The 107,610-nt window shown below is 47.8% G+C and overlaps 6 protein-coding genes across 14 annotated transcripts; 2 read left to right on the forward strand and 4 right to left on the reverse strand.

The window, feature by feature from the left end:
* Positions 1 to 12,180: 12,180 nt before the first annotated feature.
* Spint1 (serine peptidase inhibitor, Kunitz type 1) lies at positions 12,181 to 25,171 on the reverse strand. Of its 2 annotated transcripts, none has more exons than XM_029474722.2 (11): positions 25,065 to 25,171; positions 24,294 to 24,836; positions 16,769 to 16,896; positions 16,403 to 16,541; positions 16,143 to 16,313; positions 15,951 to 15,977; positions 15,548 to 15,673; positions 15,385 to 15,435; positions 13,824 to 13,994; positions 13,602 to 13,649; positions 12,181 to 13,247 (listed from the first exon to the last, which is right to left on the reverse strand). In XM_029474722.2, exons 2-11 carry the CDS (start codon positions 24,748 to 24,750, stop codon positions 13,042 to 13,044), a joined length of 1,524 nt encoding a protein of 507 aa, XP_029330582.1. In that variant the 5' UTR covers positions 24,751 to 24,836; positions 25,065 to 25,171; the 3' UTR covers positions 12,181 to 13,041. The 2 variants fall into 2 exon arrangements, with proteins under 2 accessions (XP_029330582.1, XP_029330583.1); XM_029474723.2 differs by having other exon boundaries at positions 24,991 to 25,109.
* Ppp1r14d (protein phosphatase 1 regulatory inhibitor subunit 14D) lies at positions 24,833 to 47,059 on the forward strand. 6 transcript variants are annotated; one of them, XM_021156815.3, is made up of 7 exons: positions 25,215 to 25,767; positions 26,915 to 27,046; positions 34,283 to 34,582; positions 36,300 to 36,364; positions 46,341 to 46,424; positions 46,530 to 46,562; positions 46,764 to 47,059. In XM_021156815.3, the coding sequence occupies exons 2-7, from the start codon at positions 27,035 to 27,037 to the stop codon at positions 46,849 to 46,851; spliced, it is 582 nt and encodes a 193-aa protein (XP_021012474.2). In that variant the 5' UTR covers positions 25,215 to 25,767; positions 26,915 to 27,034; the 3' UTR covers positions 46,852 to 47,059. The 6 variants fall into 6 exon arrangements, with proteins under 6 accessions (XP_085690688.1, XP_021012474.2, XP_085690686.1 ...); XM_085834560.1 differs by lacking the exon at positions 36,300 to 36,364 and having other exon boundaries at positions 25,215 to 25,509; positions 25,635 to 25,767; XM_085834559.1 differs by lacking the exon at positions 36,300 to 36,364 and having other exon boundaries at positions 25,215 to 25,481; positions 25,635 to 25,767.
* Positions 47,060 to 48,132: 1,073 nt separating this feature from the next.
* On the reverse strand, positions 48,133 to 56,194 carry Zfyve19 (zinc finger FYVE-type containing 19). Of its 3 annotated transcripts, none has more exons than XM_021184888.2 (11): positions 56,014 to 56,194; positions 54,547 to 54,668; positions 54,319 to 54,369; positions 53,849 to 53,967; positions 53,605 to 53,750; positions 53,132 to 53,240; positions 50,162 to 50,368; positions 49,677 to 49,750; positions 48,874 to 48,972; positions 48,640 to 48,749; positions 48,133 to 48,552 (listed from the first exon to the last, which is right to left on the reverse strand). In XM_021184888.2, the coding sequence occupies exons 1-11, from the start codon at positions 56,065 to 56,067 to the stop codon at positions 48,474 to 48,476; spliced, it is 1,170 nt and encodes a 389-aa protein (XP_021040547.1). In that variant the 5' UTR covers positions 56,068 to 56,194; the 3' UTR covers positions 48,133 to 48,473. The 3 variants fall into 3 exon arrangements, with proteins under 3 accessions (XP_021040547.1, XP_021040538.1, XP_021040557.1); XM_021184879.3 differs by having other exon boundaries at positions 50,162 to 50,371; XM_021184898.3 differs by lacking the exon at positions 48,874 to 48,972 and having other exon boundaries at positions 50,162 to 50,371.
* A 185-nt stretch (positions 56,195 to 56,379) lies between these two features.
* On the forward strand, positions 56,380 to 92,414 carry Dnajc17 (DnaJ heat shock protein family (Hsp40) member C17). Its single transcript, XM_021156283.3, has 11 exons — positions 56,380 to 56,509; positions 78,792 to 78,861; positions 79,034 to 79,092; positions 79,319 to 79,406; positions 80,896 to 80,981; positions 81,203 to 81,299; positions 83,767 to 83,810; positions 84,181 to 84,258; positions 84,772 to 84,852; positions 85,276 to 85,386; positions 92,242 to 92,414. Exons 1-11 carry the CDS (start codon positions 56,432 to 56,434, stop codon positions 92,359 to 92,361), a joined length of 912 nt encoding a protein of 303 aa, XP_021011942.1. The 5' UTR covers positions 56,380 to 56,431; the 3' UTR covers positions 92,362 to 92,414.
* On the reverse strand, positions 89,353 to 90,394 carry CUNH15orf62 (chromosome unknown C15orf62 homolog). Its single transcript, XM_021156284.3, has one exon. The coding sequence runs from the start codon at positions 89,965 to 89,967 to the stop codon at positions 89,422 to 89,424; it is 546 nt and encodes a 181-aa protein (XP_021011943.1). The 5' UTR covers positions 89,968 to 90,394; the 3' UTR covers positions 89,353 to 89,421.
* A 121-nt stretch (positions 92,415 to 92,535) lies between the features above and the next one.
* Gchfr (GTP cyclohydrolase I feedback regulator) lies at positions 92,536 to 97,392 on the reverse strand. The gene is made up of 3 exons (XM_021155757.3): positions 97,173 to 97,392; positions 95,324 to 95,418; positions 92,536 to 92,980 (listed from the first exon to the last, which is right to left on the reverse strand). Exons 1-3 carry the CDS (start codon positions 97,206 to 97,208, stop codon positions 92,857 to 92,859), a joined length of 255 nt encoding a protein of 84 aa, XP_021011416.1. The 5' UTR covers positions 97,209 to 97,392; the 3' UTR covers positions 92,536 to 92,856.
* Between the last annotated feature and the right edge of the window lie 10,218 nt (positions 97,393 to 107,610).

A 107,610-nucleotide genomic window follows, 5' to 3' on the forward strand; every position in this document is an offset into this window, starting at 1 on the left:
CACACACACACAGAGAGAGAGAGAGAGAGAGAGAGAGAGAGAGAGAGAAACTCAGCCTCTAGTTCCAGCCTCATCCTGACTTGCTGGGTGACTTTGGGCAAATTACTGCCTTCCCTCTTGTCTGAGTTTCTAGCAGTTATGAAGTGGGGCTAATACTCTGCCCCTCCCTGGCTCCCAGGGGACCAGTAGGGATAAGCAAGATAATAGCCGAGAACTGATTTGGAGGAAGCTATTCAGTGCCAACTAAGAGGCATCAGAGCTGGTCTGTGTTTACATGGGTGTGGAACTGTAGTTCCCAGCCTCCTGGGGCTTGAGACCAGCCCTGACAGCTTCTTGGCTCTTGACTTCTTTGTCCCACTTCCAGGGAGAGGACAGAAACCAGAGTTGAACAGTTGTCTACAGATGAGACTACCACCGCACAGACTTTGGGTCTTTGGAACACTGGTTCCCCATCCTGGCTATAATTCCAGATACTGGCTGTGTGATCCTAGGCCTGTCACTGCCCCTCTCTGGGCTTTAGCTCCTCAACAATGACAGCCTCATAATTCTGGACTGAGAGAGGAGAGGACCCTAAATTAGCCTGTAATTGAATGCTAATGTCACTAAGGTGGGAGAGGAAAATTCCTGCCACCTAACTCTACCTTCTTTATTTCCTGAATTTCTTTCCCTGTTGGGGCCATAGACAAACCACATGATCATCCCAAAACCATAAATTATGTGCAGAGGGGGGCATCTGTAAGGAGGTGTATAGTCAGAGAGAAGTCTCAGAGAAGACTAGCCGAGTGAGGATGAACTAATCATGTAGCCTTCTCTGTCAGTGCTTCTACCCGAGACCTCTCCCTGCACCTCTAACCTCCCACAGCCTGATGCTCTTTCTAACACCCATCCCAGACCTCTCCTCAACCCCCTGCCCTCTGAAAGCAAGGCGAGGCTTCCTCTCACCTTCCTGACACCAAAGAGCCTCCAGTCATGATTCTACACCCCCACCCCACCCCCGCACCTCTCAAGCATCTGTGATGGACAGTGACCTTGTCCCTAGCCTGGAAAGGTCTGAAGTCTGTGACCGACTGATCATTGGCTGTCATTCCTGCCAATCATGCTTTCTGCTGCCCTCTTCCTCCTCCCCACTTCTTTCTCCTCCTCAGTCACTGCCCTTCCTCTTTGGTTCTCTTCTCACACATCTACCCATCTATCTGATTTTTCTCATAATCATCTCTCTTACTCATGGGTTGCACCCTTACCACTCCCTAAACTCAAGGCCTCTGTTGCCAGGCACAGACCCCTCACCTCAAGAGGGGTCTCTCTCTCTCTCTCTCCTTCTTTCTTTCTCTTTCTTCCTCTCTTCCTTTCTTTCTTTCTTTCTTTCTTCCTTTCTTTCTTTCTTCCTTTCTTCCTTTCTTCCTTTCTTCCTTTCTTCCTTTCTTCCTTTCTTCCTTTCTTCCTTTCTTCCTTTCTTCTTTTCTTCCTTTCTTCCTTTCTTCCTTTCTTCCTTTCTTCCTTTCTTCCTTTCTTTCTTTCTTTCTTTCTTTCTTTCTTTCTTTCTTTCTTTCTTTCTTTCTTTTTTTGACAGGGTATCTCTGTGTAGCCCTGGCTGTCCTGGAACTCACTCTGTAGACCAGGCTGGCCTTGAACTCAGAAATCCACCTGCCTCTGCCTCCCAAGTGCTGGGATTAAAGGCGTGCGCCACCACTGCCTGTCGAGGAGGGGTTTCAATGGTACCACAGCAGAGCTACACAGAGCTTCTCATGTGGCCTCATTCCTGACCTCTGTTTTTCTGTCCTTGGTTCGCTCTTGTTTTGTTGTTTTTGTTTCTACTCCCTACCATGCTGCTTCATAATTTACAGATCCTGTTAAGCATCCTTGAATCATTGCCCTGCAAGGCCAGGCAGAAGTAAATAAACGACTGATCCTAAGACCAAAGAAACGAAACACATCTCTGGGTTGGAGACTGACTGCTCTTCCAGAGGTCCTGAGTTCAATTCCCAGCAATCACATGGTGGCTCACAACCATCTGTAATGGGATCTGATGCCCTCTTCTGCTGTGCCTGAAGATAGCGGTAGTGTACTCATATACATAAAATAAATATGTAATTCTTTAGAAGAAGGAGAAGGAGAAGGAGAAAGACATGCACCTCCATCTGCTGACTGTGGCCTGTGCTTTCTGTCTGGTTCTCCTGAGATGGCACACCCCTCCCCTACCATCCATTTCTGTTGGCGTCACTGCCACACCACTAGGCTCCCAGCACTGGAGATCTCAAGGCTCTTAGGACTTATGCTGTCCCTCTGCTCAGCCCAGAGTCAATTCTTGGAGTGTCCCCTTTCCCGGGCCTCGAGCAGTACAGCTCAGCCTTCCCTTCTGTAGCTCAGGCTGGCCTATAATTTGCTATTCTACTGCCTCAGCCTCCTAAGTAACTGGAATTACAGGCTTATGTCATTAGACCCAACTCTCGGTTCTTTCCCATCCCCACTTTCTTTACCCCAAAGGAGAGGTCATTGTTTAATGATCTGTTTCTTATCTACCTGAATAATAATAATTTGCTTATTTCAAAAGTAATAGATTTTAGTCAGGTGTAGTGGTGTATGTCTATAATCCAAATGCTTGGAAGACAGAGGCAGGAGAGTCAGCTTTCCAGGCCAGACTCAGCTACATAGTAAGATTTACGCTAGCCTGAGCTACGTGAGACCCTATCTCACTCCTCCCATCCCACAAAAGTAATAGCTATGTATTGTAGACAGTTTTGAAAATGCCTGCTGAGTCCAGGTCCATTGATGTGCACTGATATTATAGTACCAGTTACTCAGGAGGCTGAGGTGGGGAAGCCTGCTGGAGTACAGGGATTCAAGGCCGGGGGACTCTACTTTTAATAAAAAAAAAATCACAACTGGATGTGGTACTGCATGCCTTAAATTCTAGCTCTCACACAAGTCAGAGGCAGGCAGATGTCTCTGAGTTCCAGGACAGCCTGCTCTATAGAGCTAGTTCCAGGCCAACCCAGGCTATATAGTAAGGCCCTGGCTTAGACAACAACAGGAACTGGAGAGATAGACTAGTGGTTAAAAACCCAGAGGACCTGGGTTCCATTCCCAGAACCCATCTGTCTTAGTCAGGGTTTCTATTCCTGAACAAAACATCATGACCAAGAAGCAAGTTGGGGAGGAAAGAGTTTATTCAGCTTACACTTCCATACTGCTGTTCTTCACCAAGGAAGTCAGGACTGGAACTCAAGCAGGTCAGAAAGCAGGAGATGATGCAGAGGCCATGGAGGAATGTTTCTTACTGGCTTGCTTCCCCTGGCTTACTCAGCTTTCTTTCTTTCTTTCTTTCTTTCTTTCTTTCTTTCTTTCTTTCTTTCTTTCTTTCTTTCTTTCTTTCTTTCTTCCTTTCTTCTTTCTTTCTTTCTTTCTTTCTTTCTTTCTTTCTTTCTTTCTTTCTTTCTTTTTCTTCCTTCCTTCCTTTCTTTCATTCTTTTTAAGGGGCGTGGTTTCGAGACAGGGTTTCTCTGTATAGCCCTGGCTGTTCTGGAACTCACTCTGTAGACCAGGCTGGCCTCAAACTCAGAAATCCACTTGCCTCTGCCTCCTGAGTGCTGGGATTAAAGGCATGTGCCGCCATGCCTGGCTCAACTTGCTTTCTTATAGAACCCAAGACTGCCAGCCCAGAGATGGTACCACCTACAAGGGGCCTTACCCCCTTGATCACTAATTGTGAAAATGCCCCACAGCTGGATCTCATGGAGGCATTTCCTCAAGGGAGGCTCCTTTCTCTGTGATAACTCCAGCTTGTGTCAGGTTGATACAAAACCAGTCAGTACACCATTGTAACTCACAACTGTCTGTAACTCCAGTTCCAGAGGATCTAATGCACTCTTCTGGCCTCAGAGATCTCACCAGGCATGTAAGTGGTACACAGATATATGTGCAGGCACAACACACATATACATAAAAGAAAAAGAAAAAGAAAAAAGCTTGTGTGTGTGTGAGCGTGCGTGCACTTGAATGACTTTAATCCCAGCACTCAGGAGGCAGAAGTAGGCAGAATTCTAAGTTTGAGGCCAGCCTGGTGGACAACCAAAGTTACACAGAGAAACTCTGTCTTGAAAAACCAAAAGAACAAACCAAGAAGAAGACGAAAAAGGAGGAGGAGAAGGAGGAGGCAGGGGAGGGAGGGGAGAGGGAAAGGGAGAGGTAGGGGGAGGAGGAGGAGAAAGTAAAGAAAATACAAAATGCAGACTGATGAGAAAGCAGACAGAGCAAACACCATCTATCATTTTGTTGGTGAGAGGTAATTTGTGGACATTTGAGTAAATAGTTTTTCAGGTTTTCTGTTTGCTTTTTTAAAACTCTGCGACAATGGGCCACTTTCTTTCCTGGTCCTTCTTTGGTTTTTCTGGTTTTGGGCTCCACCGATACAACCTCTCCCCCAGCCCCCAGGGCTTCAGCATGTGGGGAAGGTGACAGTTCTCAAAGCCTGTGGTCAGAGTGGATTACTCACCTCCCTGGGTGAGACGCGGGGCTCCTGGGTTCAAGATTTCCAGGTGTGGCTCTTGACAATCATTCCCTGGGGAAGTTACCTGCTTGGGCTCCAGTCTTGGTTCCTGGGTGAGGAATGATCATGGTCAGCAAGGTAAAACCAGTCCTTGTTCAGGGCTGCTCAGATAGTAAGGCTGATTTGGGGAGAAATAACAAGGTTTTCCATTTTAATGGTTTTATTTATTTAGTTTTTTTCAGACGGGGTCTCACGTAGCCTGGGTTGACCTCAAACCAGGCTAACCTTGAACTTGTGTTCCTTCTGCTTATGCCTCCAGATGCTGAGGTCATCATGTCACACTGCCACACCAGACAACAACACAGTTTTGTCATTATTTGTTTGCACTTCTAAGAGCAATAACTTCTGGAGATGACTCTCCGGTACAGGGGAGGCAGAAGATGGCTCCAACATTGAATGCTTAAGCTCTGGATTGATAGGGCCACCAGGAAGTGAGGCATGTGTATATGCATTTAATGAAATGTCCTGAGTCTATAACACTGGCAGCTATTTAAAGAATTTAACTGTTTGGAGACAGTATGATTGCAGGCTGCCAGTGGGCAACCTTCGGCTGGCCCTCATACCATAGCTTCTGTGCCCTTTGCACAGATTACCTTGACCAACTGACTCAGTTTCACCTCTTCCCTCTGACTCTCTCCTTGTGGCATGGCCTCCTATAATATAGCCTCTATTCAAATGTACCTCCTTACCTTTCCAGTTTTTTGTTTGTTTGTTTGTTTTAGAAGATTTAAGGGCTGGTAAGATGGCTCAGTGGGTAGGAGCACTGACTGCTCTTCTGAGTCCTGAGTTCAGGTCCCAGCAACCACATGGTGGCTCACAACCATCTGTACAGCTACAGTGTACTCACATACATAAAGTAAATAAATAAATCTTAAAAAAAGAAAAGAAGAAGAAGATTTAAAAGCACAGTATTTTTGTCCATCTCCCTCCCCAACAATGCCCTTCATACTGTAGTCACACCGGATACAATTGCAGTACATGGAATTATTAATTATCTCTGCAAATCATTGTAACAACACCAGGCACCAACAGCTAAGTCATTTAAAATAAAACAACAACAAAACCGGTAGTGCTGGGGGCTGGAGAGATGGCTCAGCGGTTAAGGGCACTGACTGCACTTCCAAAGGTCCTGAGTTCAAATCCCAGCAACCACATGGTGGTTCACAACCATCTGTAATGAGATCTGACGCCCTCTTCTGGAGTGTCTAAAGACAGCTACAGTGTACTAACATATAATAATAAATAAATCTTTGGGCCAGAGTGAGTGGAGTTGGAGCAAGCAGGGTCAAAAAAAGTAGAAGTCCTGAATTCAATTCCCAGCAACCACATGGTGGCTCACAACCATCTGTAATGGGATCTGATGCCCTCTTCTGATGTGTCTGAAGACAGTTATAGTGTACTCATATAAGTAAAATAAATAAATCTGAAAAAAAAAACTATACAGCTGAGTAAAACTATTGAAAAAGAAGTATGTGACGTTGGAAGCTACTTGATCACAAAGCATGAATGAATGGTCTGCTATTTCCTTCTTATCTATCATCAAACTCCACATACATCTTTGAAGATGACACACTTAAGGACAAATTCCTTTAGGTTAAGTCCAGGAACACTTCCCAATCATTTCTATACAAAGTTTCACATCCATGCTGAGTTACTTATCATCACGCAGTGATAATCTGCTGTGGGCCAGAGTTTCGTTTGCAGGCTATTCAGAGAGGACCTGTGTAGCATGATCCTGAAGTCCACGGGGGAAGCATAAACATAAGGAGTGCAGCCTCAGTCTGCACTCGGTGGGTGCTGAAGGGAAGGCTGGAGAATCAGAAGAATGAGTCGAGGAGGGAACATCTTTCTTCGAAGAAATACTGAGGCACAAGATGCCGTTGTTTATAGTACTTACATACATGAAATCCTTTCTCCTGTATGTGCATCATATGTAAATGCAGAGTTTGTATGATGCTATTTGTCTCTGATGTCCAATAAGTGTGACTCTGGACTCCCCTAATGTCATCGATGCTCATTCTTGAAATCAGATCAAAAGTTGTAAAACCCGCTGCTAGGAAGTTACTCTCGCATTGATTGGTCTTTATAGAATCCAGTCAGTCACCCACTGTGATAAACAATGGATGTTCAGGAATATCACCAGGGGATTCTGCGCTCACAGGCTTGTCAGCACTCCTGGGAAACCAGCTCTCTCCCGACAGTATTTGGGTGTGGATTGCTGTGGCACAGGATCAGCTCCTGGCACAGATGGACACCAGAAGCTCTAATTGTTTTTATTGTGGTAAAATTCAAAGGACATAAAACTTTGTTTTTCGAGAGAGGGTCTTTATGTGTAGCCCAGGCTGCTCTCAGTTTCACAATCTTAATGCCTTTATCTCCTGAGTGCTGGGACTTAGGCGCACACCTCTGTGCCTGGCTTTAATTTTCCTTATGGGACTAGTTTGGGGCACAAAGTGCAATCATACCGTTATGCAATCACCACTATTCATTCCTAGAATTCTTTTCACCTCACAAAGCTGAAATATCATACCCATTAAATCTCTCCCTACCTTCCCTAAAAGCACAACAGTACTCTATGATTTTGAATACTTATACAATTGGAGTCATACAATATGCCTTTAAAAACCCTAGCTTTTTTCACTTATCCTAATCTCAAATTTCATCTATGTTGTAGCATATCACAGTCACCATTTGTCCCAGTTTGCTGTTACTGTGATCTGGCGCCATGATCAAAAACAACCTAAGACATCTCAGTCACAGTCCAGGCATGAACCCAGGAAGGGTCAGAGATAGGAGGTAGCTGCTTACTGACTCGCTCAGCTACTGTTCTATAAGCCCCAGGCACCTGCCCAGGGATGGCAGAGCCCAGAGTGGGCTGAGCCCTCCCCCACCAATCACTAATCAAGAAAATGCCCCCACAGACACGCCTAGGGTCCATGCTGACAGAAACAGTCTCTCAGCTGAGGTTCCCTTTTCTGAGTGACTCTGGTTTATATCAAGTCCTTAAAAACAAACCAGCATATCATGTATCATCGATTGATTGATTGATTCATTCATTCATTGCGGAGCTGGAGACTGAGTCTTGAACGTGCTAGACAAATGCTTCCCACGGGGCTACATCTAGTTTCTGTCCCTTGCTTACCTTTTATTTTGAAGTAGGGTCGCATTTAGTTATCAGGCTGGGTTTGAACTCCCTCTGTAGCCCGGAGTGTCCTTCCTTCCTTCCTTCCTTCCTTCCTTCCTTCCTTCCTTCCTTCCTTCCTTCCTTCCTTCCTTCCTTCCTTCCCTCCTTTCTAAAGACAGGCTCTCTCACTCTTAAAAGTTGTGATAGGAATTCTGAAGTGTAGCTCTCTACAGTTAATGGCTTCCGGCAGGGGTGCAGGTAGGGAGGACTCAGTTTCCTTTAAGGGGCTGGCACTGGAAATTTGACCATGCTCCCGTGAGTAGGATATAGGCAACACAAATAGAATTTTTTCTTCTTCATTTTTTTGTGGGGGTGGGGTCACGAGGGTTGGGGAGCAGACCTGTGAGAACTGAGAAGAGATGATATTGAAATTCCCAAATAATCTATAAAAATATGTTGGGGGGGGAAAAAAAGGACTTTTCTGTTATGTAGCTCTGGCTGTCCTGGAACTCACTATTGTAAAACAGGCTTGTCTCAAACTCACAGAAACCCACCTGTCTCTGATTCCCTAGGACTGGGATTAAAGGATGGGTCACCACATCCTGCCCCAGGCCCATGTTTCAGAATGAGAGCCTGCCTTAGGAAAACCAAAGCAAGGCTGGAGAAACAGCTCGGTTCAAGGAATAGAACCTAATCCCCAGAACCTATGTGAACAGGCTCGGGATGGTGGTGCTTGCCTGAATTCTTAGCAGGGGAGACAGAGGCAGGTAGAATCCTAGGGACCACTGGCCTGACAACCAGCCGAATTGGTGAGCTCTAGGCCAGGGAAGGAGCTGATCTCAAATGAAAAAATAGATGGCACCTGAAGAAGGGAACCCAAGACTGTTCTCTGGCTTCCAAAACCACACACATGTGCACCTGCACACTTGCATAAAGAACTAAACCCTAACGAACTTAAACCCAAGCATCTCTTTAAAACCTTCACTCTTCTACTTAATACCTAGTATGTGAAGCCCTTCCTTCCTTCCTTCCTTCCTTCCTTCCTTCCTTCCTTCCTTCCTTCCTCTCTCTCTCTCTCTCTTTTTCCTTCCTTCCTTCCTTCCTTCCTTCCTTCCTTCCTTCCTTCCTTCCTTTCTTTTTTAAAAGATTTATTTTATGTATGTGAGCACACTGTAGCTGTCTTCAGGCACACCAGAAAAGGGCATCAGATTCCATTACAGATGGTTGTGAGCCACCAAGTGTTTACTGGGAATTGAACTCAGGACTTCTGGAAGAGCAGTCAGGGCTCCTAACTACTGAGCCATCTCTCCAGCCTATGAAGCCATTTCTTGCTTAGTTTTTCTTTTAGGAGACAAGAGTCTTTCTATTTTTTCCAGGTTAATCTTTATTTATTTTTGAGGCATGGTTTCTGTGTGTAGCCCTGGCTATCCTGGAATCATTCTGTAGAGTAGGCTTGCCTTGAACTTAGACATCTGTGTGCTTCTGCCTCCTGAGTGCTGGAATTAAAGGTGTGTTGTAGCACCACTGCCCAGCCTCCAGGCTATTCTTTAAAAACAAACAAACAAACAAACAAACAAACTACAGTGTGTGTGTGTGTGTGTGTGTCCTGGGCATTGAGCTCAGGCAGGTGCTTTTACCCAGAGACATACTGAAATTTCTCTCTACCCCCTTTTTTTTTAGTTTTAAAATTTGAGACAATGGGGGAGCGTTGGAGAGATGGCTCAGCGGGTAAAAGCACCTACTGCTCTTCCAAAGGTCCTGAGTTCAAATCCCAGCAACCACATGGTGGCTCACAACCATCTGTAATGAGATCTGACGCCCTCTTCTGGAGTGTCTGAAGACAGCTACAATGGACTTACATATAATAATAAATAAATCCTTTTTTTAAAAAAATTGAGACAAAGTCTCACTGGTTGGCCTGAAACTTCTTTTTTTAAAGATTTGCTTATTTATTTTATGTAACACTGTAGCTGTACAGATGGTTGTGAGCCTTCATGTGGTTGTTGGGAATTGAATTTTAGGACCTCTGCTTGCTTGGTCCCTGCTCTCTCCTGCCCAAAGATTTATTTATTATTATAAATAAGTACACTATAGCTATCTTCAGAAACACCAGAAGAGGGCATCAGATCTCATTACAGATGGTTGTGAGCCACCATGTGGTTGCTGGGATTTGAACTCAGGACCTTCAGAAGAGCAGTCAGTGCTCTTATGCATTGAGCCATCTCGCCAGCCCAGGCCTTGAACTTACCATGTGGACCAGGCTGGCCTCAAACTCAGAGATCTGCCTGACTCTGATTCCTAAGTGCTGGGATTAAACACACATCCAACCATATCTATAACCCCTTTTTAAAAAATGGGGTTGGACAGTTGGCTGTGTGGCTGGACAGTTGGCTGCGCGGCTAGTGTACTTGCTGCTCTTCCAGAGGACCCAAGTTTAACTCCTAGCACGTCAGGCAGCTCATAACAGCCTGGAGTTCCAGCATACAGGATTTCTGATGCCTCCCGCCTTCACACATACCCATGCACAGATATAGACACCTACACATAAAGAAAGATAAATCATAGCACTGTCTTACTATTGTGTGTGTGATATAAACACACCAACCACAGAGTTCAGGAAGACAAGGACTACTTGCGGATGGTTCTCTCTTCCACTTTTTATTTATTTAATTCTTTGAGTCAGGGTCTCACTGTGTAGCCCAACTTGCCGCAGAACTCGAGATGTAGATCAGACAACTGTCTGATTCACAAGTGCTGGGGGTAAAAGTGTGCCACCATGCCTGGCTCTTCTACTTTGCAGTGAGGTCCCAGGATCAAACGTTATTGGTCCCAGGTCATCAGACTTGTGGAACTATCACTTTTACCTGCTGACCAAACTCACTGACCTACTTTCTCTTTTTCTTCCCCAGTGTTGGGAACCAAATCCAGAGCTATGCATGCTGGCCAAGCACTCCACACCCGAGCTGTCTCCAGCTTCTCACTTCGCACAGCTCTAGCAGCCTCTTTACAGCTGCTGTTTGCTGAGTACTTCATATACACAACTGGGGTAAGTACCAGGCCCTGCTCTAAGGATCGCCAAACAATCCAGGGCAGACACGGGGCAAGGTTCACCGAGAGCTACAGTGAGCTTAAGCTTAAGGCTTAACAAACTTGTTAAGTTTTTTGAGACAAGTGCTGCATGGGGCAAAGGTGCTTTTCTTGAGGCGAAACAACACCTGAGGCATCGGCAATTGCTGGTGCCAAGCAGGGAATCAGGAAGGCATGACAAAGCATTATTCAGGTGGCATGAAACCGAGAACAGAGATCCAGAGATAAGGAGCAGGTTTGAGGAGCAAATGTTAAGTGCGACCCCTGGTGGCTGCTGCGAGATTCCTCCTCCTCTAGCCAGTCAGCAGGTGGGCTGATTAATACAGGCGGTTTGCCTGCTAGGCACATACATCTACCACTCCCAGACAGGCTGCTCGTTTCAAACGAACACTTGCTAGGCACCTGCTGTGTTGACCACCCCTCCTAGAAATTGGATAGTCTTTGAATCATTAATTACACCAACCTGTACTTTACAAAGAATCAAGATGATGTCTTTTTCGAGCCTCAGTGTGGGTAAATGGCTGTCAGAATAGAGGGTTAAGTGAGAAAAATCCCATGGCCCCTGAAATGAGACAAAAGGAACAAACTCCACCCCCGTGTGTACTCAGCCCTCGATGGGTAACTGCCATTAACCAAGGTAGTTGAGGGAACATGGCATGCTAGAGACGGAAATGACTCGATGCCACCTGTGACTCCAGGAGCTCACAACCTAGCAGGGAGACGGACACACAAACAAAAGAAAGGATGCTATGTGCTCAGGGTCCTGTTGGCAAACCCAGGGTGTGGAGCAGGGTGTGCCAGCCACCTGGGCCAGCTAAGGTTCAGAGCTTAGCTGAGTGATAAGAAAAAATGTGGTCCAACACAGCAGGTACAGAAACAGGCACCACAGACAGAGGGCTAGCCTGTTGGGCGGGAAGGTAGAGATGCACAGCTGGCAAGCTTGCTTAACCTTTCCTGGAACATGGGACCTTTGGGCCACCCTACCAGGGTTCAGATCCAGTCCTACCATGAGCCTTAGAACTGGGGAACTCCAGCTTTGCTGTCAACCTCCTGGCCTGTGAATGCTGTTAACAGCACAAGGCAGTGTGTTGGGCAAATGAAGTGTTGTGTAGAGCATTTGAGAAGCATCCCAACAGTATTAAATGTGTACGGACCCGCAGTGTTTGGCACACAGGAGATCTGTGCAATCTCTTCAAGTCTCTCTTGGCACCTCTAAGTGGCTTGAGCCTTGGAGAGGGGTGACTGGAGTGGTATGCCTCAGCTAATGGCCACTAGGAAGGAGCTTGGAAACTCTGCCACAGGCTCTCAGATGGGCAGGGATGGCTTATGCCCAGTGACATGGCAGTGACTGCCAGGGTTCAAGCCCCCAACCACGGCTGAACCTCACACACCCCCGCCCCTCCCCCCACATAGGTGTGGTGTTGGCAACCAGAGAAACCCTGCACAGCGGGGCCAACGTCCCCATGGCTCTCCACTCTGGTGGTCAAAGGTGACACTTTCCTCCACCCTGAGGAGCCAGGGCAGTTTCAGGAGACAGGGAAAACCTGCTGGACAGGGTGGCCAAAGGCTGAGCCGGTTGGACAGGAGTTCAATCTCCCCCAGCAACCCCACAAAACAGGGCTGGAGATAGCTCAGTGGTAGAGCACCTGCTGTGCACACAGCAAGTTTCATGTCAGCACTGGAAACTAAGAGGGTGGGGGTGGGGTGGGAGTAGCTCAACAAAACACAACACTTTATTCTGTAATTTAATGTAGCTTGTGGTTCAGTGTAAAGCGCTCAGGGTGACCACACACACTCTACCACTGAGCTATGACCCTGGGGCCCCCAAAGCAATTATTTACAGCACAAACTACAAAGACACATCCTTCAGTGTGTGCAGAGACACACATCCTTCAGCCTGTTGCAGAGTGGAGGGACAGATGTGGAAGGTAGTGTGTGGCTTCTGGCCTCTGATACCACTCAAGGTCCTAGCGTCATCGGATGGTGATGGGCAGCTTTGAACAAGACACAAAACACCAACTTCCTCTGGCTCTTGGATAAGCAGGTCCTTCTATGTACAGTACTCCTGGCTCAAGGCTGCTCTGCTCCTCCCAGACTCTTGGGCCTTCTCCAGAACTGGCCTGAGTGCAGCTGAGACTCCTGCGAGAGGCTCAGAGATCTGTCTTCTGAGACATAGTAAGTATGCCCAGGAAAGAGGTAGGAAGAGTCTGGTCCCCAGGTTTTTCCAGGTCCTAGCTTCTGTCTTGGCAAGCAGGACCTGGTAAGACGGGCTCGAGTCCCAGGCTCAGAGAGGCTGGGTTGTGTGATTGTAAACCAGGTGCTCTGTGTCCTCTGTGGTGGAAACAGTGGAGCTGGCTGGTGTGGGAGGTGGGTGGTGCAGGGGTCTGTGGAATTCCTTTCTTTGGTTCTTGAAGAAACAGTAGCCCAGGATGGTTAAGACCACTATGATGCAGATGACCAGAAGTACAGCAATAGCTACCTCCGCAGAGCCTGGGGGGAAGGCAGAATGAGGTATTACTAAGGCCTGCCTGGTCTGACACCCACCTCCCTCACTCTGTGGAATGGACAAAGACCGGGATGTCATGTATAGAAGCAGATGAACACTCATCTCAGACCTTCAGAATAGCTGCTTCCAGAAGCCCAGAGGGGCTCTGACACCTGACAATTGGCAAGCAATTCACTGTTCCTCTCCTTTACCCTACGCCAGGCCTCACTACTCAAGTGCACTCTGGGTAATCTCAGGATCCTCTCAGCATGGCTGGGCATTCACAAGCAATCACATGCTGCCAGTTCCTGAATTGACACCTACATATCCACACTGGTGACAGGACAGACTAGGCTTACCTACAGTGGGAATGGAGCCTTCCCTCCGAAGACCAAACACATCCTTCTCTGCAAAGTGACATAGAGAAACCAGTCGGCACTAGGTAAGTCCTTAGACTCACCTGTTCCAGTACCACAGCCCCCTGCCACCCTCTCCATGGCCATCAAGTCACTTATAGAGGAGGGACCAGCCCAGGCCTAGCCAAATCTTCCCCTTCACCCTGCTACTGCCACTCTGCTCACTGGAGATGCCACGGCAGGACTCAAGACACTGCTGTTCCTCCTCAAAGTTGTTCTTGTTCCCATAGCAACCACCATAGGTGAAGCGGGCACAGCGTTCACTGAATGGGTTGTAATACCAGCGTGGGATGTTCTCCTTGCAAAACCCAGTGTCTGGCAGCTCTGCACAGTACCCTGTGGTAAGGGAGCATACGAAGGGGCAAGTGAGCCCAAAGAGCCACCCTGCTGCCACCCGTCAGGCCCCACAGGACGATAGCTAAGCACCCCCTATGCCAGGCTGAGGGCAGATGTGGCTTCACTAAAGGCAAGAAGGGATAGCAATCTTCGGCTCTAAGAGAACTACTACTTAGACTCTATTTTAAAGATATGCCTGGGTACATTATTTGTTTACTTATGTGCACGTGCACAGGGAGGCCGGAGGACAAACTGGAGTCACTTTTCAACAGGATGAATTCTAAGGATCACGCTCAGGGCAACAGGCTTGGTAGCAAGTGCCTAAGTGCCTTTATCCCTGTTAAACCATCTTGTTGGCCTCAAAGTTTCCTTTTTCAATGTAATTTCTCTGTGTCAAGGTCTCTGATTCCTACCACCAAGTAATTTGAACTTTTAACCAAAGGGGTGGGCTTTAGGCAAGAAAGAGTACCCAGCTTAAGCAGAGGGTCTCAACACCTGGGAGTGACCTTTCACCTAAAACCGCTAGGAAACAGATGTTGACATTACCGATTCATTAACAGTAGTAAAATTAGCTATGCAGTAGCAACGGAAATAATTTTATGGTTGGAGGTCCCACAACATGAGGAACTGTATTAAAGAGTTGTAGCAGTATGAAGGTTCAACACACTGAGCTGAAGTGGTTGGGTTTTGGGGGGGTTGGTTTGAGGTAGATTTTCTTTTCTATTAGTTATTTTATTTATTTACATTTCAAATGTTGTCCCCCTTCCCAGTTTTCCCCGAAGTAGACGTTCTTCGTGTAGCCCTAACTTTCCTGGCACTCAGAGATCTATCTGCCTGCATCTGCCTGGGATTAAAGGCACGGACCACCATGCCTAGCCAATTTTTCCTATAATAGAGAAGCTGACTGTGTATCCCAGGCTAACTCTAAACTCTATTTAGCAGAAGCTGACCTTGAACTTCTGATCTTCCTGGCATAAGCCATCATCAGCAGGCTATTATCTTTATTTTTCATACATGTTACGTTTGCATATTGGGTAGTTTTGTTTTGTTTTGTTTTTCCCCTCATCCCCCAGTAGTGGTTGGACATAAGCACAGTTCCCTGCGATGCTAGGTGGGTGGCTTTCAGTGTGTCAAGTCGTGGTGGCTTTCCATGTATAACAGCACTATGAAATTTCCTGAACACATATGATTTAGTGATATGTTTGACGAGCCTGCAGTAATGGAAATAATCAGACGAGTGACTAGTGGTGTCTGGGAGATGAGTTAAGAGGGCCCTGCCTGTGTGTCCACAGCCTGTACACATAGTGAACCCCCTGGACACTGCCGGTTGGGTGGAGTGGGGACAGCAGTGCCAGAACCTGTTGTGACACAGAGGAACAGGGAGACTCACCTCTGTCACTGAGGAAATGGATATTCTGAAGCTCATCAAAGCCGCTGGTGTCTGCAGAGATGAGAGGTCAGAGGCTAGGGCCAACCATGGGGAACCCAGAGGCATACAGGAGAGCTGTTAGGATCACCACCTGCCCCTGCCCCATCTCCTATCCCCAGCTCACATTTTTCACAGGTGGCCTCGTCGGAGCCATCAGGGCAGTCTGGCGTGTCATCACACTCCAGGAAGCCATCGATACAGCAGCCATTGCTACAGCGGAACTGGGTGGCATGGCAGCTGCCGGAGCACACTGGAGGGGGGAGGTGAAGCTTAGGCACCGAGTGCCAAGCGACCAGCATCTGCCTGGGCCTCCCATGAGCCCACTGCTCACCAACCCTAGCTCCTCCCATCTGTAAACCGGGCAGATCCTGACAGGAAGCTGCTGAGTTGGGAGGGTTAGGTGTTTGTATTAACACTGGGGTGGCGGGAGCTGAGCAAAATCAGGGTTGGCAGGGGTATAGTCATCATATGGGCTGAAGACCAAGACAAGGGGGAAGAAAGGAGGAAAGAAAAGAAGTAAAACTCACCTGGATGGTGCCTTTTCGGTGAGATTCCTAGGGGGGAGAACACAGGAATAATAGGGGGTGTGGCCAGACTCTAACAATGCTGAGATGATGGGGTGGGTGGGTGGGGGACCCCTAGTCCACTTTCCAGACCTGAAAAACTACCCACCCTGGGCCAAGTCACCTGGGCTCTAAAGCTGCCTTTCACAGACCCACCTTGTACATCCTTGCAGGCTAGCATGCACTCTTCCTCACGAAGGTAGTTGTTCTTGTTGCCCAGGCAACCTCCAAAAGTGAAACTTTTGCAGATCTGTTCCTTGGGGTCGTAGTACCAGCGTGGGAAGGAGCCCCGGCAGCGGCCCACCTTGTAGGATGCGAGGCAATAATCTAGATAGAGAAGAACTTGTCAATTCGGACTAGAGGGTTATCAGTGGGGGTAGGGGGGCTCCAGGCACCTCATGTCCACCCCCTGTCACCTTCTGTCTGCTTGGCAGTTAGCACAGTGATAGTCAGGTTGGCTGTTTCCTCTGGTTGGTCTGAGTCAGTTCTTGTCAGTTGGAACAGGTAGGTTCCCTCCTTAAGTCCCCACAGCTCCACTTCTTCTGGACGTTTTCTCTATACACGACACTGGTCATGAAGCCTGGCCACTTCCTGATGTTCTCTGACAACCCCGGGTCCTCCCAGCCATGCCCCACTTCCCCCGGGAGAGCACACAGCCTGGATATCAGATGAATCATGCTCTCTTTTCTAACCAACACCAAATGAGCCAGTGGTTGGCCTACAGCCCCTGAAGGAGTCCTAGGAAGCTGTGGGAAGGTCAGGGGTCCAGCCCAGCGTCTCACCTCTACTCTGACATCACTGTCACCTTGCAGTAGGTGCCAGTCTGTGTTATCTGCCTCTTTCAGTACCAGGGGCTTCTGCAGCTGGACCTTCAAGTCTATGCCCATCCAGATTCGAGGGATCCGGGAACCTGAGAGAAATGGAAGTAAAATTAACCGTCAGTGGGTAGACCAAGTTTCTCTTGGTAAACGAGACGGGTGGTAGCCAACCTAGGACTCAGTAGCCTGCACAGGCACAGAGAGGGCTCTCAATAAAGCCACAACCTTGCTCTCTATGCAGTTACATTATGACTAGTAGCAAGCAACTGGATACTATGTGTTAGATTATGTAATCTCATTTAGGAGAAAAATCTGTGTTTGATGTACACTGCGGGGGGTGGGGGGGCGCGAATCTGCTCTTATTTCCTACAATAAGCAGGTACTTCTGCTGACTACTTAAAAAAGTTAAAATAACAATTTCTTTTAAAGCCAATCAAAAAAGCATGTGATAAAAAAAGTCACTTTTCCTCTGGGGCTTCAGGTGTAGCTCTATTGGTGGACTGCTCATTCAGCACTGACATACAGCAGGATAGACTCCCTAGTGCTAAATAAAACAGTGGTGCTATATGCCCATGAGTCTAACATTCAAGAGGTGGAAGCAGGAGGATAAAAAGTCTAAACTCAGGCTAGGATGTGTAAGATTACATTTTGACAAACAAACAAACAAGCAAACAGGTGCTTATGGGTGGAATGGTCCTGAGAGGTGGCTCAGTGGTTAAGAACAATGGCTCAGAACCATCCATAACCCCAGCTGCAGGTTTTCTGATGCCCTCTTCTGGCCTCCATGGGCACCAGGCACATATGTAGTACCAAGTAGTACACTAGACATACAATGGTGAGAGATACACACATACACAACAACAACAACAACAGCAACAGCAAAGGCATCATCACTCCTCACTAGCCTAGACCATGCTGAGAATCTGGACAGAGGCCTTCAGCTGAGTGGCCTTGGTGGCTCCAGGGTGAGGGACCATGGGACAGGGTGCCTCTGCCATCAACAACAGGGAATTTCCAGGAGCCACACCCTTCCTGGTCCTGACAGCTTGAGGCTTCCTTCACCTGAGAGCTAGGGGTCCTGTCAGAGAGATAAGCACAAAGATGGATTCCTGCTAAAGATGGGCTGGACAGCCCCCATCCTTACACCCACAGAACTTCTAGAACCCATGAATACGACTTTATTTGGAAAGAGTCTTTGCATAAATGAAGACATAAAGGACTTCTAGGACATTACCTGGATATCTGACGCTGTAAAAAACGGAAATGTTAAAGTGTTGAGCTATTGACTCACGTGAGCAAGGCCCTCGATCTCGCTCGCCAGGGTTAGGGTTAGGATACAGCAGAGCAGAGTGGAGAGCGTAGAGCGTAGAGCAGAGAGCAGAGCAGAGAGCAGAGCAGAGCGTGGAGCAGAGCAGGGAGAACGCTCTGTATCACTAAAGCATTTCCTTGCAAGCATAAGGACTTGAGTTCAATTCCCAGAAACCATTTCAAAAATCCAGATTAAATGTCATTCACTTACAATCCCAGTGCTGGTTGGGGAGGCAGACACAGGAGAATATCTGGGGCTCACTGGCTGGCTAGCCTAGCCTACTTGCTGAGTTTCAGACCAGTGAGAAATCCATTGTCAGACAAAAACAAAAAGATGATGGCTCCTGAGGAATGATACCTGAGATTGTCCTCTGACCTCTACACACATCCATACACAAATGTGTGCGTCCACACCCACACTTCGTACACAAGTGTCTAAGTCCACACACACACACCAAAAAGCAAGAAACAGAAACCTGGCTCTGGTGGCACACATTTACAATCCTTACACTTGAGAGTCTGGAGAGAGAAGAGGATTGTGAACTAAGACCAGTTTTTCTATACAGAGGTCCATGTCAGCTTTCACTACATAGCAAGATCCTATCTCAAAACCAAAACCAAACCAAACCACCAAAAGGGAAAAACACGGCCTGCCCATGTGCACAAGCCCACATGCATACATACAGACACAATTGCTTTTATCTGAATCAGGGTCTCACTGTGTGTCCGTGGCTGGCCTAGAATCCACTATGGAGGCTGCCCTTGAGTTCACAGAAATAGACTGACTGCTTCTATTTCCCATGTGCCACTATAACTGGCTAAAAAGAATCAAAAAACAGACACTATCATGACGTGACATGAGGCAGAAGGCAGCAGAGTGGGCTATCAGAGGAGAGAGAAGCTTTCAACAGAAGGGAAGACAGATTCGTTTTGGTTTTGACTTGATTATGGGGAACAGGGGGTGTTTGTAAACTGTGCTGGAGAGTTGGCTCAGTTAGTAAGGCGTCTGCCATGGACTCAGAAGGTTCTGAGTTCAAATCCTCAGCATCCATGTGAAAAGAGGCTTGGTGGCTTTTCCACACGTGTAATCCCAGCACTAGAGGCAGAGACAATATAATCTCTGGAGCTCACTGGCCACAGCATTAGTGAGCTGCAGTCTCTCAAAGAGACCCTGCCTCTAAAAATGAGGCGGAACCAGGCGTCTTTAATCCCAGCACTCCAGAGGCAGAGACAGATGGATCTCTGTGGGTCTGAGGCCAGTTTGAGCTACATCATGAGATCCTGTCTCAAAAACCAAACCAAACAACCAAGACTTGTTTTATTTATTAACAAAGGAATAATTAAGGGAAGTACTTGATATCCACCTCTGCCTTTACATGCAGTACACATATGCACACACTAAAGTAAAAAGGAATTAGGAATCTGCAGAGCTGCTTCTGTGACCGTAAGGAGGCCAGGCTGAGACAAACCTCAAAGTTTTCTGAACACTACATCCCAGTGCTTGGATACACCAGGAGCGGCAGTCAAACATTAAACAGTGATACAGGAAGAGACCAGACAGTGGCTGTGAGCAGTGGAGTGGAGTTATTCGAGCCTGGCTACCCTAGTCCTTGACCTCTGTGATGTGCATGAGGTCCAGGAGTCCTGTGGGAGGGACCTTTAGGTACCCTTGCCTTGGGCATCAGCATTTAAACATCTGACTGGAAGAGTTTCTATAAAGTACGAAGGCTGGCAGGTGGACAAGGGCAAGAGGTTCATTCAGGAGGCACGTAACAGGAGAGGTCTGAGTCATAGGCAGCCACCGGAAGTAAGGACAGATTAGAGAAACATCGATGGGCAGACACTTCCAGCTTCTCACGAAAGGTCTGGGAATGGGGAAGGAAGACCCAGGGCTAAGCAGAAGAGAAACCAGACAAAGAAAGAAGCTTTCAGAAAAGCTGAATCTGACCCACATTGTACACACACCCTGGCTCAGAGGGAGATGAGTGTGGGTGTTCCAGAGAGACCAGGGCTATTGACTGATGTGGGGACGTGCGACCTAAAAAAGCTGCTAATCTGGGGGATACAGTGAGCGTGTGCTGGAGATTAGGTAAATGGTGTAGTTCCGTGGCAGAGTGCTCTGGAATGCACACGGCCTAGGCTTGATACCCAGCAGATGGGGGATAGGTGTCTGTAGGTTGTCTACATATAGGTCACCTACGGCTGCTTTTCCATCGCCACATATACTACGTGGTGTATGGCACAGAAAGCCTAAAAAATTTACCACTGAGACCACTTAGCTTCATAACCACCCTGCTACAACTGTCGGGTCACTCTTACTGGATGAGAAAAATCGACACACAAGAGGCATGGCTCAGTTTCTATCCAACATAACTGTGGGGAACTGAGCTCTCGTGCCATGATTCAGTGTTTAAGTGTTAGAAGTGAGATTTGAACCCAGGGCTGTCTATCTCCACTGCTCTCACACTCTATCTATCTAAAATGTGACTTTTGAGTCAGTAAGATGTCTCAGCAGGGGGAAGGTATCTGCCAGCAAGCCTGACCTGAGCTTGATGCCCAGGAAACACACAGTGAAGAGAGAACAGATTCCTCTGATCTTGGTGAGTAGAAAGCACACCTTGACAAAGAACCATACAAATGTAAAACCAAACCAACACACCCAAACCCCCTAGTGTTCCTTAGAGTAAAAGGCACGTTTCACTAGAGTGAGAAAGTGGGTAGAGAGAAGAGAATCTATCAAAAAGACAGTTTGGTTTTTTTCTTTCTCTCTGATTTAGACAGGGTCTCACTATGTAATCTAGCCTGAAACTTACTGTGCGGTCCAGGCTGGCTTTCAGACCCGAGCCTCAGTCTCCCCAGTGCTGAGATTACGGATATGAGCGATCACGTCAGGCCGCGGGAAAGTATTTAAAATCATCTCCTTCCTAAACCTTGCCTTCAGGTTTATTATTATTGCAGTACATCTGTTTGTCTAGTATGTATATGCTGTGTATGTGTTGTGGGCAGGGCATGACAAGGCATGTGTGTGGAGGTCAATGTACAGCAGTCAGTTTCCTCCTCTACCAAGTGGGCTCTGGACATCAAACTCAAATTGCCAGGCTTGGTGCCAAGCACCTTCAGCCACTCGGCCATCTTGCCAGCCCGGTTCCGCCGTTTTTCAAAGAGCATCACAGCATTCAATTAAAAGATGTGCTGACATACACCAAAGCTGTTTCCAATCCTTCATTATTATAAATGATGCTTCTGGCGAGCTATCGTGCAAGTGCATACCTTAAGCCTACGGGTAGAACTGTATCAAGGGTGGCTCCACAGCGGGTTATGTGGAGGGTAAGAGTGCTCAGAGAGCAAAGGAGATAAGAACAGCCATGGGGGCTGAGTCACAGAGATGAGAAGACTTTGTGACAGTGATGGATGGGAGAGACAAGGTTTCACAAGGACTCGGGGAGAAGGCAGGGTTGAATGGGCCTAGTCTCACAGGTCTGTAACTCCAATTACTGGAAAGACAGGGGCAGAAGGATCTAAGTTCAAGTGGGCTACAGAACTAGTTCCATGTCGGCCTAGTGGGACCCCATCTCAAAGGTTTGCAAAAAGGGCCAGGGATGTAGCTTGCTGGTGGGAGCCTTGCTTGACTGGTGAAGTTTGAGGTTAGACTCAGGGTAAAATCAAGAAAGAAAGAAAAGAAGGAGAAAGCAGGGAACCTGAAGGACAAAAAGAGAAGGAAGCAAGAAGTCAAGAGGAACAGACTGTGGTTACCTGGAAACAGGGCTGCCAAGGGCTGGGCTGTATTTACCAGACCCTGAGTGTAAGCCCAGGCTGGGCTGAACCTGTTTTTATTATGCAAAAGCTGCCTGCAATAGGAAGGGGGGAAAGCAGATGGGTGGGCTACATCCACCCACCCCCACTAAGTGAAAGTGGCAAGCAAGCATCAGCCTCTGAATAAGGAGCAGCCCCACCCCCACCCCCATCTGCTCTCACCAAGCCCCAAGACCAAGGGGCAAAAGCCCTACCCTACCTACCACTCCCTTCTTCCTACCCTCAGAGAGCAAAGGGCTGGAATGGCAATAAAACCAGGCCTCAGGACATATCCGAGGAACTGCAGACTCCACCTCCCAAGCCACCAGGCCAGGGTGAGAGGATACAGACACAAGGGAAAGAAGAACAAGTTACTGGGCTGGAGTCTTCTTGTCTGGCCTAGCCACAAGCTGGGAAAAGGGACCCAAGCCACATTCTGGGAAGGATTCGTTTAACCAACACAGGAATCAACCAACAGCTTAGGTTTCTTGACACATCCCCTCTAGGCTACTTGGCTGATGCGGGGGACCACCGACATGAAACTTCTGGACTTCCTACAGTATCCCTGATACAGCCGAGAATGGCCGGGAGTGCACACAACACCTGAGCCCTACCCAGCTCCTCAAATGTTCCAGGAAATCCCCATTCTGGCCTATCTCACGCCAAATGGACCATTTCTGGGAGTTTCCGAAAGAGGAAGGCTGGCCCTAGGACTAAGTGGCCCAGATCCAGAGACTCAGGTTCTGGCCGGGGAAGGGAGTCCTGTGAGGTTTGGTCAAGAGTAGAGAAGGTACCACAGCCAATAGGAGTCATCACCACCTACTCCAAGGCTGCTTCCTTGTGGAACAGGCTCCAACCCTAACCAAGTGAGACACCTACATCACAGCATCCCCCACTTTCCAGAATCCCCACCTGGGCTCTCCCCAGAGGTCAAGGAGAGCTGTTGGAAGGTTAGAGAGAAGAGCAGACCCTTAGTCTACCATAGGTCCTAGTAGGAAGAAGCCTGGAGAGAAAGGGTCTGTTGCACTGGCCCTATCTGGTCCTGCTCCCTGCACTCCACACTCTGGTTCTGTTCACTGCTGGGTTTCCACCCTGTTCTACTAAGGAGGTGGTCCTATGGCAAACAGTAGGACTTCTGGAGTAGGCCCCTAAAGTGAGGCCCCTTTAGGGATGTTGTCCTGGGTAAACAATTTTTTTTCTTTTCTTTATTTCTGCTTGTTTGTTTTTTGAAACAGGGCTTCTCTGTGTAGCCCTGGCTGTCCTGGGACTCACTCTGTAGACCAGGCTGGCCTTGGACTCTGAGATCTGCCTGCCTCTGCCTCTAAAATGCTGGGATGAAAGATGTGCACCACTATACCAGCAAATAATTTAACACAGGAGGCTCAGTTTCCTACTACTCTAGAAAGTTTCCTACTACTCTACAAGTAGCACCGTCTTCCAGAAGAGTGGGGACAGACGGGAACGCACAGTGAGTAAAATGTTAAGAGAGCCAGCATCAGTTATAACTGTGACCCACTCCTGTCCCAAATCCCCACCTGTCAACACCAACAGGCGGAGAGAACGAGACAGTAGGCTGCTGCAGTCCTGCTCACAGGTCACTGCCCAGTCAGGCCAAAGGCTTATTCCCCATTTTGCCTCCATCATCGAGAGTAAACAAGGTAAACAGACAGCCAGGCCTACCATATCCTAAGCAGGTCCAGCCCTGCTTGGCTCACGTGGACAGGCACACACACCTGCTGGGCCAGCTGACAACCCTCACCTACCAGATACACATACCAGCAGGTTGACTCACCCCAGTGGCCCTCCTCACCCCTCGCCAGAGAGTGTCTATGGGACTGGACCCACAGCACAGTCCCTCTCCCTCAGGAAAACCTTTGCCTAAGTTTGTCCTGTATTGTCTGGGGACCTGGTTATATCATTGGTCCCACCTGCAAAAGGCCAATCTATTCCCAGGGCAGAGACACTAACCTATACCTTATGCAGCCACCGGAGAAGACCACGGTCAGGCTCATTTTGTCAAGGCCTCAAACGGCCCAAGACAATGCTTGGTCAGGATGCCTTTCTAGTAGTCACTTGGGCGCATCAATGTTCCCTGACTTTGCCTATCAGAGACAGAGGTAGCGAAACCTAGAAAGTCACTTCACTTCTCTCATAGGCACATCCTGGGCTAGGCCTTCAACCAGTCTATAACCAACTCTGAACATCCTTCAGGAGCCAGAACCTCAGCCCTGAGAAGCCATCCTTCCCCAATCTCCCATCCCCTTTGTTTACAAAATACTGCCTACTTCAAAGGGAGTCCACGGAAGGGCTCTCCTCCCTAATTCCTTTTTGTTGTCTTCGCCAAGCCTCCATAACTTGCCTAGCCCTTCAGGCCTGCAACTTTCCTCACCTCCAAAGCCTCGAGTCCGCAGCTCGCGGTAGGAGCGGTAAAGCTCCTGGGTAAGATAGTTGATGAAGCCCTCCTTCGGAGCGAACTTGCACACGAAGTTCTGCTCGTACAGGCAGTTCATGAGGAAGCAGGCAGAGATGGCGTCCTCGCCGCCGTCTGGCTGCAGCTCCACCAGCGCCAGGTTGCAGTTCTGAGTGGTGCAGCAGGAGCGCACGCAGTCCCAGCCGCGGCGCGCCGTCGGGGAACCCAGGAAGGTGGCCCCGTTGCTGACGGAGGCTTCGGTGTCCAGCACAAAGGACGGCACCCCGCTGGTAAAGCGGCTCAAGCAGGCGGCTCCCCCGGGAAGCTCAGCGGGTGCGGACGGCAGCTCAGTCTCGGTGGCCTGGAGGCCAAGCGCGCAAAGGAGCCATACTCCGACCGCAGAGATGCTGGCCCGCGCCAGGCGGCGGCCCGCCATCGTGCTCCCAGGGGCCGTCGCCCGCCTCCCCGAGGCGGGGGTCACCTTCACAGTGCGAGCCTCCGGGTTCCGAGGGTGCTTGTGACCTGAGATGGGAGGAGACAGAGGAGACACACCTGATCAGCTCGGGTAGGGGCGCGGGGCACTGGGAACGAGGAGGCGCACGCAGGCCGATCCGCCCACGCACACTCGGACCCGACCGCCGACGTCCGGCAGAACACCGCTCAGGAGCTCGCGTACCCCAACACAGAGCGGACGTCCGCCAAACATGCTCGGAGCCCGCTGGGCGTCCGCCTACCGTCCGCCCCAGCTACCTGCGCAGGTGAACGGGGTGGGACCGCCGACGATCCCGCCCGGCTTCCGCCCGGCTCTGGCTGCGCGGAAGATTGGCTGCCTCCTCCCCGCCTTTCTAGTTTCTGGTGAAACTGAGTCAGAGCGCGGGGCGGGGCTGGCATTAACCCCTTCGCCGCCGGCCCCGCCCACGCCGGTTGCACTCCCACCGGTCCTGCCCAGCAGAACTTCCGGCTGGACCCGCCGGGCGGCTCCGCCACCCCAGACCCAGCCGCAGCGCCCGTGGTTTCCGAACGCCCAGCGGCGTGGGTGAGGCCCGCGTGCCCCGGAGGCGGCTCTACCCTGGCTCCACCGAGTCCAGCCACTCGTTGGGTCTCTGAACACCAGAAATGCATCCCTAAGCCCACACTGGGCCGCGACACCCCTGCAAGGTGGCGCAGGTGCGGTTGCCTCCGGCCTTCCTTTCCGGTTAGAGCCGGCATTCCCTACCCTTGGCTGGGGGCGTTTGGGAAAGAGTTGGAGGAGAAATGTCGGGGAAAGCTTATGCAAACGATTTCGCTGTCTGTGACCTGCCCTTGGGTCATCATTTCCAGTTTTCCAGTGAGAAGAGAACCCCAAAGTTGAATAGGCTGCGTTTGTGTAAACCAGATCCTGGGATTCGTGCTTCACTGATGCAGCTCAAGACAGCCCTTCCTTCTGCGGGAGTTGACCAACTGGTGATTCCCGGTATCCTGGCTTCCCTGCTTCACCCACAGGAGTGCATTCCCTTTTGTTTGCGCCTCTCCCTCATTCCTATAAACATTTCCTTTTGAACTCTTCACCTTTTGTTGGTAAATTGTCCCCTTCCCTGAATCTCACTCAGGGTTACTCTCCCATCCCAAGGGGAACTCCCGGTGAGTAGTTGACCATCAATTCCCTGTTTGGACACCTGGAGGCTCCAGCTCTCTGAAGGGTTCAGTTAATCTCTCACACAACAGGGGGCACCTTCATACCAAGCTCATTGCTTTTCCTAAATGAAAAACACGCAGTCCTTTCTTCACATCCCAGATGTCTACAGGACATCTACACTCATTAGTCCTGTTTTCTTTCAAATTAACTTATTTCTGAGACAAGGCCTTGAAAAGCATCTCTGGTTCTGCATCATTCTAGTGTTGCAATTACAGAGATGAATCACTATATCTGGCAGGATTTGTCTTATTTATGCCCCCCCAGCCCCCCAGGAGAGACGGATCAACAGTTCAGAGCAATTGCTACTCTTGTGGAGAACTAGAGTTCAATTCCCAGCATCCACATCTCAGGGCTCACAGCCTCTTGAACTCTAGCTCCAAGAGGTCTGAAACCCTCTTCTGGCCTCCTCAAACACCTGCGCAAATGTGGTGTTTATTCACTCACACACACACACACACATACACACACGTATCATAAATATGTATATCTTTAAGATTATAAAACATTTGGCCTAGTGATGGCACTGCTGCTGGTGCTGGTGTTGCTACAGCACTTGAGGAGGCTGGCAGATCTCCTGAGTTCAAGGCCTGCCTGGACTACAAAGTCCAGTACAGCCAGGGTCACATGGAGAAACCCAGTCTCAAAAAAATCAAAGCAACAACAAAGATTCTAAAGAGTGTTCTGTGTATGAGTGCCTGTATGTTGTATGCATTTTGTGTCTGCCTCGTGCCTGTTAAAACCAGAAGACAAGAGGACACTTGACTCCTTCTAGAACTGAAGTAAGGCAATTGTGAACTTCCACATGGGGCCTGGGAATGGAATCAAGGTTCTTAAAGAAAGCTTCTATGTCTTTTCATACTATTTTACGTCCCCCCACCATGAAAACCATCTCCCCATCACTCACCGACGGTATTCTCATGTGTAGATCTTGGAGCCAAGGATGACCTGCCTTCACTGATTGCAAATCCTCCAGCCACTCACATTCCGGACACTGGGAGCGGAAACTCTCTGGATCTTCTGGGGTTCCACAGCCACTGGCACAGTGATGCCCATCATGGTATGCTGGGGAAGTAACATGACTGTGCATTTCCTGGGAAGAAAGAACTTTGTCACAGTTTGATTTCTGCCTTCCCAAATAGCTTATACCTACGAGAACACTACCACAAGGAGAGTGCCACCTTATCACAATCCCACATGGCCAGAAGTTTATGATTACATTCCTTATGTACATGATATTAAAATTACCTATATTTAAGGCTGGGCGTGGTGATACATGCTTATAATCCAAGCATCTGATAGGAGGAGGCAGGAAGATCAGGAGTTCAAAACCACTCTTGGTTAAAATCAAGGTTGAGTCCAGCTGAGGCTGAAAAGAGACCCTGTTCCAAAGAGAGAGGGGGTGGGAGAGAGAGAGAGAGAGAGAGAGAACTAACCCCTTGTTTTGGGCTGGAGACGGAACTCTCGCTGGTAGAACACTTGCTTTATATGCACAAAAGCTAGAGTTCAGTTCTTCAGCACTGCACAAATAAACACATTTATTTATCAGGCACTGAAAACGTCCGAATCCTGTTCCTAAGCACTTCTCACAAATTACCCAACATAATCCAGCCAAACCAAGGAAGTAAGTTCGGTTTTATTTCCATTGTACTGATGAACAAACAGACAGGTGAACTAACGTGTTGGGTCACCCAGCAGCTAAGTGGCAGAGTGGGGGTTGGCTCCAAGGCAGGCCAGCCTCACTGGTTCAGTACCTAAGCCCTGGGCTTCACGATGTGATTGCCGCTCTGATTTCATCTGGAAGTTCCACTCTTACTTCAGATTCACCTTGCCTGAAATACAAAATCATTTTCTTTTTTTTTTCCTTTTCTTTCTTTCTTTTTTAATGATACTTATTGCTGTAGTTTCAATACGGTTTGGTCCCCTTGGAAGCTCATGTTGAAATTTGCTATTGTGGTGGTGTCCAGAGGTGGGGCCTTTTAGTGGTAATTAGATCATTAACAAGGAACTGGGTTAATCCTTGAAGGACTGGATGGGTTACCATGAGGACAGGTTGTAGAGTGAGGCTGCCCCTTGCCCATTTCCTCTTCAGTGCATACCTGTTCACCTACCTTTCTGCTTCTCATTGTTGTTAGGACCTTGTGTCAGGCTGCTGCTAGATGTGTTAGTCAGATCTTGGACTTTGAGTCTCTGGAAGCTATTATTGAAGTTAATATTGAGTGTCTTCTTCATTTACTTGCTGCCTCATTCCACCCCCCAACCCGTGTGTGTGCAGAGGAAGCGGGGTGCATATGTGCAGGCATTCCTGTGGAGGCTCAAATTTGATGTCAGAAATCATTACTCACGGAGGCAGGATTACTCTCGCTAGTCAGCTTAGTCCGGGGATCCGCTCTGTCTCCTCCCTTGAGTCTGGTCGAGCTACCTGGCTCATCCAGTTACATGGCTTTCTGACGATCCAAACCGTTTCTCACATTTGTATAGGAAATGTTGTAACTGCTGAGCCATCTCTGTCACTTGACCTTGTTTTTGGAGATAGTGTCTCCCTGAACCTGGGGCTCACAGATTTAACTGGCTAGCAAAGCCCCAGGGGTCCTCCTGACTCCGTCTCCCAACTGCTAAGTCTGTGCTACCACTCATAGCTCCTCTTCCTAGCTTTAGAAATAGTTTGCAGCTTCCCTTGAAAGAGCATGGGTAGCCAAAATGAAGACAGGAACCCCGGATGCCATCACTCATTCTTTTTAGCTTCAAGCCACTCCCTCCTTACATCCTCTCTGCATTAGTCTCTTCACAACTGTCTATCTCCCGCTCTCTCTGCACTAAGTCTCTTCACAACTGTCTGTGGCCCTGGTGTCCTTCACCTGCCTGGCTCCGGGGAACATGTATGTATGTTTTGCCTGTATGTATTGACGTTTACCATGTGCATGCAGTGGCTGCGGTGGCCAGCAGAGGGTGTCAGATCCCCCTGGACTGGAGTTATGAAGAGTTATGAGTTATTTGGGTGCTAGCAACTGAAGCCAGATCATCCGCCAAAGCAGCAAGTGCTTTAACCACTGAGCCATCTCTTCATCCCCCATCCAGCTCCCTTTTAAAAGTCTTTTAGAGGTAGAGTCTTGCTTAAAGATTATTTTTTTTCACATCAATAATCCCAGCTCTCTGCTACAGAATGATTTCAAAACCTGTCTTAACTCTTTTTAGGGATCGAACTAAAAGCCTGTTAATTTTCTTGGATAGTGTAGAAACAAGGTATCCGTGTTTTCCTGTGTGTGGATTAGCAAACACACACTCACACGTTTGAAGGCCAGGGACAACCTCAGTAGTTCATCAAACATTGTCCACTTTTTATTTTGGGATATGGCCTCTCACTGGCCTAGAACTCACTAAGTAGTCCCATAGAATCCCAGAAATCCATTTGTCTCCACCCTTGGTTTAGTTTGGTAGTTTTCATGTAGTTCAGAGAAGCCTTAACACTTTGAGCTTGCTAAATAACTAAGAAAGTTTAAGCTTTATTTATTTTATGTATATGAATACCCTGTCGCTGTCTTCAGAAACCAGAAGAGGACATCGGATCCCCATTACAGATGGTTGTGAGCCATCATGTGGTTGCTGGGAATTGAACTCAGGACCTCTGGAAGAGCAGTCACTGCTCTTACCCGCTGAGCCATCTCTCCCGTTGGAAAGACTCTCATTGAACTGCTCATCCTCCTGCCTCCATCTCCTCGATGTTAGAATTATAGGCGTGTACCACCATGTCCAATGAAGGATTTTTGATAATAAATTATGGGGAAATAATGAAATATTTTTCAAGATTAGACCATGTGTTAAGTACTTTTCTTTCACTATGATAAAATACCATAACCAGAAGCAACTTCTAGAAGGAAGAATTATTTGAACGTACAAATTTAGAGGAATAAGAGTCCATCATAGCTTGGGAACAGAGCAACAAGCAACAGACGTGGAGATGGGAATAGGAATCAGATATCTCCAAGCCACCATGTGGGTGCTGGGAATCGAACTTGGTATTCTGCAAGAACAGCCAGTGCTCATACCCTCTGAGCCAGCTCTCTAGATCACCCTGCCTCCAGTTGATTTGTTTGTTTGTTTGTTTGTTTGTTTGTTTTTTGAGACAGGGTTTCTCTGTATATCCCTGGATGTCCTGGAACTTACTTTGTAGACCAGGCTGGCCTTGAACCAGATACATACCTGTCTCTGCCTTCCAAGTGCTGGAATTAAAGATGTGTGCCACCACTGTCCAGCCTGATTTTTGTTTTTATTTTATTTTATTTTATTTTATTTTTGGTTTTTCGAGACAGGGTTTCTCTGTATAGCCCTGGCTGTCCTGGAACTCACTGTAGATCAGGCTGGCCTCGAACTCAGAAATCCACCTGCCTCTGCCTCTGAGTGCTGGGATTAAAGGCGTGTGCCACCAAGCCTGGCTGATTTTTGTTTTTAAAGAGCAGTTTGATTGCAGGGCAAGAGGTCAGAGGGCTGGGCAGTAAGTGGAATATTACTTGCAGCATAGGGAAATGTCTTCTGTTGTCATTTTGAGAAATGGTTTCACTGTATATCCTAGGCTGGTTCTGAACTCACATGGATCTTTCTGCCTCAGCCTTCTGGGTGCTGGAGATTATAGATGTGTGCCACGGTGCCCATGTAATGGTTTGAGTGAGAATGGCCCTTGTAGGCTCATATATTTGTATCCTTGGTTCCCAGTTGGTAGAACTGTTTGGGAAGGATTAGGAAGTATGGTCTTGTAGGGAGGTGTGTCACTGGGGGGGCAGTGCTGAGGTTTCAGGAGACTTGTGCTACCCCCAGTTTGTCTCCCTCTGCCCCCTATGTTCGAATCAGTGTGAGTTCTCAGCCTTTCTGCCTCTCCTGCCCCTAACCAGTTCTTCAATCTCCTCCTCTTCCTCCTCCTCCTTCCTTCTTCCTCTTTCTCCTCTACTTCTTCTTCCTCCTCTTCCTCTTTTCTTCTTCCTTTTCTTTCTTCTCCTCTCTTCCTATTCCTCTTCTTCCTCCTCCTCCTCTTCTTTCTTCTTCCTCCTCCTCCTCTTCTTTCTTCTTCCTCCTCCTCCTCTTCCTCCTTCTGATAGGCTATCATACTTGTAGCCCAGGCTGATCCACAGCTCTCTATGTGCTCAGGCTAGACTTAAGCATGTAGCAATCCTCCTGCCTCACTTTCCTGAGTCCTGGGATTATAGGCGTCAGCCACCATGCTTGGCATGCATTTATTTATTTATTATTTAAGACAATCTTGCTATATAGCACAGGCTGACTTTGAATTCATAGCCTTCTTGCTTCTGCTTCCTGGGTTCTAGGACTACACATGTATGCCACCTTAGCCAGCACTGGCTCTTTGATAAAGCTGTTTCTCAGGAGCCAACACGTACTAGTGGACATCAATACACTGAGCATGGAAACTTCACATCATTAAGGCAACCGTTATAAGACCTAAAAAGAAGTTATAACAAAACTCAGGGACCAGGGATGTAGCTATGTTGGTAGAATGTTTGTCTAATGTGCAAGATGATCCAGACTGCATAAACCACTGTGGGCCTAACCCTGAGACGTGAAGGCAGGATGATTGGAAGTTCAAGGATTGGGACTGGAGAGATGGTTCAGTGGTGAGAACACATTCCATTCTTGCAGAAGGCCAGAGTTCAGTTCCCAGCACCTCTTCCTTTGTTTTTTTTGTTTTGTTTTGTTTTGTTTTGTTTAAGATTTATTTATTTATTATTATATGTAAGTACACTGTAGCTAGACACTCCAGAAAAGGGAGTCAGATCTCGTTACGAATGGTTATGAGCCACCATGTGGTTGCTGGGATTTGAACTCTGGACCTTCGGAAGAGCAGTCGGGTGCTCTTACCCACTGAGCCATCTCTCCAGCCCTAGGTTTTTTTTGTTTGTTTGTTTTTGTTTTTTGTTTGTTTGTTGTTTTTTGTCAACACTGAGGTCATTTGGAAAGCGGTGCCTCAATTAAGAAAATACCTCCATAGGATTGGCTTAGGCAAGCCAATGGGGCTTAGGGCCCAGCTCACTGTGGGTGGTGCCAGGGCTGGGGGTCTTAGATGGGATAAGAAAGCAGGTTAAGCAAGCCATGAGGAGCAAGCCAGCAAGCAGGACTCTTCCAAGGCCCCTGTGTCAGCTCTCGCCTCTGTTTCTAACTTGGCTTCTCTTCACAATGCAGCTGTTGTAGCTGTATGTGAAATAAACCCTTTCCTCCCCAAGTTGCTTTTGGTCCTGGTGTTTATTGCAGCAAAACAAAGTAAATATGGATTTTTTTGTTGTTGTGAGAGAGAGAGAGAAAGAGTGAGAGCAGATTAAGGCTGGTGGCCTGGTCTACAGAGTGAGTTCCAGGACAGCCAAGGCAAGAGAGAGAAACCTTGTCTTGAAACAACAGCAGCAACAAAAACTAACAACAACAAGAAGACAAGCAACTCACAACTGCCTGTGACATCAATCAAAGGGACCTGACCTCTAGTTCAGGAGCATTTTCAGCTATGTAGCAAGTTTAAAGCCAACCTGAATAGGACTGGCAAGATGGCTCAGTGTATAGAAGTTCTTAGCGTACCGTAAGCTTGGTGATCTGAGTGCAATCCTTGGATCCCATGTAAAAGCTGTCCCAGGTGCTACTTAATACATATCTGCAATCCATCACTCTTATCAGTGACTTGAAGACAGAGGCAGGAGAATCACCCAGATCACAGTCCACCTAGCTGGTGCCACAGAAATAGCCTTGAGAGAGAAGCTGTTTCTTTCACACAGAAGGAGAAGAGCGCTGTCCTCTGACCACACATGCACCATGGCATGGGCTCACCTGCATTACACACATAAGAATATATATATTTTTCGAGACAGGGTTTCTCTGTATAACCCTCACTGTCCTGGAACTCACTCTGTAGACCAGGCTGGCCTCGAACTCAGAAATCTACCTGCCTCTGCCTCCCAAGTGCTTGGAATTAAAGGTGTGTGCCACCACTGCCCGGCAATATGTTTTTAAAAAAGATTTACTTATTTATTTTATGTATATGAGTACATTGTACCTGTCTTCAGACACACCAGAAGAGGGCATCAGATCCCGTTACAGATGGTTGTAAGTCACCGTGTGGTTGCTGGGTGGAAATTGAACTCAGGACCTCTGGAAGAATAGTCAGTGTTCTTAACCACTGAGTCATCTCTCCAGCCCATATGTTTTTAATTAACATGTACAAGACCCAAAGTACAATCAGCTATTTATCAGTAGTAGAGCTTCCTCAGCATGTACCGGGACACACACACACCAGATGGTACCACATAAAAGGACAGTCATTATCGTAAGAGAACTAAAGCCAAAAATGGTGGTAGGAGTTGGGGGTTACATCTGGAGAAGGGAGAAAATTTCTTTCTTTCTTTCTTTCTTTCTTTCTTTCTTTCTTTCTTTCTTTCTCTCTTCCATCTGTTTTTCTGAGCTGTTCATTAAAACGAAAAACAAGACAAAATGAACCACAAATACCCAGTCTTCTCAGACATTAAGTTATTTAAATTTTTTCTTATAAAGGACTGAATAATGAAAGTACTTTTAAATGGCAAGCTTGTTTACCAGTCCAGGATTCCTATGTGATACAGGTCTGAAGGTGTCTTTTATCAGGAAGAAGCTGAATCAGGGGAGGGTCACATGATCATAAACTTGGCTTCTAAGAATGACAACAGGTCTCGTAGGCCAGGCTGCATAAATCTGCCTTTAACAATCACAGCAGCAAAGCCAATATCCAGACACACCCAGACACAGGACAGAAGTAGCCATCTGTGAACTCTATCCACTGTCTGAGATTGCCCTCGGTGGCACCTCACTATGAGGAGGAATCCTACCCCTGCCGGGAACCGGAATTATCCGACCACAGCTGCTCAGGCCTGCAATAGACTATTTAGTTCCTAGAAGATAGGATGCTGAGGGACTTCAGGTGATTGAGCCTAGTCACTGTATGTCTAGAGCTATCCATGGAAGACAGGTGGGAGCCCCACACCCTTCAGCACTCAAAGGCTCCTTCTTCCTCTTCTCAAGGCTTGCTAGCCTCTTGACATTTGCTTGTTTGAGGTTTATGTTACTGTGGGCTCCAGCAGCTGCAGAATGGAGGCTCTGAATGCCACTGGCTGGCAGAGAGAGGCTAGGAAGTTCATTCCCAGCACTAACTAGAGACCTATTGATCTTTGACCCCTGCCCCTCCCAAGAGCCTTGGCCCTCTTCCCACCTCCTTTCTTCCTTGTGGGCCTCTCCCTCCATTCTCTGTCCCCTCATTTCCCTCTATTCTCTTGCCTAGACTGGCAGTTTCTCCCAGCTCCTTGCACAGTCCGATCTCTCTATGCTGTCTTCAAGCCCTGCTTCCTGTACATCTCCCAACCCTGGCACAGACAACCCAGACAAGAAGGTCCACTGGGCTTCTGAGAAGAGAAGGAGGGCATCATCCACAGACTCAGAGTCAAAGACTCACTTGGACATTTCTAAGTTGCCCAGGTCCCGGAGACCCAGCCGGCTGACGGTGAAGTATGACCGGGGTCATCTGCAGCGCTGGCTGGAGATGGAGCAATGGGTAGATGCTCAGGTCCAGGAACTCTTCCAGGTGGGTAGCTTGAAGGGGCTGCTGGAGACTGTGGATGGATCTGGGCTTGGGTCCTGAGGTTCTGAGAGCTTCCTTAGAGACTTCCAGGGGGGCTGGAGGGCTGATATGAAATGGAGAATGCTTCTTCAGATGGAAGAGAAGTCTCAACCACCTCAGTAACCCCTTTGTGCTATGGAAAAGGCCTGATTTCATTTCTGGGAATGTCCTAGACTCAGTTTCTGAGCTATATAATGGGGCTGTCCATGCCTGATATATCTCTTTGCTAAGACTTTCTGAGATTTAAATGACAGTTGAAGAGTAAATGCTTGACCAGACTCTGTTGCTTTATGTCTCTTCAATGTACGTCCATGCGTAAAGCCACATTGTCCAATACTGTCCCTATCAGTACAAGTATGGCTTTTAGTTTTAAATGAATTAAGATGAGATGAAATTCAAAATTTAGATCCCAAGTCACATAGAAATGGCTAAAGTGCGGATGGTCTCGTGTGCCCTATTGTCAGCACAGATGTGGACCAGCCCCACTATCTCAGGATGGGCAGTGCAGAGTTAGACGGTGAGAACAGCCAAAGAACACTGACACAGTGACCTCCCCTAGCTTGCACTGTGTGACTCCGGCTGCCTTTCCTCAACCTCAGCCCCGGGAAGGATGGATCTTGCCCCTGGTCACAGGGCAAGTAGTAAATAGTTTCTCACTTAGACTCTGTCAACTCTGACCCCAGACCAGGAACAACTGCTCCATCAGGAATAAGGTTTTGACTTCTTTACAATGTCTTAGCCACGATGCAAACCCTGGACATGCATTATTTGATTTAACCCTCCCCCAAGCTCCAGTGGGTAGCTGTTGTCTTATAGCTGAGAGTTGAGACTCAGGGTTGCAGATACAGCTCAGTGAGTAGAGTGTTTGGATGAAGCCTCAGCTGATACCCAACATTGGCATAGCTTACGTGGTTCATGGCAGCACATTCTTACAGGAGGTAGAAGCTGGGGTGTGTGTGTGTATGTCAGAAATTCACAGTCATCCTCAGCTACTTAGTTTATTCAAGGCTATTGGAATACATAAGTGACTTGTTCAAAGTCATGTAGCTAGGGAACCATGGTCTAGAACTATAGTTTGGCCCCTGGTTAGAAAGTTTGGGTACTTACTTGAACAGCTAGCCAATGGGAATTTAATCTACTACCATGTGGGTATAAGCCCCATAGTTGGTTCCCAGAGACTAATCCACGAGACCAGGAGTTCTCATTGTTCACACAAGTGTTTGTCTTCTTCTACCCTCCTTCCCTTCTTCCTTCCTTCCTTCCTTCCTTCCTTCCTTCCTTCCTTCCTTCCTTCCTTCCTTCCTCCTCCCTCCCCCTTCTTTCCTTCTTTGGGTCCTGTGTTCAGGCCTGTGATTCTTGCAAGTGAGGCCTGTCAGCTGTCCTGCTATGAGAGTAGAAAGGATGACTTATGGGGCCTGCTCAGTGTTGCAGCTCACTATGTCCTGTGCCTGTCTAGCATACATGGCTGGTCAGCTGAAGCATCCTTCGCCTGCTTGTAGAGGGTAGAGAGATGCTTCAGAACTGGGAGCTAGAGAAGTAAGCTTTCTTGGTCCCTGTCTACTCTGGTTTTGCAGGGCACCTCCAGCCACCCCCACTTTACTACTTCCAGCTCCTCCCCACTGGCTAAGTTTCGGTTTCAAAGGGTTTCGTGTGCCCTTGAACAAAACGTCTCATATTTCAGACATCTCAGGGCAAGTCCTGCCAAGCAACTGAGGAAGGCAGCAGCCAAAGAACCCACTTTACAAGGCGAGGATGAGGGAGGGAGCCATATTGTAATGTGCCCATAATACTGGGAAACAGGCATGTGGGAGGACTGCTCCCAGGCAATGACTGGCATAAAACACCTGCCCTGTTGTTTCCATGGCAACTGTTCAAAGGTGCCAGCAGGAAGCGACTAAGTGCCCAGGAAGGTCCAGGTGGCTGGGCATCTAGACAGAGGTACGGCAACTCCGAGTATATCCAGCTTCTCTTCTATCTTCCCAGTGGCCCCTCCATGGCCTCTCCTGACCACCTTTCCTCTGCTGTACCATTGGGGACGGGTACAGGGATGTGCCTCTTGTTTAATGATACTCAACCTTCATTCTTCAGAGGACCAATGTCCCCGTGGGTGTGTAGCCTGGCCTGGAGTCTGTGAGAAACTAAATCTGGGGATACAAACAATCTGCAGCCCCTGGAATTTCTGTTCTCTAGAAGTTACCTAAGGATTTGGCTTAATCAGCTGTACATTTAAGGAGACCTCTTGTTAACAACAGGCTCCATACACTACTTCTACCCCACCCCTCCTTTTTAACCTCTTCATTCACATCAGGTCCCTGAAAGTATTTGTCCATACTCTCTTCTGACTTTTCCCACTCACATACCACTCAGTCCCCTGATATCTACTGAGAACTCTCTGCCTCTGCTTGCTAAGTGTGCATTAAAACTAATGTACAAATCAGCAGGTGACACCGTGGACCAAGAGTGAACTTCCTATAATTCCATGATACTGGATTTTCCTGGTCCTGTTGAGGCAGTGACATTTTAAAGCAATAACTTTTTAAAATATGTGGCTGTCAGACCTGGTGGCACAGGCTTATAAACTCAGCTATTTAGGAGGCTGAGGCAGGAACATTGCAGGTTCAAGACTAGCTTAGGCGATATAGTGAGACTCTATCTTGAAATAAAAATACACCAAAGAATTGGGAATATAGCACAAAATAGGTAAGTAAATTGAAAGTATTGTTGGGACCACCAAGATGACTCAGCAGGTGAAGGTAGTTGGCGGGTGAAGGTAGTTGCCGAACAGCCTGAGAACCTGAGTTTGATCCTTTGCACCCATATAAAGGTGGACAGAGAAAACCAACTACACAACGTCGTCCTCTGACCATGGCACTTCCCCATCACACAATAATAATAATGATACTTTTTTAAAAGTTTCTTTTTGCGGGGGGAGTCATTTCAAGACAGGGTTTCTCTGTATAGCCCTGGCTGTCCTGGAACTCACGTTGCAGACCAGGCAGGCCTCGAACTCAGAAATCCACCTGCTTCTGCCTCCCTAGTGCTGGGATTAAAGGTGTGTGCCACCACTGCCCGCTTTAAAAAGTATTGTTGGGCTGGGTGGTGGTGGCTCACGCCTTTAATCCCAGCACTCGGGAGGCCGAGGCAGATGGATTTCTGAGTTCGAGGCCAGCCTGGTCTGCAACGTGAGTTCCAGGACAGCCAGGGCTACACAGAGAAACCCTGTCTCGAAAAACAAACAAACAAACAAACAAACAAAAAAGTGTTGTGTTGGACATAGTGGGGCATGCCTTTAATCTCAGCAATCAAGAAGCAGACACAGACAGAGAGATTTTTGTGAGTTTGAGATCAGTATTTTCTATATAGTAAGACCCTGTCTCAAACAGCAACAACAACAACACTCCAAGTATTGTCAGTGAAGCACACAGTTAGTGCATCTGGGCTCTTCTCCATTGCTAGTCTCCAGGGTCTAAGGACGGGGTTCAGATCAAGCACTGGCTGGCAAAAAGCTGCTACCTCTAACAGTGTCACAAACCTACCACACTCATTCATCTCAGTGGGGCTGTGTTGTCTTCGATTTCTTTAAAACCTGCTTTTAATAAGGGTTCTTCGATGCTTTAAGCTCTCTTCTGCCCCCCACCCATAAGAGGTAGTGGAAAAGAAGAGTTTTTAGGATATGGGAGAAGTGTTTAGAAATAGCTTTTTGGAGCTAATCCAATCTGTGTTATCAGGATATATACCAGCAGTCCAGTTCAGTACTGTCAGAGTAGCAAACATGAATCAGCAGCGGTTGCATGATCCAGCAGAAATAGCCAGGCCTTAGCCAAATTGGCACAAGTCAGCAGGAGCGACCAGGACCAGTAGGGACGCCAGGAGAAGTTTTCTGCTGTGCTTCTCTCAGTGAAGTGAAGATCAGTGAAGGCATGCGACCAACATTGCAAGGCTAGCTATGCAAGCCCCCATCACTGTTCACTGGGTCCTATTTATGCTCCCTCCAAACATCACATGTCCTCTCATAGGTCTTGCCTCACCATGTGAGTTAGTAAAGATGTTTGAGTTAGCAAAACTCCACGTGAGTCTGCTTCAGTTGACATCACTCTGCCAATCGGCTCAGGTCCGAGGAAGCTGCAAGAACCCGCCAGAACTCATGACATAGGATGACCATTAAGGAATGGCAAGTCGTACCAATACCATCTAGCATCATCTACCGTCTGTTGGGTCCTTCCTAATGTCATGCATCCTTTTACAAGTTTGCTTTAGCAAAACAACCTTTTGCCTGTGTCTGTTTGAGCAAAAGATCCCTTCACGTGCCTGCCTTAGCAAAACATCTCACTTGTGCCTACTTCAGGAAAACACTCTTTGGTGTGTCTGTCCCAGCAAAACACCATTGGACACAACTGACTTTCCAAAGAAACCAGAAGTTTCCATTTCAGGGCTGTTATTTTCTGGGAATTCAAAACGTATGTGAGGGGCTGAGGGAGGAGCTCAGTGACAGAGCATGTGCTTAGCATGTGCAAGACCTTGGCACTAGGGATGAGGGGATTTGAAAGAAAAAATATTTGGACTGTGATACACTCCTCTATTATCAACATTTTACTGTAGCATCAATCATGTTCAACATATATTGAATACATGCATGAGATAGTAATGGTTTCAGGTTCAGGAGTCTTTTATAAAAGAAAACATAAACTTAAAAAAAATTGTGTATGGGGCTGGAGAGATGGCTCAGTGGTTAAGAGCGCCGACCGCTCTTCCGAAGGTCCAGAGTTCAAATCCCAGCAACCACATGGTGGCTCACAACCATCCGTAACGAAATCTGATGCTCTCTTCTGGAGTATCTGAGGACAGCTACAGTGTACTTACATATAATAAATAAATAAATCTTAAAAAAAAAAAAAAGAAAAAAGAAAGTGGATGAGTAAAACCAAATGAATGTGACTTCTTAGGGTGGGCCTGAGGTTAAATACCTTTAAAAAAAATTGTGTATGTGTGTATATACATGATATATATGTGGGAGTTCCTGCCACAGTGTGGAGAGGAGACAGTTTGGTGAGGTTGGCTTTCTCCTTTTATTTTTGTGTAGATCCCAGGGCTCAAACTCAGGTTGTCAAGTTTGTGCAGGGAACACTTCCAGCCACTCAGCTACCTCAGTGGCCCCCAAATCCTAGCCTTTTTAATGATGTATTTAGTTTTGAGACAGGATCTTGCTTTATGGCCTAAAATTGCCTTGAAACCAAGACTTCAGAGTAGTTTGCATTACAGGCAGGTATCACGTGCCCTGGCTCTTCCTCTGCCCTCTGAGATTCTGATCCACGAGTGTTAGATGATGGATGTGGGCAGGCCAAGGATCTGTTCTACCTTCTTCTCCATGGCCACACCCTGGGCTGCTTCTCAAACCATTTTTCTGCAGAATTAAATATGCTGTTAATCCCATCAGGTAAAGCTTTTATTTAAAATAAGATCACTTCTGGGGGCTTTCCATGCCTCTTTTATTTTATTCTTGGTGTTTTGAGAGAGTCTTGCTGTGTAGCCCTGGTTGGCCTAGAATTCACTATGTAATTCAGGTTGGTCTCAAACTTTCAGCAATGTTCTTGCTTCTGCTTCCTGAGTGCTGAGATTATAGGATGTGCCACCACACATTTTATAGGTTTTATTAATTTATTGACATTATTACTATTACTATGAAAGGTACTGAAGATTAAACTCAAGACCTCATGTATAAGAGGCAAGCAAAACAAGACCTTTACCACCAAGTTCCATCCATTTAATCCATCTGTCTGCTTGTCTGTTTATCTGGGCTTTGTTATTGTTTTTTTTTTTTTTTTTTTTGAGATAGGATCTAATGTAGCCAAGACTGGCTTTGAACTCTCTATGGAACTGAGAATGGCCTTGAACTCCTAACCCTTCAAGTGCCATCTCCCAGGTGCTGGGTACAGACCTGTGTCCCCATGCCTGGTTTATGAGGTTGCCTGTGCATGTTAGGCAAGCACTCTCCACCTCAGCTGCATTCCTGGACACCCTTTTGCCAGTCTTTTACTCTTGATTTTGAGATAGGGGATTACTAAATTTTCTAGGTGGGCTTTGAATTCCTGATTCTCCTGCCTCAGCCTTTCTGAGTGTTAAAGTTCCAAGAGTGTACCACATGCCTAGACTTCATTTGGATTTTTTTTTTTAAGATTTATTTATTTATTTATTTATTTATTTATTTATTTATTATATGTAAGTACACTGTAGCTGTCTTCAGACACTCCAGAAGAGGGCGCCAGATCTTGTTACGGATGGTTGTGAGCCACCATGTGGTTGCTGGGATTTGAACTCTGGACCTTCGGAAGAGCAGTCGGGTGCTCTTACCCACTGAGCCATCTCGCCAGCCCTCATTTGGATTTCTTATCTTCTATTTTTCTTGTTTCCCTACCTAGAAACTCCATCATATCTAACATTTCTGAGAATTTTGGTGTGTGTGTTGCGGCGGGGGGGGGGGGGGGGGAGGGGGGAAGAGCGGTATTGGAAGTCAGGCAATCAAGCTCAGGGCTTCTCTCCCATGCTTTTCAAGTTATCCATCACAGAATTATATCCAACATGATTGGGTTCTGGACACTGTGAATTGAATGTTAAGTAGCTGGATATGTTTTCAGATTTATCTTGCCGGATGTGGTGGCGTACACGTTTAATCCCAGCACTTGGGAGGCAGAGACAGGTGGATTTCTGAGTTCGAGGACAGCCTGGTCTACAGAGTGAGTTCCAGGACAGCCAGGGCTATACAGAGAAACCCTGTCTTGAAAAACCAAAAAAAAAAAAAAAAAAAAAAATTTTATCTTTTATTTTTAGTTGTGTCCATGTCTATGTGTGGGTGTGTACATGAGTACTGGGGGCCCTTACAGGCCAGAAGCATCAACTTCCCAGAGCTAGAGTTACAAACAGCTCTGAGCTGCCTAGTGTGGTCTTAATGTCTGAGCCATCATCCCAGCCAAGGTAGCCACAATAAAAAACAAACAAACAAACAAACAAACAAAAAACCCACCCAAATAACAGAAATTAAAAAAAACACCCAACTTTGTTCTAGGGGTTCAAGGGTTCTTGCGGTTTGTGTTTTTGGCGGTGTTACTTGTGGACCTGAGACTTTCCTAAGCTTTGTTGGAGTTAGTCCAAAGTTGCCTTGAATCCAGGGACTCACTAGCGCTCCCAGTACAGGATGACCTTTTTGAGGTCTCTATTGAGTTCCTGCATGCTCAACAATAAGTGTTCAGCTCATTGCTGGGATTTGATTTGTGTCCAGTCCTGGATCAGGTGTGAGAACAGCCCACCTCCGTGCCTTCAGTGCCTCACAGTTGGTCCTGAAGGCCACCTTAGCCCTCAGCCCACACTCAAGAGCATCTCCTCTGACGATTGCCCTAGTTCTCTTTCTGCTTAACTGTCCTTCCCAGAAATCAGCCCAGTGACTTCTAGCTACCTCCATCTTCTCCAGGTCTGATCTCTGTCACATGGCTTCAGTGACATCACTTGGGTCTTCTGGCCTCTGGGGTGGGTCTTCACCTTGCTCCTGGGAAGGAATCTCGTTTCTATTCTTTCTTGGTTCACAGCCCCAAGGTCCTTATTGTCCAATGTCTGGAAATATTATTCACTTCTTTTTTTAAATTATTATTTTATATGTATGAATGTTTCTGTCTGGCACCTGAAGAAGCCAGGCCATGTTGTTGGGTTTCCTGGAATTGGATTCACAAACAGTTGTGAGCGGCCAATGTGGGTGCTGGGAATTGATCCCAGATCCATTGGAAGAACAGTTATTGCTCGAATCCACTGAGCCATCTCTCCAGTACCTGTTTTGTAAATAGAATAAAATATCTCACATTTTATTCTATTATTAATTTATTATTATTGCTGTGTGTATGTGTGCACATGCATGCACGTGTGCACGAGCGCTCATGTGCAGGCTATAGGTCAACTTCAGATGCCACTCCTCAGGAGCTACTCTTTGTTAAATTTTTTTGTGTGACTGGAGAGATGGCCGAATTTGGGCTCACTTCTTGTTATTACAGAGGTCCCAGGTTCAGTTCCCAGCACTTACATGGTTGTTTATAACCATCCATAACTCCAGTTCCAAGGGATGTGACACATCTTCTGACTGCCACAGACACCATGGTACACACACATACATGCAGGCAAAACACTTATACACATAAAAGAAAATGAACACCTCTAAAACATTTGTTCCTATTTTATGTGTAGGATCGTTTTACCGTCACTCATACTTATGTACCTCAGGCATGCAGTGTCCGTGCTGAAAGAGTGACAGATCCTGGAGTTACAGAAGCTTGTGAGCTGCCTGATGTGGGTGCTGCAAGAACAGCAGGTGCCCCTAACCATTGAGACATTTTTCCAGGCCTATCCACACCTTGTATGTTTGAGACCAGGTCTCTCCCTGGGACTGAGGGCTTGTTGGTTTGTAGGCGAGGCTAGCAGACCAGCAAGTCCCAGCGATACTCCGAGCTCTGCCCTGCCTCTGGGACTGCAGGCACTTGACACAGGCCACCTTTTGATGTGGGTGCTGAGGATCAGCCTCAGGCCCTCATGCCTGTGTAGCAAGCACTTCAGATGTTATCTCTCCAGCTTCCCGCCTAGCCACCCAGGCTAGTCTCAAACCTTCTTCGTACGTAGCCTAGGATGACCTTGAATTTCTAATCTTCCTGCCCTGACTCTGTTTGTTTGTTTGTTTGTTTGTTTGTTTTTTCGAGACAGGGTTTCTCAGGGCTCCTCGCTGTCCTGGAACTCACTTCTGTAGACCAGGCTGGCCTCGAACTCAGAAATCTGTCTGCCTCTGCCTCCCAAGTGCTGGGATTAAAGGCATGCACCACCACACCTGCTGTTTTTTGTTTTCCAAAATTTATTATTGTGTGTGTTCATATATATGTGATTCATGTTGGAGTCTGTACACACATGTCTTATCATTCACATGTAGAGATCAAAGGACAACTTTCAGAGAATTCATTTTCTCCTCCCACTGTGGAATCTGGGGATCAACCGGAAGTAATCAGCCTGTGGCAAGTGCCTTTATCTGCTGAGCCCTCCCACCCCACCCCCAAGATATGGTCTCATTGTATAGCATTGGCTAACCTAGATTTCATTATGTAGAGTAGGCTGGACTTGAATACAGAGAGATCAGCCTGGCTCTGCCTTCTGAATGCTGGGGTCAACAGTGTGTGCTGCCAAGACTGACCTTGGCTTGTATGTGTGTGTGTGTGTGTGTGTGTGTGTGTGTGTGTGTGTGTGTGTGTGTGTGTAAATCCCTGGCTGTTCTGTTACTTGCCATGTAGCCCAGGCTAGCTTAAAGCTTTCACTAGTTCTTCTGCCTTACCTTCCTAAGAGCTAAGACCAAGTGTGTCCTCTCACTATGAGAATAATCTAATGCTTATCACTCACTCTTGCCTCTAAGCATCAGGATTTGGTGAAGTTGGTTTGTTTATTTGTTTACTTATTGTAGGCTTATTTTTTTTTCAAAACCTACTTTAATAAGGGTTCTTAAACCCTTCAACCACCCCTATAGCCCACCAACCAAAGCTAGGGGAGAAAGATAGCTAATAGGACAAGCGGGGCATAGACCTGGTTAGAAGTAGTTCTTTGGGGCAATTCCAATCTTTGTTGTCAGCAGTCCAGTCCACTAGCAAAACATCAACAGCAATCAGCAGTAGCAGCTCAATCCAGAAGAAACCTCAAGGCTCCACTGAAGCGACAAGAAGCAGCCAGAACACAACCAGAAGTTCTTTGGTGTGTTTCTCTCTACAGAGGCATGACAAGCAAAGACCAGTGAAGAAAGCAAGGCGAACCAATGCCAGAGCGTCATCCACTGTCTGTTGAGTCATACTTAAACTTTTCCCAAACATCACTCCAGCAAAACACCACATGACCTTTCACCAGACCGCTTCCAGAAAAAACACCAAGTGTCTGTTCTCAGCGAAACATCCTCTTATAAGATAGTTTCCAGAAGCTGGACTGTGGTGGTGCACACCTTTAATCCTAGCACTTAGGAGGAAGAGGCAGATAGATTTCTGAGTTCGAGGCCAACCTGGTCTACAGAGTAAGTTTCAGGACAGCCAGGACTACACAGAAAAACCCTGTCTCAAAAAAATAAAAAAAATTAGGCAGGGTGTCATCTCACGTTTAGTAGCCAAGGGTGATCTTATGTCTCTTTCCCAAGTGCTGGGATTACACGTGTATTCTGGTTTTATGCTGGTCCTGAGGCCTGAATCCAAGGCTTTGTGCATGCTCTGCACTGACAGAACTACCCAGTATCTGGTTACTTCTTATGCTCCAGATTTAGAAATGGTTTCTTCCAGGAATCTTCCAGAGTCCTGGGTTGGTGAGCTTTCCTTTCCATGGATTCCTGTGGTCATGTGTGAGCTTTCCTTCCCATGAACTGTGGTCATGTGTGAGCCTTCCTTCCCATGGGCTCCTGTGTTCTCTTATCAAGGCATCTGTCTGTCACCATCTATTGTAACTGCTCTGTTAGTTATCTGTAGGCTTTTCAAGGGCAGGATCATATTGTCAGTCATATAGCCCTGGCTAGCCTAGTACTTGCTATATAGATTTAGCTGGTCTCAAACTCAAAGAGATCTTCCTACCTCTGCCTTCTGTGTACCGGGATTAAGTCATGTGCCACTGCCACTAGTGTCCAGCTAATTAACACACTTTTTTTTTTTTTTTTTTTTTTTTTTGGTTTTCGAGACAGGGTTTCTCTGTGTAGCCCTGGCTGTCCTGGAACTCACTTTGTAGACCAGGCTGGCCTCGAACTCAGAAATCCGCCTGCCTCTGCCTCCCGAGTGCTGGGATTAAAGGCGTGCGCCACCACGCCCGGCCACACACTTTTTAAAGTGTACAAAGCCATGGTGTTCTGTATCTCATGGGTATAAGCAAAGGTTTCCACAACCTGACTTCAGAATACTTTATTCCCCTGGTCCCAGTGTATTAGTAGTCACCCCACATTCCCTTCCATGAGGTTTCAGCCCTAGGCAAGAATAGATCTACTTCGTCTCTGTGGATCAGCTTATAGTGCGTATTTCATATATACAATGACTCATTGACAAGGCTTTGTTGTTAAAACTGATCTTTCTACACACCAGGCCAGCCAGCCTTGAATTCACAGATGTCCACCTGCCTCTGCTTCCTGAGTGGTGGGATTAGAGTTGTTTATCACCACACTCTGCAAACATCTTATTATTTTGTGTGTATAGGTGTTTCAACTGCATGTATATCTGTTCTCCAAATGTGAGTACTCAAGGAGTCCAGAAAAAAGGAACAGGAAGCACTAGGACTGGAGTTGTCAACAGTTGTGAGCCTCAATGGGGTGCTGGGAATGTAATTCAGGTTCTGTGGGAGAGCAGCAAAGTGCTCTGATCTGCTCATCTGATCAGCCATCTCCTCAAGGCATTCCCCCTCCTTTTCCCACTACGGTGTTTAGGTCGCTTTGAAAGTCATGATCCTCTGTCCTCAGCCTAAACACGGAGAGCACAGGGACACGTGAAGTCCTCATTTGGTACAACTCTTAGCACTTTTGCATGGGATATAGTAGGTCCTTAGTAAACCTTTATCAATAGTGAAATCAATGGTCCTTGTGAGTTAGCTGAGGAGGGGATCAGTATGAAGATCAGCAGATGAAGGAAGAGATGGGTGAGTCCTGTCAGTAACTGCCTTCCTAGCACCAGGTGCTCAGATGTCTGTCACTGTCAACTAGGGTCAAGAAGAATCTTCTGAGCCTGAGATTGATCTGGAAGCTCTCATGGATTTGTCAACAGAAGATCAAAGGACTCAGCTGGAGGTAGGAGGGGAAGCTGGGCTTGGAGCCTAGGGAGGGTTCTTGGGAGACTGGTGGGGGCTTGTGGGGAAGTACATGGCTCAGTTCAACTTGCTCTCTTTTCCTCAGGCCATTCTCCAAGACTGCCCAGGCAACAGAGAGGTAAGGCACTTTCTGCTACTGCCTTAGGAGGAAGACTTAAGGGGAAGGCTATGAGAAATAGAGAGAAGCCTTTGAAAGGAACGCTTGGCCCTTGATCATTCTTTCCATTTCTTGCTCTGGGGACAGTGGGAGGACAGATTAAGGAGGACAGCATTGTGACTGTGATTTCCTGCCTTGATCTCAGTGTTCTCTTTCCCTCAGCCTTTTATCTCTGAGCTACTCAGTCAACTCAAGAGACTTCGGAGACTCAGCAGGCCTTCGAAATAATCCTGGAGGGACCATCTCCTGAGCCTCAGCACTGCCAGGATCCACATTCCTGACCTGGATACTGGCTGAAAAGTCTTGGATATGGACAAGGGCTGCAGAAGACAAAGAGAGACACTTGTATAGCCCACACTTGCATATGCAGCCATAGCTGGCTCTCAGTTGGACTCTCTGGGAGTCAGCTGTAGTTTTGTCTAATGCTTTTCCTTATCAGCCAAGATAAACCTTTAGGAACCCAGAATAAGGGAGTGTGGTGTGTATCTATGCTGAGGATGGGAGACGGGAAGTGATATCTTGGAAAACCAATGTCCTAAGTCGCTTGGCTCTATCCACATCTTGAATCCAAATATCCATCATCCACCCACCATCATCTCCCATCTCCATGCCAATAGGTGTTGGGAATGCAAAGACAGAGAACATAGCTTAGATTTGAAGAGATTGGAATAGTGAGGCCTAGAGGCCATGTTAAGAAAGCACACAGTATCCTGGTGTCACTAACAAGAAGGGCCTAACTGGCAGAGACAAGTTTAGAATTCTGCCAAAGAGGCAACAGGAAACACCTCACTGGGTCTCACAGGAAACATCTCACGGGAGCATCTAGGGAGGCTGATCCCTCCTCCACAGTGTAGCAGGCCTCCTTGGATAGCACTCTCTTCTTGGATTTGCTCCTGTGCAGGGCAGGAAGGAAAGCAGAGGATATGCAGAGAAGTAAAAGGGATTGTGAGAGACTGAGCCAGATGGCTGAAGACAGACATTGTTGGATCTTTGAGGTACACAAGTTGGGATGGGAGCCAGGTCTTCTGTGAGTGGAGGAAGCTGGATATGCATACACTGTTCCTATACTCATTACTAAGTACTAGACAGATAGAAATCCAACACAGAAGGCTCTTCTGGATAAGTTGAGCCTTGCTGAGTACAAGACACGATTCCCTAAGGTGAATATTCATGCTTACTTGGAATGAGGCCACCGGGAGCTGTGACTGTCCTTGCTGGGAGCTTACAGAACAGCTCAAGCTTTTCATGAATTCCACAGGGGTCCGCTCCTAACCTACTGTGTTCTTAGCACCTCTCACATGCCCCAGGCTCAGGGGCCATGAGGTTCTAGATAGAGAAGGTGTTGGGCACCTGCAGGTAGAGGTCTATGGTAGAGCACACACTAAGTATGTATGAGGATGTGATTTCAATCCCAAGTAGCGCCAGTAACAAACACACAATTGAAAGGTTCGGGAATGAGGGATGTAACATCCTTCTGTAGCATGTGAAAGGCCCTGGGTTCAATCCCCAGGACAGAAAAAACATCTGGGGCCAATGACTCAACACATTTTATTAGATCCCAGTATAGCCAGGATTGGGCCTGGGAAGCAGATTTCAGGTATCACTTTTAGCTTCAGTATGGTGTCTTTTCCACCTGCCTCTCTTTGAGGCCAGCCTCTTAGGGGAGGGCAGTGACTCCTCCTCTCACCTGGCCCCTCTCAGAGTTCTTATGTTTCTTCCTTCCAGGGACTGGGAAGCTCACAAAAGGGTGTGTTTACCATCAGTAGAGCAGGATCTTCTGTCACCCTGGATGCCCTGAGACTTGGCCCAGGAGTCTTCCCAGCCTGCTGGTTGCCTGTGGCACAGCCACCTCAGGAGATCATTAGGTTATCCTCAGTGTTCTTGGCAAGGCCGTCGGGGGTGGTAGGGAGAAGTCTGATGTTCTTTAAGATCAAAGTTATCATGGCCCTCCCTGCAGAACAAAGGGGTGAATGGCAGACAACTTGGCAGTCTTCAAGCCAAGAACATTCTCCTCTCAGAACACTCTCCCAGTACCCACCGGAAGCACCGGGCACAGTAGAGGTCTCCATCACAGCCAGCACAGCGCAAAGTAGCATCCTCATTGCAGATACAGCACCAGGGGAGTTCTTCCTCCTCAGCCTGGGGCCCCTGAAGCAGAGACTGGGGCTTAGGAAGAGAGAGGAATGGGGACCATAGAGATGGAGCCGTAAGGCAGGTGGCAGGCTGTCTGTGGGAAGTGTGAGGATGGAAGCCTGAGTGAGACCTTGCTCACCTCTGTCTCTCCCTTGCAGGGTTGGGCCCGGGATCCTGGAGCTGGTTTTTCAGGGATGTTAAAGCCACTTGCCTCATCTAGGGCAGCTTCTTCAGTGAGCTGTGAACATCGAGGGAGGGAGAGGACTATTTCCTGCTCGAGGCACAGGCTGCCCTCCCATCATTTGTTTGTTTTGTGGCCTTGGCTTCTCAGCTCTTCATTGTAGCTGATCTGCCATCTGTTAACACCCTGGGGGTTCTCCTCCCCTCAGTGTCTTTCCCTAATACTAGATAAGAGAAAAAGGGTATCAAGGGGAGAGGGAGAGGCAGGGAGATAGACAGACAGACAGACAGACCAACTGACCGACTGACCGACATTCCTGGATCTAATTTATTGCCTTTTGTTTCTTCTTTGATCATGGGTACTACAAACCACGAAACTGCAGAAACTCTCTGCAGGTGGCACAACCATGCTTCTGGTAGAGCACAGGCAAATCATGGTCAGCTGGCAAGGACAGTCCAAAGTAGCCCCACATCCCACACGTGGGATAAAAAGAAAAACTCATTCTTATTTATGTGTTTTTAAAAGAAATGGAAAGTACAGAATTCTCACTGCACTTCACCCTTTACTCCCTTCCTGCCTATGACTGCACATTTCCTATGTCAAGACACCAGGAAGATCAGGACCCCAGCTAGAAGAAGTGCTAAGGAATGACCGCTCATGTGGCCCCAGTGCAGAGGCCCGGCATGAGACCAGACAGCTGGTACAACACTGAGCAAGGAGGCAGAGGCAGACTAGGGTGACTGGGTGGATAACGGGGCTACCTGCTGCATGACTCTCTGGATGGCTGTCTCTTCATCCTCATCACTGTCTGGGAGGTGATAGTCCTGGAGGGTTACTGGAATGAGGGACAGGAACACAGGAAGAAGTGAGGTAAGAGATTTCACCACATCTTTGCTCTTGCCTTCTAGAACTGTTGGTTGCTGGGGGCACTTGGTTCTGAGCTGAGAACCAAGCTGCTTGCCTCTACCTCAGCTCTGCAAGGCTGGACCATCAGCCCTGAGAGCAGAGGGCGGAATGAGAAGCATTAGCACCAGAAGGAACTGAAGGTTCCACTGCCCAATATGGCTGCTTCCGAGTCCTCATTCTCTGCTCCCCCATCATACGTCACAGCTCTGCATAGCACATGGCATATCCTTTGGCACAGGGACCCTTTATCTACTTTAGCACTGTCAGGGAAAATACAGTTTGTGGTGGCAGTAGGTCTTGGCCAGGGGGCCTGAAGAAGGATGCTGGCTAGAACCTTTACCTCTGCTGGGGTCCTGTCCTTTCAGTACAGCCAATCTTTTGGCAAGAGCCAGGATCCGTTCCTGCCTGGTGTTCTCCTCCTGTAGCTCAACAGCTGCCTCAGCCAGCAGCTTGTACTTCTCTTCCTCCAGAGACTGGCTGGCCTGGCCTTGGGAATTTGTGTGCTGGCTTCTCGCAGTTCCCTTGTTGAGGTCATTCTGGAGAGAGGCTGCTGGCAGGGATGATGTAGTTAGGAAGGCAGAAGAATTCCAAGATCTCATCCTGGAAGCCATTTCTCAACTAGGTTTAACCATATATTTTCATTTTCATTGCTCAGTACTAGGATTTTATTCATTGGTATATTTATTTTTGGTTTTTTCAAGGCAAGGTTTCTCTGTGTAGTCCTGGCCTGCCTGTAACTCACTTTGCAGACCACGTTGGTCTTGAACTGAGATCTGCCCACCTCTGCCTCCCAAGTGCGGGTCCCAAGTGCCGGGATTGAAGGTGTGTGCACTTCCACGTCTACTCATTTATTTTAAAGACAGGGGTTTGCTGTAGAGTCTAGCCTGACCTGGAACCTGGAACACTTACTTACTTACTTTCTCTCTCTCTCTCTCTTTTTCTTTCTTTTGTTTTTGGAGACAGGGTTTCTCTGTATAGCCCTGGCTGTCCTGGAACTCACTTTGTAGACCAGGCTGGCCTCAAACTCAGAAATCCACCTGCCTCTGCCTCCTGAGTGCTGGATTAAAGGCGTGCACCACCACCGCCCGGCCTCTTTCTTTTTTTAATTCTTCTCTCATATATTACATCCTGACTTCAGTTTCCCCCTCCCTCTAGTCCTGCCAATCTCTCTGCCTCAACTTCACTTTCTTTCAGTCCCATGCCAGTTTCCCTTTCACCTCCTCTCAGAAAGGAGAAGCCCTCCCAGGGACATCAGCCATCCACAGCAAGGGAGGAGGCAACCTAGTAGTAGGAAAAGGGTCTCACAAGCAGGCAAGAGTCAGAGACAGCCCCCGCTCCCAGCGTTAGGAATCCTACATGAACAGCAAGCTACTCAGCCATAGCATATATACAGAGGACCTAGGGCAGACCTCTACGGGATCCCACCTGAGTCCCAATCAGTTCTTTCTGTGGGTCTTGTACTCTTAGGGTTTCCCTGACTTCTCTAGCTCATCAGATCCTTCCTCCCTCCCTTTGCAGCACTCTCTGAACTCCTCCTCATGTTTGTCTGAAGTAGTCTGCATCTGTTCCCACAGGAGCTGGATGAAGGCTCTCCAACACCCTGATGATGATTTTGCAGGAATGACAAACTGTAGGTCAAAGGTCTTGTGGTTGGGGTGGTGCCCCTATCCCTCCATTTGATGGCCTGGAACTCAGGATCTTTCTGTCCTTACCTCACAATTCTATGACTGCAGAGTGCCTTGGAAAACTAGTAATTTTAGTTGTGTACTTCAAAGACATCAACTTTGGGAGTGACAATTTTGGAAATTTGCTTTCTTTGGAAAATATAGAACTATTATAAGGCTATGTTTTTGTTTTAATCCCCAATGTGGATATGGGGCTGCTTCGGATTTTCCACAGTAGCTGACTATGATTTGCCTTGTGCTATACCAGGGGTGTGATTTTGCCAGCTGCAGAATGTTTTCTGTGAGTGTGTGACATTTGTTATTCTGGGGACTTTTCAGACAGTATATAAATGTTACAGCCCTGAGAGGCTGTTGGTGGGTTTTTGGTTGTTGTGGGTTTCAATGTGCAGAGAAGAAACAAGAAGACGGAATTAGATATTTTGAAGGCAAAGAACAATCTTGTCCCCAAGGAATTTAACACCCTAATCAACAGGAAGATGTCCACCTGTAATGTCACTGTTTTTCAACCTGACTTTATTCAGGGATCTCTTTCCTTTCCTCCCTATCCTTTTTTTCTCTTTCATCTAGTGTTGGAAGTTGAAAGAGTGGAAGAAAAAGGGCAGAGAAGAGAAGCACCTACAATGTAGCAATTCAGCTCTACACCCCCACACACTGAGTTGGGTGGCTATCCTAGGGCTTGAGGATCAGAATGTGAGGGGCTAGGGTTTAGCTAGACTGTCTTTCAGAGCTGGAATTAGCATTTTCTGGGAACAACAGGAAGAAGTCATAACAGTAACAGCTAAGTTAGATAATGGGCAGGAAGACATTTGACAGTAATCCATGCATCAGATAAGTGAGGTTATCCACAGAGACTCTCTGCAGAAGTCTATCAATCTTACTTCCACTGGTACATTTAAGGGCAGATTTTTTTTTTTTTTCAGGTGGGGAGCTGGCAACTGCACAGTAGGGTGCCCAGCAGTATCCCCATCTTCCACCCACCAGAAGCCAGAAGGACCTGTGAACTGTGACGATGAAAATGTTTTTAACCAAATCCAAAGGTGTCTAAGGCTCAAAAGCATTCCTGGTTGGAACTACTGCTCTGTAGACTTCATTACCACTGTCCAAGAATTTCTATGATGTCAGAACCCTGCATAGCACATCCTAGATCTACTCTCCATGATGTGACCCACGAGCTCATATGGATAGCGAACAGTGGAAATGTGGCTGGTGCGAGGAGCCAACCGACCCTAACTCTTTTCCCTGAAGCTTCTTCCTCACTGTCAGTGCAGTCAGTCACTGCAGAGAGTACTCACAAAGTACTTATTATGAGCCAGGCACAGTCCCAAGCACTTACTGTATTGTTTCATTTTGTCCTCATGATTTCTCCCAGGACATAGGTTTTAGCACAGTAGCTTAAGCTTACTGATGAGAAAGACTCAGGTGAGGTAACTCATGTATGTGGTGGAAGTGGAATTCACCATCTGATTCTAGAGCCAGTGCAAGAGGCCCACGCTGGCTCTTTGGAGCTAGCACTCAGTAAACAGAAGGTCTTTTGTGCTGACCATTCTCTGACTTACATTCACCTCCCAAAAGGGTGGGCAGTAGAGGCAGGACATGACTTGGGAGAAGCCAAGCGGACAAGTTACCTGAGGCTCTTGGTTGGCAGTTTTCATCAATAGCCACCTCAGCTGTCAACTGTGTTAGCAGATCCTGCGTCTGCTGGGCCTGGGTCCTGGTATCTGGTGCCTGGTGTGCCTGTGCGGAGGAGGGCAGCTCAGTGGGGAAAGGGCTGTGGGGAAGGCCACACCAAGAGTGCAGAAGAAGTCTGAGTCAGGGATGGATGGTGAAGAATTTTCAAAGCCCAAGGAAAGGGATGAATTCAAGTCCACATAGGTGAGTCGGTCTGGCGGCTCCCAACAGGACTGAGTATCCACTCTTTGCTGACGCACTCAGTCCTGCTGCTTGGCCTTTGTTCTTTGGTTTAGGAGCAGGCTTAAGGCTCAGGAGGTAGGGGTGGGAGGCTTTACCAATCCCTGCAAAGCACAGGATCATACATGTATCTGGGCTTGTGAAGGGTGCTCACCCTAGGAAATCCTTTTCTCTTAAGCCACACACTCACCGGTCTCACGGTGTGAGAAGGTGGGACTCTGCCCTGCAAGGCTGCAAGCCGATCCTCCATCTCCTGCGTGGAAGGAATGGGGCCCTGGACTTCATCCTTCAGTGCGGCTAGCCGTGCCTCTATCTCGGCTTGTGAGGGTACTGACTCTGCAGTTGGAAGGGAAAGGATTTGTAAGGGCCAGAGGAAGCTCAGACCTCACTTCTGGTATGTGCCTTTAAAGGTCCCCTGGCCCACTCCCACTCACTGGGCTTGTTTTCCTGACGAAGCCGTGCTAGGCGCTCAGCGATGGCTTGGTCTTTGTGGGTCAGGCCTTGGCTCCGGGAAGTGTTGAAGTTTTTCTTGGCTTCCAAGGCTGCCACACGCCTGGGTGAATATGAGGTAGAGACCCTTAAGGTTAAAGAGAAGACTGATGGCACCCATTTAAATCAATCTGGGCCTCTACAGGCCATCTTCTGTGGCCTCTATTCCTGTGGTACCATAGCCTAGCCCAGATAACCAGCAGGAGGGTATGCCTGACAGGGAAGGAGCTCCCAAATGCCTTTTCTGATAACTGGTTAATGAGTGGCTTTCAGGATTCAAGAGGGAAGCCAGGAGCCTGGAGGTGGGCATTCTCTCTGTCCTGCATCCATTTGCTCCGGAAACTGGAAGGAGAGACGTGGTAGTGGTGTCCTTGTTTTTTTTCCCAGCCCCACTTGTCTTCTTCTCAGTACTTACTTCTTATAGTTCTGAGGTGGTGACCACTTCGAGGCATTGTCAGAAGACCCTCTAGAGAGAGGACATCAGAGGACAACCGTGTCAGAAGTCCTGCCCTCCTTCCCATTGGTAATTTCTACCCCAAATACTTCCCAGGCAGACCTCTGGCCAAGGCGCACAAGGCCACAAGGCCTGACCTGATGCTTATTGTCATGTCTGTCCGAGCCCTTGTCCGAGCCCATCTCTCACCTGGTCAGGATTGTGTGGCACTGCTTGCAGACTTTCTGTTGTGTGTTGCCAGCCCGGGGTACCAGAGCGCTGAAGCTAAGACAGCCATTACAGAAGGCTCGGCCACAATTCTTACAGCCATACTATAAGAAACAGGAAGCAGGAGGAAGCATGTCTCACCCAGCCCTGATGGCTCTTCTCTGAGACCCTCTAAGCACTCACAGAAAGAGGGAAGTGAAGTTGTGACCAGATTTTGAAGGAAGGCGGAAGAGTGGTATCCCTAGGGTTCTGGCTGAGATGGGTTCAGCGATTCCTTGGTTTCCAGAGTCTTATTCAAATTAGATAAAACTTCAGGCAAAAGTCACATGCTTTCTACCATTTTCAATTTCTTACCATGGGGGGGGGGGGGGGTAGTGCAAAGACAAACAAGGCCCTGTGTGTCAGGTCCCTGGCTTGTCAACAAAAAGAATCAGAGTTGGGTGCTGATCCTGTGCTTTCTCTGTTCTGTCAGAGATGGTGGGAGGTTCGCCTCAGGATAGGGTTGTAACAATAGCTTCAATTATTAAGTACTTAGTGTGTGCCAGGCACTAAGCCTGCACCTTAAAATTCATCATTTTTTATAACCATCATCACTTACATACGTCATCATATTTGATCCTGATGCCCACTAGTATTATCTCTATTTTAACAGGGGCCAGTGAAATTACATGACTGTTCAATTAGATCATTCTTTGAATAAGACAGGGCAGCTGAAATTTGAACTCTGACTCCAAAATCGATATGTAAGTGCTCCAATCCTATACACCATGAATTCGTCCCATTTACTTCCCTTGCAGCTTACAAGGGGAATGTGGTTGAGAAGAAGGCTTTTTCATTGTGCCCTGGGGAGAAGAGGAAGTATGGTAATCTATCCTGGGTAAGGGCAAGCTGTGGACGGGGCAGGTTTCAGAACAGAGAGCAACGGGCATGCATGGGATGACTTTAAAGACAGAAATGGAGAGAAGGGGAGTGGATAGAATGTAGGTGGAGATTTAAAAAAAAAAGTGTAGCTTTTGGAAACTTTACAATTTCTAGGGTACTTTCAGCTACAGCACCTCACCGAAGCTACTTTAAATTTTCTTAATTTACATTATTTCTTTGTGAGTGTATGCGTGCAGACATGTGCATATCATGGCATGTGTGTGGCGATCAGAGAATAACTTTCAGGAGTTCTCTCCTTCCACCATGTGGGTCCTGGGGTTCGAACTAAGGTCATCGGGGTTAGCAGCAAGTGCTTTTACTCAAAGCCACCTCACTGAACCTCATCAGACCATCATCTTAACCCGGAAACGGGTGGGCATCCGACCCACTATACAGAGAGGTTAACCGGGTTACTTCATCAAAACCACACAACTGAAAAGAAGCCGTCAAACTGTTTTTAGCCTGCAACTCCCTTCCCTTCGCCCCGCGTCCTCCCTTGGCCCTTCAGCTCTCTGGGAGTACACTCGCCTCCTTCTTGAAGAGGGTGAACTTGACAGCACAGCCGTAGCACCTGCTCTCCATAGCAGTTCTCGGCGCTGCAGAATTGGTAGGTTAGCCTCTCACCAGCGCAGCGCAGGCCTCTCAGACCCTCAGGTTGTGCAGCCCAGTCCCACACGCCCATCCGCGCTGTCCAGGGGCGGCCCAGCGCGTAGAATTCTGACTTTGCACTCACCAAGGCGGGGCGGCAGTGGAGTGAGGCATGCTGGGAGTCGTAGTTCATTCTCCTCTGCGCGCTCCTCCACAGCCAGTCAGACGAGAATCGGAAGGCATCATCCCAGGAGGCTTAGCGCGCTTTTGGGCCGGCTCGGAGAGAGTAACCCCCGCGCCCACGCACACGCTCAGACTCCTGGGAGTTGTAGTATCAATTCAAGTTTGAACTAGAACCATGGCGGTGACCAAAGAGCTCTTACAAATGGATCTGTACGCGCTGCTAGGCATTGAGGAGAAGGCGGCAGACAAAGAGGTGAGAACTTGATAGGCAAAGCAGTTCTTCGGCCCTCGCGCCTGGCGCGCGCTTTCTATGCTCCGCCCAATCCTGGACCCGGAGCGAGGGACGGCCAATGACTAAAAAGGGGACCTCCGGGCACTTCCTGAAAGGCTTGAGGACCGGGTTAGGGAGGGAGTCATTGAGGACTCTGAACTGTGTGGCCGTGCTGTTCCTTCTGCCGCACTGTTGGAGGCCGGTTGAACCTGAGAGCCAGGCCTGCTTTTTTGCGCCTGCGCAGCATCAGTTTGTACGCTGAACGCTTTATCTGTCTGTCTGGAGGTGTTTGGTTTTAGTCTGTTTTAACTTAAGGGGGATCCTAGGAAGAAAAGTCTCTAGGCTCTAACTCCTCCCTTCAGCCCCTCTTCTTTTTCTGGATTTGACGTTGAGGCCTAGAACCTAGAGGCCTCAGTTTTCTTTTCCTCTTTTTAAGTATCAGATGTTCCAGTGTTGTCAGTGCGTGCTGCTTAGCGGGTTAAATAAGAGGATCAGAAGGTTAAAGCAGGTGGTGTGGGGGTCCACTTATCTCAAGTGCTGGTTAAGGTGCCTGGGGTGAGACAGATCGAGATGTACTTAAGGTTTCTGTTATTTACTCTTAGATTGTGGTGGCAATAGTGACAGTACACGCAAGGGAGTTCATTAGATAAAAAGTAATGCCTACCGGGCTGGGCATAGTGATCCAAGCCTGTAATGCACTTGGGCGCTGGAGGGAGGAGAATCAGTAATTTAAGGTCAACTTCAGTTTCTTGTGGAGTTTAAGGTCAGCTGTCTTAAGGTGTTTAAGGTGAGAGGGGGAGTGGGGGGAAAGAAAGAGATCCTTTTTTTGTTCTTTCTGAGACGGGGTTTCTCTGTATAGTCCTGGCTGTCCTGGAACTCACTTTATAGACCAGGCTGGCCTCGAACTCAGAAATCCGCCTGTCTCTGCCTCCCCAGTACTGGGATTAAAGGCTTGCGCCACCACTGCCCAGCAAGAAAGAGATCTTATCAATGCTCTTTATACTTCTGGACTGCTTGTGCAATGGTTGAGTGTCAGAAAGAGTGCTTTGGGGCAGAAAATCAGGGTGATTGGATTCTTCAGTAAAGTTGTGGTCATCCTGCTCAGAAAGCTTCCTGAAGATTTGGCTGAAGTAAAAAATGGATGTAGAAATAAATACCCATAAAGCACAGGGTTTCTCTTTGCAGCCCTGGCTGTCCTGGAACACACTCTGCAGACCAGGCTGGCCTGGAACTCAGAAATCCACCTGCCTCTGCCTCCCAAGTGCTGGGATTAAAGGCATGCACCACCACTGCCTGGCTCTCTCTCACTCTCTCTCTCTCTCTCTCTCTCTTGAAGAAAATTTGATGTAGCCCTGGCTGTCTTGGAACTTTCTATGTAGATCAGTCTAGTTTTTGAACTCACAGCGATAAATCTGCCTCCCAAATGTTAGGCTGCCTCGTGCCCTGCTTTTGGGATCCAGGCTTTTTACCTGAATGCTTAGGATCCAAATTCAGATCCTCTGCTCACAGGACAAGCACATTACAGACTGGGCCAGCTCTCCAACCCCAAGTCACAATCCTCCACCACCACCACCACCTGCTGCTGCTTCCTCCTTCTCCTCCTCCTCTTCTTCCTCCACCACCTCCTCCTCTTTCTATTAGTGTCTGTGTCTGTGTCGGACAAAAAAACAGCACAGAGACCCTACTTAAAAAATATAAACAACGAGGGGGATGGGGTGGTTGGAGAGATGGCTTTGTAGTTAAAAAGGCTCACAATACTTAGAATACTCTTCCAGAGGATATGAGTTTGGGGCATCTGTAGTCAATAGCCTCTGCAGACAGCTGCACTCATGTGCATACATACACCCACATACACTTAGACATATATTTTAAAAAGAACCCAACTCAGTTCAGTTGGCCCCTCAGTGAAGTTTTGTCTGTTACTCCTCAACCCCTATGCGGGATATGAACTTATAGGACTTTGCTAGGCAGATGTCCTATGGGGCTCCAACCCAGTCTCTTTGCCTGCCGCTTTCTTTCATAGCAGCTGGCTCCCCTCCTTTACCTTTACAGCACTTGACACCAGTCTGCAGTTAGTTCTATTGTTATAGTCCTTTTTTTGTTTTTTGTTTTTGTTGTTATTTTTTTTGTTTTGTTTTTGAGACAGGGTTTCTCTGTATAGCCTTGGCTGTCCTGGAACTCACTCTGTAGACCAGGCTGGCCTCGAACTCAGAAATCCGCTTACCTCTGCCTCCCCAGTGCTGGGATTAAAGGTGTGCGCCACCATGCCCAGCTGGTTAGTTCTATTATTTGCCTAATGCCTCAATACTTTCTGTGCTTCTACCTCTTGAGAAGCAGATCTGGGGCCTGATGAGATGGCTCAGTGGTTAAGAGCCCTGACTGCTCTTCCAAAGGTCCTGAGTTCAATTCTCAGCAACCACATGGTAACTTGCAACCATCTGTAATGGGATCTGATGCCCTCTTCTGGTGTGTCTGAAGACAGCGACAGTATACTCACATACATTAAATAAATAAATCTTAAAAACAAACAAATTATTTTATATTTTAAAATTTTATTTTCGCTTTTTTTTTTTTTTTTTGGTTTTTGGTTTTTCGAGACAGGGTTTCTCTGTGTAGCCCTGGCTGTCCTGGCACTCACTTTGTAGACCAGGCTGGCCTCGAACTCAGAAATCCGCCTGCCTCTGCCTCCCGAGTGCTGGGATTAAAGGCGTGCGCCACCACGCCCGGCTTTTCGCTTTAATTTTATTGTTTTTAATTAGGCACGTGTGACATGAATGCAGGTGCCCTCATTGGCCAGAGGAGTTGGAGTCCCTGGAACTAGAGTTACAGATAGTTTTGAACCACTCTGTGGGTCCTGGGAATTGAATCCAGGTCCTCTACAAGAGCAGCAAGGTTTCTTAACTGTTAAGCCATCTGTCTAGTCCCTATTTTATTATTTTACAGTGTGTGTATGTACGCGTGTAAGTGAGATCTGGAATTACAGTTATGAGTTACCTGATATGGACGCTGGAAACTGAGCTTCCGTCCTCTGGAAGGGCCATTATACCCTCTTACCTACAGTGTCATTTTTTCAGCCCTCTGTGACTATTTGTTTAATGGCTATGCACTCAGAATGGTTTTTACATGTAGAAAGTTGTAGCAAACAAGCAAGCAAAACAAAATAAAAAAACAAAAAGCCACAAAACAACTCAATTTAAAATTTAGGTCAAAGTGTGGTGGGAAAGCTGATTCATTGGTTAAGGGTAAAGGGGACCTGAATTTCATTCTCCTCACCCAAGTTGAGTAGCTGACAATCACATTAACGCTAGCTCCAGGGGTGGAGGTGGGGGATGTGCGGCTGGCTTCCTTGGGTAGAAGCTCTGTGTGCTTACAACATAAGCATGAGGACATAAATAAAACCTAAGTGTGCCAGTGCACACCCGTGATCCTGGTGCTGGGAGGGGCGGAGACAGGAGGTTCCCGGAGCAGTGCTGGCTAGCCAGTCTAGCCAACTCAGTGAGCTCCAGGGCTAGTGAGTCCTTGTCTCAAAAAATAGCTGGGCTGAGTGTGGTAGGGTAAGTCTTTAATCCTAGCACTTAGGAACCTCAGGCAGGTGGATCTCTGTGAGTTCAAGCCCAGTTTATGATCTACATGTCTCAAAAACAAATAAGCTAGGATTAAATACTACTTACTGTTCCAAAGCCAAGATAAATACACGCATACGTATATGAGGATGCGGAGTTGTTGTGCATTGCATGTGGTATGACTGTTGCTTAAAGGTGTGAGAATTCCTCAAGTTGTTAAATATTAAATATACGATTGCCATGTGATAATTGTGGTGTTTTCATGAGATGTCCCCCATAATCACAGGCCTTTGAACACTTGTCCCCAACTGATGGCACCATTTGGGAGGCTTAGGAGGTGTGGCCTCTTGGAGGAAGTATGTCACTGGAGGCAGGATTTGAGAGTTAACATACATTAGTCATCAGCCAGGGATTAAAATACTTTAATCCCAGCACTTGGGAGACAGAGGCAGCTGGACATTTGACCACTGGGAGCTGCTTTCCCTAATGAGCTGTTTCAGTTCATTGTTTTGCATGTTATGTTAATGCTGTTTGCTCTCTGTCGGCCTCTCCCATCAGGGTGTAAAAATCCTGGCAGCAAGCCTTCCTGTTTTTGTTTGCTGCAGTTTCTAGCTTCCAGAACAATGCCTAGCGCTGGACAGATGTTCAGTAAACACTTGGTGAATGATCGAATGAGCATGCAGTGTTGTTTTCAGACAAAGTGAAGTTAGTAGACCAAAAGTTAATGTAGTTACAAGATTATGATTCACACTGACTCACAGAAAGGTTGATTTATATTCCCACCAAGTAGGTATGAGGTCGTCCATCTCCCTACTTGAATCTTGACATTTGACAGCAGCACACCAGGTACCCAGCTAGGGCAGGCACGCCTTGACCCTTCACAGAGTCAAACTTTCCTTTCCTTCCTTCTTACTTTGTTTAGGAGAATGGAACCATTTCCTGTAAACACTTCTTTTGGTGTGGTAGTCAAAGCCAGGGCTTTGTTACATAGCAAGCTTGCAATCTTCCACTGAGCCATCTCATAGCCTGCGAACCGTTTTATTAAGTGCCTACTGGGTGTCAAGCTGTGTCTGGTGCTGATACAGATGTGAATAGAGATTCTCCCCGAGGAGTGGCCACTTGTGTCTTGTTTCTAGCCTCTCTGTTCCTTGCCTCTGGGGCTATTTACTTTGAAATTTGGAGGCTAATGGTGATTTCCCCAGAAGCTCACATTTTCTTTTTAAAGCATGTGTATGTGTCTATTCTTTGTGTGCACATGAATGCAGGTGCTTGCACAGGCCAGACACAGTGAGATTACAGGTGGTTGTGAGCCACCTGACGTGGGAGCTAGGAACTGAATTCAGGCCCTCGTCAAGATCTTACCTGCTGAGCATCTCTAGCCCCAAAGCTTACATTTTCTAATGATGATTAATTAATGATGATTGATGATTTCTACAGGCACATGCCATGCATAAAGTGGGAATTTTTCTAACCAGTCTTCAGTAAGGTCAAGAATTACCGCTTGTTATAGCTGTCATGGTTTGAAGATGGATAGATATCCATGTAGAACAGCCTGCACTGCTGTGAACTGTAAGTGTGTCAATAGTCTTTGAATGTACAGGCAGGTGTGGCTAAGGAGAGGAACTTTGGAGTCAGGACTGCCTGAGGATGGTTTATGATTTAGCCCAGGAGTGGCCGTGAACTTCTCTGAGCTTTGGTTTCCCCATCTGCCCAGTGGAAGTGATGGCTTCCTCCTGGTTGCATTGTTGAGACTGGATCCATACAAAGCACTTAGTATAGTGCTTGTAATCGCAGTGCTTGGCGCGGTGCCAGAGAGGTGCCAGGGAGGTCGCCCTAGCGATTGTATCCTCCTTGCAAGTTCTGTGTTTTGGTTTTTGAAACAGGGTTTCATGTAACCCAGGCTGGTCTGGCATGAATGATCTTCCTGATTCTCCTTCCCAAATACTGAGCACCACCATGCCTAATTCATTGAGCGTTTTAAAGTTAAATATTTATCTGTGAGCTATATCTGTAATCACTGCAACCGAGAGGCACAAGCAGGAAAATTGCCTACAGATTTGGGGCTATCCTGGTTCCTGTCCACAGTTCCAGACCAGCCAGGGCTACATATTAAGATGCTTTCTCAGAAAACCAAAATAAGAGCCGAGAAGATAGTTGAACAGATAAAGGTGCTTGCTGCCAAGCCTGTTGGGCCACTTTGATTCCTAGAACTCTTGTAGCAGGAGTAAGCCAAGTACTGCGGATTGTCCTCCAGTAGATCTCAAGGGAAGCAGAGATCAGTAGAGAAGGGAGACAGGATAAAGTAAAACAAAGTTGAGCTTTACCAGAGTTCAGTATTACATGCAAATCAAATTGATGGAGTTTATCACCATAGACAATATCCCAGGTGGTCATGGTAGAGGTGAGTGCTGAAAAAAAGTCACTTGGGGTTTGTCAGCTTAGACAGTGCTGTAACTCATGAACTCTGAAGTGAAAAGAGGCTCAGTGGAACCATACAGGGGAAATATCTTAGGAATAAAAAGAAAAACATGGCACTGGAGAGATGGCTCGGTGGTTAAGAGCACTGACTTCCAGAGGTCCTAAGTTCGATTCTCAGCAACCACATAATGGCTCACAACCATCTGCAATGGGATCTGATGCCCTCTTCTGGTGTGTCTGAAGACAGTGACAGTGTACTTACATAAAAAAATAAATCTGCTGGGCTACAGAGTGAGTTCCAGGACAGCCAGGGCTACACAGAGAAACCCTGTCTCGAAAAAACCAAACCCAAACCCAAACAAAACAAAACAAATAAATCTGAAGAGGAAGAGGAGGAGGAAGAGGGGGAAAAAAGCAATGAGGGGGAAAAAAGCAAAGGCTTCCCTGAGAATGTATTTTGTTCAAAACTTTAGGGAACAAAAGATTATCAGTTTAGTTGGTTGGAGGCTGGAGAGATGTTCTTGTAGACCTGGGTTTGGTTCGTCACACTGATGGTGTGGTTAAAACCATCTGTAATTCCAGTTCCAGGGGATCACCTACATGTGCAGCAGGTACACACATGGACACAGACATAAATGCAGGCAGAACACCCATAAGTGGGAGCAACAAGCAACCAGAGGGAGCCTCCCTCGTGATGATCTGCTGCTCATTGATCTACAGAGATTGTGAAACATGTCAAGACCGTCCACTGCTGAGTGTCAGGGTCAGACCAGGGCCCGGGTTCATCGTCTCTCTAGTTCTTACATGCCTTTTCTTCTGTTTTCTTTTTGTATGTATGTATGCATGTATGATGTATGTGAGTGAGTGCTCTGTCTACATGTATGCCTGCATTCCAAAAGAGGGCATCAGATCCCATTACAGATGGTTGTGAGCCACCATGTGGTTGATGGGAATTGAACTCAGGACCTCTGGAAGAACTGAGAGTGCTCTTAACCTCTGAGCCATCTCTTTAGCCCTTCCCTTCTGTTTTTAGCAACCTAGCCCTTCATTTGAAGCTTTTCGAAGGGTATATACTGTTGGTCTGTGTTTCTGCCCTGCTGCTGGGCTGCTGGGCTACTGGGCTGCTGGGCTGCTGACATGCCACTTAGGGAAGGTAAAAACACAGTCTAAGATAGGGGTTCTAACCCGTGTTTCCCCGGGTGAGAAACAGTGGTGACTGAGACAGGTGCTGTGGTCCTCTTAACTCCTGCGTACCCAGACAATGCTGGAGACCTTGAGGAGCTGGGAACAGGGGTGGGGGTGTAGGTGGGCCCATGCTGAGCTGGGACAGAGCAGAATGTGGCTTTGCTTTGAGTGAGTGCCAAAATTGCAGAAGGGTTTGAAATGAGGCCTTCTACAGGAGATCTAGGCTTGGCTGTTTAGGATGATGGCTCCAGGCAGTTCTTGATGAAGGAGACAGTCCTTGCTTTATCCAAACTGTTTTATTTATGGTGGATAAGAATGCATACATCTTACTCAGTGTGAACCAGAGATTAAATACCTTTTGGAGGAAGGGATGCCTAAGAAGGGAAGCTCATTGGCTATACACTCTGGACCTATGTATATACCTCATGAAGAACTGTAGGTTTTCATGTACAGTTGTCATAGTCCTCTTAGTGAGCTACTGCGGTCACAAGTTCCAGGGCAGGTAGTCTGGCAGGCAGTCTGATTCCAATGCCTCCTGTTCTCAATTATGAGATTTACTGGGGTTTTTGAATCTGCTTCAACCTTACTCGTTCTGTCTGGTGGCATAGTTCCACTTGCCCCTCAACGTACCTTGTTTGATCTTGACAGTTATTACTAGATAAAACAAAGTTCTTAAAAAATATAGTTTGATTAGTTATTTAGTTATTTTGGTGACAGTGTCTCATGTAGCCCAGGCTGCCCTCTACTTGTTTTATGTCTGAGATAGGCTCTGAAACCCTGATCTCCCAGTTTCATACTCCTAAGTGCCAGGGTCACTGGTGTGTGCTTCCATGGTCACCAACCAACCAACCAACTGTATTTGTTAGGAGTTTATTTTAAGATTTATTTTTATTTTGTCTGTATGTATATCTTGCCATAAATATATATATACACACACACATACACACACACACATATGTATGTATATGTGTGTACATGTGTGTGTGTGTGCAGGCGCTCGCACATGCCCCCGAGTGTGTACGCACGCATTACATGCATACCTAGTGTTTGTAAAGATTAGAAGAGAACACTGGATTCCTTGAAACTGGAGTTGTGAGCCTCCATGTAGAAGCTGGGAACAGAACTCCAGCCATCTGCAAAGGAAGCCAGTGCTCTAAATGGCTAAGCTATTTCTCTATAAGCTTACTGAGCAATTTATTTAAGCCACAAAATCTTTATACTGTAGAATGAGGTACATCAACATTATTTTTTTTATATATTTTTTATTAGGTATTTTCCTCATTTACATTTCCAATGCTATCCAAAAAGTCCCCAATACACCCCCCCCACTCCCCTACCCACCCACTCCCACTTTTTGGCCCTGGCGTTCCCCTGTACTGGGGCATATAAAGTTTGCAAGTCCAATGGGCCTCTCTTTCCAGTGATGGCTGACTAGGCCATCTTTTGATACATATGCAGCTAGAGTCAAGAACTCTGGGGTACTGGTTAGTTCATAATGTTGTTCCACCTATAGGGTTGCAGATCCCTTTAGCTCCTTGGGTACTTTCTCTAGCTCCTCCATTGGGGGCCCTGTGATCCATCCAATAGCTGACTGTGAGCATCCACTTCTGTGTTTGCTAGGCCCCTCAACATTATTTTTTTTATTGTTTTTTTGGCCTTTGATTTTTTTGTTTTTCAAGACACATCTCACTATGTAGCTCTAGAACTTGCAATGTAGACCAGGCTAACCCAGAACTCAGAGAGATCCTCCTGCCTCTGCCTCCCTTGTGCTGGGATTAAAGGCATGTATTACTATGCCCAGCTCAACATTGTTTCTTTAAAATATTTTAAAAATCATCAGGGGTTGAAAAGATGACCCAGCCATTCAGAGCACTGGCTGTTTTTCCAGAGGTCCTGAGTTCAATTCCTAGCACCCACATGGCAGCTTACACTTGTTTATGGTGGGATCTAATACCCTTTTCTGATGTATAGACATACATGCAGAACAAGTGTATACATAAAATACACACACACATATACATGTGTGTGTGTGTGTGTGTGTGTATTTGGTTTGGTTTTTTGAGATAGGGTTTCTCTGTGTAGCCCTGTCTGGCTTTGAACTCAGATCTACTGCCTCTGACTCACTGCCTCTCTGCCTCTCTGCCTTTCTGCCTCTGCCTCCTGAGTGCTGGGATTAAATGCATGTACCATCACCACCTGGCTAAATAAATACGTCTTTAAAAAACAAATAGAACCCTTCCGTTTTGAGGCCAGACACCAAAGAGCTGAAAGAGGGAGGTAAGATGAAGGTATGGCAGGGGCGCTATGTCAAAGCAAGGAACAGGGCTTTGCCTAGTGTTTGTTGAAGATTCGACAGGAGCTGAATCTGAGAAATTGGTGGGTTTGACCTAAATTGGATTCTTTGGGGGTCATTTATGGATTTGGGGTGTTGTCTGCATGTCTCCAGAGAGAACTTCTCTAGGCTAGGCACTGAGAACACGTCACTGGAAGACACTGGTTCTTTTCATCAAGATCCAAGCATGGTGGGTGGTGTTAGTATGCGGCTCTCAAGTCCTGTGGGTCTCTGTTTAACTCAACTTTGGCAGAAGCTCTGGAGTTTTGAAGTTACTTAGCAGCCTACTCAGGAAAAAGCGTGATCTATTGTGTTTGGAAGCTGCTTATTAGCATTCTCAGTAATGCCTCACATTTATATGATACCAGAGAGCTTTCCCATGTCTAGTTCATTTGATGTGATCTTCAAAACAAGGCTGGGAGGCAGGCAAGGACTATTAACTCTAATTTATAGATGAGAAAACCAAATCTTAAAGAGGTTAATTGATTTGCCTGGCATAAGGCAACAAATAAATGCAGAGCCCTTGCCCACACCCCAGGAGCAATTAGGGCAGCCAGAAGTGGTCTGTGCTCCCCTACAAGACCCTCCCCCAATCTCTGTACGAGAGACAGAGACTTGCCTCCTTTTGAGTAAAGCCATCTGACTTGGGTGAGCCCAACAGGTGAGAACTGAGCTGGCTTGGTAAATGCTAGACAACACAGTTTCCATTTCAGCTAAGGCAGCTTTCCAAATAGTTTCCACTTGTACAGCCCTTTCCGTACTTGTGAGTAGTAGTAGTAGTAGTAGTAGTAGTAGTAGTAGTAGAGAGAGAGAGGAGAGAGAGAGAGAGAGTGAGTGTGTGTGTGAAGGAAATTTGTCATGTTTATGAAGGGGGTATGTTGAACTCGCTGTGGGATGGCCCAATCTCAGAAAGAGGAGTTCTGCCCCCAAGAGAGGCAGTGATGAGTCTCTGGGGGTCCAGATCTCTAGGGGTTGAGGGTGACAGCAGATCCTCAATGAGGAGAGTGGAAGCAGCCAGACCCAGGATATCTTGTGGATCTAGGGATTGGAAATCAAAGACAAGAAGGTAAACAGGGTTTGGGACCTGAGCCTGAGCCTAAGCCTGAGGTGCTTAGGAAAGGGAGGAAGAAAGAGAGGCCAGAGGGAAGGTAGATCTGAGGGTGAGAAGGAGGGCTCATTCCAGGGGGCTAACTGGAAGCTGAGGACCAGGAAGACATGTTGGGAGAACTAAAGGAAGGGAGAACTTAAAAGAGTGAAGTGGGAAGACCAAAGATGGACTGAGCACACATACAACCCCCGCTGTCCCCTATCCCTCATCCTGAGTCCATAGAGGCCAGGCTGAACGCGTGCTTTAGTTGTTCCTGGAGGAGTAGATTCCTGTCCTGAGATCGCACCATGGGCCACAACCAGGAGAGAGACCTTGGTGTGGACTCCAGGCATCCCCCAAATCACCTTTGGGGACACTGAGCTGAGGAGGGTAGTGTGGGATGGCTCCTTCCCTGTTTGTGTCCAGTGGGAGTGTCCCCCAGTCTCTGGGTGCCCAGACAGTTGAGGGTTTCAGTATTGTGTCTGTGTGGATGAAAGGAATAATACTGACCAGTCTTCAGGAGGAGGGGACTGTTGCTCATTGGTTTCCTTTGTTGTTCTTTTGCTGTTTGCTTTTTAGACCAGATCTCATCCAGCCCATGGTGGCCTCTGTATGAGCCAAGGCTAGCCTTGAACCTTGGGTCCTCTTGTTTCAACATGCTAAATATTGGTATCACAAGGGTGTGCCAGTATGCCCAGTTTGTTTGTTTTATTTTTATATATTTATTTTATTTTGCCAAGGATGGTGGCACATACCTTTAATCCTAGCACTCCAGAGGCAGAGGCAAGTGGAGCTCTGTGCATTTGAGGACAGCCTGTCTACACCATGAGTTCCAAGCCAGCTAGACCACAGAGTGAGACCCCATCTCAAACAAACAAACGAACGAACGAAACCAAACATGCTTGCATGTTTTTCTGTGTACCATGTGCATGCCTGGTGCCCACAGAGACCAGAACAGGCAGTCATTTCCCCTGGAGCCGGAGTTAGAGACTTTTAGGCTGACATGTGGGTGCTGGAATTCAAACCCAGGTCCTCAGAAGATCAGTTAGTGCTTTTAACTGCTGAACCATCTCTCCTTGCTCGTTTTATTTTTTGAGACAGAGTCTCATATTGCTCAGGTTGGCCTTGAACTCTTACAGAGGGGATTCTTGGATCTGTGTGCCCAGAGCCCTGTGTTGCCTTTCTTTCTGCCTGACGTCAGACAGTCACATAACTCCTAGTGTTCCTGCTAGCAAGGGAATGAGATGTCTGCCTCTAAGTTTGGGGAGAGATGAGTGTCCAGGCTGTGGTCACACTGTTCAGAACTGGGGCTGCTAATGGCGTTTGAGCTGATTCACCTAGATGGTTTGTTCATTCTGTCCTTGTAGCCACTGCCTCCCTGGGTGTCCTTGTCTGAGTGCTACCAACTGGCCTGGCTCTTGAGAACTGGGTCTAATTATTTGTATCTCTTACCTGGCTCCAAGTTTTACTGCAAGAAAGGACAGCCGCCTTTAAAAAAATAATGATCTGTTCTTTGCTGGGCACCTTTCTTTTAAGTTAATGATGGCTATTTCTATTTATTGGATCCCTCAGCCCTTGCTTTTCTGGGTGAGTCAGGAGATCCTTAACCTCAAAAGGTGAAACTGGAGACAGAAAGATTGTCAGAGGCCCTGTTGGGTGCCTGGGGCAAATCCCCTGAGTAGCAGGAGCTCAGACTGTGGCCACCTCCACTGGTCTGGGCTGCGGTGATTTGTGGAACCAGTTAAGGAGCTCCTGGAGGGGCTGAGTGCAGTTGCTGTCCTATTCCTTCTACCCCACCCCCACCCCTGTGCTGTGGGCTGTGGGGAGATAACATCTGGTTCCCACTGAGCTTGTCCTGGTAGTCTGTCTCAGTAAGTTGTCTTCTAGACTTTTGTTTTTGAAATAGAGTCTCACTGTGTATCCCGGGCTATCCTGGAACTCACTTTGTTAGACCAGGCTAGCCTTACACTCCCAGAAATCCACCATCTCTGCCTCTTTTTTTTTTTTTTTTTTTTTTAAGATTTGCTTATTATTATACATAAGTACACTGTAGCTGTCTTCAGACTCGCCAGCAGAGGGAGTCAGATCTCATTACGGGTGGTTGTGAGCCACCATGTAGTTGCTGGGGTTTGAACTCAAGACCTTTAGGAAGAGCTGTCAGTGCTCTTACCCACTGAGCCATCTTGCTAGCCCCTGTCTCTGCCTCTTGAGTGCTGGGATTAAAGCATGTCCTGGCTTAGACCTGGTTTTTGTGAGGGAAGGTGTAAATAGGTAGAATGGGCAGTTATGAAAGGGTGAGGGCTGGGGGGGAGGAGCCCGGAGAGCACACACTTCCTTCCACCCTTCTGTGGGCTGCAACTAGTTGACTTGGTTGAGGCTTTCTAACCGTTTTGATTGAAAGCAAATGAATGTTTGCCCCTTTCATGCAACAGGTATTTGTGTATGCCTAGGAGATGCTTTTTGTTCCACTGTTCTGGGTCCTGCTGACATCCTTTCTCAAAATCCAAATTGAACAACTACTACCACTACCAAAAGAAAAACTTAGTACAGGTCCCTTCCTGTGGGGCTAGAGAGATGACTCAGTAGTTAAGAGCACTTTCTGCTCTTCAAGGGGGCCCCAGTTCCCTAACAGAGGGCCTAAGTGACTTGGTTCAGGGGCAGGAGAGAGGGCTCAGCAGTTAAGAGCACTGACTGTTCTTCCATAGGTCCTGAGTTCAATTCCCAGCAACCACATGGTGGCTCACAACCATCTGTAATGGGATCCGATGTCACATTCTGGTGTGTCTGAAGAGAGCAGCACTGTACTCACATACATTCAATAAATAAATAAATCTTGGGGTGGAGGCTTGGTTCCCAGCACCTACAACTGCCTCACTCCTGCTCCAGAGGATCTGATGCCTTTTAGTCTCTACAGGTGCCTACACACACACACACACACACACACACACACACACACACACCAATAAATAAGTGAATGATTCAGAAGGAGGAAGCAGGAGCTTAGAAATTCAAGGTCGGCTGGAGAGATGGCTCAGCTGTTAAGAGCACTGACTGCTCTTCCAGAAGGTCTTGAGTTCAAATCCCAGCAACCACATGGTGGCTCACAACCATCTGTAATGAGATCTGATGCTCTCTTCTGGTTCATCTGAAGACAGCTACATATAATAAATAAATACATATAATAAATAAATAAGCCTTTAAAAAAAAGAAATTCAAGGTCATTATTTAGCTATGTAGTTGAATTTGATGAGATTCATTAGACCATGTCAAAAAACAACCCAAAACTTTCTGTAGATTAAAGTTCCCTGGGCATGGTGGTGCATTCCTTTAATCCCAGCACTTGGGAGGTGGAGGCAAGTGGGTCTCTGTGTGTTATAATCTAGCCTGGTCCTCATCGCAGGTTCCTGTCCAGGCAGGGCTACATAGTAAGACTGTGTCTCAAGAAGAAAAGTTTCAAGCCCTCTGGAGCTGTTGGCCACCTGAGAGCCTTGTCATTCTGGAGCTGTGCCTTGGAGACAGCTTGATTCTCTGAACCCTGGACTGCAGAGGGGCAGGAGGGTAGAATGCACCTGAGAGGGTGCTCGGAATTGAAGCCAACCAATGAGCTATATATCCTCAGTCCTTTGTTACACTTTTAAAATTTATGAAGCATTTGGGAGACAGCAGATTGCTGAGTCCAAGGCCAGCCTGGTCTACAGAGCGAGTTTCAGGACAGCCAGTATATACAGAAGCCCTGTCTTGAAAAAAAATTTTTTTTCTTTTTTGTTTTTTTCAAGACAGGGTTTCTCTGGATAGCCCTGGCTGTCCTGGAATTCACTCTGTAGACCAGGCTGGCCTCGAACTCAGAAATCAGCCTCCTGAGTGCTGGGATTAAAGGTGTGCAACACCACGCCAGGCTTGAAAAAAAAAAAAAACCAGATTGTGAGCTTGCTTGCTCGTGCCTCGTGCGTGTGTGTGTGTGTGTGTGTGTGTGTGTGTGTGTGTGTGTGTGTTTCAGAGGACAATTTCCGGGAGTTGGTCTTTACACTCCCGCCCCTCTGTAGTCCAGGGTTCAGAGAATCAAGCTGTCTCCAAGGCACAGCTCCAGAATGACAAGGCTCTCAGGTGGCCAACAGCTCCAGAGGGCTTGAAACTTTTCTTCTTGCTTTGTTTTTGTTTTTGAGATACAGTAGGTTCCATGGATCACACTCAGGTTGTCAGAACTGCTCAGTAAGTACTTTAATCTACTGAGCCATCTTGCAGGTCGCTGTTGGACCTTCTAACCTGGAGTCTAGCCCTATTTGTGTGTGTGTGTGTGTGTGTTTCCTGCTGGGGATTGAACCTAGAATCTTTGCATGCCAGACATTGTTTTACTACTAAGCTGTATCTTCAGTCCTTAATAACTTTAATATTTTGAAAGGTTTCACAAAGTTGTCCATTTGGGCTTTGAATTTTGTTTTGTTTTATCTTTTTTTTTTTTTTTTTTTGAGACAGGGTTTCTCTGTATAGCCCTGGCTGTCCTGGAACTCACTTTGTAGACCAGGCTGGCCTCGAACTCAGAAATCCTCCTGCCTCTGCCTCCCGAGTGCTGGGATTAAAGGCGTGTGCCACCACGCCCAGCTTTTATTTTGTCTTTTTAAGAGAGGGTTTCACTATGTAGCTTTGACTGTCTTGGTTTGGAACTCACAGAGATCTGCCTTCTGAGTACTGGGATTAAAGGCCTGAGCCACTACACCCAACTAGGCCTTGCATATTTAATACTTCTGCCTCAGCCTCTGCAGTAGTTGAGAATAAAAGTTACCAGCCCAGCTTGAATAAGCAGCTCTGAGAATTGCGGCCAGATGGCTTTAGGAGGGTTGTTGCCCTGGTGAGAAGTTCTTCAGCTGCCAGTCCTGAGGTCTGGACAGAGCTGGGATCCAGTTTGTAAGAAAGCATCAAGGTCCAGGCCAGCTGGTTCAAAATCACAACTCTCCTTCCAGCCTCAATCACAGGGATGGGCTCTGCCCAGGGCAGGCTGCGCAGCCAAATATAGTAATAACTAGTTAATCCAGATAGACAAACTTGGCCAGCATTCTGCGTGTCGGTTTGTGGCTGCCCTGGCAGATCTCAGGCTGTATGCCCAAGCCCTTACTTTTTTCAGGGAGAGTATTTCAGAGCTCCTGGGGCCAGCCATGGGCTGACCTTTAGGACTAGTTCCAGTGGGATTGAAACCATGCCTGTCCATCCAGACCTTTCAGGTTGGGTTCGCCTGGGTCTATTCCTGGACTTACCTGCATTCTGTCAGGCTCCTAGACTGCTGTAATGGCTTACTGACTCTTGTCAAGGAAGGGGTGAGGAAGAGGTTTGGGAACTTGTTTTGTTTGTTTGGGTCTTCAGCACCATCCCACTGGCTTCTTTGTCTATGTGCGGGGATCTAAGGTGTGTGCTACCACACCCAGCTTTGGGGTTATTATTGAGGAGGCCTCATTTGGCTCCGGCTGGCCTTGAGGTTGCTCAAGGTATAGGGTAAACTTTTGATCCCTTGCTTCAGCCTCTCAGATGCTGGGATCCAGGGACTGCCAGCACACCGCCTTTAGGTTTTGGGACTCGTGTGGAGTGTCTTGCTGTTTCCTTTAACCCTCCAGCAGCCTTAAGGAGTGGGGACTTAGGAGCCTGAGTCCAAGTGAGGTTCATTTGCTTGAAGTCTTGCTGTTAGTATAAGGAAGAGTCTGATTTGAAAATATGTATCATATAGAAGTATTTTTCTTATATTACTTGAACTCATTATAGACAGTAAATATCAACTATATCCCTCCGCCGTGAATAGTTCTACATTTTTATCTGCCAGGGGTAAAAGGTGTGACGAGGCTGGGCGTCATTAGTCTTTCCACAGTATTTGACTGGAGTAGATTCTGTATGTGAGTGGTGCTGGGGATTGCCCGTGCTCGGTAGGTGTTCTACCACTAAGTTATATCTCTAACTAGAATAGGTTTTGTTGAATATAATAATTACAATAGCTGGGCGGTGGTGGCGCACGCCTTTAATCCCAGCACTTGGGAGGCAGAGGCAGGTGGATTTCTGAGTTCGAGGCCAGCCTGGTCTACAAAGTGAGTTCCAGGACAGCCAGGGCTATACAGAGAAACCCTGTCTCGAAAAACAAAACAAAACAAAACTTCTCATTATACCACTTTTCTCATGTGTCTCAGTGGAGGGTAATATATCATCTACCACAACAGGATTGTTTTTGTCCATGTTGATTCTTAATTGTTGAATTTTTTTTTAATGTTTAAAAGTTTTAAATTTTACTTTAGCCTAGCAGTGATGGTGCTTGCCATTAATCCTAGTGCCTAGGAAGCAGAGAGAGGCAGATTTCTGAGTTTGAGGCCAGCCTGATCTACAGAATAAGTTCCAGACAGCCAGGGTTACACAGAGAAATCCCGTCTCAAAAGACCTAACCAAAAAAGCCCACAAAGATAAAAATGAATCTTTTTGTTTTTAAAAAGATGTATTTATTTTTATTTCTGTATGTTCTGCCTGTGTGTATGTCTGTGTACCAGTTGTGTTCCTGGTGCCTGTGGAGACCAGAATATGGTAGCTCTGGACCCAGAGTTAACAGATGTTTGTAAACTGCTGAGAACCGAACGCAGGTCCTCTTCAAGAACAGCAAGTGCCCTTAACCACTGTGCTAGCTCTTCAGTCCCTAAAAATACATCTTTTTTAAAAGCCCATATAAAAAGAAAACAGTAAAACTAATAAAACAAAGAAACAAAAACAAACTGCCCTGGTGGTGCAAGCTTCTTCTCCGCACTTGGGAAGCAGAGGCCGGAGGATCTGGAGTTCAAGGCCAGCCTCTGCTGTGAAGTGAGTTCTAGGCATGTGGTTTATATGCAGCCCTGTTTAGAGAAAAAGAAAGAGGAGAAGGAGGAAGAAGAAAGAAGAGGAGGAGGAGGAGGAAAAAAGACGACGACGACCCTTAGGTCTGAGGGCTCAGTTTTATGATCCAAATTAAATATCTTTTTTTCTCTTAAAAATATTTACTTATTTATATTAAGTGTATATTTGGGTGTATGCATGTGCATCAAATGACTGCAGAGGCCAAAAGACTGTTGGATCTCCTAAAACTGGACTTGGAGTGAGCCACACAGCCTGGGTGCCGGGAACAGAGCCTGGAGCCTTCTCAAGAGCAACAGGTGCTCTGAGCCCCTGAACGATCTCACCCGGCCGGCTAACATCCTTTTCTACTTGTCAGTAGCTGAGAATAGCTTGTAATTTTTGTGTGTGAGGTCGAAATTTTTTCTTGTTATTAATCATATTTTATGTGTTTGTTTTTCTTTTTTGGGACAGAGTCTCACTGTGTAGCCTTGGCTAGCCTGGAACTCCACAGAGACCTGCTTGCCTGCTGAGTGCTGTCACTTAAGGAGTTTGCTTCCATGCCCAGACCTTTTGTTTTATAATTTTTTTCTTCATGGTCTTTCCTCCTTTCCTCCCTCCCTCTCTTGAGATGGGGTCTCATGTAGCCCCAGGTGGCCTCGAACTCACGGTTTGACTGAGGATGACCTTGGACTCTTGATCCTCCCGCCTCCACCTATACAGTTTCTGTTTCTGCAGGGCTCACCGTGTACTCCTAGTCTCATCATAGGTGATGAGACTATCATGATGGTTTGGAATTCACGTAGAGCATGTAAGCCCTGGCCTCCTTGAGTTCTTGGCAGCCCTCTCTGCCTCTCTAGTGCTAGAGTTAGAGGTGTGTGCCACCACACCCACATACCAGCTTCTTTATATATTTTGTGGTGTTTCACCTCACTGGAAAAAAAAAAGCAGATAAAGGGCCTTAAAATATAAAAGGGGTGGGGACATTCTCGGGGAAGGGGGGGAGGATGAGGAACTGTTGGAGGGTGGGTCTGGAGGGGGATAAAGACTGGACTGTAAAAAAAAAAGATTAAAGATAATTTCATAACACACACACACACACACACACACACACGGAAAGCTGGGTGTAGAAACACACACCTTTGACTCCAGTAGTTGGGAGGCAGAGACAGATGGATCTCTGTGAGTTCAAGACCCCTCTGGTTTACATAGTGAGTTCTAGGACAGCTAGAGCTACATAGTGAGAACTTGTCTTGAAAAAAAAGAAATACTGTATATATTTTCATACATATACATGTACATGTGCATATATATGAAAATGGTTAATAAAGCTTGGCTTAAAAATAAAAGAGGTAGAGCTAGGCGTGGTGGTGCATGCCTTTGATTCCAGCACTCGGGAGGTAGAGGCAGGCGGATTTCTGAGTTTGAGGCCAGCCTGGTCTACAAAGTGAGTTCCAGGACAGCCAGGGCTACACAGAGAAACCCTGTCTCGAAAAACCAAAATAAAATAAAATAAAATAAAAGAGGTGGGAAGCAGGTCTAGTGGTGGCTATCTTTGTTTGTTGTTTGGTTGGTTGGTTATTCGAGAGGTGGGCAGATCTCTGACAGCTAAAGGGTAGGCTGATCTACAAATCAAATCAAATTCCAGGCCAGCTAGGTCAACACAGTGAGAACCCGGCTCAAGAGCACCAGATGTAGCTGTGGGCTCAGTGGAGGCGCAAAGACAGATTACCTGGAAGTCAGGATTGCACTTGAGAGACTACCTGGCAAGCCATCTCTTTCCTTATTGTTGTATTGGGTTTTTTGGAAGGGAGGAATGCTTAGTTATGGTCTCATTCTGTGGCCCAGTCTAGTCCAGAGCTTCCAGTTTTCTTGCCCCAGAGTCCTGATGGTTGGGTTACAGATGTGAAGCCTTCATGCCTAGCTCATTTTAATTTTTTAATAAGAGAGCTGGGGTAATGAGCGTGTGGTCTGGGGTATGCGTAGGTAGGCAGTTGGGAAGATGGACCAACAGGGATGAACTTCTGTTCCCTCACTGTTCTAGTTCAATCTGGAAAACCAGACTAGCCCTGGCAGGTATGGATGTGGGGCTGGCTGAGCCCAGCAGGTGGCAGCACAACCTCAGAGATCCGGGGCTCGGGAACTGGAGAGCATTTGAATCTGGTGCCTGCCAGGCGGACTCTCCTGGGAGATGCTGGCCGCCTGTCACTGAAGCTCCTTGTTTAGCTCACTTGAGTGCAGAGGTAGAATTAGTTCCCTCTGAGAGACCAGGAAGCCAGAGTGCTGAGCTGCTCCTTCCTGGAGTTTAAGCAGCAGGTAAGCTGTGCAGAACACAAATGAAATGCTGAGGCCTCAGAGCAGAGTCAGGCCTGTGTCTGTACCACCTTTTCCTGGAAACGTCTGAGCAGGCCATATGTGAAAGAACGTCTGATAGCTGTTGGTTCACTTGTTTTTATGTGTTTTACCTGCACACACGTCTATGCTTATGCCTGTAGTGTCCCTAGAGGCCAAAAGGGGGCACCAGATCCCCTGGAGTTATAAGCAACCACTTGGGTGCTCAGAAGTGAATCCATTTCATTATAAGAGCAGCAACTGCTCCTAACCACTGAACCATTTCTCCAGGCTCTGCTTTTTTTTTTTTTTTTTTTTTTGGTTTTTCGAGACAGGGTTTCTCTTTATAGCTCTGGCTGTCCTGGAGCTCACTTTGTAGACCAGGCTGGCCTCGAACCCAGAAATCCGCCTGCCTCTGCCTCCCGAGTGCTGGGATTAAAGGCGTGCGCCACCACGCCCGGCTCAGGCTCTGCTTTTTAATTTTTGCAAATAAAGAAATGCTAGAGCCGGGCGTGGTGGCACACACCTTTAATCCCAGCACTTGGGAGGCAGAGGCAGGTGAATTTCTGAGTTCAAGGCCAGCCTGGTCTACAGAGTGAGTTCCAGGACAGCCAGGGCTACACAGAGAAACCCTGTCTCAAAAAACCAAAAAACAAAAACCAAAAAAAAAAAAAAAAAAAAAAAAGAAATGCTAGAGTTTGGCCTGATAGTAGATGGGTGTAATTGCAGCACTTGGGAGGCCAGGATAGGAACAGGGTACATTTAAGGTCAGCCTGGACTACACAGTAAATTCAGTTGGCTTGGTTCTACATCACACCAAGACACTATTGGGAGTCCCCTTCCTCTTTTGTGCATGCATATGATCCCCCCTCTGTCCATCCATCTAGAAATAGTTTTGGGTTTTTTTGTTTTGTGTTTGTTTTTTGAGACAGGGTCTGTGGCACTCACCTTGTACCTCAGTATTGTCTCAGACATGAGCAGCCTGCCAGCCTGCCAGCTAGGGTCACAGGCCTTCGCTCCTCACCACTTTCTCAGAGTTCTTCTGATGCTCTGAGGACAAAGTGCTGATGAGTCCATAATGCTTTGACTTAATTGCTTTTACATTTTAAACCCAAGCTGGGTGGTGGTCGTGCACACCTTTGATTCCAGCTCTCAGGAGGCAGAGACAAGCAGGTTTCTGAGTTTAAGGCTAGCCTGGTCTACAGAGTGAATTCCAGGACAGCCAGGGCTACTCAGAGAAACTCTGTCTTGAACAAAAAACAAAAATGAGGAAGAACAACCCTAGAGTGGTTATTGTATACATAAGTGTTGAGTACTGATTTTTCTCTCTTAATTTTTTAAGCTGATGTAGTGGTGCTCGCCTTTAATCCCAGGGCTCGGAAAGCAGAGGATCTATGTGGGTTCCAGGACAGCCTGGTCTACATAGTGAGTTCCAGGACAGCCAGGGCTGTGTAGAGAGAACTTGTCCCCAAAAAATAAAAATGAACTTAAGATTATACTTCTTTATTGTGTGTAGTGTGTAAGAGTACATATGTGTATTGCCATGGTGTGCCTGTGGTGGTTGGAGGGTAACCTGATTATACTTCTTTATTGTGTGTAGTGTGTAAGAGTACATACGTGTATTGCCATGGTGTGCTTGTGGTGGTTGGAGGGTAACCTGTAGCTATTGGTTCTTTCCTTCCACTTGGGGGTTACAGGGATTGAACTCTGACTTGACAGAGAGCTCCCTCACCCACTGAGTCATCTCTCCTGGCCCTTGCTCCCAGCCCCTGTAGTGGTTATTTTGTTTGTTTTGATTTGATCTGATTTGGAGATAGGGTCTAATGTAGCCCAGGCTGGCTTGCAACTTGTTCTATATAGCCCGGGACAACCTGGAACTCTTGATCCCCTGCTTCTGCCTCCTTAGAGCTGGGCTTACAGGCATGGACTCCCATAATACCAGGCCACTGTCGTGGTTTTAATGGGTCCCCCGGAGGTAGAGGATTTGCTAGTTCCACTAACTGTTGTTGCATTGAGCATCTTTATATATTTAGTCATTCCTCTCGAGTTCAAATTCCTAGGCTGAGTCAAAGGGAAAGTGTGTTTTAAAATGTAATGGATAAGGTCACCAGGGTGGGTCAGAGAGTAAAGGCACCTCACCAGGGCATCTGAGTGCCACATTGGGAACCCACGTGGTGGAAAAGAACCGACTCCACCTGCTGCCCTCTGACTTCACATGGACACCATAGCATGGCAGCACACCCAAGAGCACAAGGTAAATAAAGTAATTAAGTGTGATAGCTTCCATGCCCACCAAGAGTGAGACCGGGATCAAGTGAGGAGACTGCTAGATGTCAGTGGCAGCTCCCTCCAGTGGCAGCTCCCTCCATGGCCTGCGCCTTCTTATCACAGGTGCCATGATGGCTGTGCCGGGGGAGCCACAGCCTCTTAGGTGGCATGAGATTGATGTGGTGACATCACTTAGGCTTTCCCATTATCCCTCCGGGAGGGTGACTGATTATGTTTTCTTGACTCTTCTAGGTGAAGAAGGCGTACCGGCAAAAAGCACTGTCCTGCCACCCAGACAAAAATCCAGATAACCCCAGAGCAGGTATGCCTCTCAGACTTGAACAGTGAAGGGCTTGGCTTCACATGGTGGGGTATACAGCTTGTATATGTACTTACCATTCATTGTTGGCCTGCTGTGTGTCAATATTGTCTTCACTGAGGAAGAGCAATGTCATTACATCTCGCTTCACTTCTTATTTTGTCCTTGTGTGTAGCTGAACTCTTCCACCAGCTGTCCCAGGCCTTGGAAGTGCTGACGGATGCTGCAGCCAGGGTAAGTACCACCATCTTTAGCTGAACTGTCCTCGGTGACTGCTGCTGCCTAGAATGGAGCTAATTTTATGCATCTTAGAAGCTAAGCAGGGGCAGGCTTCACTGGCTGTAGGCTATGAGAGGTCCTGATAACTCGGGGTTGAGGAAGGGCCAGGAAGATGCCTGGAGCTCTGCCCTTTTTCTTTGGCTGACTCTGCTCTTTTGTTTTTTGTTTTGTTTTTATTCAGGCTGCGTATGACAAGGTTAGGAAAGCCAAGAAGCAGGCAGCAGAGAGGACCCAGAGACTTGACGAGAACAGGAAGAAAGTGAAACTTGGTAGGTGACCTTGCCAGGCTGGCTGGCCCCTGGCTTCTCTTAGCCCTTGTTGTTAGTCTCCCTCTTCTTGCTTTTTAGAGCCTTTCCCAGATCCTGGCAAAACAGTTTGGAGAGGCTGGGTCCTAAAGGCTCTCCCAAAACAATGCAGGTTACCAGGTTTACTAGTAAAGTTAAAGCACTGAGGGCTGGAGATGTGGCTCAGTGGTTAAAAGCACTTGTTGCTCAGGCCCAGGTACAACCCCTAGCCCACATGACAGCTCACAACCGTCTGTAACTCCAGTTCCAGGGATCTGGTACTGTCTTCTGACTTCTTCAGGTACCAGGCATGCAGATAGTGCATGCAACAAAACACCCATGCACATGAAAGTAGCAATAAATACATCTTTAAAGGCCAGAAGCTTGCCAGAGTAGGGTCCTACGCTGAGCTTGAGTGAGGCCATTGTTCTGACCTCCAGTGGAGGCTGCCTCTCTTCCCCTCAGTCTAGCTCCTGCCTACTAACCCTGTACTCTGGGACAGTTCCCCAGAGCTCCAAGGGAGCAAAGTCTAGTTGAACTTATAAAGACACATTTTACATGTGTTTATTTAGTATGTGAATGTGCAGGTACATGCTGCAGAGCATTCTTAAAGGTCGGAAGACAGCTTGCAAGAACCAGTTCTCTGCTTCCACCTTGTGGGCTCAGGAGTCCAACTCAGGTCATCATGCTTGGCAGCTGGCACACGTGCCTGTCAAGTCACCTCACCAGCCCCAGTTCCATCGTTTTTAAAGGAATTTATCAAACAAACAAATGGGCTAGGATGTAGCTTTGTGATAGAATACTTGCTTAGCATGGACAAGGTCAAAACTGGGATGGGAGGCAAAGGGAGGGAAGTTCCAGGTAAATCAGGTAGGCAGAGGGAGAGTGAGTCCTAGGCCCGAGAGAAGGGTTTGTTACAACAGTTGGCCTAGCACAGGGCTTGGGATGTGGAGTACACCAGCAGCAGTCTGCCTGTCTGAGGAGAGGCCACTGGAACTTGGGCCACAGTGAAGCTTGGCAGAGGGGAGTGAGAAAGGGACACAGTGACAACCTGAGTCCAGTGATGGGAGATGAACCAAAGCTGAGGCACAACCCATGTCAGGCTGCGGTGCCAAACCACAGGAACAGAACAAGCAGTTCCACCCACAGGCATTTTTGACACAAGGCCATGGGCCACTGACGCAGCCCCTACCCATACACTCTGTTCACTTCATGGACAGAACCTGCTTGGTCAGTGTGAGCTGTTGTAACTCTTCTAGACCCATGGCTGCTTGGCTGGAGCCCACATCTCTTCTGTGTGTGTCCCTTTGATGTGAAAAGTAACTGGGGATGTTTGGGCACAGCAAGAGAAGAGTGGGTTGCTGTATGGTGCCCGTCCTGTTTGAGGTGTTGGGAAAACAGCCAGAGCTGGGGTGGGCTGAGGCCATAATGGACATGCAGACTAGAAACTGGACCACTCAACCCTTGTGCCTAGATCTGGAGGCCAGGGAGCGGCAGGCCCAGGCCCATGGGAGTGAGGAAGAGGAGGAGAGCAGGAGCACCACCACACTAGAGCAGGAGGTGAGCACGCAGATCTGCCACTGGCCTGAGGGGGAGTGGCTTGGGAGGTGTGTGGGGAGAGCTTGCCCATCGCCTCCTCTGTGGGAGCTGGGTGATCTGTCCCACTTGCAGGTTGCTGAGCCGTAGCTTGCAGGTGAAACCTCTCAGGGACCTTTACAAGGTGAGCCAACCTGGAAGTGGATCTGCACAGAGTTGTCACCCCTCCGCCTCCTGCTCTGCAGATTGCTCGACTTCGAGAAGAGGGTTCCCGTCAGTTGGAAGAGCAGCAGAGACTGATCCAGGAGCAGATCCGCCAGGACCGAGAACAGAGACTGAGAGGTGAGAGTGCACACTCCCCGTGAGTGCACGCTCCCTGTGAGTGCACGCTCCCTGTCTCCTTCAGGGCGAGGCTCCTCATGGTATTGAGCAGCCATATTGGCTGCTTCATGGAGTGGCTGTGGGCATTTCACCTCCTAGAACCCTGTGAATACCCCCTCGGTGTTCCACACACCCTACGGTGGCACACCAGTTTGTAGGAGCCTTTGTGCTCTTCACAGGTTTTGGTCCCAGAGCAGATCTGGAGAGGAAGTGTTGATGCAATTTGTTTTACTGTTTTATTGGGTTCTTATATCTGCCAACCTTCCCACCCTTATTTTTCTCTAATCCCTTCCACCCACTCCCCCAACACTAGGTAGGAGAGAGAGAAGGTTAGGGGGAAAGGGGCATAGTCCTCTATAGGCTACTTCCTGCTGATTATGAACACTGGGTTCCTTGGCGCAAGTCTCATCTTCCTCATCATAGTCAGGATATCTCCAACTTATTGTCAAACTGCAACACCAACCAGGACAGCAGGGGAGCAGCAGCCTCCACCTCAGGCCCTCTCGGGCCTCTCCCATTTATACCCTCTCCAGAGTCCCCAGACTTAAACTATCTGCAGCTGGCCAACATCATGTTTCTGCCAGTACAGAGGCAAGTCATAACCACCTGCTGTGAAGCAGCCTCTTGCCCCACGCCTGGCATTAAAGGAAAAGCATATTCACATGCCATAACTGGGATTTTAAAGAAACCAAAAATCTCACCACGGTTCTCCTTTTAGTCCAAAAAATGACTTTTTCTCTAATACCAATAAACTATATACAATAAGAACGGTTATAAGAGCTATCAAGTAAGAATTGTATTTACAATGTTCAGTCCATATTTATTTGGCAACCTTGGTAAAAGTACTCTCCTATCCTGCTGAGTCCAAAGTTTTATACTTAAATTTCTTATAACTTGGCATTTACCACCTTTAAAATATCTTTTTAGACCCTAAGATTAGATCCTAAACAACTTAAGTTTTTATGTCTTTAATCTTTAATAAGGAAAACTGTAAGACTATAGCTATCCAGTCTTCACCCCCATGAGAACCCCGAGAAGGATAAGCGTCACCCGAGTAAGCAGGAAGTGCAGCGCAAGCCGCTTTCAAAACTGCAGACACGACAGAGACGGCCGGCCGGCCGCCTGCACGGTCACCAAGCTTCCTCGGTAACACTGGGGCATCCAGCCTTCAGCCTGCAGGCACAGAATATCTGACAGACTTTTCTGCAAAGCAGGAATTTTGAAGGACTAGCCTAGCTTGTCTCTGCAAAGTTAGGCAGTCAACTGTCCGGTGTCCTGCTTGTCCACAATTTGGACAGCAGCATGCTGTCATCAGTTGAGGTAAGGGCAGGTTTTTGTCCAGTGGCCATCTTTGCCACAAATGAGGCAAACTCTAGGTGGAGAGTCTTTCTTTGATGGCCATTATCTTCTTTGAAGTAGATTGGGGGTGCTGCCAGGAGCAGCTATGTCTGTCAGAAAAATCTTTTATTATTAAAACATCTTAAATGCCATATTCAGGCTGGAGAGATGGCTCGGCGGTTAAGAGCACTGACTGCCCTTCCAGAGGTCCTTCAATTCCCAGCAACCACATGGTGGCTCACAGCCATTTGTAATGGGATCTGATGCCCTCTTCTGGTGTGTCTGAAGACAGCTATAGTACTCAAATACATAAAATAAATAAATCTTAAAAAAAATTTAAGTGCCATATTCTTTAGATCTCTGAAGTATTTCAAGACCATCTATCTATAGTATATCTGAACAGACAAACATTGCTTGTTTTTAGCTGTTTATTATCCCTTTAACTTTGAAAACATAAGAGACCAAGTAAAGCTTATTTCCATAATTAAATAAACTCGTACCTAACAAGACTACAAGTAAGATTATTTATAGGTGACTACTAACTTGCAATTCTAATTACCCTAAACAGTTTACAATAGTAGCTTTCATAAAGCTAAAACTTTACATTATGTTTTTAAATGAGTTACATATGTAGAAAACATTAAGCAAAAGTTGAACAAAATAACCATAAATTTCTTTCCGTATATAATAGTACATACTAATGTAAAATATTTGAGACTAGTAGGTCCACCTTCTATCCTACCTTTCTGTATCCCCCCACTCCTTTTCACAATTCTCCTTTCCCCCTTCATCCCCCTATCAGGGAAAGGCCTTGGGGAACCTGGCCTCCGAGGAGCTGAACGGCCTGTGGCTGCCTCAGACCCTAGCATGTGTTCCTAGCTTTCATTTGCAAGACTAACAGGCGACCTTCCTGAAGGGGCTGAACAGGCTACCCAGGAGTCTAGCTTCCCCATGAGACCCTTTACCAGGACAGGGCAGGCATTACCCTTGGACATGAAGAGCCTGTATAGGGCAGTCCTCCAGCTTGGGGCCACCTCTTTTGGGAGACCTTGAACTCTGAAGTTTTACTTCTTTCCCCAATATTTTCTAGGAAGAACAGAAAATACTGAAGGCAAAGGAACCCCCAAACTAAAGGTGAGTGGGTAGTATCTGATCACAGTGCGGCACCTCTCAGCAAGAACGGGTGCTTCCCTATGGGTAACTACCCATCCGTCCAACATCCCGGGCCTGGACCGGGCGGACCCTAGGTCTGCTTCTCAGAGCTCGCCACACCAAGTGGCTGTAACGTTGGCAGGTGTGGGCAGGGCATCCTCAAAAGCCATTTGAGATGGGTACTTATAGTGCACAGCATCAGCAAGACTGATCAGGCTGCTTCTCCGTTTCCACAGGGAGCATGGCCTGGCCGGTCTAAATTGCCAGAGTCTGGAGAGCAGCAGGGCGTCTGCTTAGAGTGGCAGGCTCGCTTGTGCGTCCGGTATGACTGATGCTGATATTGTCTTTGTAGCTAAAGTGGAAGTGCAAGAAGGAGGATGAGTCCCAAGGTGGCTACTCCAGAGATGTCCTCCTGAGGCTTTTACAGAAGGTATGCTCCTGGGACATCTGCCACCTCCTGTCTCTCAGTCCAGAGAGCCCAATTCCCTGAACATCACCTTTCTTCCTGGCTCATAACTGTGGATAAGTCTAGAGACTGCCCTAGGCCAGTGCTCCTATCATCGAGTAATCATATACCCCCCTGGTCCGCTCTCATTCCCTGCCTCAGCCTAGCCCTTTCCTTGAAGCATAGCCTTAGCTGGCTGTGCTGGGGGAGAAGAGGTGGCTGTCGGGTATGAAATCCCCTCAGCATCCCTGCTTTCAGAGGTTGAGATGGCTGTGCTGTGTGCTAGCCTAGGTCTCAGCTGGGCTGTGTGCTAGCCTAGCCTAGGGCTCAGTGCTCTGCCCATCTCACCTTTGCTGTTCTTTGTACCGTGGAAAAGGAAAACAACTTCTTTTCCTCTTCAGTCTTGCTCCTCTGGGTCCCTAGAAATAATTGGGCTGTAGCCTAATGGGCTATGCTGTATGTCCAGTTATACTTACTGTGGTTCTCTTGTTCCCACAGTATGGGGAGGTTCTCAACCTGGTACTTTCCAGAAAGAAGGCAGGCAATGCCATAGTGGAGTTTGCAACTGTCAGAGCTGCGGTGAGTGGGGTATGGAGCTTGGGGGCACTGGCAGTCCTGTCATTCTGAGTAGGAGCCCAACTTAATGGGTCCTCCTGATTGGGTGACCCACACTGCTAGTGGATCTTTAGGCCAGCTTAAGAGTTGAATCTCCCCCAAAGGTCTCCTGGTTTCAAGATTGGGTGGGAAAATGCTCTGGCTAATTATATTCTGGCTGCTCCATACCACACCTTCCACCCTGCACCAGCATGGCCTCCCCACCCTGGTGCATCTCCTCCACACTCCCACTGGGTCAGAACTTTAGTGTACCACTGTGTGCAGGTTGCTGAGGTTGCTCAGCTCTGCTTAGAGGATTAGAATGCTGGTTTTAGTCTTTCTGTGGGCTAGAAAGAGCCCCTTAGACCTGGATTGGATGGGACAGAGACTGGACACTCTGTTTGGCAGGAGCTGGCTGTCAGAAATGAAGTGGGCCTGGCTGACAACCCTCTGAAGGTTTCCTGGTTGGAGGGACAGCCCCAGAGCACAGTGGACCCTGGCCCCCCAGGACTGTCAAAGGTAAAAGTCAGGAGTCACCCAGCTGGGTCTGCTTGGGCCTCTTGTGCTCCACTTTCATGCTCTGTCTGTCCAAGTCTGTATAAGAGTAGAATGGGGTGGGGGTGGGCTGGGTTCACCAGCTCAGGCAGGAGGCTGACTCCCTGTTCATTCCTTTGCTCTCTGAGTACCAGAGGACCCTAGCCTACATTATTTCTCTTTTTTTGCTCTCCTCCGCCCTCTCCCCCCCTTTCTAGCATTGGGATCAAACCCAGGGCCCCGCTCATAATTAACCCACTCTCTACTACTGAAGTACACCTCCAAGGCTGCATAAAAGTTGGCCTTTGCTTATCCTTCATGTGTGTCTCCTGATGGAGCCCTAATCTGTACAAAGAGGACTTTGTTCTTGGGCATGGTGTGAAGGATTTTAGTTTAGGAACCCAGTGTTGGGTGAAGAGGCAGAAGGCAAGCAGCTGGAGCAATGGTTTTCCCAGAACTGTTTTCCAGCTCTGTCTCCAACTTCCCACTCACAAACTGACTCTAGGAAATAACATCAAGTCCCATGTTGAACCTGGGGTGCTATATCTGGAACCCCACTTGTGAAGTGCTAGCTTTCTAGCGACAGTGGGCCTGGGGCAGCCTCGCAGTCCCTAGAACACCATGACTTGTTCACTCCGCCCTCCTTGGTCCAGTTTTTTAGCCTGACTGCAGAGGTTGGAGCATGGACGCCTTTCGCTCCTGTTGGAGGGACGATTGCTTTGGGGCAGGAGCTTTTCCCTTCTCTGAAACCGCCTGCGTACCTGTCCACGTGTCCACAGCTTCTCAGAGAGTTATCAGGATGCCTGCCTGAGAGATCGGAGCCTTTGGGGGAGTGTGTCAGTCTTAGTTACCTTTCTATTGCTGTGACAGTTTGGTCACCAGGACCAAGGCAACTTAGAAAGCCTTTAATTAGGGGGGTTCCAAGAGGTTGTAGAGTCCATGACCATTACTGTAGGGAGCATGGCAGCAGGCAGGTAGGCAGGACACTAGAATAGTGGCTGAGAGCTTACATGCTGAAATAACCACAGGGCAAGGAGAGAGCTAACTGAAACTTCAGAGCCTGACCTCAGTGACATGCCTCCTCTCACAGGGCTCCACCTGCTAATTCTTTCCAAACAGTTCCACCAACTGGGGACAAGCATTCAAACATCTGAGTCTATGGTGGCCATTGTCACTCAGTGTCCCAGGTCCTAATGGAGAAGGGACATGAAATGGTGTAGAGGTCAGCCCAGGATCCTGTAGCTGCCTTTGCTACTCTGTGGGTTTTTTCTTCCATCCTTCCCCAGCCCTTTTCTTCCACCCTTTCAACCCTCTAATAGTAGATGGAGAAAAAAAGGGAAGAGAGGAAAGGAAAGAGATCCCTGACTAGGGGCACCAAGAGACTTCGTCAGTCAGGATAGCGCATTTCTTTTCCTTAATGTTTGTTATTTGTGCAAGACTACTTAACAAACCACCATGCCTCTCGGGGCCCAGAATATATACTATATACTCTTTAAAAAGGCCCCAGAATTCCAAATGTGACACAGTTGCAGAAACTATCTGCAGCTGGCACAACCACGCCCCTGCTAGAGCACAAGCGGCATAGTCAGCTGTGGACAGTCGGGGCAACCCCATGCCACGGGGGGTTAAAGTGAAAGCATAGTCAGATTTCTGTGCTTTTTAAAAAGAAACCAAAGTTCTCACTACAAGATCCTAGCTTAAAAGAAGCCTCATTCCCCACTAGAAAGTTTCAGCATTTCACATCCAAGACCATACTCTGTAGGACATATTATAAAAACCTTTATTGGTTGCCTCCTGTTTCCAGAGGAGGCTTGAAGCTGGGTACCTCTGCACAGGAACAGGAAAGAGAGATGTCACAGATGTGGATTTGTCAGGCAGTGTGTGTCACAGCTTCCTTTACCCTTCTTTCACACTTGAGTGACCTGGAGGCCAGACCCACATGGTCCAGTGCTTCTGGGCTCTGGATTCAGATGTGACCCAGCCACAGGGCAGGGGAGTAGCAAGTTTGTAGCCTTGCCCTGTCTTGGGCCTGGAGGAGGATCCTGGAGCCTGTTGGTGTTGCATTGTCCTTTCTCTGATCTGGTTAGCCCTGTACTGTTCCTGCAGCCTTTCCCAGAGGCTCCACGTACAGTGCCTGTGGAAGTTCCCAGAGCACTCCTTTGCAGCTGCTGGTTCCAGGAGCTCCTTCCACTTGAGTACTGGGATCGCTTGCTTACAGATCTGTGGGCAGTTTGAGTCTCATGCTGTGTTTGCTAATGATGTTAGGCCTTTCCCCTGCATTTTCCTGTCTACCTCTCCTGCTGTCAGCCCCTCCTTCATGTGCAGCCTAGAGCTGGCAACTTTCCTTCCTTACCCAGCTTCTGATGGTTACACACTGTGTCTGGCCAGCGCCATCCAGGGGACTTTGGTCTAACAGTGTCGGTGTTTATGCTCTGTCATCCAGTATAGTAGCCATCAGTCGGATGTGGCTGTTGATTTAAAATGTGCCTAAGTGGGCTGGGGAGATGGCTCAGCAATTAAGAACACATACTGCTCTTCTAGAGGCCCTGAGTTCAATTCCTAGCACCCACATCAGGTGGCTCACAACTGCCTGTAACTCTAGCTCCAGGGGCATTCAACACCTTTGCCCTCTGCATGTACCTGTATATACTTGTTTGTGTGTGTGCACACACACACAAACACACACATAATTAAGATTTTTTTTTTTTTTTTTTTTTTTTGGTTTTTTGAGACAGGGTTTCTCTGTGTAGCCCTGGCTGTTCTGGAACTCACTCTGTAGACCAGGCTGGCCTCGAACTCAGAAATCCGCCTGCCTCTGCCTCCCGAGTGCTGGGATTAAAGGCGTGCGCCACCACGCCCGGCTAAGAATAATTTTTAAAAACATCTTTAAAATGTGGCTGGCATGTGACTCATTTAGGTAGAGTACTTGCTTAGCATACATGAAACCCTGGATTTGATCCCCAGTGTCTAATAAAAAAACCTGGGTTTGATCTCTCTCTCTCTCTCTCTCACACACACACACACACACACACACACACACACACACGAGTAATCCCAGGCTCCGGAGGTGGAGGTGGGAGGATCAGAAGTTCAAGGCCACCCTCACTACATATGAGACTTCATCTCAAAAACAAACAAATAAAAATTTGCTAGGATGAAAAATAACTGAAATTTTTTTAGTGTTTGTGTCTGGATGGTGTGTCTGTGTGTCTGTGAGTCTCTGTGTGTGTGTGTGTCTGTGTGTATCTGTGTATGTGAAGTGGAGGTCACAGGTTGATTTCAGATGTTTTTCTCAATTGTTCTCTGTGTTTTATTTTCTGAGGCAGTCTCTCTTGCTGGGCCTGGACTGTGCCAATTTGGCAACCTAACCATCCAGCTGCCCCTGGGATCCCTAGCTTCTCCATCCTGAGCACCAGCATTCCAGATGGGCAAGCATCCCTGCCTGCCTTTTATACTCGGGTACTGGAGGTCTAAACTCAGGCCCTCCTGCTTGCATAGCAAGCACTGTATCCACTGAGCCATTCCTCAGCCTCTGGACCTGACTTCTCAGTTTGCTTTTCCTTCATTAAACAGTCCTGCGCAGTAAGTGGTAACTTGTTATTCCTGCCTCTCCGACCTCCCCACTTTCCTTTCGTCTCAGTTAGACTGTCCTGTGACTTTCTGTTGACGTGGTCTTTAGAGGCTGCTCTGCCCAGTCTGAGTCCTATTTCCTGGCTCGCCCCTGTGCCGCCTGTCTCTCCACTGACCTCTGACTGGTTCCTGTGGTTGCAGGTTGGAGTTTCCTTTTCCTGGTCTCTCCAGCTTCCTTCAGGACTCCTGCCAGAAAGTGACTCCCATACATTCCCAGCTGGCTTTTGCCCCTTCACTTTGGGCGACTTGAAGGATTGGTCAGCAGCCAGAGGGCAGGGAGAACTGTGGCTTCCAGTCCCCACCTGTTCTTTAGTCCACATTGTACCTTCCTCGCCTGGGTCCACAGGCGCCACTCCTCCAGTCACCCCAGTTCTCACTACCCTCACCAGGTTAGAAGTGGGGCTCGCTTGGGAATTGCTCCTTTAGAATCTGCAGAACTTCTTCCAGAAGTGAGAGCCCCAGGTCCACTTTGAAGGAGAGGAAAGGGTCACTGAGGTCCGGAGTAGGTGTCCTCGGGAAGTGGGGAGTGTCCGAAAGGCCCTCCTCTGAGCACTGGTGAAGCGGCCCTGTCAGGGAGATTGCTGAAGGCAGGGTGGCCGAGTAGCCAGCTGTGTAGCTTGCTGGGGGCTCCAGAATGTTGGGGCAGCTGGAGCTCTCTCGGTAGAGGCGTGGGGGCTTGGGTGGGGCCAGTAGGGTGGCTCGGGGATGCTCATCCCCCCACAAGGGCAGACGCCGTCCATCTGGCCTCCCTTGCAGTTCTCGGATGACTTCCCGGTTGCTGTACTCCTCGTGGTCACCACCAGCAGTGCTGGCCTGGCTAAGTATGCTGCCCTGTCGCTGCAGTCTCCGTGGCCGCCCCAGGGTGATTCGCTTGAAAAAGGAGGCATTGCGGAAGGAGCCTTTCCGCCAGGTCTCCATGGAGCTCCTGAGAGTCATCTAGTGGGTCTGGCATCTGAGAAGCCCCACAAAGGGGCTCAGTAGCAGCAGGTGACCTTTTTGCTAGGGTGCTGAATGCCAGGAACCAGAGGGACACCCTTCAAGGGCTAGCAGCAGAGGCTGTGCGTTTCTGCTCAGGGTGGTCCTTCTCTTGTTTGCCTCTTGGGTGGTGAGAGAAGACTAGCAGGAGGAAGGTTGTCTAGGAGACAGAGACAGCACTGCGAGCTCCCACCTGGAGAGCCTGGCTGTAGAAAACCCCAAAGGAAGTAGCAGTACTCACAGGGCAGAAGGGCAGGACAAGGCTGAGGGCTGGTGGGCAGGCAGGCAGCAGCTCTCTCTGCTGGTCCCTGGCATGTGTCTCGATCTCCTGGCCGGTGTAGGACTGTGCTCTCTCTGCCAGCATCTGGGGACTCTGATTAGTGGCTTGGCTGTTTGTGCCAGCGTGTGGTAGAGATGTGTTTTGTTTTCAGCTGACTCAGTCAGGTGGGAAGCTGGTTTCGTGCTCTGAGGTAATTGCAGCATCTACAGGCTGGGATTGGGGCAGCTGTGACCAACACCCCACGGCAGTAGGACGCTTCAGATTCCTCTGGGGACTGGTCTGGGGACAGCCCTGCTTGGTGTGTCACCAGGTTACTTCCTTTCTAGTCAGTGCTCTGCCACTGTGACCTCAGTGGGCCTGCTTGGCTCCCTAGCCCCAGATGTCTCTGGGAGGAGCCCAGGGAGGTAGTGCTAATTGAAAGGCAGCTTTTGGAACAATTGCTAGGGAAGAAAGAGAGGAGACCTGCTGGTGTGGGTGACTCAGCCCCCAGGATGGATGACAAGCTCTCATTAGCCAGGCCACAGGAATGGTGGAGAAGGATGTGGAGGGTGTGTTAGCGGGGAACAGCCCCATGCCTGTACAGGGCTCGCTCCTCCCAAGGTGCTGGGGGCATGCCAGGGGTGACTTGAAGTTTTCTTGGACGAGCAAGATAAACCTGGGGAAAGAGCACTGCCCTCTCCCACAGCTGAGACATCAATATGGCTGCTCAGCGCCCTTCTTTCTTCTTCACCAGCAGAAGCCAGTGCCCTGCTGCTCCTAGGATGCCCCAGCCTTTCCCTCTGGCTCATGGGCCTCATTTGGGGACCTTCTTATGGGTGGGACCAGGACGGTGAGGCTGCCAGGAGTTGCCAGTGGTTGGAGGGAGGGTGGCTGGTAGGGGTATTATTTCTAGAGGGGAGGAATAAGGGGAGGGGACCAGGCTGTATATCACTTCCTCTTTATCTGTACACCTTTACTACAAACAAGTGCACCAGGGACTGGCAGCCTAATCTCAGCCACTCCCATCTTATTCCCTGGGTCATTGACTTCCAAGCCTTCTGTGGGAGGGCAGCAGTGTGGGGTGCCCCCTGCAGGACACCATGCTTGCAACTCCTAATCTGGCTTGCCTCCATGCAACTGTGATGGGTTTCCCAGCCTCTAATCAGCTACAGGATCACAGCTGATTAGAGAGGTGGGCAACCCATCAGAGTCGCATCTGATATCACAGCTCCAGCCGTGCTGAGGGAGGAATTGCTCTGATTCATAGTGCTTGCTGCCCTTGACAGACAGTGGCCTTGGCAGTACAGTGCTCTGTCCTAAGGCTGCTTCACTTCCCACAGCCGTGCTCATTGTAGTCTTCCTCAGTCCCCTGCACAGCTGTCAAGATCATAAAAGAAAGCCAGGGGCCCTGCGCTGTGTCTTTATGAGGCAAGCTGGGCTCATGCTTGCTCTTCTCTTCTTCTAGATTTATGGTCCTTTGAGGCCGTGTGTGGGTCAGGGCCCCCTTTTGTATCCTCAGCAGAAGCCAGACCACGAGGGCCGGTCTGTGTCCAGCAGAGCCTGGGGATCCCAGCACCACAAACATCCTCTGTTGGAAACCTGCCAGGCAGAAGCCATGGGCGGAGGGAAAGAGATAAAGGGCGGAGAGGAAATGAAGGGGGAGGGCCAGGCCAGCACAGGGAGAGTGATTGACAAGGAAGGACTCTACTAGAGCAGGATATGGGAAGCTGTGTGTCCTGGGTAAAGGGAGTTTGTGGGGAGCTTGCAGGGAGCTGATGGAGAAGCAGCCTGGGGGGCACAGGCCTGCTTTCTCTGAAGGTTCCTGGAGGAGCTGGAATCCAAGATGTCTGGGTCCTTCCCTTCCTCTGCCCTTCCCTCCTTTGCTTTTAGACTTGGCTCTGTCTTGGCCCCATACTGAGTCTGTAATCTGTGGAGCTGTACCCTCATGTCCTAACTCCTGTCTCTTCTGTCCCCAGGGCTCAGTGCTGTCAGAAAGGGACTATGAGAGTCTTGTTATGATGCGCATGCGCCAGGCAGCTGAGCGCCAGCAGCTGATCGCCCAGATGCAGCAGGAAGATGAGGGGCAGCCCACGTAGCCCCGGCTCCAGCCTTCCCACCCCACACCCTTTCTGAATCATCACCAATAAACTTTTTTAAAAACAGTCTACTTTTCTTCCCCTTGGGCTGGGCTCTATCTGCAAGGGCTTCTTCCATGGATGGGGATAGGCAGTAGAGAATGGTGCATCTCAAGAGTCACTGCACAACAGAACTGAGGAACAACCACTTGTGAGAGCCCTTTATTGGCTTGGATTAGCTGTGTAGGATCCAGGGACTGTCCTCAGGTTGGCTTGCCTTCAGCACGTGGCCTACAGCAAGAGCCAGGGTCAGGCCTAGCTGGGGGAAGCTGAAAGCTCCAGGGCAAGAACCTGCTGTGCCCAACCAGCTGGAGAGAGGTCCCTGAGGCTGTTCACAGCCCACCAGTGTTGGGCAAGGGAGTTGACAATTTGGAAAGAGATAGGCAGCGCAAACAGTGATGCAAGGATGTGGGCAGGGCACATGGCGGTCTCTGTGCACAGGTCAGCTCAAGCAGGTCATTCCTTGTGCAGACACCACACCAGCGTCTGGCCCACCCCTGTCATGCTCAGCACCCGGAAGCCCTTGCATTCCAGCTTGTCCAGTACTATGCGAGGAGGGTCGTTGACGTAGTATTCGTAACTGGAAAGAGACCAGGAAAGTGTCATGAGGTCATACGGGGCAAGCACCCATACGAAGCTATCGTCTACTCAGTGCCAGGCCAGGCGAAGTGCACAGCCCCTGTCCTGTTCCTTGCTCCACACTTGTTTTCTCTCAGCAGTGTGAGGAAAACACCATTACTCTTCCTGAGGACACATGTGAGAACAGGCTGGTCAGCTCTGCCTGCCTTGAGTAGCAGGCCCCAGGGGAGCCTTGCAACTGCTGAGTGATGTTAGTCTTCTCTGAGTAGCCTGCCCTCTGTGGCTCTGGTTGTCCTGCAATCCTGGAGCTGCAGATACGGGTAGCGCCTGGATCCATCTGCCATTTGCTGTCACAGAGAAAGTTTGATTCGCCTGGGTTTGTAAAGAGCATGAAGCAGATAAGGGGCCCAAACCCCAAGCTTGGCATCTTGAAGCAAATGTCTAATGGCAAGAGATGCCAGTGGCTCCTCTGTGCCTTGACCAAGGGGTTGGGATCTGTTTGTCTCCTCTCTTCCCCCAACCCCCCCTTTTTTTTCCTGGTTTTTCGAGACAGGGTTTCTCTGTGCAGTCCTAGCTGTCCTGGAACTCCCTCTGTAGACCAAACTGTCCTCAAACTCAGAAATCCGCCTGCCTCTGCCTCCCAAGTGCTGGGATTAAAGGCGTGCGCCACCACTGTCTGGCTCTCTCTTCCCTTCTTGCACTTGGGTCTCTGACAGTTCTCAGGATCTGTGAACCCACTCGGTGCTTCTCCCGCAATAGTAGGGAGGGTATGGTGGTTTGAACAAGAATCACCCTACAGGCTCCTATGTTTGAATGCTTGGTCCCTAATTGGTGAAACTGCTTTGGAAAGGATTAAAAGGTGTGGCCTTGTTGGAGGTGTGTCTCTGGGGGTGGGCTTTTAACTCTGAAAAGGCCATACCAGGCCTAGTGTCTACCTTCTGTGTGTAGATTAGATAAGTCCTCAGCTCCTGACCCAGTGTTATACCAGGCCTAGTGTCTACCTTCTGTGTGTAGATTAGATAAGTCCTCAGCTCCTGACCCAGTGTTATACCAGGCCTAGTGTCTACCTTCTGTGTGTGGATTAGATAAGTCCTCAGCTCCTGACCCAGTGTTATACCAGGCCTAGTGTCTACCTTCTGTGTGTAGATTAGATAAGTCCTCAGCTCCTGACCCAGTGTTATGCTGCCATGCTCCCTGCCATTTTGGTTATGGGCTCACTCAATGCAAGCCCCCAAATAAGTGCTTTCTTTTTTAAGTTGTTTGATGGCTCCAGTGAAAATAGCCCGCCCTATAGGCTCATATATGTGAATGCTTAGTTACCAGGGAATGGAACTATCTGAGAAGAATTAGAACAGTAGTTCCAACCTGTAGGTCATGACCCCTGGGGGGTGTCAAATGACCCTTTCACTGGGGTCTCAGATACACTGCATATCAGATATTTACATTATGATTCATAAGTGCAGTGAAATTACAATTATGAAGTAGCAACAGAATAATTTTATGGTTGGGGTCATCACAACATGAGGAACTGTATTAAAGGGTCTCAGCACTAGGAAGGTTGAGAACTGGATTAGAAGGACTGGGAGGTGTGACCTTGGAGGAAATGAGTCACTGGGTATGGGCTTTGAGGTTTCAAAAGTACTACATGCCAGGCCCAGTTTCTCTCTCTCTCTCTTTCTCTCTCTCTCTCTCTCTCTTTCTCTTTCACACTCTCTCTCTCTCTCTCCCTCTCCCCCCACTTCTCTCTCTCCTGCTGCCTGCAGATCAGGATATAAAGCTCTCAGCTCCTGCCCCAGAGCCTGTCTGCCTGCTGCCATTCTCCCCACCATGTCTGTCATGGACTAAACCTCTAACTCTGCTTGGTCATGGCGTCTCTCCACAGCAGTAGAACACTAAGACAGGGTGAGGAAGCAGAAAGGGAAGCAGTCGTGTTTAGCCACAGAGATGATGGGAAGGAGCCTGAGGGGAAGGGGCCAAGTGCCTTGGCAGCCAGGAGCTCAAAAGAGGACCCAGGTGTCCTGTTTTTGGGGCTGGGCTCTGTCACTCAGCTAGGCCTTCAAGGTGAAGCTTGTCTTTGTTGATGGGACCCAATTTTGAGCGGGGAGGACAAGGCAAGAACAGTTGGTTTCCAGAGCCCCTGGGACAGGCTGCCCCAGACTTCCACTAAGGATAAGCTGTTTGTGGAGAAAGGCCGGGAAACTCTCTCTGGTGATCTGTGGGGGCCTGAGGATGAGCAAGCCCTCCAGGGGCTGTTGCCCTCTGGGCTTGATGGCTGTATGAAGGGGAAAGCAGAAGAGGACCCTGCCAGGGAGAAAAGAAAGTGTGCAAGGATGCCACTACTTACAAGTTGTTTCCCAAGACACTTCTCTTGGAGGCCCCCAGGTGCTGCATCAGCTCTGGATCCGAGTGTTCATCACCCACCATGGTGGGGCCCACCTCCTGCAAGGAAAGCCATAGTAGCTGCTTAGCTGGGTGGCAGACAGATGTGCACAGTTCCACTTCTCTTCCCCTCCCCACTGGCCCCAGGAAGCTCTAGGTGAAGGGGAGGTGGTAATGAAGGTCAGTTAAGGTGGAACACAACTGAGAGGGGAGCACAGTGGGTCCTTCCTGACTTCCCAAAAGGCTGCCTTGTTGCCTCTGAACACTGCCTATTAGTGCTTTCAAGCCAGGTACTACCAGCCAGGTTTCCTGTGTATTGGCATCACTTGGAGAATGAAGGAAATGAGAACATGTATCCACATAAAATTTTGTACAGAGGCAGGTAAACCTCCCAAGTTACAACTGACACCAAAATAAGAAACAAACCAACAAGAAAAACATATGTTCCTAGCAGAACTACTCATAACAGCCTAAAGGCAGAAAAGACACAATACAATGTGGCAAGCCGGTGATGGAGCACACCTTTGATGTCAGTATTCGGGAGACAGAGGCAGGTGGATCTCTTGAGTTCGAGGCCAACTTGGTCTACATAGTTCCAGGACAGATGGGCCTACACAGGGAAATCCTGTCTTGAACTCCCGCCCCCCAAAGAACTCCCCCAAAAGAAACAAACAGGCAGACAGACAGACAAACAGACAACAAAACCTCCATAATTTAAGAGAACCAAGCCAGGTAGGACATGCCTGGTGGGACATGCCTATAATCCCAGTAATTGGGAAGCAAGGCTAGCCTCCAATACATAACAAACTGAGGCCAGTCTGTGTTACATGAGACCCTGTCACACACATACACAAAACTTGGAAAGAGGGCTAGTGAGATGGCTCAGCATGTAAGAGCACTGACTGCTCTTCCAAAGGTCCTGAGTTCAAATCTCACATGGTAGTTCGCAACCACCTGCAATGAAATCTGACACCCTCTTCTGGTGCATCTGAATACAGCTACAGTGTACTGATTTATAATAAATAAATCTCTGGGCTTGAGTGAGCAGGGTTGACTGGCGCAAGCAGAGGTCCTAAATTCAATTCCCAACAACCACATGAAGGCTCATAACCATCTGTACAGCTACAGTATACCCATATACATAAAATAAATAAATAAAACTCTAAAAAATGAAAGAAAGAAAACTTGGAAAGAATTTTTAAAAATTGAGGAAGAAGAGAGGTGAAAGTGCCCAGCAATCTAGATTTCAACAACTGAACAGGTTTTCACGGCCCTTTGGGTATTGTCAAGACCTCTCCTGTTTCATGCTGAGCCCACTACTCCTGGCTATCTATCCCCTGGGAGCTAGATTTGTGCCCACCGCTGGGCATTGGAATAGGGTGGGGTAGCGCGCCCAGCTGTTTAGCTGTGGGAGGGGACATCAGGTATCCTTTGAAAGGGGATTTGAGGAGACTTATAAAGCAGCCAGTACCACCTCCCTCCCACGCCCCCCGGAAACTTCACCTAGAGAAGCGTGAACTCAGACCCCCGCGTGGTGCTTTCCACCTCTAGCCCGAGTTCTCTCCGCTTCAGAAGGAGCCCTGCCTGGAGGGGGCTACAGGTGAGCCGCTGTGCGCGCAGCTTAGCGTTTGGCGTGCGGGCCCTGGCTGCAGCGCTGGTGAAGCGGGTCGTGGGTATCCCCGCGGAACTCCCTGCCCACCCAGTCGCCTGACCCTGCCTGGTGTCCGCGCCGCAGGGGCGTGGTAGGTTGGTTGCGGGACCATCAGGGAAGTCTCTTAGAGTGGTTGTCGCAGTTACCCACTCCAGGTACTCACCATACGGATCTGAGTGCTGATGAGCAGATAGGGCATGGTGCGTGGCTGGGGCTGCCCGCGACCACAGTCCCGTTACTCCCTGCTCTGTCCGCGGGCGGCGCTTGGCAGCCGTGCGGACACTGCACGAGCCAATCAGGAGCGCGCGCCGCAATCCCGCCGCCCCAGAGACCTGGAAGCGGGCGTGTCCCCGCGGACTTCACTAGCAGTTGTGGCCATGGCGTCCAGGGTGCCTGTCGCCCCTTTGCCCTCTTCCTGCAATACCTCCATGCTCAGGCTCCAAAGTCCGGCGGATGCCAGTCGGTTTCAGCCTGTCCCTACAACGTAGCAGAGCGAAAACTGCGCTGCGGACCAAAGGGAAGCGGGGACTGCGTGTCCTCACCAGGACGCGTGCCTTGAGAACTTAAGGGCACGAGGCGAGGCTAGACGCGAGTGTCAGGTCCTGGGCAGTTCTGCGTCCTGGGGTCTGTCATTTTCAAGTGTGGCTGCGGGTCCTTGCATGCCTATGGCCCTGCAAATTAAGTCTGTGCATCATCTGCACTCTTGGCTGGGTGCCAGTCCTCTGGCTGTAAAGGCGCGGAACCTGTTCCTCCTGCAGGGAGTCTTGGGAGCACGCGCAGATCACAGGGTAACACCTGAGGCACAGAAACGTCGATCCCTGAGCCTGATGCCCAAGAGAGGGCGGCGAGTTCACAACTAGCTGGTCCACGCCCTCATCTAGAAGTAGACAGGTCAACATTCTTCAACCGACTCATTCTGATTGGTTCCCTAAAAAGCAAAGACGAACAAAACAGTTGCCCTGGAAAAGCATATAACCAGTTGCCCTGGAACACGCCCCGCCCCTGGCCTGGAAACCTGACCTTCTTACCTAACTGGTCTGATTTATTTATATGATCCTCTTCCTGTCAGGCACCAGCTCTCGCACCCCAACAATTTAGCGAGAGGGATAAGACGCATCTATGTTTAACAAAGAGCTCGTTAAAGAGGCAGAATGGGACGGGCTGTAATGCAGAGGTAGAGGGCAAAAACTGAGGTTCTAAATTTAACCCTCAGTACTGGGACGGTGAAAATAAAAGTCTCATCAGGGAACCTATCAAGAACCCTACAGGGGCTGGGATGTTGCTCCGCTGATTCCATGGTTCACTGAGTTTGATCCTAAGCTCTGTTGTAAGCCGGAACTGTGAGCTGGAATAAAATAAGCCCTTTCTCCCCTAAGTTGCTGGGTTTGTTGTTGTGGTGGTGGTTGTTGTTTGTTTTGAGTATTTTATCTCAGCAAAAGAGAGAGAGAGAGAGAGAGAGAGAGAGAGAGAGAGAGAGAGAGAGAACTGAATCTGTCTCAGAACAATCACAAACCAAAACCTAATAAGGAAACAAAGGAACCAAACAACAAACCCTCACCCACCCCATAACAAAAGGAACCAACAGGGGAAACAAGATTGGCAGCTGACTTGACTAGGCACTCCACGGAGCAGAGATGATCAATAAGCATATGACCAGTTGCCCAAAACCTTTAGGAATCCTAGAAATGCAATGTTTTATCGTGTGTCTTGTCTCTGTGTGTTCACAGACCTTGTCGAGGCTAACGTCTGAAGGTCATAAGACAGTTTTGAGGAGTTGGCTTTCTCCTCCCACTGTGTGGGTTCCAGGGCTCAAACTCAGGTTCTCAGGCTTGGCAGCAGGACCTTAACCAGTGAGCCAGGAAACTTCATCTTTATACCCAGACACTGCCTTACAGAGAGCAAAGAAAGAAGGGATGTACAATGTATGAGAATTTCCAGGTGTGTGGTGCATGGCTGTGGTTCCAGCTACTTCAGAGACGGAGGCAGGAGAATCACTTGAACTTGCAAGCTAAAGACCACTTGGAGGTAACATAGTGAGATTTCATGGGGGTAAGGTGGTGGCTCACATCTCTAGTCTTAGTACTCAGAAGACAGGATTGCTTCAAGTTCAAGGCCAGCCTGTGTTGAAGTGTGAAATACTGTCTCAAAAAAGGTCTCCTGCCCCATGGGGCTGGAGAGATGGCTCAGAAGTTAAGAACATTTTGTGCTCTTCCAGGGAGCCCTCATTCAGTTCCCAGCTCCCACATCAAATGGCTCACAACTGCCTCTGACTCCTCTCTAGGGAAGCCAGGGCTCTCTTCTGGCCTTCACAGGTACCTGCTCACTCACACACACACACAAAAATAAACCTTAGGAGCTGGAAAGAAGGCTCAGTGGTTAAGATCACTGACTGTTCTTCCAGAGATCCGAGTTCAATTCCCAGCAACCACATGACAGCTCACAACCATCTGTAATAGAATCCAATGCTGTCTTCTGGTGTGTCTGAAGACAGCTACAGAGTACTCACATATATAAAATAAATAATTAAAACACAAAACTTACAGGACTTTCCTCCCCACAAAAAAATGACGAAGAAGAGAAGACTCTAAAAACCAAGTGTAGGTAAAGTGCTGGCAGCTGGGACTGTCTGTCTGCTGAGAGCACTTCTATTGAGATCAAAATTGTGATAGTCACAATCAAATTTCACCCCTTGTGACAAAAAATAAACCAGCCTGGAGTAATGGACACCTGTAATCTTAGTCCAGTTTTGACTCCCAATGGGTCATGTGTTTCCAGTCACCAATGCAGGAACTCTTTGGATCCACTAATGAAAGACACAACACACACACACACACACACACACACACACACACACATCAAAGCTGGGCAGTTCTAATCTTCCCCTTGCTACCCCAGGCCCAATCAGAGGAGTGGCCAGTAACCATTTACCTGAATTCTTACATGACCAGTTGGTTCTCTCTCCTGCAGCTCTAAATCTGATCCATCTCCCACCACATCATAGTAATTCTCTGTCTGTTCCTCTCTCCCAAGTCCTAACCCGCACAAATCAAAGGGTCCCTCCCTGTCTCCCTCTTCCCAACCAGTGGTCACTGGCGTCTTTTTTTTTTTTTTTTAAAGATTTATTTATTTATTATATGTAAGTACACTGTAGCTGTCTTCAGACACTCCAGAAGAGGGCGCCAGATCTCGTTACGGATGGTTGTGAGCCACCATGTGGTTGCTGGGATTTGAACTCTGGACCTTCGGAAGAGCAGTCGGGTGCTCTTACCCACTGAGCCATCTCACCAGCCCAACTGGCATCTTTTATTGATCAATCAAAAACCAATTGGGAACAAGGACCATCAGCGTTTGGTCTCACAGATTCCCAATGAAAGCATTAGAAGCAATCCCCAGCATCACAGCTGAGACATGAAGATGGAGTTTGAGGGCCGTCTGGGTCCCCTACCTCACCCTGAGCATGCTTGATCTCGTTTGAGAAGCTTCAGAGTCAGGTCTGCTTGCAGCTTGGATGGGAGCCCTGGAGGAGAGTCTGGCTACATAGACAGAACCTGTCTAAAGCAAAACCAAAACAGAACTTACACAAAGTCCCCAGGTACATAAAACTAGATATTTTGTTTTGTGATTTGAAACAGACAAAAGTATCAATTTAAGCTTAGAAGGTACAAACATGAAAGACCCCTATTTCAGGGTCTTGAGAACTGCAATTTGGGAGACATAGGTCTAGATAGGCTCTGAGTCAGAGTCCCAAAGCAAGTAGGGAAAGTGGAGCTTATAGTGAGAAAAAGTTCTTAACTCATCACAAGATCAGTATATTAGTCAGCTTCGTGTTACTGCCATGAAACACCGAGACACTTAACTTATAAAGCAAAAAGGTCCAGCACGCAACAGGCAAAAAAATGGAGAATTGGGAATTGAGGCCAACCTGGGCTGATGGAAAGACTGTTTCAGAAAACCAAACCAAAACAGAACAGCTCAGCAGTGGGGAGCATGATTACTGTGCAATCATGAGAACTCCAGCTTGGATCCCAGAACCCATGGAACAAGCTAGAAGTCTCTACAAATGCCTGTAACCCACCTTCAGGGAGGGCACAGACAGGAAGAGCACTGGTCCTTGCTGGCTTCCAGCCTGGAGGAGAAAATGTGAACTCCAGGCTTAGGGTGAGACACCATTTACACACTGAGGCTGGGTCTCCTTCTCTCCACAAGCGCTTGCCCCTGCAACCATAGACCTTCCCTAGGCCCTTTAGGCTTCATCATTTCCCAGTAATGCCACCCTCCAGACCCAGTCATTGACACCTAGACATTTGAGGGACACTCACCCAAGCTATAGACATAAGTAAATTGTTTAGCTAAGCACTTGGGAGGCTGAGGCAAGGGGATCACCTTGAGTTGAGGGCCAGCCTCCACTACAAAGTCCCTGTCTTAAAATAAAAACAGAAAGGCCGGAGAGATGGGTCAGTGATTAAGACTTGAAGAGGGCCTGAGTTCAGCTCCCACAATCAGGCAGCTTTAACTCCAGCTTTGGGAATGCTCCTAACCTCAGGCACATGAACATACACAGACACACACACACATGTACATGTAAATAAATAATAATAAAAATATAAAAAATAAGATAAATAAAGAGAGAAAGAGAAACAGCTTCTGAAGCTGAAAAAGAATGCAGAAGTTGTTTGAGATGGACCTTGTGACCCACAGAACAGAGGGCTGTGTGAACCATGGAAATGTCTCTGAGGCAAGAGTCCTGCAGCCTCCTGATAAGCATCTCGAATCTCTAGGCACATTGTAATTATCTGCTGTCCCAGAGGCCTGCAGTTGAAGGGCAGGGCTCAAGTTCTTAGGCGGAAGCCCAAGACACGCCTGAGTCCTGAGCCTTCAGTGGCATCCTGACTTCACTTTGAAAGCCTCTACATCCCCTCATTTTGCCCTTCCCCCATTTCTCTTTCCTTCCCATCCTTTCCCCCTCCTTCCAGTCTTCCCTCCCTCTGTCCTTTTCCCTCCCTTCCTCTCCTCTCTCTGTTTCTCCATACAGGAAGTCCACCTAGATAGTCCAAGATATCCTAGAACTTGCAGTCTTCCTGACTCAGCCTTTAGTCAGGAGTCAGCACAGCCTGGTTTGACAGGGTTCTTCAGCGTTGCTTCCCAAAGTGGTGTTCCTTTATTTTCATGAAATGTGTGGTCAAGTGAAAAAAAGAACAGACAGGAGAAGAGCTAGTGCACTGTTCAGGGAGCCATTCCCTCTGAGACAAGGAAATGGTGGAGGGGAAGAGGGAGAGGGAGAGGGAGAGGAAGAGTCATTTCAGGCAGAGTCTCCCTTTATATAGCCCCAGGAAGACCGGGAGTTCACTATGTAGTCTGGCTGGCTTTGAACTTTGAACTCTGAGCAATCCTTCTGCCTCAGGTTTCCAAATCCTGAGAAATTCTGCGATAACAAGAGTGAGCCACCTCAGATAGTCATGTTGGGTATCAAAACTCAGGGCTTTATACATTCTAGGCAACTCCTCTACCTACAGAGTGACAGCTGAGCCCTAAAAATAAGAACGCGCGCGCGCGCGCGCGCACACGCGCACGCATGTGTGTGTGTGTGTGTGTGTGTGTATGCATGCATTTATGTGGATATTGCACATGTGTTTAAAGGGTAGAGGTCAATGCTGGGCATTTCCTCTCTGCATCTTTATTTCTAAAGTATATATTTGTGGGTGTATGTAAGCACATGTGTGCTAGTATATGAGCTGTGTCCATACACAGAGGCCAAAGAGGACTCTAATTTTCCCTGTCACTCTCTTTTTATTCTTTTGAGACTGGGTCTCTTCCTCTGCCTTAGGCTCTTGATTTCTCAACTGTCCACTCAGAGCTGGGGTTGTAAGTGTGCCTGGGACCTGCCTTGTTTCAGCGGAATGCTCTAGTGTCCACACTCACCTCACTCACGGCAAACCATGCAACCGTGGGCTGCCTTTCCAGTCCTTACACCGTAACTTTTGAGACATGGTCTCCAACTGAGGCTACAGCTCACCATTCGAGCAGGTTGACTGGCCCATGAGTCCGGGGACCTGCTTCAGACCCCATCCTTCCCATGAGCTCCAGGTCACTTTGGGTTTTACTCGAGTACAGGGGAGCCATGCTCAGGTCCTCATGCGTGCACGACAGACACTCAACGAAATCATCTCCCCAACGCCAAGACCTTGTGTGTGTGTGTGTGTGTGTGTGTGTGTGTGTGAGTGTGTGTGTGTGTGCTAAAAACCTTAAAAGTTATATACCACATAAGGCTACCATTGCAAGGAGCCTGTTCTGTTTACCTCTCTCAGCTGGCTGTGGCGGGCTGAGGAGATCTAGGACGGTGCCCGGGATTGCTTTATTGCATTCACAAAACTGGCCTCCTGATGTACCTTAGCATAGAGCTCTGCCTGAATAGCCCACCACAGCACCCACTGCCAGGCCGCCTTACTCCTGCCAGATAGCATCTTTAATATCCAGGAGGAAATGAATTTCCTGCCTGGGCTGCCTGCCTGGCCTTCCTGTCTCCTTCTTTTTGTCATCTTTTGTGGATTGAATCTGCAGTGGTGTACAGGGGCACTGGAGCTGAATTTAGCATGTGAGCCTACTCTGCTCCCTCCCCCCTCGGTGTCTCGCCCTTCCTTTGTCCTTTTGAGACAGGGTCTTACTATGTTGGCCAGGCTGGCCTCAAACTTGGGTCCCTTCTCCTGCTTTGGTCTGGGATTACAGGTGTGAGCCACTTGCCCAGTCCTGGCCACAGGGAAAGCTCTGAGGACAAGTCTCAAAGACAACCTTCAGGAATCAGTTCTCTCTTTCCCCTGTATGGTTTCTAGGAATCAAACTCTGAACTGAGGGGTTCACCCTCAGCAGCCAGCACCCTTACCTACCCAATGCTCTCGTCCATTGGCCTCCCCCCCCCACTTTTTTTTTTTTTTTTTTTTTTTTTTTTTGGTTTTTCGAGACAGGGTTTCTCTGTGTAGCCCTGGTTGTCCTGGAACTCACTTTGTAGACCAGGCTGGCCTTGAACTCAGAAATCCACCTGCCTCTGCCTCCCGAGTGCTGGGATTAAAGGCATGCGCCACCACGCCTGGCCCCTTTTTCTTTTTGAAATACACTCTTGTGTTACCTTGTGTCCATAAATATGCACAATTACTATGTGTCCATTTTTGTTCATTTTATTATTTATAGATGTCACTTTTCTTCCACATCCATTCATTTCTCTGTATTTTATTCTTTTTTCACTTTATTTTTTTATTTTTTAAAAAGATTTATTTATTATATGTAAGTACACTGTAGCTATCTTCAGACACTCCAGAAGAGGGTGTCAGATCTCATTACTGATGGTTGTGAGCCACCATGTGGTTGCTGGGACTTGAACTCAGGACCTTTGGAAGAGCAGTCAGTGTTCTTAACCACTGAGCCATATCCCCAGCCCCCCTGTATTTTATTCTAATAAGAGTTTCCTCACGGGCTGGTGAGATGGCTCAGTGGGTAAGAGCACCCGACTGCTCCTCCAAAGGTCCAGAGTTCAAATCCCAGCAACCACATGGTGGCTCACAACCATCCGCAACGAGACCTGGCGCCCTCTTCTGGAGTGTCTGAAGACAGCTACTGTGTACTTACATATAATAAATAAATAAATCTTTTTTTAAAAAAAAAAAAAAAGAGTTTCCTCACATTTAGAATGAAGGAATGATTGTCCATGTACATGAAAACAACAAGGATTTCTTCCATCAAAATTACTTGTGAAATCTGTATTATACATTAAATCCCTCCCGTGTGTACCACATTCATGAAGATTTTGAGCACATAGTTTGTACTAAGACCCCGTTTTCCAAACTGCACATTCACAGTTTTTTGCAGTCTTCAGTTTGCCTTGCCTTCCTGATGCTACACCCCCACCATTAGAGTCCCAGACTTTAATCTGAAAGGTCCTGATGCAACTGGGTCTGCAACATTCATGCTTCTGCTTGTTCTGGCCAGGAGATGCTAGCAGGTTAGCGTGTTGATACAGCCCAGGGCCATAGGGAGACTGGATTTCCCTACCATCACTTTCTATACAACCATTCTGTGCTGGGTCCAGCAGTTGCCACTCCTCCTGGGAAAAATCCACACAAGGTGTTTCTGCATCGGTCCATTTCTGCATCTTGTGGAAGATACCAGGTCCAACAGAAAGCATATGAAGAGGGAAGCTATGGCCCACCGAATATGGGGCTCAGCACTACAGCTCTGGATACCCTATCTCCATCCACTCTTAGACAACACACCCAAGGAGTCTGTGGCAGGAGACTGGGGTCAGATTACACTGCCCAACTCCTCAGTCCTTAAGGGAACCTGGGAGACCAGGAGGCCAGGGCTCCCACCAGATCAGCTCTGTTAGCCCAGGACTCCTCAGAGCTGCTCTGTGCTCAGGGAAGTGGCTCTTAGAGTGACCTGGAGACCAGACCAGACTACATTACCCAATAAAATTAATATATGTCATTTTCAGAATAAGGAGAGGAAAATGGCACAGAGTGTGAATAAAATATGACTGTAAACGACTGTAGACATGCACAAAAATTTCACAATGTTGTTTTTTTTTTTTTTTGAGACAGGGTTTCTCTGAAAATTTTCACAATGAAGCCCGTTATTTTCTTTTTCTTTCTTTCTTTCTTCCTTCCTTCCTTTTTTTTTTTTTTTTTTTTTTTTTTGGTTTTTCAAGACAGGGTTTCTCTATTAGCCCTTGCTGTCCTGGAACTCACTTTGTAGACCAGGCTGGCCTGGAACTCAGAAATTCGCCTGTCTCTGCCTCCCAAGTGCTGGGATTAAAGGCGTGCGCCACCACCGACCTGCGAAACCTGTTATTTTCTATGCTAACTAAAATATTAGTTCTTAGTTTGTGTGTCTCCGAAACCTGTGAGTATGGAGGTCAGAGGAGAACCCTAATGTTATGCCCTTGCCTTCTATTTTGCTAGAGGCTGGGTCTCTGTTGCTGCCCTGGAGAGTTTCCTGTGTCCACATCCCTTCTGCTGGTGGGAGAGCTGGGATTGCAGACGAATGCTACCATGTCCAGCTTTTACATGGGTCCTGAATCTAACATACATCATCATGCTTTGTATAGCAAGCACTTTACCCACTTTGCCATATCTACTGTTCATGCAGCCACAGTGTGATTGCGGGGGTGGTGGTGGCTGGGGAGCAGGGGCTGAGAAAGGGTCTCTCTTTGTAGCCCCGGATGTCCTGAAACTCACTCTAGAAATCAGGATGGCCTCAAACTTAGAAATCCTCCTGCCTCTGCTTCCCAAGTGCTGAAATTAAAGGCAGGCACCACTACCACTTGGCTCCAAAATTTTTTTGTTGTTTTTTTGTTTTTTTGTTTGTTTTTTCGACACAGGGTTTCTCTGTATAGCTTTGGCTGTCTTGGAACTCACTCTGTAGTCCAGGCTGGCCTCGAACTCAGAAAGCCACCTGCCCCTGTCTCCTAAGTGCTGGGATTAAAGACATGCGCCACTACTGCCTGGCTGGCTCCAAAATGTTTAATAACAGTTTAATAACATTTAATAGTTTAATAAATTTTTATTTATTTATTTATTTATTTATTTATTTATTTATTTATTTATTCGAGACAGGATTTCTCTGTATAGCCCTGGCTGTCCTGTAACTCACTCCGTAGACCAGGCTGGCCTCAAACTCAGAAATCTGCCTGCCTCTGCCTCCCAAGTGCTGGGATTAAACAAATGTTTAATAACATTTAATAATAAATGTTTAATACAGAGGCAGGTGGATCGCTGTGAATTCAAGACCCTTTTGGTCTACAAAGAGAGTTCTAATGCAGCCAGTGCCATACAGAAAAACCCCATCTCAACAAACAAACCAACCCAAAACAAAAACTCAAACAAACCAAGAAACAAAAAAGACAGTGGAGGGCTGGAGAGATGGCTCAGTGGTTAAGAGTACTGACTGCTTTTCCAGAGGTCCTGAGTTCAATATCCAGCAACCACATGGTGGCTCACTACAACCATCTATCTGTGATGGGTTTTGATGCCCTCTTCTGGTGCTGTCTGAAGACATCTAGAGTGTAGTCATAAATAAATAAATAAATAAATAAATAAATAAATCTTTGAAAAAAAAAAAGAGACAGTGGGACTATCTAAGTCTGTCCTCAAAAACCTGTGTCTATCTTAAAATGGTGAAATACTTTATATTATTTTCATTTATATATGAATACATTTGGAGGCAGACAAATCTGTAGTCTTGAATTTGGAAGGCCAGAGTCGCCAAAGCTTGGTTTTATGACAAAGACCATAATCCCAGCTTTTGGCAGAGTGGGGGTTCAGAAGGCTCACAAGATCGAGGTCTCTCTGTGCTACAGAGCGAATTCAAAGCTAACTTCAGCAACTTGAGGTCTGGTCTCAAAATTTAAAAGACCCTCCTCCTCAAAAAAAAAAAAAAGTTTGATGATGTGGTTCAGTGGCACAGCACTTGCCAGTCTGGACTATATAGTGATCCCCTGACTTAATAAAGCAGCAACATACAAAACAAAGATAGCAGAAATGGTATGTATCAGACCCAGTTTCTCTGTGGAGTCCTGTCTGTCCTGGAGCTTACTCTGTAGACTATACAGTCCT

Source organism: Mus caroli, unplaced genomic scaffold (assembly GCF_978045245.1).
Source record: "Mus caroli unplaced genomic scaffold, Mus_caroli_1 scaffold_2, whole genome shotgun sequence".
In the NCBI taxonomy this organism is placed as follows: Eukaryota; Metazoa; Chordata; class Mammalia; order Rodentia; family Muridae; genus Mus; species Mus caroli.

Excerpts from the sequence above, each read along its gene's own strand:
- Dnajc17 (XM_021156283.3), top strand. The coding sequence starts at position 56,432 with ATGGCGGTGACCAAAGAGCTCTTACAAATGGATCTGTACGCGCTGCTA. Across the intron at positions 81,300-83,766 it reads CCGAGAACAGAGACTGAGAG|GAAGAACAGAAAATACTGAA; the intron begins GTGAGAGTGCAC and ends AATATTTTCTAG. Across the intron at positions 83,811-84,180 it reads AAGGAACCCCCAAACTAAAG|CTAAAGTGGAAGTGCAAGAA; the intron begins GTGAGTGGGTAG and ends TTGTCTTTGTAG.
- CUNH15orf62 (XM_021156284.3), bottom strand. The coding sequence starts at position 89,967 with ATGACTCTCAGGAGCTCCATGGAGACCTGGCGGAAAGGCTCCTTCCGC.
- Ppp1r14d (XM_021156815.3), top strand. Across the intron at positions 36,365-46,340 it reads CAAAGAACCCACTTTACAAG|GGTCAAGAAGAATCTTCTGA; the intron begins GCGAGGATGAGG and ends ACTGTCAACTAG. Across the intron at positions 46,563-46,763 it reads ACTGCCCAGGCAACAGAGAG|CCTTTTATCTCTGAGCTACT; the intron begins GTAAGGCACTTT and ends TCTTTCCCTCAG.
- Zfyve19 (XM_021184879.3), bottom strand. The coding sequence starts at position 56,067 with ATGGAGAGCAGGTGCTACGGCTGTGCTGTCAAGTTCACCCTCTTCAAG. Across the intron at positions 49,751-50,161 it reads AGGACAGGACCCCAGCAGAG|TAACCCTCCAGGACTATCAC; the intron begins GTAAAGGTTCTA and ends CCCTCATTCCAG. Across the intron at positions 48,553-48,639 it reads TACTGTGCCCGGTGCTTCCG|GGAGGGCCATGATAACTTTG; the intron begins GTGGGTACTGGG and ends TTTGTTCTGCAG.
- Gchfr (XM_021155757.3), bottom strand. The coding sequence starts at position 97,208 with ATGCCCTATCTGCTCATCAGCACTCAGATCCGTATG. Across the intron at positions 95,419-97,172 it reads TCAGCACTCAGATCCGTATG|GAGGTGGGCCCCACCATGGT; the intron begins GTGAGTACCTGG and ends CTTTCCTTGCAG. Across the intron at positions 92,981-95,323 it reads AGTGTCTTGGGAAACAACTT|TTACGAATACTACGTCAACG; the intron begins GTAAGTAGTGGC and ends GTCTCTTTCCAG.
- Spint1 (XM_029474722.2), bottom strand. The coding sequence starts at position 24,750 with ATGGCGGGCCGCCGCCTGGCGCGGGCCAGCATCTCTGCGGTCGGAGTA. Across the intron at positions 15,978-16,142 it reads AGCCTGCAAGGATGTACAAG|GAATCTCACCGAAAAGGCAC; the intron begins GTGGGTCTGTGA and ends TCTCCCCCCTAG. Across the intron at positions 15,436-15,547 it reads CGAGGCCACCTGTGAAAAAT|ACACCAGCGGCTTTGATGAG; the intron begins GTGAGCTGGGGA and ends TCATCTCTGCAG.